We start from the raw sequence: 143722 nt of genomic DNA, 5'->3' as shown, positions 1-143722 counted from the left end.
AGAAAATCTTTTCTGGAATCTATTACCTTGCTTTTGTACATGTTTTTTTACAGCACACACTTTCGCTTGAAGTGAAACCACCAGCGCCGCTGTCGAGCGCTCATGATGGGCTTCACGGCGGCGTCCCAGCCAGCCTTCGGGGCTCATGACTTTTACGAGACAGTCGGAGGTCAGTAATGAATATACATGTGCGGTCTGAAGCGGGAGGGATGAGGCGACTCGAAGTAGAGTGCGGGGGGGGGGGGGGGGAGAAGAAGAAGAAGAAGAAGACGAAGAAGAAGATGAATATTGAGCTAACGTGCCGAGCGGCGGCGGGCTCCGTCCTCGCTTGCCCAGTCGCATTGTCCTCCGCTGTTAGTCTCAGCCGGGCTTGTGAACATAAATATTTACACTGTTGTCATGAGCGGGATTTATAGGAGCGGCTCTGCTCCCCCCCCCGTAAGAGAAATACTACTTTCTCCCTTTGCACGATGCATCTCACCTCTGCCTGTTTTCTTGCCGCTGCGTGCCCAGTGGAAATAATTGTCTCATTGTGTTGACACGTCTTGTCCCCCACGGGATCGAATGAGCTGTGTTGGGATTTTATTATTTGCAACTGGTCAGCTGGCGAAGTGGAGGTAGGCCAATAAAAACTCTGCCAAAAAGCTTATTGTTCAATACTGGATGTAATAAGAGATCCGCAGCTGTCCAAATCCACTTATTTCTCTTGACCACCTCTGGGATGTTTGCTGTCAAACCCACTGATAAAGCATTCCTCCTGATCCAAAGGTAAAGTTAGTTGTATGCCACAAGAAGAGCGGCTAAAGCAGCCACTTACGTCTACTTATTCCTACGTTGGGCAAAGGTCTCTGTATGGTTTATTAATTCAGTAGCTGGGAACACCGTGTTTTGTTCTTCTCGGCGTTCCCTTCCCTCCAAAAGAGGAAATGAATGGAATGGAGCACAGAAAGTCCTCTGACTGAGATGATTGTTTGCAGTTACTTGAAAGTAACCCAGCGTATTGTGGCAGATGCTGCTTCATAGGGCTGCTCTATTATGAAAAAAAAAAGATTCATCATGATTATTTTGGTAATAATAAAACATGATTATTCAAACGATCATTTATTTTTTTGGGGTACAAATCAAGAAAATGTGTAAATGTAAAAAAATATAAAGGGGAATAAATGTAAGTTCCTTTTAGGACCAAACAAAATTTATGAATCTAGTTATTATAATAAATGTTTGAAAAAGATGCAAATGTATTAAATTCAAATATGAGTTCCTTGTGTAATCAAACGTAATGCATTGGATATAATTGAATATTAGTTCTCTTTTTTTTTTTTTTTACGATTATGCCAATTTTGTCATTGTGGCGTGTAATAATCGTAATTGTAATTGAATTTCCATTTATTGCACAGCCCTACTACTTCACCAGGTCAAAATACAATTGGCCTTCACTCCCGATCCAATCGGCTGGGCACAAAGGTTGCAAGGTGCACTGGCCAGAAGACCTCGTGAAGCAGATATTAGCCTTCCTTCATTTGATGGCAAGTCATCAAACTTTGTTGACAAGCGCTGGTCTCACGCAATGTTGAAAAACGTACATTCCCGCTGTTTAGCATTACGCATAAGTTTAGTTCGCAGGGGTTAAATTTGGCAGAAATGTCATATTGCTAAGTGAAATTCATTTTGGGTGCTGAATTTTCAGAAAAAAATTCATTCAAAAGGTGCTACTGAACCAGATTACACACGGGTTACACCAACAACCGTTACCAGATGTCAATTTTCGACGTAGACGTAGCTTAATTTAGTCAAACGGTAGGAATGCCACTCATCTGATGACATATTTTGACATGTCCCAAATTCAACATTCTGGTAAATTTCCATATTCATTAGCACTTTATGGGGGAACCACGTTTGGTTACTGAAATCAAAAAGGATGCTTAACCCTTATACCTTCCTGCTTCTTTCCAACCATCACCATCACCCATCCTTTGCACCCGCCCATGACTCACCCCCACCCAGTAGCGTCGTATCCTGTAATCTACCAATGCCACATCTCCTTTCTTGGTGTCCCTCCTCTGATAGCTTGGCATGTAATTAACTCCTTGGCATGCGCTGTGCGCTGTCATTTGCATGCTAATAAATCTCACCGCTCCTTACCGTAGGTGGAGGAAGCGCGCGGAACTGTGTGTGTGTGTGTGTGTGTGTGCTTAGCTTCTGCAAACACGTCCGTCTCGCTTTGATCAACTTCCCCTGTTGGGTCCGAAGCAGAGGAATAATCTTTTCAATGCGGTTGGCCATATTGATCGAACGTCGTGTGTGTTTTTTGACTCGCCGTGGCCAACTGAGCATTTTGGACAGGGCGACTTCCTGTTGCTGTCGGAGCCTTATATTTGTTTGTTCGTACAAGCCTTGCGCCATCCATTATGATGTAATTTCCTTTTGCCCACTTTATCAATGGAGAGGCTCATCTTTCCTGGAGATGCCTGGCTCTTGGCCAGAGTGCATACAGTAGCCAGAGCTACATCAGCCAAAGCCGCAAAGCACAAGCCGGGCTCCATTGTGTGTGTGTGTACGCGTGAGGCCTACGTAGGTGTGTTTGTTGTAGCCCTGGGTTCACATGCTAGTAATAGGATGAAAGTTCAGGGCTGTGTGGGAGGTGATTATGTGTGTTTTCAAGATGGATGAACAGAGTGGAGATTGCGCCCCGTCCGTCGGTCGCGGCGCAGCGTTCCCTTTAGGTCTAATGAGCGCTACGCCGTGACCTCAGCCTCGCGGGTTCACGGGCCCGATTAAACATGGTCTCCGAGACGACTCGGGGGGGGGGGGGGGGTGCGGGGCGCACCGGCGGCGGCGGTTCCCCTTCGCTCTCCTCTCGATCGGGCTGGCCCTCCCCTCCGTTGTCCTAATGGCTCCTTGTGAACTAACCCCATTTGTCTCCATCACAAGCCAACACGTACACACTCAGCACTCTAACAGTGATGTTGTCTTTGTTTGACCGTCATTTGTCTTTATTATTGTTTTGTTTTTCCCTATAGCTTCCATGTCTGTTGGTTATATTTTTCCTGATAAAGCAACAGCAGAGAATGCTCCTGGGTTGATTCCATTTAAGACGCTATGGTGTGTACGGTACAGGTCACATGCAGTATTGACGGAAAAAAATGGTCTCTTGTAAACTATTTGTTCAATTCAAGAAGCCTTCATATTGTAGATATCCGATGTCAGATATACAGGAAATGATATGAACGACGTTAAGTCCAATAAGTATAACGTGGCCGGAGAATGCCGTCACTTGGGCTGTATGGGCAATCTGTCTCCCCTGCTTTGGCTCTTTGGTGTTGCAAACAGAATTTGGTTCAAATCCAGACTGAGAGTTCAATGACAGAATGGGTTCAGAGGGGCAATGGTTTGCCACAAGACTTTTGGTGGGAGTGCCAGTTTGAAGAACCATTTGGATAAGACCACCTTGAGAAATTCATTGAGTAAGGCCCCATTCCACCGTTTCTTTTAAACCACTATACTGTGCCTGCCGTTCAAATCCGGGTTGATTGTTCGGCGTTCCATGACAAATTAATGTCAGAAGTGGGATGGTTGGTCACGAGGCAAGCCACACTGGAAGGACCCTTGAGACAGGTGAACCCTAGGAATTGATGGGTGTGGCACATCTTCTGCAGGTTTTTAACCCACTCCCCCACTCCCCCATGTCCTGGGTTTGAATCTTTGTCAATTGTTCAGAGTTTGGTTGTGCCAGAAGTGGGATGCTGATCATTAAGGTTTTGTCAGGTGCGGTTGAACCCAGCGATAGGGGCACCTGTGTCCGGCTCGGAAATGTGGAGATTCACATCATCACTGTGTTTACTCTTTCTTAATGGTGAATCATTTCACTGAGGATTCATTAGTAAAAATTCTTTTGGAGGGCCCATCATTTGATATCCCAAATAAGCACGCCGCACAACTTTGAACAGTAAACTTACGAACAATACTAGCCACGTAGCTAGCAACTGTCATGAAAGCGAACCGATTACTTGATCCATGTGACCAACCAGAGTATCAAGATCATTTTGAAGCCGTTATTGTCAGATCAAATTCATCCATATCATTCCCTAATTGACTCTTTTTTTTTTTTGCCAGTTTTTGACATTATATATTTGACTGTAGTACGCCCAACTCTCAGGTTGCCCATCGCCTGCCATCCTTCCACATTTATTCAGTTCTAGTCAGCAATAATGGGGTTGAAATTGAGCAATGATGATGAAGTGCAACAGGATCCAGGATCTGGCATAACTCATGATAAGATAGCTTTCCGCCAAGACTTTGATTTATCTGGCTGTGAGGCGTGGAATATTGGCCACTCCCGGCGCCGGGGAGGCCACGCGGGGTCACGAGTGGAAGACGCAGCGTTAGTCGAAGCGCAGCCGCCCTGGCGTCTTTTAATCTTCCTCTCTTTACTTTGATCCGGCTAACTTGAGTCAAAGCTCTCTCCAATCACCGGCGAGACATTTTAAAGGGCTGCAATTAGAGGCCAAATAGCCGGCCGTTTATCAAACTCCTTTCATGTCCACAACTCTTTTCCGTGAAGGCGGTCGATTGTGCGGCACCCGAGGCTCAGTCCAACCTCTGCTCGCTGTTGCTCCACGGGTCAAAGTGCAGTTGGGCCAAGAGGAAAAATGGAAGGTCAGTTAGTTGACTCCAACACTGTGACCGATACATCACTTGTGTTTAGACCGCAGTTCCGATCTTCCACGGCACAGCAGCAGCTCCGTTCTAAACATCTCGGTTTGGGGTGCTCGATTTCACGCTGCAAAATAATAATATAATTGAAAAAGTAACTTAGTTACTCTACTGATTATTTGCTTTAAAAAGTAACTTTATTACTTTACTCATACTTGATTTTAAAAAAAGTATCTATGTTAGATTACAAGTTACTTTAGTAGCTACATTCAGCAGATACCGAGAACCCTGCTCAACAGAAAAATGACACCCGGTTTTGCCACTTCACTGGAAGTGCATTTTTAACACATTTAAGAAAGTTTTTTTTTTTTTTTTTTTTTTTACTTTATTCAAACTATTTTGTGACCACTTCCATGTCGTCTTGTCAACAGTGGCGTGCGCTCCATGCAGTGCCTACGAGGCGTGGGCCTTCAACCTGATCATTCCAAAAGCAATACAATTTTTTGCAAAGTTCTGGTGGGCGGGACCAGAGCCAGCAGTCGGTTTCTTGCCAAGGCTGAAAGCTCCTTGCCCTTGGCGACACATAGCGAAAATTCTGATTGGATGACAATACAACCTTTTCAATTATAGATTAATAAATATATATGAATTCTTTTCAAATATCGATACTTGAGCTTGAGGATCCATACTTAAAATTGAGCACTCTGGATCGGAATCTTGATAGTTTGGCATCGATCCGCCCATCCCCGGCCATCGGAAATATGCTTTGTACTGAACGACACATAAACTAACCTCAACCCTCCCTTATCAACTCCGCTGACCTTTCAACAACCAAAGCGGAAGCCTGCACACACATTCACAAATGATCAAATCCCCCCCCCCCCAAAAATGAAGTACAATTCCTGTGCTGCATGCATACACACGCCAGAATAGAAGCCCAGTTGAGCTCCAGCGGTGCATGGGAGAAGGAGGGGGAGGGGGGGGGGATGCAGCGGAGCCCTGGCTGCAGAATCCTCTCCCAGCGAGCCTTCATCCATGCCTCTAGCGTCCCTGCATAGCTACAGCCAGCCTTGGACGAGGGGTAGGCAAAAGACAAAGAGTGTATACAGGATGGAGAAGGTGAATTAGGCCAGTGAGAGGCCTGTTTTGATGGAGGAAGAAAATTGGGAGAAGTGCGAGGGCAAGCTCGGGGGGCCTCTGTGATCATTCGAGAGGCGAATGGGAGAGGGGGAAAAAGTGAACAGAGACATTAGGAATGACAGAGGAAGTCGAGAATTAGAGCTGACAGGAGGGCCTGCGCTGACAGGAAGGAGGAAGCAACAGGGGTGAGAACGGGTGCTGGAGGTTGAGTGGGATGGGGGGATGGGGGGCGGGGGGGAGTGGGGGGCAGCAGACAGAATTAGACGAGAGAGCGCATCTGTTTGCTACTCATGAGTGTGCAGCGGCGTTGCCCGGGAAACGGCAGCCGCTTGGATTATGAGCTCATTAGCCAGCCTCCTCCTTCTGCTCCTCATAGTGGCCACTCAACAATCTGACGCACAATAGCACACGTGTACAATAAAAAAAAATAAAAAAAAGTCTTGGATCGTGTCGCATTCACTAGCCAAGATCTTTCTGCACTTTCTACATTTCCCCCCTATGTGAAGGTGTGTATGGGAGAGAATGCGTGGGTGTTCGGGGGGGGGGTCAAGGTGTTAATCTTGGCCGTTATCTTTGCTTGCAGCTCTGCACCTTATCTTCCATTGCCGTCAATCACAGCAGATCAGGCCACCTGACCAGTGGGCAGGCGGGTTACACAATTATGTTTTCTATTGAATACGGATAAAAAACATAAACAATGAAAAAAGCCATTTTGGCCCCTGGTTTAGATGACAATGGAACTGGCAACATTTGAAATGGGGTCTTTTACAAGTTTCCAAATTGTTTTGTGTCCGGTGTACACTTGCTAATTCATGGTTTGTAAGTCACAAATCCGCTAATTGGCATTTTCTTCTTTCTCCTTAGTTTCTGTCTGAAAACCAAATTTATTTTTTTTCTCTCTCTCTCTCTCTCTCTTTCTATAACACCATAAAGCAATGTTTCTCAATCATTTGTTCGCACCCCCTCGGAGTACTTGAGCCTCATTGCAGGGAAATGTTTCATCATTGATTTCCTAGATCAATAACCTGTGGCAAAATCACAAAACTGCTATAGTGGGTCTGAATGTTATTTTTGAGCAGTTTAAAGCCTGTTTAAAGGGGAATTATTCAAAGTAGCTCATTTTTTTAGGTAAATATTATAAGAGTTATATATTAAAACGTTTTTTTGATTTACATTTATTTTCAAGGCAACATATTCATTTTATGTTTCATTTGATTAAAAAAAAAGACGAGGCCAAGTGAAATGTTCGAATCAAGTTAACGAAATGAAACGAATGTCACTTAATAATCAGTTGCATTATATTCCACTTTTGGAGAATCATCAACATGCATAAGTGGGGTGGGGTGGGTACTCATGGTAAGACAAAAAGGTTGGGGTACGCCATCCAAAAAAGGTTGGGAACCACCATCCTAGAATGCCAAAACATACCCCCCAACCCTAGCAAATAGGAAATTAGTAATTGGTTGTCTCTGGTACATCTCAACTGAGAGACTTTTAATTGGGAGGAGCTAAATTTAGCCTGGGTTGTTAGCGGAAGTTAAGGAGGCGGAGTCTTCATTGCATTGACACGCGCTATTTTTAGACGCAAGCGTCCCTGTGCTTCTGATGCTTTTTTTTTCAAAAATTAAATCATCTGTAAGGCAAATCTTTATAGATTGAAAGCCCCAAATGTGATACTTTTTGCAGCTAAATAAGCCTCAACAGTCAAACTAAACTTGTGTTCCGCTTATTTTTGAGAGTCATTTCTAGCATATCATTGAAAAAGAAATAATAATAGTTGAAACTCAATTAAAATTGAAACATAATTTGAAGTATGAATAATTACGTGTCACTTTGCAAGTGGAAACATTTTTATTTAGAATTTTTGGCACGTCTGTGCATGCACACTTGTACACTCGCCCGCTCCTCACCGTGTTAATCCTGACTGCTGGCATTTTTTCTGTTACCAAGCTTTGCCGCGGGGGCGCCTGCAGCCCAGGTACTACAAATAATGAAAAAAAACATGAAATCCCTTTTGGGCAGGTTTAATATATCTTCATTTTTTTTTTTTTTTTTTTTAAGCAAGGCCGCTTTTACGTGGGGGCAAGAGTACTCCGGCTCCCTAATGCTGGAGTAATTGTAGATAATGGAGTTTTAAGGACAGCTGCCGATGAAGGTTTAAGTAGGATTTGAGTGGAGATTTATGGCGGAGGGAGAACGAGTGGCAGGGTGCAAAAGTTGGAGAGGCGCGAGCGAACGAGGAGGAAGTCAAGGAGGGTTTGTGGAGAAGGAGGGTTTTGCCGCGGCTTATCCCGGCGAAGGTGAGAAGCGGGTGAGACGGTGGTGGGGGGGGGAACTAAACGGCTATGTCTCATTGCACGGTTAAAAAAAAAAAAAAACTCAAATAAAATTCGTTGGTATTTTAGTGTGAAATGAGAGGACGTCTGGCTGCGGGAAGGAGGTGGGGGGTGTGGAGGGCACGAGCTGGATGACTAATTGGGGGGGATGCGAAATGAGGCTTGACTCAATCTGCTCCCTTGAATCAACTCTGCCCTACAGCAGGCTTCAAATGGGCTCCCTGAGTGCTGTCCCCCAGCCCCCCCCCCCCCCCAAACCGCCCCCCACCACACACACACACACACACCTTGATTAAATACCCTTTCAGTGTTACGCCCTGACTCCTTGTTGGGGGAAATTTGACAGCGAAAATGGTGGACTTTAAAGGGGGCAGTTGAGATATCGGTCAATACTTAGCAGGGGCACAAAAGTCGGGGAATGGAGAGAGAGTAATATCATCTGAAGGTGTGTGTGTGGGGGGGGGGGGTGGATTGGCTCGCTGTAAAAGCAGCCGCGCGTGGCTCCTCGGCTGCCGCGGCACTCGCACTTTATGAGGTATGGAGGTGCCGTCTCCCCTTTTAATGACGGAGTTTAAATGGGAAAGCAGGAGCTTCCGTCGTCACCAAGGACTCAATGTGCCGAAGCCCCGCAACCGCCATCTCCTCCATCTCGCAAAGCTCCGACTCATTGGAGGCAAAGGTAAAGAGTTTTCACTCAACCAGTAAAACATTGAGCTTGATCACAATAACGTGACAATCAAAGCATTGAGTCGGTGAATTCCATGGCTCCGTGCCTTCCACTTTCTACTGCTTATCCTGTCCAATGTACGCGCGCACCCTGGATTGGTCGCCGGTCAATCATAGGGCACATTTGGAGACAGACAAGTAGCGCCCCTTCATGAAGTAGGACAGTGTTGGATTTATAATCCTGTTTGGTACTGTTGGAGCCACTTTCTCTGAAAGCAGTTGTTAATTTGGTGAAAATCACCAGTTTTTGTTGGTGGAATGAAAGTAAATTGTTTTGTTATCGTTGAGATAAATTCATGTAGAAGTTGTACCTTTGTTGTACTGCGGTTAAATTCTGTTGTTGAAGTCTTCATCTTTACGTGGTCATTTTTGTTTAGTATGCCCCTCAATGGCCAGGTATGGCTACTGCATTTAATGGTGTGCTCTCCTTCGGTCAAGGTTTAAAAGCAAGATGGCCGCCTTAAGTCAGACGTGTGTGTGTTGGGGCGTGCCGGAGATTTTCAGGACGGGTCAGTTTGACCCACAACATAACAGGAGGTCTAAAACATATAATAATAATATTAATATTAAACAATATTAATAACTAGTACAATAATAATAATGTATATTTATTTTTCCTACTAAAGTTTGAACTTTGAGCGAATCATATTTAAATGATAGAAATGTTAATGTTGAGGTTTACAGCCTTCAAACACATAGGATAACAATTGAAAACAAAAAGTTTGCTCCTTTTTTTTTTTTTTTAACTTAACCCCCGCGACAAACGAGGGACCTCCGCGTGAGTGTTTATATATAAATTGTTTTACCATTTTCTTCGCCTGATGCATTATGTATCCATTTTACATGCGCGGTAAACATTAATAAAATGTAATATTTGCCTGTAAAAGTTTCATGTGCCTGAGGAAACAAACCCATATAGACGCTTGCGCGTCCACGCACGCACGCACACACGCGCACAAACTGTAGTGCCGTGTAGTGTACAGTGTGACTCATATGAGCCCACCATCAGCAGTTCTTCCCAGTGCAATAAAACAGGCAGATTAACTAATGGAACCACCCACACACAAAGAATACTTTTTTTTTTTTTAAATCACACACACAACCTTCACAAACGCGCCATCCCACTCATTGCTCGTTAGCTGCGACGCTGTGTGCTTGTTTTTGTTTTTTTCTCACGCTGCACGTTGCGCCCGCTCGCTGTGCCGCCGCACAAACTGACTTCCTGAACAAACTTCCTCCCAATTACCGTTTGACTTTCCCGCCACTTCTCCTTGTCTGCCCTCCTGTCTTTAATCAGCACGTAAACAAGTGCAAGGTCATTGTCTTCCTTTCTCTAGAAATGGAGGGAGATCAGAGGAGCGTGCGTGTGCTTAATCCTTCGGACAAGCTGATGGAGGAGTTTGTCCCGATGATACTTTGCTCGTAATTATATTTCATATTTTCTTTCTCCGTCTCATTGTGACTCAGCAGTTTACCAACCGATCCCACTTGCCCCCTGTTTTCTATTAAAAACAAGATCTGAGTTTATTTTTGAGATACTTTTGACAGCATGGTGAGCTAGTGGTTAGCATGTCTGCCTCGGATTCAAGAGGTTCTCGGTTCACCTGAATCAGCAACTTTGTTTCCAGTTGGAAAAGAATCTCATGTGAAAAGTCCTTCTTTTTTTTCGGAGGCGTACTTGTTGTAAACTGGCTGATCTCGCTGCAGCACGGGCTTTGGCTTTTAATTGGTTGAGGAAGTGGACTCTCCCAGCTGGCAGCCCGGCTTCCAAGCAGCGGCCCAGCCCGAGTGAAAGTAAAGTTAAGAAGAAGAAAAAAAGAAAAAAAAAAAAACTTGGAAGCGTCCCTTCCTGGAAGGATGACAGCACCCACACCCTCATTTCCATTCCTTGCTATTTGTCAGCCTTCTCGCTACTCTTCCTCTCTCGCTCTCTCTGTGAAGCAGAGATGTTAACAATGCTGCCCCCCCCCCCCACACACATTTACCAGTTCTGCCTCATTACAGCTAAAGAAGCGGCTAAATTAGTGCAGGAGAGCGTGCACCTGTCAGCGAGGGGAAGAGAGGGTGGCGGCGAAGGGGAGGGAAGGTAAAGGAAGCGCTCACTTGAACACGCTTATTAACCAAACTCGGCCGGCTTCTCATCTTCCAGCGTCTGCTTCATTATTAGCGACGTTTCTACAGCAGAGGCAATATTTGCTGACCGATCAAAAGTGTCTGGCCCAGTTTTTTTTTTCATTTTTATTATTATCTTGAAAGATTTAGTCGATAATCCCTTCTTAATTTGTCCCCGCGGTCATTTCGGGGTGGAAAGAGAAGGTCGGTTTCATAAGCGCAGGGTAAGAACTTGTCATAAATTAACCTGCTGCGACCCTGCTTCTTTATGCAGGGACATTACATGCGGGCTTTTCTATCTCACAATCGGAATCCTTTTTAAATATTTTAATACCAGTACAGTACAGCACAAAATTGGGAGGATGAACAGTTGGGTCAAAAATAACCCAATTATGAGTCTAAAAGGGACCGACCAATACTTGGGTCAATTCGACCCAACCTTCTGTGTTGTGTTGCACAAAACAATGTTACCCAATTTGAGTTATTTTTTAACCCAACTGTAAGGAAATGAGCCACTGAGAGCTCAAGTGGGCTAACTACTTATTTTGTCATTAAAGCAAAGTGCAGATATGAATAGAGAAATTGTGTCTCTTTCAGATATCTGTGCATCTTGGGTCAATCTAACCCAACTTCCTCGGTTGTTTTGCACAAAGCAAGCCCAAAGAAATGTCTCATTTTGTACAAAAACAACCCCAGAAATTGGGTCGTACGCTACAAAACAACCCAAAGCGAACCAGAATTTTGGGGCAAATTGACCCAAGTAGCGATTCACTCCCTTTTTGACCCAAATCAGGTTTTGTTTTTTTAACCCAACTGTTTTTAGAGTGTTTGTGAATAAAAATAAAAATGTACTGAAAATGAGCGGCCTTATACATGCATAATATTTTTTTTTTAAGTTGTAAGTAGTAAGATAGTAAGTCCACCGGCATTCATACAATTGTCACAGTTTTGTAGAAAGATGCCTACATGTGAAGCAGCAGAGTGAGAGTCCACAGGCTACTCATAAGCAGTGTTGTTACAGTTACCTTGAAAAAGTCACTTGGTGACTTTACTGATTAAAAGCAACTTATTTAAGTTAAGAGTTACTTGATTTGTTCCAGTCAACAGATGCCAACAACCTCACTGAACATAAAATTGACAACCAGTTTCGCCAATGCTCCACTGGAAGTACATTTTGAAAACTGAGGTTGAAGAATAAATATAAAATAAAGGCCACCCTTTTTTGCCTTAACATAAGTCATTCTTTTTATTTGGAAAAAATCTCTTTATGGACTTCACTTGACATAAATGGCTCCTTGCTTTATATACTGTATATATCCGATGACATCCTATGTCTGTGGTGTAGATAAAGTGCTATGTGACTGTACTCCATTTACCATTCGGAAACTTTAAGGACGGAAGTTCGGAGTATAATGACCCTGTCCCATGCTACTAACCAGTCTGCGTCACCGAAAGCCTTGATTTTAAGGACAATCTGTTGGCTGTTTCGTACCTCTCCCAAGGCTTCAAACTTTAGCATATCCATCAAGTTTGATCACCTTTGTGTCCTGTACAAACAGAGACGCACTGTTCCTGCTGGTTTCCTCATTTGTTTAAGCAAACGCAATTTACTGTTTGGGCCCCGCGTCGCTTGCAGCCCCAGAATTCTTGAGCCTCGAGGCCTATAAAACCACCATCCGTCCCACTTGTCTGTCCAGTACTTTGGGCCTGCCACGGTTACTGTTTGCCTCTAAAAATCAACTCTTTTGTCATAAAAAAAAAAAGAAAACAGTCCCGCCCATGTCCGCCCACCCGACTCTTTGTCGCAATTACCATTGAACACTCTCCAAGGTTGAAAATCCCATCCGATGGAACAAAATTAATTTCTGCACAATAAAGATAGGCCGGCGGCCACATAACGGGGGACAATGCCGAGTTGGTACTGCAATTGTGTGTCCATTTGCTCCCCAAATAGGCGGGATGGCTCTGCGCAGCGCAGCGGCGGAGTAAATGCCTTCATCCCGCTGGGATAAGAAAGACAATAGAGCATTTTAATTTCTTTTCTAAAGCGGACAGTAGAAGGAAAATGATACCGACTTAATTGATGATTAGGAGAGCACAGGGATCATTTGGAGACTTCTCGCATCCAGTTTCTCTGCATTTTTTTTCCTTTTTTTAAACTGGACCTTTTGTAGCATAATTGCCACTGCTCAGGGGGCTCCGGGGGTGGAATAATCTCACACTAAGGACAAATTGATCAGCAGCAGACACAATTAGTCCCATAAAAGGATACATAAAGGAAATGTGGTGTCCAAGTAAAGAGGAAAAATGGATCTAGTGGAGCTCTGTGTAAAACACACACCTGGAAGCCTGTAGACAAGAAACCTGACACGGCGTGTGTTTCATTGCGCTAAATCACATACGCAATAGCAGGTTTTTCCACTTGCAGATCAACCCAATCGAATAAGAAAATCTCTGAACACTCTGCTTGCAATTTTAATAAAACTGCCATGCTCCCATCAGACAAGATGATTGACATCAATTGCTTTTTAAATTGTATTTTAGCCTTCCTGTGATTTTGTTGCCTTTTTGGGAGCGATACAAAGCACCGGTGAGAAATGTTTTGTGCTGTCAAGCGATTAAAATTTTTAACTCATTAATCGCAACTTTTTCCATAATTGATTGCGATTAATGATATTTTTCAATTACAATTTTTTACGAAGCTTGGAACCGATATTTACTTGAGTCAAATCTTGGAATTAATGTGGGAAAAAAAGTATATTTTGATTCACAGACTGTTTTGATAGCTTTCTTTGATCCTTGAATACGATTCTTGTCCTGTAAAATACAACTGTTGAACGATCCACCAAATGCGTACAACTAATATGGTGTTTGAATTTGGCTTTGCGCAAATTAGTTTGCATTTCTCCATTGAGCTGTCGAGCTTTTTAAAGTAAAACCACGTAAAAGTCCATCTTTGTGACAGTGACTCTCCTCTAAGTTTGGCCGCACAGTGAGCAGAGGTCAGCTGCTACAGGAAGTAAATCAAACTGAGTTAGTGCATTATAAAATTTAAATTTAATCTCCATAGTAAATGCTTTTTTTTTTTTGGTGACAGCCCTAGAAATTTGACATCAACAATCAGTACATTCAGTACTTAACCACCTCTTTGTGTTTTTTGTTTCTGTTTAAGTCCAGCCTGCTTGTATGATGTGAATGTGATGTCATTGGCTGTCTTTGAGGAAACTGGTCATAAGGGTGGTCGGGTCCTGCCATCGTTGCCCGTCTCTAACATTTCAATCATTATAACAGCACCGCTCGTTGATTATCACATCGTTCAGTGTTTGTACAATTTATATAAGCATCGCTCACTGACGCATCTTCTGGACATGTTTTTTGCAATGTTCAGAATTTTACAAGATAAATACAATAACATTTGCAAATAGCACACATGCCGGCGGCTCTTCGGCAAGTGCACGTGATGACAGGAGCTGCGGGACGACACACATCCAATCTCCTCCTGACCTCGTTTTTGTATGATGCATACATGAGTCAATCTTTGGAATTTTTCATGGTGGGGAGGTAAGCATCCCAAGATTTTGTGTCACATTTCCCCCCGCAGTGTGCTCATTTGGCCGTTTCATCATCAACACAGCAGATAGGCGCTGCTTTTACGAGACTCGTACACCCCCCGCGCAGCCTCCCACCCCAACAAAGACGCTGCAACTCTACATATATGAGAACGCAAGACATTACAGAGAGTGTGAAGTCAGGAGAAGGGGTGGAAATAAAAGCAGAAGCAATATTATGCACAATGGGAGAAGGAAGATAGACAAAGAGAAGTCAATGTGTGCTTTTTTTTTTTTTTTTCCCTCCAACATTATAATTGGCTTTTGGGCTTCACTCGTGCCCAATTAGCATGCTTGTTACACGCAAACACTGGCAGCTAATTGGCCCGAGAGGAGAGCGTGGCGTGGCCCCCGAGAGGACAGCGCAGCATTCATTTGAAGATTAGCTCCTCCAATGTCAGGAGGGTGTTTGGCAAACACTTGTAAGTAACATTTCAATGCAGCGGCAACTGCAAATATTAGTTACACTTCCGTGCCGCCTTTATGGCCAGATGGCGTTGCGAATGAGGATATGATTGTTGTCCAATGTTTGGGCAATCAAAGAGGCATTGGGACTTACTTTGGGGGGGTCATAGACTTCAAACATGCCAAATGAGTTTTCCTCAAAGCTTTTATCAGTCAAATACACCTGTAGATACGTATCTCTCTAAAACATGCATAACATTCACGTAGACCACCAAGACCAAGGAATAAGCAAATTTACAAAATCTGTGTTAACGTCCTTGTGTTTTTTTAAATAGATACAAAGATACACTTTTAGAGACGTATTCACCAAAATTGATGTAAAAATTTTCTTTTTTTTTTCCAACATTCAACATGAATTGTGAGAACTGATTTTGTGCATTTTTGTCACAGAAAAAAAAAAAAAATTCAAAATCTTAATATTACGGAGGTACTTTGTACTTGTTTGTCCTGAATGTCAAAATAATATTTTTAGGCCTACGCATGTTGTATTGTACGGCAGGAGAAGCCCTGGCGTAAGCACAACTAAGACATGTCTGCCATCTGGTTGTGAATGGTGATAGTACAACTTAAAACTACAATCAGTGCTTATTTTCAGGTCGGGACCTGAAAAATCCACAGATTTTTTGTCGGTTTTTTTTTTTCTCAATATTTTAAAATGTTTTTTTTCTAATGAATGTTTATCAGCGTTTTCCGGAAAATGATTTGGGTTTGAAAGAAAAAGTTTTTTAATCCGAACTCTGATCAGATCTTTTTTTTTTAAATCCACGTTAACATAGCCACTGAATAATTGTCAATAAACCAAATATAATTGTTGTGTGTGAATGTATTTGAGCACTGGGATTGATTTTGGAGCACTATAATCTTCAAAATTGTTTGTGTGCTTTCTTAAATTACCAGTCACGGGTGCTGCTTGATTGAAATACGAGACAACCCACTGACTGCATGAAGAGCCAGCAAATGCAGTCAGACGATGCAGACAAAATGGGAAAACACACTGTATAGTGCACTCCGTTGAATACATGTAATATTTATTCAACACTGCTCATGATGGTCTTTACGTACAATTCGTCAAATAACGCTAATGAAGTTTGCTGCAAGAGAACCAGCGTCATTCCCTCTGGTGCGATTCCCACAACAGTGCAAGATAAATCAACTATCGCGAATCAAGCAAAACGTGAAGCTTCTTAGCCAATACAGCGATGATAATAATCGTGACTTCCTGGGAATTTGAGCACACACGAGCATGCACACAGGCTCACGCGCATTTCTGCTTATTTTCTATCTCACCGTTTGTCCCAAAGTTGCGGCAAATTTTGTGAGAGGCATACAAAGTGCCAAAAAGAAAATAGCGACGTGTGAGGAAAAAAGTGTGACGAATATTAAATGAAGCAGACTTGTCGGAAGCCAATGTATAAATAGATAAGTATGATGAGGCAAACTTGTTTGAAATAAGATTATGAGGCCGCTTTCAGGTTCCAATCATTTCATTGTTTTGTACGAAGGGTATGAATGATACAATTTTGGACAAGACTCGGAAGGAAAGGTACTTGGTGTACATACTGAAGCTTTTCAAAAACATGGAGAAAAACATTTTGTCTTGGTTATTTTTATGTAACCTACCCTAAAAAGATCCCTTTCGCATTGGTTCCCCAGTGAATTAGTACCTGGAAGTAGAGCTGGCACTTTTTACAGTTTTTAGATCGCCTTGTGCGAAAGGTTTATACAAATGTTGCCGCTTTTCAGATTCAGAGAATTACAAACGTGGTGGCCCTGCCTAAGAGACGGTGACAGTAAAAAAAATTCGACACAAAGAGGCATAAGCAGTGAGTCTCGGGTGTTGAACTTCCTTTCTGCGTCAGATACTTAAAAGTGGGGAAAAAATCCAAACCTACATGGCCCTGTGCGAAAGAGTGATTGCTCCTTAAATCTGATAACTGCTTGGGCCACCCACAGCAGCAACAACCGAAATCAAGCGTTCTCTATAATGAGTCTTTCACAACTCTGTGGAGATATTTTGCCACACTCGTCCTTGCATAATTGCTTTAATTCGGCAGCACTGGAGAGCTGTTGAGCATGAACGGCCTTTTCGAGGTTGTGCCACAGTATTTCAATCAGATTCAAGGCTAGACTTTGACTAGGTCACTCCAAAAGCTTCATTTTAATTTCTTCAAAGAAGCTGATTTCCTGATGTGTTTTCGATCATTGTCGTGATGCAGAACCCAACTGCACTTCAGCTAGAGGTCACAAAATGATGGCCCAACATCCTCTCTCTCTCTGGATTTTCTGATTAAGAGCAGAATTCATGGTCCCATCGATCACAGCACTTCATCCAGGTTCTGGAGGAGCAGAGTAGCCCCAGACCATCACAACACCACTACCATGTTTGGCTGTTGGTATGATGTTCTTTTTCTGAAATGCTGTGCCAGATGTAACGAGACACATACCATCTAAAAAGTTTCACTTTCATTTTGTCAGTCCAAAGAATATTCTACTTGGTAATCAATCAGGTATGTTTAACAAAGGTAAGACAAGCCTTCATGTTCTTTTTGGTCAGCAGTGGTTTTCCCCTTGGAACTTTACCATCGGTGTCATTTTTGCCCAGTCTCTGTGTTATTTTTGACCCATGAACTCTGACCTTAACCGAGGCAAGGCAGGCCGGCAGTTCTTTAGATGTTGTCCTGGTTTCCTTTGTGACCTCCTAGACGAGGCGTTGCTGTGCTCTTGGGGTCTTTTTGGTAAACTGGCCACTCATGAGAAGGTTCACTACTGTTCCATGCTTTCCCTATGGAGAATGGCTCTCACCCTGATTCGCTGGAGTCCTAAAGTTTTCAGAATGACTTTTTAACCTTTTCCAGACTGATCAATATCCGTTATTTCTCATCTGTTCTTGAATTTTGTCTCGTGGCATTTTGTTCCAGCTTTTTGGGATCGTTTGGCTGACTTCATTTTGTCAGACAGTTTCAATTTCGGTGATTTTTTGCTTGAACAGGTCTGGAGGTAATCAGGCTTGGGTGTGGTCGGGGAAAATTAACTGGAAAAATGTTGGTAGACGCAGTAAATTTACCCACAGTGATTTCACAGAGGTTCAGCTAGCTTTCAATATTTTTTTTTCCTTCATAAATCAAATCAGCGTTTAAAAAATGCACTTTATGTTTAGGTTATAGGAGAGTTTTGACTTGATCGTTACGTTTGCTTGATGATCTGAAGCATGAAAGTGGGGAAACTGTGCAAAAAAGGAGAATTTTAGAAGAGCGGGAATACTTTTTCACGGCACTGTGTAATCTTAGAGGACAACCTTTTAGATAAGACAATAGATAGGCGGTTTACGTCCTTGGTCGGGAAGGGGTAAAATTAGAACAAAAACAGCCCAACTGTTTTGACATGTTGCGGACCTTCGATGGCCAGGGTGAAATGTGCTGAAGATTTATGTATCATTCCGTAAAGGAAAAGGTTAGATAGCTACAGTTAATAAAAATCTAATTCTGCACATTTGTTCACGCTCTGACCCAACATTAATCAGTCAAGTAGCAGCCTAGCATCAACACTTAGCCATGAAAACATTGTCTATAGCGTCGTTGCCAACCGGACTACTGGTTATTCTCATTTCATAAGACATTCAATGAAGGACTGAAGTGCGTGAGTATGTGTGTGTGTGTGTGTGTAAGGGGGGGGGGGTGCTTTAGTGTTGCCTGACAACCACGTACACACACACTCACACATGCAGACTCAATCAGGCTGTGTAAGGAGAAGCCGCTGAAGCACCGACCATCTCAAAGCATCAGGCCATGACAATAACAATCAGGCTTGTCGAGAAGGCCCTCTTGTCTTTTCTCTCCGTTTTTATGGCCTTACTTTTAACAGCGCATACACACACATAGGGAAGGACAGGACATCTTTATTAGCCCTCAGTGCGCAGCCTGGCCTCTGCATGAGATTGCAGGACTGACCCCTCACTGAGCCCTGTACAGGGCCAATGTTTACCCAAAGCCGGCAGAGCAGCCCATTAACCTCTTTTGAGATAGAAGACAAACAAGAGTGTCCCGTCCTGAGGCCAATAAAGACACAAACCATCACGACAATCATCTCATTATTAAGTCGCATGTGGTGGGGAGGTGGTGCAGCAGCGGGACACTGACGCCCCCCACCCCGCCCAACCCCGCCGCCGCCGCTATGAGGGCTCCTCGACTGCGGGTTGAAGTACCTGTGCTACGCCGATGAGTGCAAACGTGATTAACCCAAAAGCAGGAGCGAGACCAAGCCCCCCCCCGCCCACAAGGCCATCAAACACCTCTGGCCCCCTTCTTTGCACATAATTCTTTTTGGTCCCCAACCTCATCCAGCCCCCTGGTGGTTTAAGATCCAGAAGCTCTGATGAAAGCCCCAACCTGGTAGGGAGGGTGACGGCGGCGGGTTGGGGGGTGGGGGGTGAGGAGGGGCGTCTCCTCCTTTAGGACCCACAGGCCTAATTCAATCACACCTCGATAATTCCCCTGATGTGATGTACTTGCACAACCTGCTTGGAGGGCCTCCTCCTGGGCCGGCTTTAAGACAACCACCCCCTCCCCCCAGACCAGCCACTTGTTTTTTTGTTTTTTTTGTTTGTTTTTTTTGGGGGTTTTTTAACCTCTGCCTTTTTTGTCAGACAGCCATGACTTGAAATGGGAAATGTTAGGCAAGACGTAAGGAGGTGGACGAGGGGAGAAAAGATTGGAACAAAAACAACAGATGGCGAAAGAGATGGTTAAAATAATTGTTTATACTTACTGTTTGATTACATGTGATAATGAGAGAGGGATTCCTCAAGGCAATTAGCGTTTGCGGCTGCCATATTGTGAGAGGACGCGGAGAAGGACGGATGTTATGAAGCAGCGATGATCAAATATTTTCTCTCAGGTGGTTTATAATAAGACCCCACAAGGTGAGAGAGGCCGCTCCTACTTGTGTATGTGATGTCGGTGCAGGTCGCCATGCCGACCTGCTCAACCGGGGACCCGGGGAGGGATTCAGCCCGAGGTTCACGGACGATAAGGCGGGAGGATAAACTTACCCCTGGCAGAGTCTTCTGTTCATGGAGGGCGCTCTGGGCTTTCAGTGCTGACTCTCTGGCACAGTATGTAAGAAAGGCACATCCTGCAAAGAAAAGAAAGATGTCATTCCACCATTCGAAGTACACTGGGAAAAAATATGGTGTATTGAATTTGCTCTGGCTACACAAAATAAAGTCATCTAGATCCAGATATTTTTTAAGTGGATGGTTAGTCTACTTGAAAAAAATTACCTGGTTAAATCAAAATCCGATTTTCACATTCAAGTCTGTTTTTGTTAAGGAGGAAGTCAACCCAAAATGTTTCTTTACCCTAATATGAATTGAAACAATTAAGATTTTGATTAATATTGAATTTGTGGAATGAACTCGTCTTCCACAAACGTAATATTAGAACATAGAACATATTTTTGTAAAGAATATATTTGGGTTGACTTCCCCTTTCAGCCACTAATATCTCTGTTCATCACCTCAGTCCATTTTTTTAAAATAGCAACTAACACCTTCTTGTAATTAAATTCTTGAAAACGACGCCATACACTGTATGACACAAAAGGTTAATTTATACAAGAAATGTCTCTCTGCTGGTGAGTCACAAGGCTCATTTTTGACCCCCTCTTAACTTCATGTAATAACAAGAGCTTTATTTATAACTTCATACTGGGTCAAGTCTGAGCTGGCCCTTTTTTTCCCTTTTTAGTTTCAAACACATGAGTCATTATATATATATATATATATACTTGAGACTTGCATCATCTCTGGAGACTTCTCAGGAAAAAAAAACAAAAGTTGCAGGAGGTACTGTAAACATGCGCGGGTAAACAAGGCGCTAACAAATGTGCAACAGCTTCCGTCAGTGAGTGTGCGGTGTGTGTTGGGTGCGCAGCTGACAGTGGGTGACCCCATTCGGCTCCGGGTTTTGCACCGTGCGGCATAATTTCCTATTACTACATGTCACAGCGGCTGCCAAGCATTCCCACGAGAGAAGAAGGAGCACAACACGCACACACGGTGATGATAACCTGCTCACAGCATATCGTCGCCCCTGAAGCCGAGCAACTGGCACCCGGCCAAGAGTTCTCCCTTTCGCGACAACCTTCACCCGCTACCAGGCACTTAGTCAGGAGGAAAAAAAATCACCCCCGGAGACTCTGATGAAACGGCACGCCGTACGAGCAAAGCGGGAAAAGTTTGCGAGCCAACCGGGGTGGTGGTGGTGGGGGGGGGGGGGGGCACTCATCATCCTCCTACACGTTACAAAAGTGGAAGCCGAGGCCTCCGGATGAGGCGGGGTGGGCGTGTCTCTGCGAAGGGAGGCGATTCCCGGCTGTCTTAGTGTCACATGTGGTTTGCTTTGACAAACGCCAGCAATAATAAGATGATTGGAAACGCATCAGAGGACGCGCCTCACTTCAGGGGTGGGAATTCACCACGGGAATAACAAACATCCCCCGTAAATATCAGCGCGCCGTGCCTATGAGGTGATTCACATGTTGATCACTGACTAAAAACACAGCGCCGGGTAGCTAGAAAGGCTCAAAAAGACCAAGAGTGCCCCCTAAATGTTTAGATGTCTTACCATTATCAGAAAGGGGCAGTCTTGCTACATTTTAAGGCTAGTGGAATGGCAGGAATTCTGTTTTACCATTAGCTTCAATGTCGGTAGTCGATGGTAGTTCTGACTGGTCCGTAGTAGCACATCTTCTTATCCATGATTTGAATTTGTTTGAATTACTCACACGGACTCAACGTTGCCTTTTTACCTTCTTGTATTGAAGGTTTTGTAATCCAACAAAGTGAGCAATGTCATTCAGTACAGCAGGTGGATAACATAACATGTACTTAGCCTATGAGCACGGTCAAAAGCTATTTTCTTCCGTGACTACCAGCACACTGTAAAACACTGTCTGCTATGCTACTACTACTGCAAGCGCATTAAATCTTTATGATGACAGAAATGGAGATACTACTTTATGATGACAAAATCGATGACAGAATTGAGATAATACTTCAAAGCATTGGCTCTCACAGCTAGTATGATCCAAAGTCAGGTAGCTTAATGCGCTAGTGGTTAGCACGTCTGCTTCACAGCTCTGAGGTTCAGGCTTAGAATAAAAAAAAAAAGCATTACATTATTTTATGTGATCACAAAAATTCAGAAGCGATAGCATTCTTGTCCTTCCACAATGGTCACAGGAAGTTTTACGAGGCTTTAGAAATTGAGACGAGTCGTGCAAAAAAAGTGTGAAGACGCATGTACAGATTTTTGTTGCGATGGGAAATCGCTGGAAGTCCTTTAGGTTTTTCGAATTTCCGGCGGAACAGTAAGTCCAAGAAAGTTTGTATTTTATTGTTTGTGCACGGATACCCTTTAGCTTCACTTACTTCAGGCACTGGATGTAATTCAAAATCAATTTGAGCCCTTATCTGAATCTTGGTCATCATTAAAAATGCAAAGCATTCTTGATTTAATAAAGAACGGCAATTCTTTCCCTCTACTATACCACAAACCATGTCCATGTTCATTTTTGCACCTGTTGTGTCATTTGGAATTTTACATATTTCAGACCATCTGCAAGGCTTCCCGTGAGATTCGTGTCCATCATGTACTATAGTTCCGGTTCTGGCATCTTAAGCCCAAAGGACTGTGATTGAGTGCGAGCTTGTTTTGGGAAGTGATGGGAGGAGGAGAGACATTTAAGTGGAGTAGAGCAGCTGGTGGCAGGTTGTCGCTGTCAGCGTAAAACGTGTGAACTGACTAATGACGATGCCTCGGCAACAACATGACACGTAGGGAAGAATTCTACGAGGCAAATATGTATCGGATGATGACAATATATCATTTGAGGAAAGGTCATATCTGGCTGTCAGAGTGTTTTGCTATTGAAGCTTTTTATTTATTTATTTATTTATTTTTTCAAGCAAAATCATCTTGAGTTTAAATTCAACAACCTTATGGCATTATTGGCGGAATGTCATCCAAAAGCAATCGTTATATTATGTTGACAGATTGGTCGGACTTAAACCACTATGACGCTCAACTTTTAAAATTAATAATCTGGCGTGGTGCATATAATATAAACTTGATCATTCTTATCAAACTAATTTAATTGATCAAATAAATGGAATCATCATAACTACAAAGATTGGCCAAAAGTCCCAATCTGAGGAAAATTTCTCTCAAATTAAGTATCCAGCCCAAGTGATCACTGTCATATAAATCACCTAAATATCAAACCCCTCAAATGTTTTTGCAGCCGTAAATGTTTAAACCACTTTCCTGCAAAATGTAAAAAAAAATGGAATTATCCCTCCCTAGTTCCTAGTGGCCCAAAAAAGAATGTATTCATCAAATGAAAAATAATAAACAGCGATTCCGTCCGGGTGTTCAGGTCCTACTGTTAAAAGTAAATGCTTAAAATTGAGGAGCACGGCAGCACAATGTTTTTCTTTTATCTTTTTGTCTATATTTGATGTCAATCATGACCAGCGTTTGTTGTTCTTGATTCCAAGCTAAAGCTGTCACTTCTTTATAGAAGCATACGGTGCTGTCGGCTACCAGATGCAGAAAAAGCAATATTTCATGTCAATATTTCAAGTTTGTGAAGCAATTAGATGTGGAAGTTTGCCGAGTTAAATGGACAAAGGCTGGGAAATGAGGCTAGAAAGTGTGGCGGTTGTTCAACAGAGGAAGTGGCGGCATCCTGTGATGAGCAGGTTAAGTGGGGTGGGGACAATTTACTTTTCCCATCATTCCAACAAAAGTCCCACAAATTTCTATTTAAATGCAAAAGCAAAGTAGTTCCAACAAGATTCCTTTGATTACTTCCCAAACTTTCTTTCCTACTGGCTTATTTTCCAAAATGCTAACTAAATATGATCTCAAAATTACATCCATGCAAACATAGCAATTATATTGGACATATTTGTATAAAGACAACAGGTGGCCGTAGTTGAAAAGATTCTTGAACACAGTTGTCTACAATTTATAATTCATTAGGACCAAAGTAACGTATAATGACCAATTTGTTTGGCTTTTTACAATGTTCATTTGTGGGGAGAAGATGATGCAAATGAAAGCACTAGAAAGGGTCCATGAGTCTTGTATCAAATATTTTGGCCATATGTGTATTTTAAACAAGACATGTTTGTTTTTTTGTTTTGTTTTTTTAAACAGTTCCCTGGTGTTTAAATAAGATGTTTCATCGAAATTCCTCATGGATCAAGAATTATAGGACACTTTGCACACCCTATGTCTCTTTGTTCAAATTCTTTGTAGTTGGGTTAAAACATCTCAAAAATGAAATGTATCAAGAGCATGTATTTTCATGTACGTTCGTATTCTAGCCGTATGTAAAAGAGCATTTTTTTTTTTCATACATCTGCACAGGAAGTGCATGGTCCTATTTGCCAGCATTGAAGTTGCCCATCCCTGCTGTAGATGTTTCTTACTGATGGTTATTGTTGTGACTTTCAGCTTGTCCCACCTGGGGACGTGACAGTGAATCACTCGTATGAGTTGTTTGGCACAGTTTAGCGCCGGATGCCCTTCCTGACGCAACCCGTTTGTTTTTTTATTCGGGCTTGGTACTGGGACACTGGCTGGGAATCAAACCAGGCCGCAGCATATGCCAAGACACTGAGTGCAGTTTACGGTTGGTAGACCCACCTTTATACACCGTATTAACTATATCTTTCTTAAACGACCGCTGAGATCCAAACGTTGGCGAGCCGTTGACGCCTCGCCCGTGGAGTGTTTTTACATGCTTCAGTCGAGAACAAGCCGTTTCAGGCAAATTTCTAACGCTGGCTGTCTGGTTCATGCACAGTTCGCTTGACTGCAACATACATGACCCATCACTCACCACACTTCCATCTTTAGCGCCAGTGTCTGTCAATCTCCCAATCAAAAAGTAGCACCGACAAAACATTGCGGTTTTTTTTTTTTTAAATGTGATATTTTATTCATGTTCGGCACTGCGGGGGTGTTATGTTAGTTTTCTTCGAGCACGCATGGAGCCTCCGAAGAGCGCGCGACGGATGAGGACATTTAGGCTGTCTTTGTATCTGCTCCCCCTGTGCTGTGCGGTGCGTCTCCTCTCAGCATCTCAGACGGATTGATAAATAACGCTACTCAAGCAAAGGATTTGCCCCCCGCCATCATTCAGCATGTCTGAGCGGCACACACGGGCTCCATTGCTGACACTAAGTGTTATGATAATGTAGTGCCGGGGCAAAATGATGGATGTTAAACGCTGCAACCTGGGCTGACGAGCGCCATGCCCTCCCGCAGTGTGAAGTCAACCCCCCAAAACACACACAAACCCCCCACAACTATGAGGTATTTGAAACTACCTGACAACAAGCCACTTCAAATAATAACAATTTCATATAAAACTATCGTTTTTGATTGACTGTTTGGTATACATCGACGGTTTTATATCATTCATGCGTCCATCATCCAGTCTGATGTTATGGAAGACTTGTTTTTTAAAGTTATTTTTTATGGGTTTTTAAAGTATACTTACTTTAATACCCCTGCATGTGGGAAAAGAGAGCCACGGTTTAATTAGTTTTTTGTGTGTGTGTGTGTTCAAATACATTATATTATGTGTTTGAAAAGTGTGTGTTTTATAGTAACATTTGTGAGGGCCTAAACATGCATGAAAACTCACCAGACTTTGCACACACATCTGTCCTGGTGACAATTGGGATATTTTATGTTTGTCATATACGATTACAAAAAATGTGTATGTAGCACCTGTTTAATGGAGCCCTACCCCGGTATGTTCGAAATAGGGCGACAAAAATTGGGTGGCGCATGTAGCACCGCGAGACGTATAAAATGGTCTTTGCTAGTCGCACCATCACATTTTTTGCACATTCCCAGTGGTCATACTTTTGCACCCTTGTACTTTTATCCAATTGACTTCAAATTTGTACCATCTCAAAACCTGGGACATTAAAAGGTAAAACATTTATTTTTTTTTTAACTGGAATTTCAGAATCCCAACAAGTGTTTCGGGTTAAAAAGTGGCACTACGTTTTGAAAGACCTCAAAAATAAAGCACTGAACACCACTGGGAAGACTATACATATTACACAAGGTTTTTATTCCTAAAGTATTCTACAAGTGGCATTGCTTTTATCCAACGAGAGCTTGTGTCTGTCCGTTAGAGGGCGCCCCACCCTTGGGACGACACAGCTGCTTCTTCACTTCACCTACTTTGGTTTTCCTTAATGATACTAATCCCATTTTCCTGCATTCTGCTTGGGTCCGTACTACCACATGAACATGTGTTACTTGGGCAAAAAACTCATCCCTCTAATGCATTGGCGAAATCTCATTAAAAGTGCACACAAAGCGACTTTGAATCTCACACGGGACGGATCGGCAGGAATGAATGCCTGCCTTGGAGCAGCCTCAGCGTGGGGGGTTGGGGCGGGGGGGGGGGGGCGGGGGCTACCGCTCAGGTCCGTCTCCGGAACAGGATTATCTCTCCCTTTCCTATAGTCGGATCTCCCTCATCCTTGGTGTTGACATTCATGGACGGCCGAGGACGGCACGCAAACAACGGCTAGAGGAGATATTGTTTGAATCGATGACGGCAGGAAAGAGGCGGAGCGGAGGAGGAACAGGTGGCGCAGGAGGATAGGGGGGGGCTTTTCAAGGCTGCTTGAGCTGAACTCATCTCAGTGCGATCAATAAGATCATGAACTGTAGCCAGCGACTTACATATCATATATAATTTGACAGTTTGCGCCCGGGGATTGATTGTGGACGTTAACGCCAATACTAATGTGCAAATACCTGACGCGTCGCCATTTTAGGCCAGTGAACCACATTTGGTAACTGAAATGGACTTGAAGACCATGCGATTTCTCTCAGCCAATCAGCAAAGAAAAGTATTTGATAATAGGGAAAAACCAATCATGAAAAAGAAGTTTGTCTTACGTTATACTGCTATATGACCAGCTCCAGATTTAGGACGAATCAATGTGAACGTCTCCTTGGAGTTGGGTCCCGTTGTTGATAACTAAATGATAACCTGTTGGCTCCAAACCGCATCGACATGAAGCTCTGACTTGCATCCAATTACTTTGCGTAAGTTGAATTGATAAATCTAACAATTCCCATGAGTGGCGGATGAATAGTTTGGTCACATTTTTGAAAAGGCTTTCTCAGTCAAAAAGTGGTGGAATTTCCAGTCATGTGCTGAATGACCTGTTCCAAAGTACAAAGTAAGTGTCTTACCTTAAAGTGGAAGTCAACAAGAATTTACAAGAATATGTTCTATGCGGGCCCACTAGTCGACACACGGCATTCTGATTCATGTTGCGCTTGTGGAATATGAGTTAAGCAGTAAATTCCATCCGTTTGTGTTCATCTCACAGTTCGGCCATTTTGCCACTTGCTGTCGACTGAAAATGACATTACAGTCGCTCGGGTAATGCCCAATTACAGCTCACCTGTTTTTTGAAGCAGTGCCATGATAGGTCGATTGGCTCCATCCTGTTATTGCAAATAATTTTGGGGGATTGACTTCACCTTTAATTAAAAATATATATATATGGGCTAATTTTCTCTTCATTTATTCTACCTCTACTTTTACAAAGCATACTTTTGCTTGTTTCCATTGTGATTCCATCTCCTGTAATGTGATAAGGTTGTAAGTTTGACGATGGATATTTTCACGTAAAACTGTCTTTTATTGGAGCTGTACGAGACAGACCCAAAAATCATTATTTACTTTAAGAAAGGTGCATAATTACGAACGGGTAGACGTCCTCAAGTCAATATAAGAATATACAGCACATGACTTATTTATTTCAAAGAAGCCCTTACAGGGCATGGAACTATATCGAGCAACTGGAGTTAGAAGAAACGCCTCGCTGGAAGGCAGTTCGAACAAATGATTTTTCCATCGCCAACTAAGAAAGGTGAACTATCATGGGAAAACTAGCATTTAAATCCAAATCATACTGTATATCATTTACACAAATGTAATCCAACATTTTAGAAATAGGAACTCGAGTAGGAAACACTCATGGAATGTACTAAGGTCATTCCTCGGTGTCCAAAAAAATAAAATAAAAACAGATTCATTTCATTTATTCTGGCAGAAGACGTGCATTGAACATATAGGGAAAGTGCAGAAAGCAATTAAAGTTCCGCTTAATGGACTTTGGACTTAATGGCTCCCTGTGCCTTGAAAAAGTCTCGCGCCCTCGCTTTTTTGGGTTATCATTAAGAAGTGATCGATCTCTGCGTAATCAGCGGCTTGTCGTCGTAATTACGAGGTGATTACTGATCTCGCAGTCGGCGGGGACGCTGAGGAGAACGCCTCGCCACTGGTTTTGTGGCACGACATTGCTAAAACGCTCAAGGTGCTGCGGAAAACCGGTCCGCAAACTGTGTTGACAGAGCAAGTCAACGTCACACCCCCAAATAGACGACGGCTTTTTGCCGATGAGGGAAAATAACAATCATGAGTCAAATTGTCCCAGATGCTGAGTTTACACGCGGACAAAACTGCCAAGCCCATTTGAATACCGTTGCTAAGCGAAACAGCAGCACTTACCGATGTCTCCGATGAATTCCTGTGTTGCTTGATCTTATGTGAAGTGAAAACTACGGGGAGTTTCACAACATATCGGCTCCACAGAGGCTGTCACACTTCTTGGTGTTTTTCCACATAAATCCATGAAAGTAAAAGCATTTATTCTCGTAGATGCCCTGCCCCTCTAATAGATTCCTCTACCATCTGCCCCTTGAGTAAAAAAAAAAAACTAAGGCAAATGAGCAAAATATTGTCATCTTTTTAACCTTGTTTTCCTCAAATTAATTTGAATTTTTTTTTACATGTACTTGTAATGTAATATTTTTTATTATTGCCTCCTTGTCATTTTGTCACTTCATGCCCCGTGCACCAGTAAGCAGACAAAGTAAAGCTAATTGACCAAAATAATAATAATAATATTAATTGCATGGTTATGCTGCGTTACATTGACTTCATTGCAGTGATATAATTATGACATTTACATTATGATCACTTCATCTGGTCATGATACCCACCATGCAAAACATTTTCATCGTGCGTGCGTATGTTTGTGGGGGGGCGTGGGGGGGGGGGGGTGCGTCGCTGAGAGAAAAGGTTGCGAAACCCCTGCAATAAAAGTTCCCCCACCAACCATTTTTCACTCATTGTGCGTGTGTGTGCGCGTTATGTTTTTTTTTTTATCATTTTAAAAGGTCTATAGTGGGACCCCTGCCCTAAAAGTTTAACACTATCCATTTTTTATGCATCTTGTGTGCTGTGTTGCGAAATCGCACGAGTCTCTCAGCGGGTACCGCCCCCTCTCACGCTCATGATTGTCAATGTAAACACACACACACACACGCGCGGGCGCGCGCACACAAAGGCGTGTAGTAGCTGCCTTCACGTGCTCATGCAATTAACACGCGCCAAGCCACATGCACGTGTTCAATAGTTGGGTCCGCTCCGGCATTCTCACTTTCACCCCGCCACACCACCCGGAAAAAAAAAAAAAAAAAAAAAAAAAAAAAAAATCAAGGAAAAAAGAAAAAACCCCAAATGAGGTCACAGTTACACCAAAGATGGCAAAGAAGTAAAAGCGGCCAGAACCAACCTTTATGCATCCCGGTAAACCTGTCTTTCAGTACGGTGAGTTCGTAAATCTTGCCGAATTCCTCAAAGAGCGGTTTGAGGTCCTTCTCCTCCAGGTTGCGGGGGATCTGGCCGATGAAGAGCTTGATGGCGTCGTGGTCCTTCATGGGGATGGTGTTCTGACTACCGAGGCCGAGCCCGTTCATCCTGCCGCCGCTGTCCGTGGTGCTGAATCCATTCTCCCGCAGCACTCCGTTTGCACTGACTGTGGCCATCTTTCCTCAATGGGCCGCCGGCGGTGCTCGGCGCTCTCGCTCTCTCTCTCTCTCTCTCTCTCTCTCTCTCTCTCTCTCTCTCCTCTCTCTCTCTCTCTCTCTCTCTCTCTCTCTCTCTCTCTCTCTCTCTCTCTCTCTCTCTCTCTCTCTTCTCTCTCTCTCTCTCTCTCTCTCTCTCTCTCTCTCTCTCTCTCTCTCTCTTCTCTCTCTCTCTCTCCTCTCTCTCTCTCTCCTCTCTCTCTCTCTCTCTCTCTCCTCTCTCTCTCCTCCTCTCTCTCTCTCTCTCCTCTCCATCCCTCTCTCTCTCCTCTCTCTCTCCTCTCTCTCTCTCTCTCTCCTCTCTCTCCTCTCTCTCTCTCTCTCTCTCTCTCCCTCCCTCTCCCCCGCCCTTTTCTTTTCTTTTTTTTATTACGTTCTAACCCCACTCCTCCTCCCCTCACCCTCCCCTCGCCTACTCCTCTTCCTCGTCGTTTCTCGTGACGGTCACTTTTACAAACAGACGCGGCCACCCACCGCCTCATTTGCATATGACAAGCGCCCGCCCCCTGAGCCAATAGCAGAGCGGTGAAGGATTGACAAGGGGCGTGGTATCGCACAGAAGGCAACACGACGATACAGTAGTGTAAACTCCACTGCTTCTGCACTGCCCATTTGTTTTTAAATAGAGTATATAATACCTTCATATTCATTTGGATATGAAAAAAAGTTCATTTGATTTTATAGGTACTGTAAATACTAATAATAACCACATATAATATTACCTATATATATAGATATATATATATATAATATATATATATATATATATATATACATTTCTTTAAGAACCAAACAGATGATTAGATATGTAATTAGATATGCTTTACATGTATTAAAATACAAATATTGGTTTTAAGGATTTCCATTCACTTGCACCCCAAGTGAGGTTAAACTATAGATAAATGGGTATAGTAAGATGACTCCATTGGTATTTATTATTTAGATATTTATTATATGTATTCATTTTATCTGGCACCGTGTTGTGTGCTATTTCCAGAAATACCAGCCAGAGTGGCAGGCAGAAAGAAAGATAGACATGTAGGCAGACAGGTGGTACAGATCGATATTTTACAGTACATGGCAGCCAATTGAGGCCTGAATAAAGGATGATTTTTTCTGAAAAGACATGGCAAAGAATATTTGGGGTTTTTTTTTAGTTTTTTTTTTATTTTATTATGTTTTTTTTTTTTTACACATGACATTTGAAATAAACAATTGACTCGACCAACACAATTCAGAGAAAACCATAACACACAGTAAGTCTTCTGGGGGATTTTCCGTGACATTCTCAAGCAAAGACGGATCAATTGTTACCCCGAACGACTGACTAATTGAGTCACAACCGAGCAGACATGTAATCCCCCTAAAAAAACAAAACAAAAAAAAACCCCATGAAAATAAAGGCAAAGGTCATGTGATACACCAATTGTGATACACTTACACACACGGGGGGTTGCAGACACGTGTTTGGACCTCTTCGGGAGTCAAGGTCAGCTCATAAATAACACCCCCCTCGAGAGTTTGCAGATAAAGAGCATCACATTTTAGAGTAGCGCTCTACAATGTCGCCACGCCATAACTTGATGCTAAAATGAATCCCACTGTACAGGGGTCACCACTTTTGACTGTATATCCCCCACCCCCAAAAAAACTAAGTTGACTGAAGTTAGGCACTCTATTTGTGTACACTATACCCTCGATTGGAACCTGAGGCACCAAGCTAGTTAATTCCATTCACAATTCTCTAGACAAGCCTGTAATTAAGTCAGCCTACTAAGACTTGAGAATGTGGTGTTTTTCAAATAACTAACTTGGCTAACGTGGGGAACTTCATGCCATTTGATTCCCACCAGTGAGTGCTGTCGATTGTAATCGTCACATTCAAAAGTGGGTTTGTTGAATGAACTTCCCTGTTTGGATTCCTCCAGCAACCACCTTGCGCTAATTTAGGTTGGGCCTAAATTAGGAGTCCTCTCTACAGGTTGTGTCATGGCCGTTAGTTGCCATACTGCTGGCAACGGGCCAAAACCTCTCATGTCACAATTTGATCAATTACAATTTTTTTTTCAAACATTTATACTATTGATCAATCCACACAGGCGTGTTGTTTTTACATATTATTGACCAATGTAAAGTGTTGAAAACTGCCTGATCTCTTTAACAATGAAATGTTCACGATTGAACAAACATATTGAAAAGTGATGATTTTGGAGGTACCGGGATTCCGATCGATGCCAGCGATATGTCCGGCAAAATTTCAATTTGCAACTTTGTTTTTATTTTTTCCCAATCCTATGAATCTATAGTGACCCAATATTTCAATATCTATTACCCATTAAGGCCGGGAGCGCACATCCGCGTTTCTACCACAAAAGCCGGGAGCGCTGTTGCGTGTTTCTACCTTTAAAGCCGGGAGAGCGGACAAGTCCTTTTCTTCTTTTGATTCAATTCTCAGTCTCCTAGCCAATAAAATGCATCGGAATATACACGTGACGGTGTCACGGCTCCTCGGAGGACGTCGGTAATGCCCGCCAGGATTGTGAAAAAGACGATGCGCTTGTGAACTTTGAACCAGTGGAACGTGATACTGTATATGGTTAAGATATATGTTTGTAGACAATGACGATATTGATGTCTTTGTAACAGGATAGAGGATGTTAAAAAAAAAAAAAAAAAATCGTGCTTCTCTTGCTTCTCTTGTGATTTTTACATCTTCGATTGAAAGCGTGACAATTAATAACCTCGGGCCAGTTTTGAAAGCTACGACTATCAGATCAGTTTCTCACTTCTACTTTAAATGTATGTGATTCAATTTATTTCAAAACCTTGATTTCAATCTCGAGAGATGATTATTTTCAATGATGTCCGGAGAAAATTGTTAATGAGTGATATAAACCTGCAACGTGACCTGTCGGTGCGAGTGTGTGAGCCGCACATGGAGCGGCTTAATAATTAGCACAGTCGGGGATGTGGCGTCAATACAAGGGCAGTGAGGCCCCCTGCGCTGATACGGGTAATTAAGTTAGATGCCATGGCGTCCTATCATGTATCAATAATTGATTGCATGTCGCAAGTCAATTAAGAGTGCTGCTAATGAGGGATGCATGCTCACTTACTAAGCACCGACACGTGTGCTATGTTTGAATTTGCTGGAGTTTGTTTGCGTCATTCCACGTGACGTTTGTGCGCGTATGCAAATGATATATTTCTTTCAAGTTGACATAGTTGAAAATGACCCGTTGAAGCCAACAAATCACCATCAGACATCTTACCTTAAGGAAAAGACAACTGGAATACGTTTGCGTTACTTAAGTATACAGTGGTGCCTTGCAGGGTTATAATGGTTTGCGATTTTTCATCATAGTTCTTTTTTGTTTTTTTTTTTCATTTAGTTTAGACTTTTTTTGTTTCAGTTAGTTTTGATTAGCTTTTGGAGCAGGTTTGTTAGTTTTTATCAGTTTTTATTTTTTCAAAAATGATCAATTTTCGTTCCGTTCTTATCAGTATTAGTTTGAGTGTTTTTCTTACTATAGTGACTATTTGTCGAGTGCAAGATGAAAAAAGCTAAATGCTATGTGGTAAACTGCTGTAAAGAAATAAAAACACTCCAAAATAAACTTGAAAATCCATGTATGATATTGATAAAAGATGAAAACGTCGCAGGACATTTTCAATGAATAGACTGGCTCTCCTTTTTTTCACTCACTTGAGCGGCGGCGCGTCGGAAGCTTGCTCGGAACTCAAGTAAAAAATGGACCGAGCGACAGCTCGTTATGAGAAAAACGGGTAAATCGGGCCACGCACAAGTCCAGCTACAGCACAATAATGTAGCTACAATAAAACCCCAGAAGTTGAAAAGCAAATATGCCTGGAAAGTCAAACAAAACATGCAGCTTCGAGCTTCATAACGTCACTAGATGTCACTTTCAGAAATGTCGCCGCAAATCGGGCTAGTATAAGTACGGATTCATGTTCTATGCAATCATGTCTTTGTAGCCCATCTCCAAAAAAAACTTCTTTTTTCTTTTTCCTTTTGTACATGTTTTCTGTGTTTTTCCTCCGCTTCCTCCTGCAGTATTTTTTGCCCTCGCAGCTGTGAAGACTTTGAAGCCGCAATTTTGCTCGTCAATTGCGGCCGGCGTGTTTGTGTCATCTTTGTTGGAACACGAGCCAGCATGTCTTCTTCTTCTTCTTCTTCTTCTTCTTCTTCTTCTTCTTCTTGGCGACTTCTTCATGTGCCAATTCTTCCCTTTTCAGCCTCCAAAAGAGGACTCGGAAAGCGTGTATGAATTTGACATGGAAAGAAAGCGAAATCCCACGAGGCACCCGCTCACCGAGAGGTGCGTTTCCCTCAAATTAGCTTTGGATGGAAAACTTCCATTCGGCCATTAGCTCCGAGCCTCACAGGCAAAAATCATTTGGGAAAATGCAAAGCTCGGCTGTTCTTATTAATAGAATCACTCACGGTGCCGTCAAGGTGACTTATTGTTACATCCCAATATATGCGTTAAGCGTCAGGCACAATTCCTTTATACCGTGTTTTCATTACGCAGTTAACGCGGAAATGTGGAGCCGGGGTGCCAGGTGGTGCGTCGTCATGCATGAACATTTTTTTCACTGGCCCTGGGTTCGAAAGGGGGGGTAATAATTGATATTCACGCCGCGTGCACTATGAGGTGTGACAGTAGGGGTTTTTTTTTTTTTTTTTTTTTTTTTGTGCAAGTGTGTGTGTGTCGCAACATAAGGGCCTGAAATCTCAACGGCTAAGGGAGGGGGCTACGCCTCCGATTGCACATGCACGTCTAGATGTATAACTTGTCAGTCAGATGCCCTCATTTGCGGCTGAAACAATTTCATAACACGTTGTTTCTTCTGAGGGCTGAAAGGGGCGGGAGGCGTGCAGAAGTATGTTTTCATAAATTAACTTGAGTTTTATTGTTATTTTGATTTTTTTTTTTTTTTAGGGGGGTGGGGGGGGGGGGCGCTAATATGTATGCTCTCTGCGCCTTGTTGTACACGTTCCGGTGAATAATGATGGGCTCGTGATTGCAAGGTGGGTAATAAATGAAATGGAAAAAAACAAAAAGAAATGAGGGGTCAGCTGCTGGCAGTGAGACATCCTTTTCCTGGCTGCTAATGAATCTCCGAAATACAAATGCGCATCGCTGCTCCGACTACTCACTCACTGTTTGCACTTGAATGTCGGCACGCATACACATGCACTCCAAGTCATGTTTTATGCTGAATGTTAACATTGCTCAGCTACGAGCATGTTTTCCCTTTGTATGCACAGATCATTTGTAGGGTTTCCTCATGAAGACTTTTGAGTTGAGGTGCAGCTATTATGGATGGAATAAGGCAAACGTAACGAGTGGTTTGCATGTCTGCCTCATTGTCTGCCTCATCTCAACTCAGGCATTACCACGTTCACGCAATTTTCCGGCAACCGGCCCAAGGTGTACTCCGTTGCTGGCCCAAAGTCAGCTGAGATAAGAAAAGAAAAGAAAAGGAAGAAAAGATATTGCTCCAGCTCAGCCACGGCCCTAATGAGGACAAGCGCAATACAAAATGGATGAATGTGTTGACACAATTACTTGCTAAACCCCAAAATGGAGATCTGGTTTCCGTCATAGTCAGGGTGACTGGCTATGCTGCTAACCTGGTCGCTTTAACTCATCAGTATGGGTAGACCCGACCCCTTGTTGGGTCAAATCCTTAACCCAATGACATGGGTATAAGTAAATGAGCATTGGCTTGTTCCCTTTTGGAATCAGCGCGGGGTTAACTTCTTACCCAATTTGGGTCGCCATATTTTTCGCACTATAATTTGCTCCGGAGATTAAGTTGCACCAGTCGGAAAATGCATCATGGAGGAGAAGGAAAATGTCTCCCTTTTCTGTTTGTTTTTTTATTTTACAAAAACCAAGACCCAGAGCAGTAGAGCTCAGACTCACCCCCCAAATCCCAAATCCCCTTTGCCCTAATCGTGGGCGCATTTGGAAATACGCTTTGACTTCACCGTTGGGAAACTCAGAGCATTGTTCAAACGTGGCTTTCTGAACATGCACAATCCGAACTTCCACTTCTAACTATGGGAGAGTTTGGCTTTTTAGTTTAAAATGTCTTCCCTTAACTGGAATCATGCGTTGCATTGTGACCAAAGGCAGAATTCTGGTTGGTTATTGCGTCTTTTGCTGATGTCAATAATAAATCATTGTGGTGGCCACGTGCTAGCGCCAGCAGAAAAGCTTTGTCACAATTTAGTTGCCATGACGCCTGCTTCTTCTTGGTCTATCTCATCCTCTTCTTCTACTTCCTTTTGAAATATACTTTTGGTATATTACCGCCACCTTCTTTAGCATGCTAGGAAGAAGGTGGCCTCCGGTGGTATATGACCTTTTCTTCTTCTCCTTCTTCTGCAGTTTCTTTTCCTTCCGTTTGTTCTCCTACTGTCTTGTCGGTTGGCACATACTTTTGGTGCAATACGATCAGTGGAAAAAAAAAAATAAAGGCAGAGAAAGTCAACACAATCGGGGAGCGGGTATTTTGGATGCCATTTGGAGCTCTAGTTTTAACATATGCAAGTCGTGCCAGTGGCAGAACCAGCCAGACTATGAAAAAAGTGTGACTTGTAGTCCGAAAAATACGGCCATTTGAACACATTAGTTTTAAAAGTCTGTTCTTTGACTGAACTGAACTGAAATTCTGTGTTTATTGAATAACACTTTAAAAAGGTTTATTCAATGAACAAAACAAGGTAAAACTTTTTGAGCCGTAATTGTCAAGTCAATCGGACATGTTTGTAATGTTCAAACTTTGCAACTTTCGGCATATTTTTCAGAAATATTTGGTGTGGCTTTAACCTCAATTTGGCGAGATGAATCAACAATTCTGCCAACACAAAGATAACTAGACTAGAGTAACCGATAACTGAGGTATAGACCTCCACCAAGGCCTAAAACTCCCGCTGTCACTTGTTAGGAAACGTGTAACTACTTGTACTATACGCCAGAGCAGCACTTTTGCTTTAAACTTCAGCTTTACAGATGCCACCAGTCCTGTTTTTTTGTGTGACATTCTGCAGCGAGCTGCCGAGGCCATAAGGTGAGGAAATACGGCGTTTGTACGCATAGTCGCAGTCACTGAGGCCATTTTATTTCCTTACTCTCAAGCTAACATCTGAAATATGGAAGGTAGAAACATATAATGCTAAGTGACAAACAAAAGCAGGCAGGCCCGCCATTGTGTTTTGTGTGTGCTTTGTGTGTGTTTTGCTTTTTCCAACCTCGCAGTCCCCTTCCCTGAGGCTGTTGTGGCAAAACTGATGGCATTTTTCTGTCAACCTCAATTCCCCTGATATGGATTTGAAAAGTACCCACGGCTGCGTTACGAGCAGCATCTGTAGCTTTACTTCACACAACTTTTTCTTTAAACCTTTTTTGTTGTTGTTTTTTCATGCGCACGCTGTGTTTTATAATAGCATTAAAAACAAAACGCGCAAAGGGAACATCTCGGAGGAATGTTGTGTAATATATCAGGGATGCATTAAATTGTTGCCGCGTCTCCGTGTTTGTCACAGTCGCTCGTATCGAGCCTTGCTTCATGGCTTTGCTTTGATCTGATTTATTTTCTCCTCCGAATGTTTCGGGCAAGGGTTAAAGACAAAAAAGAAAACATTTGCGTAATTAAGTAGAACAAAAACTTCCACGGGAACTTTTCAGTTACTGTGTTGCGGAATGGATGGTGTTTGACTGTATTCGTTTGTGGATGTTGTTTTTTTGGATCGTGTTTCTGGTGGAATTTTGTTGTAATTGGCTGTCCGTACCTCTTGACGGGGACTTTAAAGTGGTTAAGGGTAATGCAAAGTGTGTCAGAGGGACAATCTGACCACCGACCCCCCGCCCACAGACACACACCACCACCACCACCACCATATGTAATAAACACGACATGTTCCTCCAGTCAGTCCATGCAAATATTAATCACGGTGACAAATCGTACTTGTAATCAAAGCCTTTATTTGAATATACAGACGCTTAGGACTTTAATTCTTTTGGTCGCCAGCCAAACTCTGGGAAACAACAGCTTGGAAAAAGAGCACTTGCCAAGAGCTGTCAGGCCAAGCGCTCCTCAAATAAACACCCCACTGAGCTCGCCATTACCAACAATAACATCAGCGCAATGTCACCGACATTCGGAGAGCATTCCAATAAAATGGCTGTTTCAATTTGCAGAGGCATCATTTAACAGATGTTTTTTTTTGTTTTTTTTGCCTTTTATATATGAAATTAGAGTCAAGCGATACGGAGATACGCCGCAGTGTCCTTGGATTTCAAATCGACTGCTATTTCTTTTAGCGGAGGAAGTGTCGTTTTTCTGTTCATAATAATCATTACGCAATCACGAAATACAGCGACTAAAAGGACCTCTCGAGGACCCTTGCCGATGCCTTTACAGTCACAAAGCATCACATTCGCTGGCTGCGAAATGTGTTAGAAATGTGGAGGGATTTGTCTTGGTGACATCGGTGCACAGACGTTGACTACTTACAAAGTTTCACACAGAGACGAGGGAGCGCGGGGTCAGCGGCACTGACGGCGACACGCGGTCGCCGCAACGGCATGAAAATGTACACATCCAATGGACAAAAAGACACTTTTTAATAACTTAGTGGAACAGAGACATCCCTCCATCCATATTTTATACTGCTTGTCTTCGTTGAGGTCATGGATCAATAGAGCCGATACCAGTCAATAGGCGAGGTACATCCTGGTATGGTCATGTCCAGAGGTGTGTATGCCGTCAGACTGATGAAATGGTCCATCAGTCGGTCACTGATGGATGCCCGTTTTCTTGACGAATGACAGGGTACTTTTTTATTCCAAAATTGGACATGTGTTTTTCACAGGCCTGTGACGTTAATAATGAATAACATTCATTTATTTGAGGACATTGATCAGGGTGCTGATCACATTTTAAAATGGTCACTTCCACAACATTCCTCGGAAATCACAATGTCCCACTACTACTAGCTACTTTTTGGAACATGCCCGCAGGCTACTCATGGGGCTAAATAAACAAAAAAAAAACAACAACAAAAAAACATTCACCCCAACAGCATGGATCATTTAGACCAAGAGTGGGCAAAGTTGTGTGCTGAAGTGCTGAAGGGGCCACATTTGACTTTTAAAACAGAAGGATGGGCCAGGTGATTTGTCGATAAGTTATAACAAAACTAAGAAAAAATATCCAAACTAGTTCCCTGTAGTAATAGAATAATGTGTTCATTTTATAACTGGGATAATAATAATTCAAGCAACCAATTATTTATTTAAAAAAATGTGAAAGTAAAATTGTTGATTTTACTGCTTTTTATGACGAGAAGAAAATCAATAAATGTTTACGCTAAATACTAAAGAGGTATATTGTAAAAAAAAAAAAAAAAAAAGGCAATGTTAGCTCTTAACTTTACCTTCTTTCTACGCTTGCATAACCGTCGCCCTGTACAGAAAAGCTTTGACCCAAGAAGAGGCTCGTCGTCCAAACGAGGAGTCGAGATGAGCAAGGCCAATCGCTGCAGCGCCGAATCAAACAACGCGCACAGCACAGTGCTAAAAGCTAATGAAAAATAGATTTAGCGTGAAGCTCGTTGCTTTATTTAAGGCTCCGCCGAGCGCCGCGTGAGGAAGGCAGAGCAGCTCGCGAGCTGCTCGCCAAGGCGATGAGAAACGTCAACGTTTGTGTGTCGACGCCGTGAGCGTCGGATGCCGCAGCGTTCGTACCGCCCAAGTAAAAATAGACTGTGGTGACAACTCTGCGGTGCCGCAAAGACCCCCATTAACGGCTGCACATCTCTTCACCTGACACTTGCAACAGTTTTAGACGAAAGAAGAGGGGAGAACATTAACGTTCCCTAAAATGTAACGCGAACAACCTTAAATGCGACAAAATGCCTCGCGAGGCTAAAAATGGGCTCAAGTGACTCAACGGGTCCGACCGCTGTGTGTTTTATCTCATGGAGAAAGAAAAGAAAGAAAAGAAAAGCCGCTGATGCACAGCACGGCGTCCGGGCTTTTGATGGAGTCATGATTGGAATAGGAGTTGAGGAACAACTGTTGAAAATGTTCGACTTCAATCGAGGCCTCTTTGCAAAGCACTGAAATTGTGTGAAGAATTTCAAGTCAGTTGGACATGTTTTTCCGGTACAACTTTTTAAAGTGAGATTTCTTTTCCCCAACTATGTATTTGAAGAATCCGTCGAGTCGAAACGGTCCGAGCGGTTTTCTTTTTGTCGAAATCTGAATTTGTGTGAGAAATTTCAAGTGAGTTGCATGCAAAATCTAAAGGGTAACAAAAATCACTTTTGGGGGCATTCAAAATGAGGGCATCAAACGTGCTTCGCACGCCACTGCCTGACTAATTCCTTGAAACGATGACATCCCTCTGATGCTACCGAAGGTCTCTGCGGACCATTCTGCCGGAGATGTGAGGACAAAACATAGCAGGAAAAGCCTAAAAGAACGTTTGAAGATTATTGGGGTTAATACGAGGCACTTTAAATGCTGGCTGCTGTACGCTGACTCCCATGCGTTTCAATGGGATTGGCTAATTGCGAACACAGACACACCCCCCGTTGTAAGAGTGTGCGAACTTGCACAACCGCATGTTCTCATCCGTTTGAACTTAACCACTTTTTTCCTTTTAATTGAGACGTACAGGTGTATCGATCACATTATTGGCGGAAACATTTTGGGAATGTATCCTGGTGACTTGGTCGCATTGTTTTTCTATCCCCAAAAGCCTGTCAACTTTTTGTATCCACTGTAATCTTTCCATTTTCTCATTCTTGTCAAACAAGGTTCCCTCCCCGCTATGTGTGCTCGCATTCCAGTATGCTCTTTATTCAGCTTGAAAGGCAGAAAGAATTTGTTTTTGCTGTCGAAGAGATGTACTTTACGCACACGCGGGCGTGTGGGTCGTCCTGTTAAACGGCACCGACTCACGCACACACTTTTGCTTTTCCATATTTCACTCTTTATGAAATCTTCATTTGACTTCTTTTCATATCCTCCACCCCCGATGAAAGGTGCCAAGCCCAAACATACAGTTTGATAATAGATCACGGAACTCCATTTGTCGCTGGAGTGTTGCTAAATTACGGTGATAATTCAGCAGCTCACACCTTGCCGCGGCAGCAAATTACACACCGATTGCTCCGCTGGGTGTTTCATGAAGTGATGAGCTAATGTGTAAGCCAAGGCGAAAGCAGAATTGGCAATAAGATTGACTTAAAATGATGTTTTGGAGATGCTACAATTAAGTGTGTTGTTGTGGTGCGGAGCGGGCTGCAGGGATGTTGTGCCTTTCTTCCCAGAGCGGCAGCCCCTTTGCTGCAAGATAACGTGCTTCCCGCCGCCTTCGTAATCCCTCTGGGACGCCGTCTCCTTTCTTCCTTCGTTCTCTCGCATATTCGCGCACGTTGGGTAGGCCGGTGCAATTAAAACTAAAGCAAAGGTTTGGAGCAGAACCAAGTGGATCCGTCTAATTGACAGGAAGTTAGGAGAGTTAAAATGGGAAGTAGAAGTGCACACTTTAGAGTGGAGGCCAACGTGTGTTGCTAAATGCTTCCAGCACTCTGCCAAATGTAAACAGTAAGAGCGTCAAGGGAGCGCATACGGGACCTCTGCCAGACTTTACAGCTACTCACCGTATACGGCTATAAATAAATACAGTACCGCACATGGATACTTGCGGACTGCGGTAGGCAAACATGGCTCCGTGGATTATTATGCTTGACTCTGAAACAAGCGTGACAACAATGTGTCATATTTAGCTTAAAGCGGAAGTCAACACAAACACTTTTCCTCCAAGAATAATGTTCTATGCAGGCCCACTAGCTGAAATATGAAATTGTGGAATACGAGTTAAGCAGCAAAATCCAACCCTTTTTAGCCATCTCCGGAGGCGGCCATTTTGTGACTTCTGTCGACTGAAAAGGACATCGCAACTGCTCAGGGCTCAGGTAACGACCAGTCGTGGCTCTGCTTCAGAAAACAGGTGAGCTGTCATTGGTTGGTAACTGGGCAGTTGTGTTATCACTTTCAGTCAACAGAAGTCAGAAAATGGCCGCCCCCGGAGATGGCTAAAAACGAGTGGATTAACACTTATTCCACAAACGCAATATTCATCAGAATGCCTTGTTTCAACTTGTAGGCCTGCATAGAAAATATTCTTGAAAAAAATGTTTGGGTTGACTTCCACTTCAAGGATTTTCATTCATTCATTCATTTTCTATTGTGCTATTGTGTCCTCATTGTGCTCATTAGTGTCATGGGTGAGCTGGAGTCTACCCCAGCTGACTTTGGGCAAAAGGAGGGTTACACCTTGGACTGGTGGGCAGCCAACTGCTGGCGGCACGTATAGAAAAACAACCAATGACACTCACAAACACATCAACGGACCATTTAGAGCGGTGTTTCTCAACCGGTGGGCCAGGACCCAAAAGTGGGTTGCGGAACCCTTGTGAGTGGATCGCGGATGGCGATTATAAAAAAAAAAAAAAAAAAGAAAATGTCCTACAGCACAAGAAGGCACAGTCGGTAAGCACCCTGCGTACTTTTTCCATGTGATTGCTTTCATTTTCGTAGCGGCACTTACTGTATACACAGGATCCCCGCTGTTGGAAATTCACGTCGACATTCACAGCTACGGACAATTTAAGGTCTTCAATTAGCCTATAATGCGATATCCGATCATTACTGATTCGTACGTTCGTCTGACTTTGCTGCAGACGGTGTGGGTTTAGTTCCTATCGTGTGAGTGTGGGAAAAGAGTGTGAATGTGACGTGAAACGGATGTTGACATTGTGCGTACGTGGATGTTGTTTGAATTCTCATCTTTACCTGGCTTTCCAGTCTGTGAGCTAGCTCATTATTTGTCTGCGGGGTTTTCATTAGATTCCCCAACTGGCAATTAGCGCTCCTCTCCGAAGCGGAGGTGAAACAGTGGCACTCGATGCCCCTTGCCTTTAGTGCGTGGTTAAGTAGCCTTCGCGTGGCTATTAATAGCAGCGCGGCTATAGCTTACAAAAACATGCAGTTTGGCTAACTAGGTTATTGCATTGTTGACTTTGCCTGAAAACATCACAATGAACAAATGTACCTCCTGTTCTCTCAGTCTTATTTTCCTCCCTCTCCAAAGCGCCTCTTTCCCCAGTTTGGGTACAAAGAGATGCAGAGAGAGGAAGTTAATTAGAAAGACGTCCACAGAGGGGAGAAGGGGGGTGGGGGCTGTGTGTGTGTGTTTGGTAATGGAAAACGGGCTCAGCGTGGAAACAGATGGGCCAGAATTTATTAACTTGCAGTAATGCTCCAAGGAAGCCGCTGCGACCAGACCAGACGTCGGGCCGGTCCGTGTCTGGGCCCGAACGCCGGTAGGAGGCTGCGTCCAGGTTGGGGCTGTCTGGGACCCAAAAATAGAACGGCCATTTATCTCTGGATTGTTGCAAATGACCCGTCAGTGCGCAACAATGAATGCAATCCGGCTCACTGGTTGACATCTTTTAGTACGAGGCTTGACAGCAAAGACGAATAACGGAGCCTTTATTCGCTTCAAAAGTTGGTTTGGGAATGTGAGGGGACTCTCCATTTTTTACACATTGGGATGTGATAAACAGTCAAAGACTAGAAATATTGTCATTCAATTAGTAGGCTGAAATTGAGTGTGTGGGCTGCAAACAACAAAAAAATCAATTAGGTATAAGTCAGTGAAAGCGCAGGAATGTCGGAACTTTTGGGACATGAGTTTGAGTGTAATGAAAATGGTATGTGTGAGTATCAGGGTATAATGATTTATAAATGAGCTCGGGTGCGTGCTTATGTACGTGCGTGTACATGTGCTGTCGGCATAAGGAATGCACGCTACCGACATGTGTAAGTGCGGTTGCATATATATGTACAGTTATTGTTTTCTTTCATTGGGATGTGAATAACCTATTATGTATTAATATGTTCTTTGGGTGGAACCTGACAAGGAAAAGCAAGAAAAAACAACATTATTAAAAAATATTGTCCAAAAACATCCAAACTAAAAATCAGACCTTATATGCCGAGAAACCATGGCAGCAAGGCGATGCAATTAATCGAAATTCAGTTACAATTACGATTATTATACTTCACAATTACAAAATGAGCATAATCGTAAAAAATATGATTATTAATATGCATTTATCTCCAACACACTGTTCACACACAAGGAAATCCTACTTGAATTAATACATTTGCATGTTTTTCATAATAACCATATTTTATAGCAAATTTTATACATTTTGGTTAGAACTTACATAATTATAGTTTTTCCGAAAAAAATAAACATTTTCTCGTTTTGTACCAAAAAATAAATGATAGTTTGAATAATCGTAAATTCAATTATTACCAAAATAATCGTGATTGATATTTTTTTCACCCCCTAGGTCGGCAGCACAGAACGTCCTTGGCGCCAATGAGAAAGTGTTTGCACGTCTTATTGTCAACCGATCACCGATTTTGCATGAAATGCCATACACACCTTAAACATCAGTCTTGGCGATGCAAACATCACGTATCTGTTGCCACGCAAACATGTGAATGGACGTAAACACGTCCGTCTGTTCACATACACATCACATACAGTTCATGCGATTATCCCTTTACATCCGTACACATTGTCTGTCAAATGACATAGACGCCGGTCAACATCGCAAAGAGCAACAACGTGCCCCTCATGGCCGGCTCCGACTGGCTGACGATGTCGTTGCTCCGCGTGAAAGCTGTTTGTCGAAACAGTCTTCAGACCAAATGCCCTTTTGCATGCCAGTCGACGACTCCTTTTCCCTCTCGATCCAAATGAAGACATTAAGCATCGACACCATTAGGGTGTCAGGGTGCCCCTGCCGTTTTTGCCATTAGCTGGGAATATATCGGTGGCGTCGTGCCATGACGGTTCTTCAGCATCGACGCCGAGCCGTGCAAAAAAAAAAAAAAAAAAAAAAAAAAAAAAAGTGGGGCATAAATAGCCAGAAGAGAACAACTCTCCTCACAAGGTTAGGAGTCCCCATTGTGGGGGGAATGTAAGTGATGTGTCTCCATTAAGCTGTAATGCGCTCGGTGGCGATGGTGCCACTTTTTAAAACAAATTTTTTATTGTGACGCCGTCGACTATTCATGGAAGCGGTGACGCTGGCTTTGGGAGATTAGATCCCCGCTGTTCCAGGGCACCCCTCGTAAGCCCCGCTTGTAATTTCCCGGCTTCTACCTGGGCGGCAAAGTTTATGTGGCTCTTTACAAGGGGCTGCCAGCTGTGCGACCCCGCCCCACCCCCGGGGTGGGGGGGGAAGGCCTCCAAATCTATTCATAAAGTGCAATAATGATGCATGGTGGTGGGTATGACAATAAGGCTGCTTTTCCAAGATACAAGGCTTCTAGCCAGTGGCGGCAATATTTCTGACACGAGTCGGGAGCATTTGCATGAATCCCATGCATATTACATCGCTCCGACCTGTTGGCTAGTTCGGGAATTGTCATCATGGGTTGCAGGCAATAATAGTAAGTTACCGCTGCTTGTCAAATGCCATGCTGCTTCTGCCATAATTTATGTGCATGGGACCATTATCTTGGGGCCCGGCGGGCATTTTGTGTTCTTGCGGTTTTCAGCTCTTGCGTGGCCAAGGAAGCCGAGCAAAGCCCGTGCCGAGAATCCCCTCCCCGAATGAGGGTTTCACTGGCCTCCCGCAAATTGATTCTGCGACGGCATGGAAGTGAAAGACGGATGAACGCGAGAGAGTTTACGCCGCTCATCTGCAAGGGCATGTCTCCCTCATTACCTCTGCCAAGCACAAAGTGTGATTGAAGGACGGATTAAGCCTCCATTCGGCAGTCCGTGGAAACGCGGTGGGCCGCTGGAATTTATACGCCGTACATTATGGAAAGTGATTAGATTTTTTTTTAATTGCATAGTTGGAGTGCCTGCCCACCCGTCATTCTCAAAATGACAAGGAACAAGAAATGCTGCCTACGCCCAATAACGCGCAGCATATATCTGGCGACTGCATGCGCCGCATACGTGGATCGCCAGCACACAGCTTTGTTCAACTCACCTCGGTCGTTGTAGCAACGGAAAGTCAAACTTGTGTTGCGCAACCCGCAGTCCAGGGCGACGGGGGAGGCAAGTGGCTCATTTATATGAATCGGGGATACTATTTCAGTGAAGCTAAAAAGACTGTGTGAAAAGCGTTGAAAATTCCTGGCCCTTGGGGTATCTGACAAATTCATGTTACATGACCTGTCCAATTTTTTATTTATTTATTTTTTTTCAAAACTCTGCAGAGAGTTAGAAGAATGAAACCACGCAATTCTGTTGTGGCTCTCGGTGGCACATCCAGAATGGTGCTTTTCCTTTCTTTTGACAGTTGTCAGCTGTCCTTTGAAATGTACACTATCACCATCTGCAGGACTGTCGGGGAATTTGTCTCACGCTATGTATGACTTCTCAAATTCATTCGTTTTGTTTCCATGGAACAACGTAGCCTGAAGCCTGACTGCGTTGATTTGTCTCGTCGCTCTTCAATTTTATTTGGCCATTGGACTCTGTATGACTTGTGGGCCATATTTTTCTTGAACCTTTAATTGAATTGCGGGTTTTCCGGCCGCCAAAGAATCGCTGAATGAAAAAAGAAATCATAGCAACGTGACCGGAGGGTACCCCACCTCTCGCCCCGGGTTTATTGTGATAGGCTATAACCCTGCAATGGATATAAGCGGAATAGAAAATGTACGGACAAATTCCCAAATGGCGTGCTCAGTTTGTCAGACGTCAAATATTCGCTGCTAGCTAGTCGGAATCTATCACTTCTTTGACTTTTTCCACCGTGGTTTTTATACAGCGAGTCAAACGTTGCATGATTCCGATGGCTCGGGTATTATGCTCGATCCCCTCCCTGACGCAAACCTCCCGTTTCTGGGATGCTTTAGCTGAAAGCCGAATTGCTTTCTTACGTCTTATCCTGTCTACTTTTTGGAATTAGCTGCGGTGAAACAAGAGAGCGGAGAGCTAAGCAGCGGGAGTCAAAACTGACAGCTGCGGTATGTGCGGAAAGGGAGGATGTGGGGAATCCGCGTCGCGGACGAGCCGGCGAAACGTCGCGGCCAGGTCGTTTGAGGGAAACCGAGGGTCAGCGACGGGGCGAGTGGAAAAAAAGGCCCGTGGGCCCGGTGAGCAACGTGAGGGACATCATGTAATCAAATGAGACACGCTCCACTGGTGCTGTCTAAACACAGTACCGAGCTCACTATTTGCATCCTAACGATGTGTAGCATTTAAAGTGCACGCAGCTAAGAGTTTGTTTACCGGAAAGCCGAAGGAAAAAAAACGTCTGTTTCCTTCTTCTATGGACCTCTATTTTTACAAGGAGAGGACAGAATATTCCCCCGGGGTTGGCGCTTGTTATTAAACAGGCATTCTCATCAAACATCTGTCCCGAATACAGTATACGGGTCCATTATCAGCCATTGCATTCAAAGCAGAAGGCCGTAATCACCAATTGAATTCTTTACAAGACACTCAGCGGAATCCCTGTAAATTTCAATCATTTAAACCCTACATGCTTATTGGACTACATTAGAAGACATTTCGACTTGTGAGACTTGTGTCAGTCCTTTGGATAATATCAGTACTTTTCTGTATCACGTAATGTTGTTTGGGTTACATATTCATTTAGAACTCTTTGCGTTAAATTCAAAAAATGAATGTAGTCCAAAATATACGGCGTACAAGTGCTAATGGTCGTATTTTAATTTTAATATGAAAAAAATGACAATTACAAAAAGCGCATAGAGCGCATTGGGTCCTCCTCCCCTATGACCTCATGACACCGTGGCCTTTTTATGCCCCAAATAAGCAATGAGGTCTCACGGGTCCCAACTTGTTTTGTTCTGCTCTGCTGTTGTTTATCCAAACTCGAGCCAGACCTATGGCGGCTCTGTCGGGTCAATCCACCCGTTTTAGCCATCTCAGGGGGCGGCCATTTTGTCACTTGCTGTTGACTGAAGATGACATCGCAACGGCTCAGGGCAATCGCGGCTTACCTGTTTTCTGAAGCTGAGCCGTGATTGGTTGTTACCTGAGCCCTGAGCAGCGCCCATCGCCTGCCCTAGCGCCCTGGTTTCCTTGGTAACAAAAACCGTACTTTGCATTTGCACAAAACCAAGTGACCTCAAGGAGGGTGTGACAAGTGGATGTTAGCGTGCTGCACAATGTTGGGGATGTTTTATTTGGACACCTGGTAACTATTTTACATTATAAACATGTCTCCGTTAAACTTAAGGACATGATGAATGATTGCCATCATGTCCTCGAATTAGCATTAGAATAGCGGTTTGTGTGTGTGGGAAGGTTATTTTCTCTCGCTCTCAGTCTGCGCTCATGCAAAAACTTTGTACTGTAGACGAATCTCTTATGAATAAAAACATGGCAGTAATTACGAACGCTAAGGATGGAGCACTATGACTTCTTCCTGTCACCATCCATTTGTCCACTCCACAGCCCGGTGTTAGGCACCTTGTCAAAAATTATAATTCTATTTCTACATTTTCATTGACGACGTAATAAAATCACGACGTGCCCGGGGAATGTATAAAGCAACAGCTGCTATCATAGCAGAGGCAAAAGCTGGACAAATACTGAAGAGACACATGACGGATGTTTTTTGGACGTGACTGATGGGCTTGTTATATGTGCTAGTTCTGCTTTCACTTTTGAAACGGTCCAGCGTACACGTTTACAAGGATGACGGATTTATAATTCAGTCAGAGCGCAATTTGTTGCCCAATAATGTGCACTTTAATACACACAAAAAAAAAAAAAAAAACATGATGCCATTCATCTGTAAGCTTTCCAACTGCCATTAGCATCCACGCGGGGTACACCAATGTAAAAACACACAATCACGCTCATTCATCCGTCGCCCTCCATGTTCAGCGTAGTGTAATAGGACGTTGCCTTTTTTTGGGTTCCATTATTTACCACTCTGCGCACAATAGTTATGCACGAGATGCCATTACTACGTATGCTTTCTCCAAATGTAATGAACTGGGAAGCCATCAAGCACAGTCAACGGTACGGCTGTGTCGAAGTATAACATTTTAATAACGCGACAGTGTGCCGTAATTGCCTGTTTTGTTTTGTTTCGTTTTGTTTTGTTAACGTCGCATGTGCCATGCACAAGTCAGGAGAGTTTTTAGTGAGTTATTAGGAATAAACAAAACTTTCTTAAAACTTTAAGTAGGAATATTCTGCATTGTTGTCATAGTTTAAAAGAGTGGCCCGTTGTGAGATGAGTTTGACACGCTTTTGTCCAATTATTTCCAATTTGAGTGTAGGTTCTGGCCCTCCTGTGCTTTTGTGTAGACTTGATACGGATCTGATTGCCGCTTCATTGCCGCTTCATTCAAGTTCCACAGACGCAATAATAATCTGAATTTAGACCAGTGGGGCTGCATAAAATATTAGTGTCAAGAACAAAGTTGGGTTGACTTCAAAACAACAAACAAACAAAAGAAAACAAAAACTAAATAAATAAATGAAATTAATAAAAATATTTTGTGTGTATTGAATGTTCTGGGGAGAATTTTTAGGGTTTAATTAGTATTTTTCCTCAATGCATTTCAATGGCCGTCAATACTGTAAAATGCAAATTTTGGCAAATCTGTGGGCCCAATCCCCCGTGAATACCGGGGGGTCGACTGTGCAGTAAATAAACAAGTTGTTTAAATGGATTGGATAGATTGGGCCATCTGCTGATCAGATTGGTGCTCGGTTATCTTTTTTTCTTCTTTTTTTTTTTTTTTTTATCAGTGATCGCCTCCAGAATCCTGATGGTGTAAAGCCTAATTGTGTAGATTTTCTCAGGGTACTCTGGCTTACTTCCACATTCCAAAAACGACTTGAAATTGTCCATAGGTATGAGTGTGAGTGTGAATATCTTATCTACAGTATGTTCCCCGTGATTATCTTATTTTATTTTTTATTTTTTATTTTTTTTTCATTATCTCTCGCCCGAAGTGAGCTGCTACTGTAAAAACTCCAGTTCACTCCTTGGGGGAGGTCACCCGAATTGCCTCCCGTGCAGATTAATTTCTGCAAGAAACAATTTTGAGTGTAATCCTGCCCCGCTTCCACACCAATTTACAAATGATCAAAGAACAGCTTTCGTCACTTTTACGCTTGGCGGAGGTAATAGCAGATTTGCATACGATGCAAACGCTTCCCCCCTCGGAGACTCGAGTCTTCTTTGAAAGATGGAAGCTGGAAAGCTGGTGAACATGTGGTGAGCGAGCGGTGATAAGGACGCTACGAGCGGCAGAAGCTCTCTGTCTTCCTTGTCTTTGGTGCCTGTATCCAAGAAAGACAGATGGATTTGCTTTTCCCTAGATATATATCCCACCACGCGCACTGCACACACAATGCGGCGCCTTCACGTGCATGTACACACAAATGTACTATACATTATATATATATATATATATATATATATGGCACGGTGCTCGACTGGTTAGCACGTCCGCCTCACAGTTCAGAGGTCGTGGGTTCGATCCCGGCTCCGGCCTCCCTGTGTGGAGTTTGCATGTTCTCCCCGTGCCTGCGTAGGTTTTCTCCGGGTACTCCGGTTTCCTCCCACATTCCAAAAACATGCACGGTAGGTCGATTGGACACTCTAAATTGCCCCTGTGTGATTGTGGATGTTTGTCTCTGTGTGCCCTGCGATCGGCTGGCAACCAATTCAGGGTGTCCCCCGCCTACTGCCCGAAATATATATATATATATATATATATATATATATATATATATATATATATATATATATATATATATATATATATATATATATATATATATATATATATATATATATATATATATATATATATATATATATATATATATATATATATATATACACACACACACACATAGAGAGAGAGAGTGTGAGATCGGGTGGGATTAATATAGAAGCAAAGGCCCAAATATCTTGGAGAACACAGGCACAGTGACTTTGACAAACAAATAGACTCCAGCGGGCACACGCTCAAACACTCAGTGCTTGGGAGGCAGCTGCGCAAATACTCCGACCCACATTCTTTACTTCCGAGGAGCGTTCCAAACACAACAACAAATATTTCCCCTGCTGTCATCTCCCCTATTTTCTCCCACTTATTTATCAGAAGTGTGCCTGCGAAGTGGCGGGAGGGCTTTCACGGCCATTTGCGGTGCGCGGCTCAGGGAACGTCCGCATCCATGCAGGACCTGTTTGGCAACTGGCGGGGCTGAAAGTTGTGTAGCCCCTCCCCTCCACTACCTTTCCCCTGAAGAAGATGAAATGTAAATTTAGCGACGCCGGCTCATTGGCGAGAGTCTGGAGCTGTGTGATAGGACCCGGCCGGAGGCACATTTGATTAAGCTTCATTCCATCCTCATGTGGACCACCGCTGCAACATTGGTTAAAGTAAGAGGCCCATACTTAATGAACAATTTGCACCGCATGAGAGATGGTGAGCAATTTTTGCATCATTAACTCATGGAGGAAAAAAATCAAGAATGTATGACTATAAAAAATTTGATGAATTACTGCTAACATATTGAAAATTGGTCAAAAGCTAATTTGGTGACAGTGGCTACACAAACACATAGCAAGATGGCAACCTGAGTACAAAAAGTGATAAGGCTGATTTTATTTTATTTTTTATTAAACCTGTCATCCGTTACTATATTTAATGAGAACTGATAAAACGCTAACATGATCGACATTGGTTTGCTAACATATATGCAACCTGAATAGGGAAACGACTGTGGTCGATTGATAACAATTTTATATTTTGCCCTGTCGTCAGGGGCAGGGTGGCGGAAATCGGGAATTTCGGGAAAATATCTGAAGTTCCCAAATGGTCAGTGTATTTCCGGGCAGGCCCTGGCCATCACGGTCGCCGGCAGCCGTCCTCCCACCCTCTGTCAATGATTACGTTTCAGAAAATGACGGCCGCGCCCCGTCGCCGACGACTTTTCAGAGCATGACCGCCGCATACCAACACCACCACACTCATCAACAGTTATTTTTCCGCGCGTGACGGCCACTGTTAACAAATATTATCTGGCCGAATTTTGGTCCCAGCACGTCCCTGTTTGTAGTACTCTTATTTTATGAGATGTAATCGAAATATCAGAGCTGGGCATTTTACTACAAATTGAGCGTCCGTTATTCGTCATCTGTCAACAGCGTGGGTACCCTTCCGTCGTCCGTCATTTTTCAACGTCCGTCGGTCGGCGAGTCCGATTAATCTTTCACCCCCAAATAGAATGACGGCAACACTGAATACAATACATATTTGGTAGATTGATGAGGATTTTACCATAATGAATGAGAATTGATCAAATGCTAATGTGCTAGCAACCGGTATGCTAGCTTATAGCAAGATGGCAACTTCAATAGGAAAACCGCTTAGGCAGATCAGTAAGAGTTTCATAGACGGCGCCCCCCAAAAATACCACATAAAGTAGCCTTTGGGCCACTGCTCACCAGTGTCTGGAAATTGGGATTTCCAAGGACATTTGTAATGTAAATGTAAATGTAAACACTCAACTTTTTCAGCTTCCTTCCTTGTTATTGTTGATAGTCATTGTGAAAACTCGTGAACATGACTAATGTCTTGACTTGACGAATATCATTATGATAACATTCTTGAAGGTAAACTGAGCAAGTGTGATGTTTCAAAGGACAGAGCTGTAGTGCAGAAAGCTAATGTCAGGATTATAATGTCATTCTTGGTGTATCTTCCTCCTGCTGCCTGTCTTCCCCTGGCCTTTGCATGCTCTCGTTTGCCACGTTCACAATGGAAACATCCAAGTGTACTGACATTATCAATTAATCACCCCGCCGCTAATTACGATCCAATTAACCTCTGTTTCCACGCAACGTCCTGCAGGACAGCCAGTGACCCAACCCCCCCCCATGAGCCGGCCCCACACCAACCTCCATTCCTTCCTCGATCACACATGAGCTGAAAGAAGAGTCAGAAGTAATGGAGGAGTTAGGAGCCTTTTGGGAGGCCTTAACACGCTCGCAATATCACCAATTTTTGCAAATGCACGTATCTCGGAAAGCTTGGAGAAAAAAAAAAACGCTCCAGACACCAGTACCACTGATTGACAAAAAAAATATTCCGCGCACACGTCCACATGACAGCACACATGAAAAACTCTTCGGGGCTCATGTCAGAATTTCAAAAGGAAGTCATGCATTTTGGTTTAGAGCAGCCGTTTTATGTTGAATTCCAAGGCTTGGCTTATACCCTGATGATCTCCTTTGAAGTCATTTTCCCAAATGAGCCTCAATGGGAAGTATGTGTCCCAGAAAGTTCGCCATTACCACATTGTTTGCCCTATGACACGTCTATTGTTGGTGGACTACGGTGACAACGTTTATTTTGAGAATTTGAAAAGGTGGTGCGAGGGCCCAATTCTGAAAAACAAATTGCTGCCGACAGCACAAAAAGGTCTCAAGGACCCATGCGCGAAATTGAGTAGGACGATGACTGTTATGTTTTGAATCAAACATTTTGGCTAAGTTCCAGGGCTCCTGTTACAGCCCACGATTGTTTGTGTCCGTCAACCTGTGTGGCTAATCTGTGTGTGTGCCGGTGTTGTGTTGACAATCTCCCACTACTCCTCCCCGATCGGCGGCCCTCATCCCCGACTCAACCCACCAATCGGTGCAAGGGAAAGAGACCTGATTAGCAATTGGTTTCCAGAAATGCCACCGGCTGCATTGACTACCACCACTGTTCAACTAGGGTTCTGTTGTCTTTAGAAGAGGTTGACTGGGAAGTAATGAGTGTCGTCAGTCCCGCACCCCAGTTTTTCGTAGGCAGTGCATCTTGTTTGTGTCTTTCTTCAAGAGCTATATTCAATTTGTTAGTATTGTCAACTCGTATGTGTGTAGTGTTAGCAGACAGTCGGGATTTGGGAGTGTTAACTGTATTTCGAAGTACGATGTCAAATGCGTTATTGTTGCGCCACCCGCAGACTGGTAAATACTGTGTAAGATTATACACAGATACTGTGTACGATTATATCGAGAAATGTACGGGCAAATTGCGACTTTTGTAAGGTTCAGCAAAGCGCGGGGTTGACAGGTATGAATCAACCACCTTTTTCGGAGATCCAAAAAGCCTCAAAATTCACCAATTTTTGCAAGTGTCTATGTCCTTGTGAAAATGTCTCATTTAAGAGTATGGAACGCAATCCCCGAAAGCCATTCAGTAGTGCGCCCCTGCAAAGTATTATAACAGGATGTGTGAGAAAGTCCCAATTACCCATGCATAATTTGACCGACAACGTTTTAGTTTGAAGCAGCCATTTTTGGCCAATTCACGTTTTTTATCGTTTGACAAACAAGCAAATTGGCTCTAATCTGAAGGAGGTATACCAAACAGATGGGTGATGCTAAATGGTTCCTTTTTTTTTTGCCTATGCCAGCCACTATGGGTGGAGCGTGGCATCAAATTTGACGATCAATTTGAAAATTTGCCTCAAATAAATGGTAAAGGGCTAATTCATTGCCGCTTGCAGCTTTAATTCATGTTTGCCTTATTTTGCTTTTATGGCTTGGGGCTATTAAACTCATGTTTCCCTGATCAAACATTTTTTAAACATGCATTGTACGGCGTTATCCCCCCTTTGGGAAGAAAATGTTCCTTGATGTAAAACAATAAACTCCAAAGATCAAGGCTATGAAAAGTGTGTATGTGTTAGGAATGGGCATGATGCACAATTAGCCATTTAATGATTGTTAATAATCCCGTCAATTGTGTGGAATTGGTTGTTGATTAATCATATCTTGAAGCAATTGAGGCAAAATGGAGCGCACTACTTGGCTGCAACTCTCAGCCGCGCTCTTGATTCAGTCGAGTGTGCGGTCGAAAGGAGTCTTGAGTCGCATCCACGCCGGTGATCCTCGAAATCGAAATATCGACCAAAAGCGCACTTTACAGTCATCGGGGACAACCCGTACGCACATTTCAGATGGCCACACACATTTTACACATATGTGCACATACAGTCGAACAAACACCTCCACGTGTGCTTGCGCGCATGTACACACAGATGGATGTACACCGGCGCTATTAGCGGCACTGGATTTACAGTCGCCCGTCAGCCTTCATCTTTTAATGCCGCGCGGGGCCTGTTTTACAGCTCGGCCCCAGGGCCCCCCGATCGGCTTTCAATTAGCAGGTGAGCTGCAGCCCGGTTCCCAATCAATAGCCCAGTCCAGGCAGGCAGAATCCCTGCACTCTGCGGGGCCCGCCAGCAGCTTGCAGGGAGGGGGGAGATCCCAGTTAGGTTTTTTTTTTGTGCAATGTTGGAAGGGTCTGACTCGGTACCACCCATCCGTCTATTTTGTAGAGTCAGTCGTAGCGCACGGATAAACCAACTAGCTATCAATGCACTCATATTTGAGAGTCCTCAGGAAGGTTGCGGGTGTGCTGGAGACTTCGGGTAACCGGTCAGCAGCATTTCAAAAAAAGCTTAGCGGGTGAAACAATTGCTATATCACAATATTTCATTTGGGGCAATTGGTCTTGAGTATGAATCCTAACTAGCCTTCCAAGTGGAAAGAAGCTAATCGCTGATGATCCCTGTTACTGAGCTGCAAGAGCATGAATCATTTATATATATGATCAAATACAATTTCTTATGAAGAAATGGATGAAAAGCTAATAAATCGGACAACATACAACATCTAAATATGGCGTGCTCAGTGAAAAAAACAGCTCAACACATTCAATCCGAAAATAAGGAGCGAGTTTCTTACTAATTAGCGCTCATGCTTAGTTTCCATGACCAAAACACACATGGTTTTTCGCAAGGCGTTTGATGGTTCAATGTCGGTGTGGCTCATTATCACAAATAGCTAAAAACGTGTCGGGGGGAAGTTACACTCATTAAAAGCTTTGTTTGTGTTTTTTTGAGAATGAGAAACATGCAAAAATCTGCTTTACCTACAATTGTACACAACATTTTTTTTATTGTCTGGTATATATATTTTTTACATCCTAAAGTTTACCTGGCAAAAAGTATACAATCCAAACATTAATTAAAGCTGCTGGTGTTGAATTTACAGATTTGAGATGTTTTTTTTCCCCCTCTCCGTGTTTTCTTTATTTCTAAAGAAAATGCCAATTGATCGAAGCGGAACTTGAAAGTGAGCCGCATTCGAAAGACTGCTCTAACATGCACCATGACAGATAGAAAGATAATTGGATGAAATGGAAACACCATTTTTGTCAGCTCCTCATCATTAAGACCCATCACGAGTCAACTTAAATTCATCGTATTTGTCGACATGAAAAAAAGCCTCTGTTTGAATGTGGAAGTGTGGAATTATTTAAGCGCTTTACTCCAGAATTCCAATCAACTGGCTCTTTGAATTGCCGTTTGTGTCGATGTGGAATCTGCCACCGAATGTCACCGCGACTCCTCGGAGGAAAACAAAACCAAGTGTTTCGATTTTCTTCCGCCCCGTCAAAGATAGTCCGGTCGTTTTTTAATTGTGCTTTGCTCGGATCCTTCAACACATGGGGGGGGGGGGAAAAACCTTCAATGGCAGCAGAGAGCAGGGACTCTGCCCAAGAAAGCAGCTTGCCTTCACTGTACAACAGAACACTTTTTTTTTCTTCCAAAACATCACTCTGCAATGATTGTCAGAGGAATAACACACATCAAGCCGTTCTTTTGGTCATTATTTTATCTTCTGTAGGCTGAATCGTGCACACAAGAGATGAGTGTCAAAAAAGAGGTCTGTGAGGGCGGATGGGGTGACATGGCGGTCTTTGAAGGCAACGCAGCGGGGGGCGTGGCCAGGTGGAGGGGGCTGGGTGAATAGATAACTAGGTCCCCTTCCGTGTTGCACGCAGGTTTTATCGTATCGAAGAGTAAAAGGTGTCTTTGAAGGCCTGCCGGCGGGGGAATCTTTGATTTCTGTGTAGTTTTTGTGTCGTTTGCTCACATACTGTATGTCCACGCACCGAAAACAGTCAGTAAACCAATTAGGCCGCAGGTGTCAAAGTCGAGGCCCGGGAGCCGGATCCGGCCCGCGACGTCATTTTACGTGGCCCGCGAAGGCAAATCATGTGCGTTGACTTGACATGTTTCTTTCAACTTGTCTTCACATTTAACATGACATGGGAGAGATTGCAAACATTTATAAAATAAATTGAATCTAAATTGAAAAGAGTTGAACAAACTATTTACTGGTTTCTGATTTCAAAATTAGCTATCCATCAAAATGTTGTGTATAGGTGATAATATAATGCGATACAATTTTATTTATATAGCGCATTTCATAACAGCTGCTCACAACGACCAATCACGGCTGACCTGTTTTATAAATCTGAGCCATGATTGGTCGTTGTGAAACAGAAGACAAAATGGCCGCCCCCAGAGATGGCTAAAAATGAGTGCGTTTTGCGCAAAATTAGTCAGAATGCCATGTTTCAAGTTGTGGGCCTGCTGGGAACATATTCTTGAAAAAAAATGTGTTTGTGCCACTTTAAAAAAAAAAAAACACTGCTTTGAACGCATCAGTCACACAAGGTAAGCTAACATTAGCATGTGTGTGCTTAGTTTTGTCAAACATCTTCTCGACCAAAAAGCAAGCAGAAACGATTTACATGACCCATTTGGTGTCAGGTCAGCACGCTCGGAACCCTGGCAGACCGTATGACAAAAAAACAGTACCCCGTAGTACCTGTTTTTTTTTTTCATTGGAATAGCAGTGCAGTGGAATGACCCTCGTATTAACCGATGGGAACTGGCACATAACCCCGATCTCAACCCCATCGAACACCTTTGGGATCAACTCGAACAGAATAAAACATTGCCACTATCACCTTTCAAAATGTTGTATAGGAAGGCTTCCTCGAAGAGTGGAAGTTGTTCTATCCTGTCAGAGTAATGAACATTTGTCCCCGTAGTAGTTTTGTTCTTCGAACGAGCGCTCGTAGAGTCGCCCGCTACAGTAGCCGGAGTTGGATGGAGACATGGCAGCTCTTCCCCTCCACACATCTCTTTTCAAAGGCGCCATCAAAGTCTGGCAGAAATGTCAGTGCTGCAGGCGGGGGACCGGCCCCTGAATGTCAGCCTTTCTCAGGTCAACACTGCCAGCCAGCCAGCCAGCCTGCCTGCCTGCCTTGCATAGACAGTCTGACACACAGAGCGAGAGAGAGAGAATGAGGAAGCGAGGGCAAGGCGGTGGGAGTAGCTGAAGATAAAAGCGAGAACATGACCACACTGATGAAGGAAGAACTTGATGGACTGATAAATAGCTTGTACAATACGGAATAATGATGGGGGGGGGGTAAAAGACGACAAAGACCATGAGTCAACAAAACGGGGACTATATTGACAAAAGTTTTGGGACATCTACAGGAAGTGGTCCTGCACTGGCACGTTCCTAACTTTGTGGATTATTTTCAGGTTTGCGCAAATTGGCGTTCGTCATGAATAATTGGCGAGAGGAGAGATTGCATATCGGGTGACACATCGTGCACTTAACCTGGTATTTTATTGGGGGCCGGGGGGAGCCTGCTGACCTCAGAGCCGTACTGATTTCCTATTCCATGAGCATTTCTTTCATGCAGTCAAGACCTGAGCCATTCCGTGAGTTATAGAGCAGTAGCAGAACTTTCATTTCTCGTCATTGTTTATTTAACGTTGTTGTGAATAGCTGGCGAGTGGAGCCATTACGCAATCATATTGTGCATATGTGGATTATTTCTCGGCGTCCTGTCTAATTTCTATTAGGCAAGGTGATAAGTAGCAAGAGGAGCGATGTTTGCCTTGGGCCATTCTTTTTTTTTTTTCTATTCCTTCTGTTTATTTCTATTGTGCAAGTTGGCGTTTATCATTAATTGGGCCGTTGTTTGCCTCTGTGGATTATTTTTAGTCCTTCTCTTACCATCACAAGTCTACTCTTTGTCAGCACTGGTACCCTTCGTCAGGACATTTTTGGAGTTTTTCCTTGCCCTCCTGCGGGCTTTCGATCAGGGTTGTCAAATATGACAGGGGCGGGGTTTAGATCAAGGGATGTCGTTAATATCTGATAACCGCGGGCACGCAAAGCCCTTTGAGACTCTTTTGTGATTAAAGGATATATAAGTACATTTGGCTTGGCTTGACAGTAACACGCACACACAAATACAAATATTTCGAGGCTCACACATGCTTCTAGTTCATCCCAAATATGTTTGCGTTTAGAAATTCAGGGCTCCCAGCTTTTTCCACACCAAACTCATCCGAGCCATTGACCTAAACCTTGATTGCTCAATTAATAAATGATGTGGGGTCGTTTTTTTTTAGTATAGAGTAAATGTACAGGATGCACGGGCAAGAGATATGAGGTCAAATGCACAGAGACAAGACACACACACACGCACACGCATACACGCACGCAGGCCATGAGGAGCCTGTCAGATTACAGCCGTGTAATTGAATGGTAAGGGAGCAGACAACACATCTCGCACAGCCGGACTCTCGAGGCGGCGGCCGCCGCCGCCATAACGGAGCTCAGGGGAAATTCGGGTGTCCCACTTAATAGTGAATTGGAGATGGGACACATGGTGTGTGTGTGTGTGTGTGTGTGCGCGCGTGTGTGTGTAGGTGGGCGCGGGCATGAGCATGTGTGTTTGCCAGATGCCAGGAAAAAAGGGAGAGCGCCCTTGGCAAGTGAAAATGCTCCCTAAAAATGTGGCAATTTTTGAAAGTGGCTGACAGAGGAAAAGCACAAAAAGAGACATGTCACAAAAAGAGTGATAGAAATAAAAGATTGGCAGGAATACTGAGGGAGGGAGGGATGGAGGGAGGGAGCGGGTACACGGGTGGAACGAGAGGCAGAGAAATGGAACACAGCAGATCGGGTGCACGACGGGTAAATGGGAATAAAAAGGAACAGAAAGAGGATGAAAAGGAGCCACGATTAACATTCATGGTTGTTTAGGCTGAGCAAGCAATCGAATTTGAAACCCCGACTTGAAACCTAATCCTCTGTTGAAAGCCAAACTTTAAACCTTGACCCTGGCTTCAAACACTTCATCTTGAAAGCCTCATTTGATACACCAGCCCTACTTTGAAACCCCAACTTGGAAACCCCATCATGGGTTGAAAACCCTAATATTGGCTTGACACCCTAATTTGGAAGGCTAGACATTTGTTTGAAACCCTAACCCAGGTTGCAAACCCTATTCATGGCTGAGCCCATTTTGAAACCCTAATATTGACTCAAAGTCCTCATTTTACCCCGTCTTCATGCTTCAAAACCTAAAACCCTAATTTCAAATCCTTACCCTGTCCTCAATTGAAACCCTAATTTTGTCTTGAAACCCAAATTCAAACCCTAAATCCTGTTTGAAATCAACCCCGGTTGGGAACCATAACTTGGAACCCTAACCATGGCTTCAAAACTCTTTTTTTTTTAACCCAAATATTGTCTTGAAACCCTAATTTTATCTATTAAACTTGTTAGGAACCTTAACGCTGTCATGAAACTCTAATTTGAAACCTTAATATTGGCTTCAAAGCCTCACTTAAAACCCTACTCCTTTGTTGAAACCCTAGCGTACTACCTTGGCTGTTGTATGAAGCGCTCATTTGAAACCCCGACACTGTTTTGAAACCATAACCCAAGCTTGAAACCATTCACCCATCCATCAATTTTCTGTATCGCTCATCTTTTGAATAATCATTTGGAACCTAATTTCAAACCCTAAACATTGTTTGAAACCTTAATCCAGGCTTGAAACAATATGTTTAAACCCTAACGAATGCTGTCTTGAAACCCTCATTTGGAACCTTATAATTGTGTTGACATTTCTTAAAGCCCAAACGCTGTTTGAAAGCCCTCATTTTAAAACACAAAGCCAGGCTTGAAACCCGACCGATAAATCGTCTGTTCTGGTTCTGATGCAATTATTTTGAGGCATCGCTGTGTCAAAGAGGCTATTGTGACCTAGCGACACGATAGCATAACAACAATGGCACGAACACTCTGACCTGGCAGCTGCAGTACAATAAGGCCAAAGTACACTTGTGCTTCATACCCGTAAAAAAGTATCGTGAGGGATTAAATTCCAAGGTCTGCCGGGTATAAAGTTCCCCCCAAATATGATATGTGGACACGTGGATGTCATCAAGCCTGTGAAGTGGAAATAATAAAGAATTAGGATTGTCTCCAAAGACGGGAGGAATTAATCCCAAAATGAATTATGAAGGGAGGTAGAGAGGAAAAGGCAGGGAGGGAGAACGGGGGGGAGACAAAAAAAAAAAAAAATCGACATCAGCTATTTCCTTTTCCTCCGCTTGAAGGCAGATAGTGGGGGCGGTTTGTGCGAATGATGTGAATGCTATAAAAGTTCAATTAATAACAAAAGTGGAAACGCACATAATAACACAAGTGGTACGGAGGTGGAGAGGGAAATGAAGGGGGGGGGGGGGTGCGGGGGCTGTTGCTGCCAGATTGCACCACACTTTACCCCCGCCCCTAGCCCCCCTTTAAACCTCTTTTCTTTTGGGGAAGGGCCGACCCAGGCCGTTGTCATGAATGCCACTTGCGAATTGCGCCGCGGACGAACTGAACAAGAAGAAGGGAGTGACGATTCAGACGGAGGGGGTGAATGACAGTCGCAAAGTCATCGGTTGAAGATGGAACACGTACGGCGTCTCCGTGCCACCAAACATTACCCACGCAGCTGTTGGCTTTGCGTCAATGGTGCGTTAGCCCCACCAGATTATGATGCCCCCACCACCTGATTCGCTCTGGTCGCCTAACACCACTATGAATGGCAGCTCCAAGTCGCCAGCAGCCGCGTCGTCATATGAAAAAAAAAAAAAAAAATAGATAAAAAGCAGAATGAAAGATTTGAGTGGAGTGTGAAGAAAAAATGTGAGGGTCACAACGGAAAGAAAAAAATGTTGCGATGCAAGAATAAATGTTAATGTAAGAATAAATAGGTAATGACATTTGTGACATGATCATAGTGTTACTATCAGAAAATGTAGTCAGTATGTGATTAAAAAAAAAAAAACATGTTAGACAAAAGTTGAACTCTTACGAGAACATCGGCCTATTTTATTTCTCTATTACGGAAAGAGACATAAACACATCCACACCCAAATCCCCGTCGCCCACAATAGTGTACCAATGTTGTATGAAGATAAAAGTGAATTGAATGAGGAAAACTGAAGAGAAAGGAAAGGCAAACACTTGTCCAGTGTATTTATTAGTAATTATTTTGAGTTGGCCTCAAATGGTCTTTGGAAAAGACAGCTCAGTTCTCTGAATCAGTCAATAAGTAGCAGAACCCACCTACAATCAAAGTTTCTATTTTGGGGTTAAGAAATGCCAGTGTTGAGTTTTTTTTAATCACTCAGACATTAAAAATATGAAGAAACAATGACGATGTGTTCGTTTGATGGGAATCGAATGTGCAACAGACTGTCATGCCCCAAAGTAGGTTTGAAATTTCGAATGTGTGTTTGCACTGTTGCATTCAAGCCACAAATGCACGCACGTGCACACTTTAAGGTAATAATAAGTGCCCCCCCCCCCCCCCCCCCTCCGCGCCATGCATGTCATGTGCCCCCCTAAAAACTGAGGTCTGGTGACGCCTCTGCTGATTTTGTTTTTGCTTGATTTTGCTCAAGCATCACCGCCTCTTGGATTGACCACAGTGAGCTTGCCAGGCATGGTACGATCCTCACTAATTCTTATGGGACATGGAAAATATATCAAACGCATATTGAAATGAAAAATGGCATCCATTGACTGCATACGACGACAAAAGACGAGGTGCGCATACACACAAACCGGGCGTGGAAATACAACAAAAAGCACTGACTCACACAGAGCCGGGCTGTGTTTTGAAGGGAGTTTGCGCTTAGCGCAGCTCAGGGCCGGACTGTAAAGCAGGGAAATGGAATGCTCTTGTTTTTTACCTGACACTTATTTTGTATTCTCAACCCAGCCTGCACGCTGCCGTGCTCAGTAATCACCCGTAACTGTTGTTTTTGGTTCTCTAGCTCATGTCAAGCATCTACTCGTTAAACCGTCAACATACTCGCTTCCCGTGCGCTCCGGGGAGGATCGGCCCAACGACACACACCGTGCGCAGTCACAATCTCTGCATTAATGGCCACGCACCACATTCACATTCCATTTATTGCACTGCAGGGGCGTATCTCCGGAGGTGCTCGGCCCCAACCCGCCGACCTCCTCTGGGGTCGCGTCCCCGAGCTTGATAAAAGGAGTGCTTGATTAACACAGCTCCCCGTGTAATTGCTCCTTTTGTGGGGGAATCGAACTGCCGCACTTCCTTCGACGGTCGTGCAGGTCGTGCCCGCCGGGTTTCCAGACACCACTTTGACCCTTCTGTTGCTACTCTTTTTATTCTACCAAACAATCACAACCAAGTGTGTTTATGTGTCTGGTAGTCACCAAGGACAGACAACTATAAAACCAGAGCTCCTCTCTGTGGCCTATTGTGAAATTACACGTCCAAAACGGCTTGGTAGAGCTGGCTCGGCATTAATAAAAATAATAAAATTAAATTTAAAAAAAAAAGGGGGGGAGAAAGCCAAACCAGGGTAGACAGAATTGACCTCCAGAGGTCATAGTGACACATAATCTGCTCGTTATAGAACATACAATTTACTTTTTACATTCATAACACACACACAAAAAAAAAATCTTAAGTCAATTTTACAATATCCTTTAAAACAAACTGGTTTACAGATTTGATTCCGAAAACATACACCGGAAGTATGCGTGTACGTGTGGCTCCGTTAGCATTCCACTAGCCACCCAGGCTAAATTTAGCTCCTCCCAACTCAAGCTAAAATATTAGTCTTGAATCAAAATGCTTCACTTGAGGCCAGGTAACACTTTTTTCTTAGCGTGTGCTTTCGCACCATCATGTTATTGCTGAAGGATATTCACATTTGCAAGATCATTCATACAGTTCGATACGACACGTTTGATTCTTTCTATGCTGGTGGAGTGCCCCCTTGTGCTCAAAGATGGTTGCTGCCGGTCATCCTTTTGTTGGCAACGTACTCAAAGAACAGGAGAGTTTATAGGAAACTGTGCAAAATCAGAATTTTATTTTCTTTTAATCCCACTTTACATCACTGACTTCGATCTTCTCAAACACTTTCCCACCAGTGACAAAGCGGCGAGAGAATAAACCATCAAATTCGCAGCGAAAAAGCCCCCCAAAAAACAGGCATCAGTTCTTTGCTCGGTATATTTCATCCATATTTACAGCCCTTCTCTGTACAGACATACATAGTTGAGAATATTACAGGCTCCCACTGTATGATACTTATTTTTCCTTTTCCTCCAGGACGCAAAGGACACGTCGTTTTAGGCAAGCGTCAAGTGCAATGTCTCCTACAATTTCAAGAAAACGGCTGCCCACGCATTGTCCACAATTGATACACCAGATTATCTACACCAGGTTGCAATTTGATCATATGCGTATTGAATACATCCACTTTCCTTTTGGCAGGACTCAGGGAAAATATTATTTCGCAGTACTTTTTGTACTTTTTGACAGGAAAAAGTAATGCCCAGAAACACAGCATTGCGCACAACGTGGAAAATAAATGCCGTAAAGTGCTGTTTCGGTACATAATCTTGTCATTCATTCATTTTGTTGGGAAATCAATCTATCTGTGAGGGGTAAAAACAATGTCAAAATTTGCTGACAATTTTAGTTTTGTGAAACTGTTTGGTAAATGGCCAGGAAATCTATTAACAGTGTAATAGATTTATCTGCCTTTAAAAACAACTGTGATGTGTAGGAACTGAGGAAAAATTTAACCAAGAAAAAAAAAATATTTTTTTTTGGACATATACCATGCGCAATGTTTGGCTGTAAGGATTCATCATGACAAAATAACACTGTTGATAAATCTCCTCATATCAAAGTGCCTTTAGTGGATAGTTCAAAGCCGCCCTTATTGAATTCTTGCAAATGAATTCCATTGGCCAAGGACAAAATGACAGAGCTGTGCTTGTCCTTTAGATCACGACTGTACAGACGTAATTGATGCCATTACTCAAACAATATTCGTCATGGAAAATAATCTGCGATCATTTCCTTTGGCTGGGGGTCCCTACTGTGAGCTATGCCAGAGTGCCCGATGCGGCCTGCCTTGCAATTCTAGAAACACGTATCGGTACTTAAAAAAGCCAAAGTAATACATAATATTCATTTATTTTGCATCATAGTTTCACGCTCCTTGGAGGATTACGGAAAACAGTTCCCTACCCCAGCAAAAAGGGGATAAACGCCAGTGTGCATTTCACATCCTCTACAGATGGCCCACAAATGGATGTAGCGATCATTGGAATAGTAGACATACAGTATACTTGTAGATATAAAATGGAAAAAATATACGTGGAGATACAGTACATATGCAGCAAGAGAGGAGATGAAGCAGGCTGGAACGGTGCAAAAGCCATGCCAATGATTTCTTTTTTCCATACAGTAAACATGTTTACGGTTAGAAGTGTCCGCAAGAGAGTAAGCTAGTCCGACAAAAAGAACACAATAATGTCCGCCCAAGACCTCGCAGGTCAGCTCGCTTCCTCAAAAACATTCACTCGCGTGTTGTTGTTGTTTTTTGTTGTTTGTTTGTTTTTTTGTTTTTTTGGTCCGCCTGCTTTGCCCACGGCGATGCGTGGATTTACTTTACATGAAGTGCGGCTTGCAAAAAGCCTCCACCGAGCAGTTCTAGGTCCCGATCACGCGCATGATCTCTTTCTGCACCTTGGGCTCCTGCGTGTTAATGTTGGCGTCTCCCACTTGGCCGTCCTCGTACCTGCAAACACACAGAAAAAAAAAAACCCACAATCCTCTAGAGCTACTGTAAATGAGCAATGGGACTTTTTTTTTAACCAATTAGATTTCGAGTTCGCCTCACATCTGGCCCACACTAACGTCGGCGTTTTTCAGATCATGTGCGTGGCACCATTTCATTGTGTTTTTGTGTCACATTGCTGGTTTCGATCATTGCAAAACGATGGTGGTGGAATTAAGCATTAGGTCACATTAGGACCCGGATACCAAATGCACGGCCGGCCACTGCACAGGTGTGAATGTGAACGTTTGTCTACTTTACGTGCCGTGTGATTGACGTGCAATCAGTTCAGGGTGTACCTCTCCAGCTCACCCCAGGTTTGAATGAGGACAAGCACCACAGAAGTGGATTTAGCCATTGAAATCCATTACTCACACAAAAAAGAAGCGGGTACAAACGTGGTCCGACACAGGACACACCCAAATGTTGCCGTGCTTCTGCAGATCCTTGGATGTGATCACTGTTTGTAAAGAGAGAGAGAGAGAGAGAGGGCGTAGAACGTGAGCTGTGGTGCATCAAACCAATCCGGTGTCATCCGTTATGTTTTTACCTTCACAAAGTGCAATGCAGTTCAGATTTCGACTTTGCAGAAATCTCGATTGGATTGGACGACTCTGCTTGAAATGGCAAAACGGGAACATGATGAAGGTTGCTGTGGTTATGTTGAACATTATTCCATCCCTTCTTTACCTGCGGTATGGTGTTCATGCGGTTGTATCGCTGCACCAGCTCGTCTTTTGTGGGCATGCGGTGTTGTCCCTTCCCCATTCCTGCAACGGAGGCCAACACAGAGAGCCCTCCTTTTATAACATAACCGTCGTGCGAGAAGACTTCCCTCGGGTGCTCTCCGAGTCTCCTTTAAAGGTGAAGTCCAAAATTGCCTTTACAATAATACACTCGATGCGGCCCTTCTAGTCCAAACACCATATTCTGATTGATGTTTTGTTCAAGCAGCAAAATCCAAGCGTTTTCCTCCATCTCAAGGGGCGGCCACTTGGCGTCGACTGAAAATGACATCACGGTGAACGCTAACGTCGCATGACCAAGCCCAGGCAACAGGTGAGCCATGACGGTTGCTACCTGAGGCCTTTGGCACTGCGATATCCTTGTCAGTCGATAGTGACAAAATGGCCACCACCTGAGCAATGGGTAAAAATGGGTGGATTTGTCTGCTAAATTCATACTCTGCAAATGTAACATTAATCACAACACCGTGTTTAGACTGGCGAGGGTGCATCGAACATATTATTGTAAAGACAATGTTGGGCTTGACTTCCCCTTCTAAGACAATTTTATCCACAAAGCTTGGATTTGTTAGCTGTAATTATAAATTCCAGGATGCCGTACGTGAGCAGTACTGAATTGCACTGTGCTCCTGTATCCCAATCGAATCACAAAAACAATTACAACAAAATCAGTGTAAATCAGTGCACATACTGTACATCCAGTAGAAGCCACAACACAAACGTTTGATAGTCCAAGGCCAAGCACTTGACATGAACACACAGCAGCATGACGGAACTGCATGAGTCACCCCAAAAATACAAATAAACACACGCGCGCAGTCCTCACTCTAAAGGGCATCACGTGGGCACGGAGGAGAAAAGTGGCCAAGGGGCTGAGAAGTGAGTCACTCCTACCTGAGTATCCAAAAGATATGCTGGAGATGGGGCTGAGATAGATGCCCTTTCCATATGCTGCGCCGTGCAGCTTGGTTTGGAAAGAGCCGAGAGAAGGCAGGGTTAGTGGTAGCACAGAACGAAACAAGGAAAGCCATCAATCAGTCAATCCAACTTCATTTATGAAGCGCTTTTCATATTGTAGAAAATGCATCTCAAAGTGCTTTACGTGGATTCGAATCAACCCCTCCCGCCGCACACTCTGACGCATGTTTGACATAAGGCGGAGTACGGCGCATTTGGGTGAGCATTTCTATGTGAATTGTGCCACTTCAAAGCAAACAAATCCGAATTTTGTCATTTGACAAGATGAGACATTTAGTGCAAACGGTTCGGAGGCAGAAAGAGTGAAGGCGGCGGCGATAACGTTCAAAGTGTTGACACCTTAAATGTTTGAGACAAAGGAGGCACAAATTCAAGCCTTCAGAACGACACGGGGGATCATCAAAGTTTATAAATAAACCTCCTGAAATTACTTTGAAGCAAGTTGAGTCTATTTTCAGCGCGCCTCCAAGCCTCCACTTTTGTTGTGTTGTGCAAATGAGACGGTTCTGCTGCGGAATTCATCTCGCCTTTAATTTGCTGACTTTTATCCTTGAAAAGAGCTGGGCCGCAAAAGGAAACGGAAAAATTCGAACTCAATTCAACACAACAGAGTGGGACAAGTGAGTGTCAAACTTCCCATTCCATTCCTGATATGGAGGAATGTTCTTGCTCTGGGATCGTCCCATGTCTGTTCCAAGCCTGATACTACCTCGCCACCCGTTAAGCCATCGAGGCCTAAAGCGCCTGGCTCAACATCTCCCCAAAACCTAAGGGGCGACTTTAGAATCACCCTCTTAAACCTTAGTTTCTCCCAGAAATTCAACACCTACAAAATAATTGGTATCTCAGAACCTGTAGCAAGATGTAAAAATAAAGTGTCAGTGCAAGAGAAGCACCATTTTCAATCATTTTTTTTAAATCGAGTGGTAATTGCCATCCTGTAGTCTGTTACGAAGACGTCGATATCGTCATTGTCTACAAACATATCTTTACCGTATGTCACGTTCGACTGGTTCCACTGATTCAAAGTCCACAAGCGCGCCGTCTCGATCACTGCCGTTACTTATTTCAGAGCTCCTGTGGGCCGCGATCGACGGCGTTCGCCATTCGGCCTATGGCTCGAAAAATTTCCGGGACATCCTCCGCGGTCTCAACACGACACCGTCACATGTATATTCTGATGCATTCAATTGGCTAAGAGACTGAGAATTGGATTGAAAAAGAAAAAGATATATCCGCTTTCCCGGCTTTAAGGGCAGAAAGACACAGCAGCGCTCCCGGCTCTAGTGGTAGAAACGCGGATGGAATGGAAAGAAATGGAAATAAGGCAAGTCCTTGTAGTATAAGGTGTTTACGTATAGCTATCGTCTTGTCCAAGTAAGGTGTGTCTTTCCTAAGCACATTGAGTTTTACTTACTGACCTCCTCCAATGGAAGCTGTCTGAGAAGTCTTTACTCACTATGGGTCCAGTTATCCTTTGCATTCCGCAACGTCAGACCTAGCCTACACTGTGCTGTAAGTGGTTCACCCCAAGAGGGTGCACAGGCAGCCTCCTAGCTGGCATCACAGCTAATGCCACAACAGGCGTGGCATCCACTGTTGCGCACAATAGCTGGGGGGCGGGGGGGGGGGGGAATCTGCCCGTACACCCTGCTGGCTGAAGTGCAAATGGCAAAGCAGCCCAAAAGGGAAGCTGGCATCTATTAACTGCAAAAATGAATCAGCCGGACAGCCAGCCTGCTCTGTCGCAAAGCAGGCTGACGGTCCGAGAAGGCAAACTGCCAGGGTTGACGTACCTGCAGTTTGGTATAAGAGGCATTGACTAGTCCATTTCTCAGAACAGAGTGCCAGTTCTCTATATGGGAACCACTAGAGCAAGTGTAGGGGGGAGACGAGAGAAAAGAAGCATGTGAATGGTTCAATAACTACAGTAGTTAATGTCAACCCTAATTTTGTATTTACAAGAAAGTGTTCGATGCAGCCCTACTAGTGTAAACACCGCATTCGGATTAATACTGAATTTCGTCGCTGTCCGGTGAAAAACCTTGCCAATTTTTTTTCATTTTCTTATTTTTACGGGAATGGTGTTCAAGCATTACAGACATCGCATTAACGTGATTTTTATTCATTCATTTTTATTCCAAAATTGGACATACGTGTCTTTCACACGACAGCGACGATTTGTGCAATATGAGTTATGCAGTAAAGTCCACCCGTTTTGGACATCACAGTGGGCGGCATGCCGAATAATATTGCGTTTGTAGAATATGAGTTAAGTAGTAAAATCCACCCATTTCTGTCCATCTTAGGGGGCGTCCATTTTGTCACTCGCTGTCAACTGAAAATGAGAGCAGGTGACAAAATGGAATGACTGTGCAGACATTCACAGTAGTCTTATTTCCATTGACAATGTAAACCAATACCTATTGATGAAATGCAATCGGACATTTTTTTTAAAATATCCATCCAAGAGAGTAATCTAACATTTTGTGTTTTATGCAAACACACTGCACCTGCTGAGTGATGGCGTTTGTTGTTGCTCCATCGAAATCTGCCAGACTGGCTTGCACTGATGTCGTTATATAACACAAAGAATGTACGCCGGCCCAAGTGATGGCCACACGAAATCATCGCATGGGTGCAAAGCGTTTGACTGATGGGAGGGAGTAAAGCAGACTCACTGGAAGGCGAAGGTGCTGCCGTAGAGCTTTTTGGCGGTGCGGAAACGAGCCTCCTTGGCTGGAGGGCTGCTGAGCAGCAGGAACTGGTGGGAGGTGTGCATGAATTTCAGTTGCTATCGTGATGACGTCGTCGTCGTGTGAAAGAGGAAACCAAATGAGACAGGAAACAAAAGTGAGCCCTTCAATGACACAATGCAAAATCTTTTGGGTAATCGAGGACTGGAGGTGCTTTTGATTCCCTACCCTACTAAGAGGCAACTTGACAATGTGAGATCTATTACTGGAAATAATCCTGCAAAAAGACAAAAAATGAAAACAAAAGAATCACTGTGAAAATCAATACAAATGATCCCTAATCATTCCTGTTATCAGGGAAGTAAAATGGCGTCATTTTCTAGTACAATAATTTTAATCTGAATATCACAGTCATCATCTTTTCACACTTGTTGAAGTGTTACTTATAACACTGCTCGTACGGTCAACTAGGCTAAAGTCAATAATGCGCGTTTGTTATTCAAGGCTAATGTCAGTATGCGCGTTTGATATTCCAAGCTAGTAGATGCAGAACGAGCAAAAGACATGGCATCCACAATACAATACAATTTTATTTATATAGCGCATTTCATAATAGCTAGAGTTGTAACGAAGCACTTTACAAACCACAAAATAGCCATGATACAAAGACTCAACTGGTACATTTGCAGCTCTATTAGGAAGTGTTAACTCGACTTAACAGTGCAAACGTGAAACATACGCGAAGTAAGGCTAACGGACGTAAAGTAGAAATAGACGGAGCGATGTTTTGTTGACACGGAAGTCGTTACGACGACTTTTTCTTGTACTATTTCTGGTATATCTGGTCAATCTGCGCATGTCCAAATAATTCGTTCCGATCGGAATCGGAAATGTGATGCATATCACGCAAGTCCTAATCGGATCAATATTTTTAGTGTCCATGAAAACAGTGCATCCGATCATGATTTTAATCGGAACTCTGATTGGATTGAAGAAATGTTGTCCATGTAAACGTAGCCACTTTGAAACATATACAGGGTTTCAGCTTTCTATTCCTTTCATGTTTCCATCTGCTATTCTTCCAGGCAAATTCAACGGCTGTTAACTTGCAAACGCGCAAGGGCTCTTTTTTTTTATCACAGATTCTCTCCACCCACCACTGTAGCAGGGGATGGGCCAAAGGGTCCAGTTTGTCCATCTGCTTCTTGATCTCCAAATACGATCCCTGGCAAAAGCACACAAGCATGTGCTCTGTTCAGCAAATCGAATATAAACACTTTACTGCCAAAGAGGACAAATGCAAAGTCCACATGAGGAGATAGTGAATGCACAGCACTGCAATCAAGTTTTCGTCCATTTTACATTGTGCTGCTTATTGTACCTGGGTCATTTCCCGTATGGACATGACGCTGTCCAGCGCTTTTTGAAGCCTCTCGTAATTCTTCTTCTGTGTTCATCGGTGGAGTCCAGCAGCATTTGCATGTGATCAAAGAGAGGAAAGAACATGCGCACATTTAAAATGAGCTGCAAGGGCAGCAGTGGGACTCAGTTAGCAATAAGTTGAATGTGAAATTGCTCTAACTAGTAGCGCAAGTTGGCTCATTACAACCTCATCGAACCACTGACAAAAATGTCAAAACGTCTTTTATATTGACAAAAATGTCATGCTGTGAATGGAAAAAATATAAATCTTTATAACCAGTGGCATTTAATTATTCAAGATTATAAAGATAAACTAAAAAAATATTTTTAAATGGACTAGTTATTTATACAACGGTACTTCAAGGGTTGCTGACCTTTGGGTTGAAGGCCAAAGTCTTGGGGTCATTGGGGTCCACGACAGAGGGGTAGGGCTCAAAGATGATGCTCTTGCGAGGAGACTCCAGCGCAGCTCGGCACATGGCCACAAGGAGATCTACCACCTGGTGGAAAAAAAAGGAAAATATGATTACTGTCATTCTCTCTGAGATTGCCATCCTTCCGCAGATAGTGGCCGCGGGGCTGCTTATTTACTCAATCGATTATGGAGGAGGCGTCTCTTCGGGTTAAGAGGCCATTTTGTGGCACAAATGTATTGTTTTGGAATATTGAACAATGTTACCGCCGGTATATTACAATTCAAAGAAACGACAAAAAGAAAGTGTTGCGTAGCTCCCTGCAATATGTATTCATGGACCCAAACAACATTGCATTTTATGCGTGTGTGAGCTTGTCACCTCTGCACCGGTGGCCACTTCCTCTGCAGCCCCTGACATCACGCCCAGCGTGTAGAACGAGAACACGCACAGCTCCCTTGTGCATACAGCCGGCTACACACACACACACAGACGTGAACTAAGACAGAGTATATTTGTTTACAGTTCATCCATTTATCTTATTTACACCATCTCCATGTACTCGGGGGCATGTTCATGAATAGTGGTTCCATTAAGCCATGTTGTTAGCGCTTTTTTTTGGTAGGCTTCTACTGCCTGTTTCTTGGCGTCTTCAGGTTTAATAGAACGCGCATTTGGACTGACCATATTTTGTGAGCAAAGGATGAGTTGGACTTTTCTGACTGGTGTCGTGTGTTCCATCTGTCTGTGTGGTTTCACAAGGAGCACTTATGCAAGTGTACATTTAGCTTCTCACGCTAGCAGCTCCATACTGTACTTATCGGCTGTGATCAAGAGGAGGAGTAAGAGTTTTGTGCGCGTGCGTTTTGTTTTAATGTTTGACATTGCCATTAGTGGCTGAACTGGACTGAGATGCATCTGTCTCTTTTGATACCTTCAGCATGGATCCGTTCTGAAAGACGTGCTGCTCATCACAGACCACGCAGTACTCATTAAGCGTGGGGATCCTCTGCTCCGAGTACTTCATTATCTGGTCAGAGAAAACACACACACGTGCACACACAGGCAAAAACAATTGTCTTCCTTCTTAAAACTCTCCAATCCAGTGTTGTTGAGCTACTAAATACAGCCGACAACAAGAGTGATGAATGGAGGAATAGTAGCAAAATCTGTTAAGTGTTTAAGATACAATAAGTTGTAAACAGTGAGGAGTTTGCGTTGCACCTGCACTAAGAAGCCGTACTCCAGTGTGGGAATGTTCTTGCAGTGTCCGCCCGCCTGGGATGAGAAAAACAATTCGATCAGCTGCCTCGTGGTGATCTGTGCAGGGGCCCTGGCCGCCGGGACCGCCACGGTCTGATGAGTCAAGTGGAGACAGAGTATTATGGGAAGCGGTATGACAGTCACATTGTGGAGACGGCGACAAGAGATGAGAACATCAAACAGTGGGTTTGAATTAAATGTACAACGATGGCGGCCACCTTTGTGGCAGTAATGCACCAAAGGTTATTTGCCAACCGCAAAAAAAAAAAAAAAAAATGGAAGAATCAGTTGCAGTCATGGCAACTAAATTGTGTGACGTATCGCTAGTTTAGCTTGCGACATCCGCCAGAACAATGACTTTCTATTTACAGCACCAAAAGGCGCAATAACCAACCAGGATTCCAACTTTGAAAAATGAAAAATTGTTACGTAGTAGGACGTGGAGGCAACCGGACGGAACTCGTTCGCTGCCGTCAACATGATTAGGGATGCGGGAACACCCGCCGAGCGTACTGCTTCACTCTGACCGCTTGGAAATTCAGATTGTTCAATGTAGCGTTCGATTATTCAGAGTGCCGGTTTAATATTGTAAAAATGTATACAAATAAAAGCCTTTCAACAATCTGTAGTTAAGTAAAAAAAAAAAATAATAATAATAATAATTTTCAATGCCCCAGACCACTATGAAAACAAAAGCATTTGGGCACCGAGGAAACAGAAGAAAATTGATTAATAAATGTCCAAAGACATTTGTTCATATAGGAAAAGAATGTCCTTTTTTCGTGTGAGGCACACTAACCTGGCTATTTGGCGGATAGCTAAAGAGCTCCCCTTTCGGGTTCTTCATGGTACACGAGATGGATCGATTCATGAGGCGGGTCACGCGGAGTTCAGGCACGCTCAGCTTCCCTTTCAGGACCGTGTCTTGGATCAAGGGGAAGCTCGGAGACCTTGATAGGAAGAGCAAACAAATGATTTGCAGCAGTTCCTGTTTACTTGTCCGGAGACAATGCTTTGTTTGCCATTGCAAGGTCAGTGGGTGTGCCTGCAAACAAGTTTAATTGTTCCAAACAAACAAATGCCTTATTCATAATAACTGTCCACATACAGTATAACAGTAAAAATGGATGCATCTTTGGGGGTTTTGAAAAGTGTTTGTGCTAAAATAGAATAGTTTTATGAAAAAGAGGGCACTCTGTGTTCCAGCAGATCTGAGGAAATAAAAAACTAACAGTAAATTTATTGTATCATTCAAAATAGGTGGGGTTTTTTTTTTGCATTGACATACTGGAATAATCCCTAAAATAAAACTACAGAGCAACCAAGTCCTGTAGACATTTGTGCCAAACCGTTGTGTCATTTCTTATTATCATAATGATACCTAGTGCTGGTATTTTCCATTTCATCATATTAGCCGTTAACTTTGTGTTTTAAAAATGTTTTTGCACAGCTGAACCCGCGGTGGGCCATGACCATTGTGCTCAACAGGCAAACAGATTATAGTAATGGTATTTCGTATGGCAACGTTTTTCAGGAAATTTGAGTTTCAGGAAAGATGTTCGACCTGGAAGCTTGCACAGTCATTTTTACATTCCTGTAAAACTGCATACAATACACAGGAAATGGGCTTTCATCGGGACTTGAATACATTGGAATGTTGATCAACAGCCTAAGATGCAGCATCATGCATCTTGCATTGCAGATAGGAGAAAAGTACTTGGGTATTGGAGAGAAGATGCTGAGCCCAGCGCGGAACTTTTTGATGGTTCCGCCAGCTTTGAACCAGCTGTGCCTCTTCTCCTGCTGGGCCTTGAGGAACTCATTACTGAGATGCTTCCACTGCTGGGACGTGAATGTGCTCAAGATCCTGCGAATTATATAACAAGAGGCCCGTGAGGATGTCGAGCAGGAAAAGGTTCGTATGACGTGATGTTAAATTGTAAATGTGCATGTAGAAACTCCATACTCATTTCTGAAAATTTCCCCACTGTGGTATCAATAAAGGCATTCTTATCTTCTTATCTTAATGCATACTACAGTGGAAGGATGAGGGAACACCAGCATTTAGCATTTAGCAAGGACAAACTGAAGAACAGTCGCTAGCAAGCTACAGATTGGAGTCCCCATAAGGAGTCTGTCAGTGGACAGTTCCACTGATGCCATAGTGACCCAAATGATGCATCCAAATTGTTAGCCAGATCCAAATTTGAATTGAATAGGTTCACCCCCTTAGCCCATACGCACAATGTATCATGATATGATGTCAATGGATTAAGACATTTACATAGCACTATCTATAGAGCATCGATCCAAAGCAAAGCATTTGAAAGTATAGACGTGTCCATGTACAAAAGTGCAACTCACTTTTTGAGTTGCAAGCCAAGGCTGAATCCTTCTTTATTGGAAGGCTGGAATACATCGACTGATGGCTCTGCAGGAAGATGACTGACATCATTACACATGGCAGTCACGCAAACGCTTCTCCTGAGCCGCCGCTGCCTCGTCGGTGCTGCACGCGTGCTACTCACCTCCCACGCTCAGCGCGTGGCACAAATTGCTAAAAAGCGCCATCAACATCAACAACGACATCTCTACTCACCAGGGCCATCGAGGTACTGAGAAAGAGAAAAGCGGAGTCTCAGAATAATGGGCTCTGTTCTGATAACTTTCCAAGCTGTCGCAACCTCCTCCTGAGTCAGACACACACATTCACATATGCACAACGTTAGCCTGCTAATTAGGGCAGTTTCTCTTCACATGAATAAAACTGGGGCTATGAGCTGCATTATGCATCGCGTTGGCAAGATGTGCACTAGAAGAATACGAGTGGTGATGCAAAATTGTTAGAATGCTGACTCACATCGAGGAAGCCAATGTTAATATGAAGATCGATGTCGACGTCGTCAATGATGCCATACTCCCTGATCAAAGACAAAGGTGATAGGCGTTCATTCAGAGACTGATATTTACCTCTACCAAGCTCCAAAACATCAAGTACGACTATGAGGTATTGTTTTGATTGACATATATTGGCTTGTTCATTAGCTAGCAGGATTACAGACCAAAAAAAAAAAACAGTACATCCAATTTTCATTGAGTTGACATTCAGAGTGCTTCTTCTGACTGACGAGCAGTCCAGGGTAGGGCTGCATAATTATGAAAAAAAATATTCATTACAATTATTTTGGTAGTAATTGAAATCACGATTATTCAAACGATCTTTTACTTTTTGGTACAAAACAAGAAAATGTTTAAATCTAAAAAATGTAAAGACAAATAAATGCAATTTCCTGTAAAAGTCCTTTTGGACCAAATAAAATTAATAAAATTAGTTATTATAAAATAAAATAAAAAAGGTGCAAATGTATAAATTCAAGTACAATTTCCTTGTGTAAACAAAACATGGATATAAATGCATATTAATCGTTTTTTTACGATTATGCCAATTTTGTAATTGTAATTGTGATTGAATTTCGATTAACTGCACAGCCCTAGTCCACGGTGTAGTTTCTTTGTTGTGGTTAACATTCATTTCCCACTCAAGGAATGCAAAATTGAATTGCATGTGCTGTTTTATAGTCACCCTAACGTTGGCAAGCAACCAAGCATAAAGTGTTTCTCAAAGCTGGCTTTCATGCAACGAGCGTAGGAAACAATTTGATTCACTGCATCGTTCATAGTTGACCTGGTGGTTGACTGGCAACTAGTCCAGGGCTTAGTCTATGCAGTGGTTGTATCATTTCAACACTCAATTTTCTCTACCGTCCAGAGTGTAGTCAGTTTGTAGTAGTTCAGGAGTGTGTGTGTGGGTGTGTGTGGGTGTGTGTGTGTGTGTGCGTGCGTGCGTGTGTACCTGACGGAGACAGCACTGTCGGTATAGATGTCTTTTACTGCCTCAATGTCTGCATCGAGTTGAGGATGGCGGTAGAGGTCAGCGGCGCAACTCCCCTGTCACAAACATTTTTTGCCGTCAACCATGTAGCACGTGGACATTGGGAGAAGCATGCGACGTTATATCAATGCCTCATTTTTTCTTTATGACAAAACATCGAAATGGCAACAGCAATAAAGTAAATAATCACAAGTAACTACTTGTGATTATGACTATACAAACGCTATTCAACAGATTTACACAACAGCACATTACGTTAGTTATGTTAGTGGCAACATTATTCCGGCATCTTTCAGCCAGCAGAAGTAAGGAATAAAAACTTGATAGCCGTTGAGATGCTGGCCATTATGGCCACCATTGTTTTACCGACTTGCTATTTTGCATTTCTGCCGAAGCCAAGTCCCCTCACGGCCGCCCGTTATTTCCTCAAGCTGATTGCTTTTTATGGCTACAATGATCCATCTTCTCGACTGCTTATCCTGCTCAGCTGACTGTGATTTTCAGGACACACCCTGGACTGCTCAGCAGTCAATCAGAGCACATAGAGTCAGACAACTATTTACACCGTCACTAAGTGGGAACTGAGCCTGCAATGTCTGCACCAAAGTCAGCCAAGTGAATATTGTTCCTGACGAGCGACATTATTTTCTTGAAGAGGGGACAAATCGATATGTGAAATGACATTAACGGATTCTCGGCAGGCCGCTTGCCAGCCATTTTGATGTGCTGAAAATATTTTGAAATGGTGTATTTTGGGACATTTATCATCAGCTGGCTGAAAAATGTCAGAGATAATAGGGGGGCCGCACTACTGTCCACATCTTTCGCCATCGAGACGGCAAGTTAGACTCTTGATCACCTCAGCTTGCGGACACATTTCGCAGACCTTCATCCTTATCTTTTTCCCTCCACTTTCATGTTCTACAGTGACAGAAATGAGCTGCGAGACCCCTGACTGGATTTACATTTCAATTACAGGTCTTGGACGATAATACAGTTTGGGATCATAAAGTTAAGAGTGAAATACGGAATCTCTGCAGGATGGGACAAAAGTTTTAAAAGGTGTCTCACGCTGATAGGTAGACAGTACCACCTATCACTTTTTCAAATGGTAGAAAAAAAAAACAAACACTTAAACAGTTGATCAAGATATCCCAGAAAAGAGACTAGAATTTTGGCAGGATAACTTCACCGTGACAACATGGATGTGCTGCATTGGTCAAATCCATTTGATTTGTACAACGATGGTGACCAGCGTTGCGGCGCTAACATTTTAAAAATTGGTAAAGATGTTAACAATGATTAGCTTGTACCCATCTCTGATTGTGACAAATAACAGAAGCAAATGTAATGGCAGCTACTAAAGTGAACAGATTGACTGTTGCTAACAAAGCTAGCGAGTAAGATAGCTCTTGAGAGAAAGTGTCATTCACCTCAATGAAATTGACATTTTCTTCTAAATGCCTTTAACAAAAGAGACTCTGGCGAGAAATGTTTACTTTATGATCCCACTAGCCCATATAATGCTCGTCTAATCACTTTCCACATTTATTATTTTTTACTGCTTACACCTTCACAAACTTCTTCCAATGACTCTATTCCGCATGGATTTGTGCAACGAACTCCTTCACAAAACAATCCATCTGGCGTGTCAAGGTTAATAGTGTCCCAACGCCAGCAGCAGGAAACGACTGAACCCGCGCCTCCGTACCTGGATGCCGTACAGGAACTGCTCCGGCTCGTTCTCCCCGTCGGATTCGTCGTCGGTCCAGCACTGGCCTTTGATGTCCTGTGGGCATGGTAAAGAAGAACCGGTGTTGATAAAAACCGCACTCATTTCCTACTGCGCCTTTCATCACACGTCACTATTTATCCGCTCAAGGGCTTTGAAACAGAATTGTAAGCATCTATATCCAAAGAAGCAGAGATTGCACTTTACAGAGTGATTTAAAAATAACCAGCCTTTTGTTATTAGAATCTTTGCAAATTCCCCAGAGGTCCAATGGTATAAATAGCCTTTATTTGATGTACTCTCGAGTTGACTCGTAGAATAAATACATTTGGCTGAGCGAGTACCGTAATGCTATCAAATAGGCCGCTAACTAGCTTACCATCAGTTCGGCTGTTCTCAGGTCTCAATCAGACGGCTTTAGGCCTCGTGCCAACCATCGCAGCTGGGAAGGAAGGAAGCCAGTACGTCTTGCACACCTAGGTACAATGGACAGACACAGGACAATAAAAGGTGGCTGTGCAGAAACAAATGAGCCCCCCTCTTATGATTACACACTTTGTCGGCAAAGTCTCCTTTAAACCGTCTGCACTTCACCTTCCCGCTGTCTCCTAGCAACAACCGTCTCTGCCTCCTTTTCAGAGTGGCATTAATCACTGTAGAGAGTGCGTGTGTGGGAGAACAGTGCTGGATGTTCAGCACTCGGGTTGTCTTTGTGTTACGTCGTATGCTTTCCTCGGGAGGGGAAAAAAAAAATCTATTCAGGTTGGCTCAGCTTTTAATGGACTAGTTGTAAAAATAGTATTTCTGCTTATGTCAGCCCATTGGTAAAAACTGACATTTCCTGATTTGCTGTCATGGTGAATTGTTTTTTTTTAAGGTCACATTTAAGGATGTGCATAATATTCGATTCATTGGTTGCTTAGTATTGCGTGGAATTGATTGATGATTAATCATGTCTTGAAACGGTTGAGTGAAAACAGCATGCACTTCTTGGCTGTAACCAGCAGAGGTCATTGTTACTATAAACAGGAGTTACAGGGGAAATCAACCCAAACATGTTCTTTACAGTAATATGGCCTATGTTTGTCTAAACTTGTCTAAACACAGCATTCTGATTAATAGTGCGTTTGTGGAATATGACTTAAGCAGCAAAATCTGAAAAACACTTGCCATACATACAAACAGTCCCATGAAAAAGGAGGTAACTGAAAAGGGCCTTCCCATGCTGTGCAAAGACATGTTCTCACGCCTCTGCACAAACTAGTTCATTGTGTATCTCGAAACGTTGCATGTCGACGTATACTGAGGCCACCAAAACATTTCCTGTGTGGTTAAAGTGGAAGTCAAAAATGGTCTTGACAACAATGTGTTCTATGCACCTAAATAATATATAAATATATTATTCTGATAAATATTGCGTTTGTGGAAGATGAATTAAGCAGAAAAATCCACCCCTTTTTAGCCATCTCAGGGGGCGGCGATTTTGCCTTGTACTGCCACTTGCTGTCGGCTGAAAATGACATCACAGTGACATCCACGAGCGGGTGGATTTTTTTTTTGCCTAATTCATGTTCCACAAAGGCAATATCTATCAAAATACTGTGTTTAGTTTAGTGGGAGCGCATACAACACAGTATTTTTGACTTGACCTCTTTAATAAGGGTTTGACCTCAACAAATGACGACTGTATTACTACTTGCTTTGTTTCTGAAATCTGAACAAATCATCTGTCGGACTGCATTGTGAGAGGTTCCGCTGTAACTACGCGGCTGTCGTGAATGACAAAGGAAAACAGTGATCCGTCATATTTTGGTTCAGTGAGTTCACCAATGAATGTCAAACGCTGATGTAACGGCTGTAACACAAAAGACCATATCCAGAATTCACAAAACAAAACCCGAAGCACTTGACGCCCCAAAGAGCAGCGCAGTAGGGTGGAGAATGCCGATCCAAAATCCAAACAGAGCCGTCAATAGAGACTCCTCATGCTGCCTTTGTGTGCCGCGGCGCTTAAAAGACCTTCTTCCTCATAACAGAATTCTACCTTGTCATGATGCCCCGAATATGAACATGTCCCTTTCGCTCTGCCAGATGCACACTGCATCCTGACGTGCAACCCCCCCCCCCGATCACCATCCCCATCCCCAAAGGCGTTGTGGTGCCACATACCGACACAGCACCATCGTCCTCATTTCTCCCCATGATGATTATTTAGCCCAAAATGCAGTCGAGCGCATTTCACCCTCCCCCTCTACATGCCCCGTACCCCCCCACCCCACCCCCTCCGTATTTACCTTCACAGAGGATGGAGACGTAGGATGCCGTCCTCGCCTCAGCCTCTTCCCGCCTGGCGCCTGCAAGCACAGACGATGTTAAGATGATCAAAATAACCCCGCGATTTGAGCCAGCGTGTTTGTCAACGTCAGCTCTCACCACGCCGATCGCCGTCTAGTGGATTTTGCCTGACAACACTAAAGGCTTCGGAGCATGCTCAGTGAGAGCAGACAGCCAAGTCATGTGACCCGCAGCTGACTGCACTGCTGCTGCTGGCGTGGGAGGATAAAAAATAAAGAAAGGGGGGGGTGGAGTGGGGAGGCTTGTGCGCATGTCATTAGTCATTGTCTGATGATAAGTAATCATGTTGATGCTGTTGAGTGCATTCATGTAATCTGTAAACAATATTAGTGTGTTAACACACACTCGATATTGCAAAACTGCACCGAGGAGCCCAAATAGATGGTGTTGTTTGCTTTTTCAAATACATATTTGATATTTAATACAGAGCAACCTGTAAAGTAAATGGGTAGATAGAGATGATCTTTCTATAACGTATTGCTGGTGTGAGGCCGACCAATTTCCAAATTTGGTGAATTTAATACTTTTTCACAAACCAGACCCATTTTTTTTTCTAAATCCCTTGCTCAGTGATGTTTTTGGTGATGTGAGGCTAAATGTTTGTTTGTTTGATATGTTTAATACAGAGCATTGAGCAAAATAGCTGATTACATAGATGGGGAAAAAAATGAGCTTCTGACTATACTTAGTCAGACTATTTTTTTACGTTTCTCGTCTATCGTTTATTGCCTACAAAATGGGCATTCGTCATAGGCGGATAGGCGGACCGGTCCGTCACATAGGCGTAATACCCAGATCTGATTAAATATAAAGGGAAGGCCAAATGCTTTTTTTTTAATTTTTTTTTTTTTTTTTTTTTTAAATAAAAGCCATCAGCAAAAAACAACAATGAACTTGACCTTATATGAAAGAGGAAGTCAACCCAACCATTTTTTTCAAGAATATGTTCTATGCAGGCCCATAGTTGAAACAAGGCATTCTGATAAATATTGCGTTTGTGGAATAAGAGTTAATCCACCCGTTTTTAGCCATCTCTGGGGGTGGCCATTTTATCACGTTTTGAAGGTAGGGAAATGGTTTTGGGCCAAAATCACGTAATTTTCCATAATCCACAGAAAGCGAGACAGGGAAACTCACAATTTGTCGTTTTCATCCATAATTCACAGATAGCACGAGGGGAAAACTCACGCTTTGTTGTCGTTGCAGCAAAACCCCAAACAGCCACGGGAACAGGAAAACGTGCTGAGGAAGACGCGTGGCCGGGGGCACAGGTCTAGCAGGTAGCACGGCGCCTCTCACCCAAAGTCATCTGGGATAGGCTCCAGCGTACCCTAATAAGGAAAGGCATCATACAATATGGATTATTTGAGACGGCTGCTTTCACCGGCTGACGAGCTATGATTGGCTGATCGGAAGAAGTGGGCGTGGCTTCCTGGATGTGACTATGTTTTGTTAATGTTCAATACAAATCAGCTATCCTGCACATGGTACTGATTTAACGTCTTATTTGTAGTTGAGTAAAATATGTCTGCTGGTACTAGGAAGTCATTGAAATAATAATCAAGGATGCACTGCCGCTGTGGATATGATGGAGACATGGTGATAATGTTTTGGGATAATCTGTCTTTACCCTGGATATCTCATAGTGTGTATTGGAGACTGACCCAAAGACTGAAGGGATTGCGCTTGTCAGTTGTCTGCTCAGTTTGAAGGAGAAAGTGAAACCTCATGTAGTGTACTTTAGTGACTTTTCACTTACAAGGCCTGATTGCTCAATATAATATATACAGTATAGGGAAGAAAAATGTAAATATGCCATAACTAAAAAATAATTTTGAAAAAATATTTTTAAACTGGACTTCCTTTTCTTTTAACACATCTCTTTTTGACATTTCAGTCATACTTTTAAGAATGCTACGGTTGTAAAGTCGTACATATTCTAATAAACGTATTTTCCTCAAGTACTGCAGAGGTATTCTTTATAATCCCCGCCTGCCGCCACGATTCAAATGGAGGCCTCCTTCTCTCTCCTCAAAAGATAAAAAATGGGAGGTACATACCAAACACATAATACGAGCTTCTCTTGGCATCAATAACTTTGTAACTCTTAACTATGATAACATTGTACGCATTAGACAGCAGTGGAAATAAGTGTATACAGTGCGATAGTGCCTACGTTGTGACCGATGGGCGCCATAGTGCTTCTTCGAACGCCAGATGGCGACATATACCTCAATTTAGGAACCAAACCACACAGCATCTTTATATAATCTTCTTCAGACAGGTTACATTTGAATCAACATGTCGTTGAAATCGTGTTAAATAGTGTTTTTTTTTTCATGGATGTTAAAACATCTGGACTACTGTTGGAAGTATACTGCAATACCACCTATAACAACTACTTCTAAAACTAGCGTGTATTGGCAAACTACGATGCGTTGTCCTGAAAATATAACAGCACTAGTAAAACAATCGTTATGGACACACTATCACAGTAATCAACTAAAAGGAAGTCACGCTGCAGATTTTGAGGAAACTTGCTACGACTCGCCATTATGCGTCACATGTTGAGGCCGACGCGCTGCTGAGGAATTCTCGCGTTCTGATTGGATGAATACACCACGCGTCCTCATCTCATCTTAAAATCCAGTGTACCCTTCCGCAAACGCGTGCTCAACCCACTGCTATTTTCCTGCCGTTTAGCTAAAAAAAAACGAAGCATATAAGAGTGGACTCAATTGCACGAGTGTAATAAATAGCACCAATGTGCTGGAATTAAGTGGTATTCAGTGATTATCTTGAAATGCGAACGCGGTTTCTGCCTCGGAGGGATACATGGCAGCATCACTACAAAGTAGTTCCGAGGAGTTAGGAGCAGAGAGATCACCTTGAGCTGCTGTGACATCAATCCGGACGTACAACTACGAGAGAAGGTGGGTGCAACTAACCTCGCGGTCGTTTCTTACGTCATTTTGTCTTAATGCAAGTCGGTTTTGTCGCCACTCTTACTTTTTCAACACATTCTGCACTTCCTATAATAAATCTCGTCGCATTTTTGCTCCTCGTGACGTTTGATGGCGTGTATGAATGTGTGTCAAATATATAGCTTGGCTGTCTAAATATGTCCTCTAATGCCATCTTTACTCAACACACCTATTGCAATTTGTGTTTAAGTGGACGTACGTGATGAACTTTTCAGCCATCTTGAGAATGTGACATTGCTGCGTGCCGTGCTATGTCGTCTCCCGACAACGTTGTCATTCGCATTGTGCTGGTAGATGGATATGCAGGAAGGTCTGCGTCCCTTGGATAATCGTTTCGTACTTTTACTCGTAAATAAGGTATTTCAATTGTTAAACTGTTCTTGAGGAAAGACAGTCCTCTGCCGTTATGTACGCAGGAGTCCCCCTGTTGTAAACTCGCTTCCTGTTGTGGGCGCGTCCTCGGCCTCCGATTGGTGGGTTTGCTCCCAATTTCGCTGAAGCGAGACAATATGACGCAGTGATGCAAACGTGACTTTTGACGCATTGACTACGCCGTAGTAACGTTCTCTCGCCCACTATTATCTAGATAACCCCTGGCTAAAGTTGCCCTCGTAGCATTGAGTTATACTGCTCGTCGTTTGCTTAAAAATGTCTTCCGAGGTCGGTCAGTGTATTGAGGACTGTGCGTGTGTTGAAGACTGTCCGTGTGTTGAAGAGCACACATCTCCCATGTAAGATCTCTTCAATTAGCTTACATGTTGCAATTAATAGCGGTATGTTCAAGGGATACTTCACAGATGTACACCATTTTCAGCAGTAAAAAATCTATAATTTGGTCTATAATTAATTTGATAACTTAAGTTTTTGTCATGTACATTGAATAACTTGAAAAAAAAACGATTTCAAAAACAGTAGCTGGAGATCACAGTGCGGCTTTGGTCCGGTGTCTCAGCGGCTTCATTTGTGAGGTACAAGTAAACATTTTTTAGATGTTTTTTTTCTTTTTACACTGATTATGACTATGCCCGTGTTTTTTTTCTCTAGCACATCAGCCATTCATAATAATAAAGTAATATAATGTACTGCAAGTCAATTTTTTCAAGGATGTGTTTTCAACACAGTTTTGAAATTTATGCAAACAATATTTTGGGTATGGTATGTAGTCAAAACCTAATGGGTTAAATTGGTGACACAACTCTGTCAGATAGGTGGTTACAATTTTTATTTAGTTTAGTCTATTAAGCAGTATGAAGCACTTGGCCATACATGGTTGCCAAACGAAAACTATTAATTCAGACGTGTATAAAATGTCAGGAAAAACACAGTGCCTTTCAAGTGAGGTTGGCCGTTGTCATAGACATAGGCTGACTTGACATTGAATTGGCACGTTGTGGCACTAATTTGTCAAAGGAATATCCATATATGTTTTTAATTATCTAATGTCTCACTGAAAGTCAGGAAGAAGAATACAACCTTTGGCATAAGGTTGTAAATTCTGCTGAATGACTCGTTACTTTGTAGGAAGGTTTTTTTTTTTCCGGCAAACGTGTTTACAAATAATTACAGTTTTAAATTAGCTTGAGCATCCACGCAGTAATTACACAAGAATGACACTCACAGAGCTCCTCCACCAAGGCTGACAATCCTACTTTGAAACGGCACTAAATTGTATTCGTGGGTATTATAATCTCTTGTCTGATTTTGTTTGATTCGGAAATGACGCTCAGTATATATAAACTGTGAAACAAAGGAAGTCCTGCAATGTTAGCCAAAATTATGTAAGTTATGGATTTGTGCCTTTTATCTGAATTGGCACGTCTATAGCACCAAAGTTTATCCCTGGCCCTTTTCCTCTCCACGTAGATTCATGCTAATGTTTTAATAGAGAATATGTAATAATTCTGACAATCCTCAAATAATCCTTCCTACTTTCCCCTAAGGTAATGCTACAGAACTGCATTTTCTGGTTCTTGGTTTTCCCTGACCTATGTTGTATGGTGTGCACCTCACATCTGTTCGTCTATAGTTCTTTCCCACGACAGCTTTCCAAATCTATTCCTTTACCAGTATAGACTAACTGGATTTGCACAAACAGAACCACGTGAGACCTCATTTGGTGTCCCGCTGTGTCCTTAACCTGGCGCGCATATGCAGCGCTCTGTGAACGCGAATGAACACGTAAACACTAAACATGATAGTGTTTTTTGGGACAACAGCATTTCAGAGCTGGAAAACACAAAACCTTTGCACATGGAAAATGGAATTATGGAAGCACAATGGATGTCATGGATAACCATTTCCAAGGAAATGCTATGCCTTTTTGTGGAGTCATTACAGTCTTCTGGAGACTCTGAAATACCCCCCTGAGAAAATATTCACCTGTTAGCTTCCACACTACAAATGAATGACACTTGCGCAGCGCCACCATTGGCTAATTTAACAGAGTTGTGCACGTGCGCTTGATTAGCTTAATTAACCATCACTCAATTCCACTAGGGCTGGACAATTATGGGAAAAACAATGATCACGGTTATTTTTGAGTGAGGGTGAAATCACAATTATTAAAATTATTATTCATGGATTTCAAAGCATAATTTATTCAACTAATGAAACTCAACGACTCAAAACTATCACCATTTCCTCAGGCCCTTTCAATCCTGCACGTGTATTTTACACTTTTATTTTTGAATACTAGGTAACGGCCTGGTACGTACAGTATCATGTGAAAGCATTATATAAGCATTACCCTTATCTGTTTATCAATTTATTTTATCTTATATTATTTTCAGAAGTCTCGGGACGTACTGGGCTAACGTGGGATCTGAGGGTTTGTATTTTGTGCCAGGTCACGTGGAAATGTGTGTTAGTATGACAAGAAAAAAAGATCTTGGATCTTTGTGTCCTTGAATTTGAGGAAAGGAAAATTCCTTAAAACTGAATTTTAAATATAGCTTGAAAGGACAATGACCAAATGAATTAGCAAGAAGGTAAAATAGGAATATACTAAAATAGTCATTATAAAGACAGACAGGTCCTGCGCATTTTGGCCTTTTTGTGGCAGTGTGGTGCCGTGCAATTGTGCACGGATGGAGTACACACTTAGAATGAGAACAGAAGAAGCTGCAATGGAACTCTATCGACTCATTTTTTTACAGATTAGGAAGTATTTTTGCCTTTGAGTAGTGTTGTTTTACTTGTGTGCATGTGTATCCACAGCGTTTGTGTGAATATTCGTTATTTGAAGGAATATTTCTCCTGAAGTTGATGCTAATTTTGCATCATCATTCGGAATGGGATCCTCCATTGATTTTAGCATTAGCGCTCGTGATGTTTTGCATTTAAATATACAATGTGTGTTGTTCATTTTGTTGAGTGCTCAGTGTTACCGTAAACTCCAACGAGGGTGTCATGAAAAAGTTACAGAGGGCAGAATCACGTAAGTTACATGCTTGCGCCGCAAGCAACATGGTGCATTCAGGGTCCTTTCACAACGTTGGGCACTTGTATTCGCATCATGCCGTTCTACACATGAATTGTTTTCTTCGATTAGAACGTTTTAATGATCGAGAGAAGCCGAATTCGAAATTTCCATTAATCATAACAGACCCCAATGAGTGAGTGGGTCATGCGTCCCGAGTATTGGATGAATGAACACTCGCAGCATGCTGTATGTTATTATTAGACCAAGCCTGTTTTTAGGCCTGGGGTGTTGTATGTCCAAGGCCGGCGGTGACATTGTGGTGACTCCACTCTCGTGGTGGATGTCTCATGTACGGCCGTCGTGTCACGTCATGGCGATTGCCCGGTCAACGCCGGCGCTGTCTTTGTCCTTCGTCCTCATCTTCACCAGACGGATTTACTCTTGAGCTCCTGAAAGTGTTGCCAGCGTGCACGAGTGCCTGGGCTGGCAGTTGCGCAGGGTCGGTTGCTACTGCAGGCTGTAGTCGGCTATTGCAGTGTGCTGCACGCTCCTCCAACACACTGGGGTTCCTCTGGAGGTCAGCGCTCATGTCGTGCCTCGTTCTCCCCAAGAGGACCAGGAAGATCTACTGGGGGTATGTAGTGCATGGAACAGGTTGGTGGAGTGGAGCATAGCAGCCATCTTGAATGTGTCGAGTCACCGTCCAAAATGGGGCAGTTATCAGAAAAAGCATGTTTCTAGAAAGATAGGAGGTCATGTGACCAAGAACTTTTAAAACGGTGAGCATGCCACTGGCTGGAGCCAGTTAGGAAGGGATTGGAGAGGATTATGCAGCCAGATCTTAAATTAGCCTTGCACCTGCGCCAGGGCGACTGCTAACTGCCTGTGAAGGTTAGATCCATGTCTCCCACGGAGAGCTAACACTGTCATTTATGTCACCTTTTGTTTTTCCATTGAGAGGCCCCAAGCGCAATTGACCGGATAAAAAGTGCCACTACACAAACACCCCAAAACACAGCTTTACAGGTTCCATTTTGCTGTGAAGGCAACTGATCCGACAATGCACCCAATGGTCAATTTGAGCATGGTGTGTAAGTGAGCATAGGTCACTATGAGAGGAAATGCATGACGGCGTAGAGTATCATTCAGGGATATGTTCAGTGAATGTTGCCTTTCTGTTGAGAGTGCATTCATTCAACGATTAGGAATTCAGGCTGCCGCTTGTTCTCAAATCCGCAACAAGTTCCCCGCCTTGCAACAACGAGTTTTTCTGCATGTGATAATGTTGTGATAATGAGTGTTTGAATATTGTGATTGATAATTATTAGTCTCTTAGTTATGCCACTCAACAACAATGCATAGCTGGTGTAGGGCTGCAGCTATCGAATATTTTGGTTTTGGGATAGAAATGTACAGTGTATGTATTTTTTTTCCTGGTATTTTTTTTCCTGGTTCAAGGTACAGAAGACAAAAAAAACAAACATTTCCCATTAATAATAAACGTAAAACCGTTTTATGTTTTTAGATATTCAACATGTTACTTAAATTTAACCTTTTTTTTGTATAAACAAGCGAGCATTTAAATAAATCTCTCCCCATAAATGTTGGTCTGCGAGAGAAAATGACATCAGAAGCACAGTCACGATTTTGACAGCTAAAACAACACTTGAATAAGGCTGGTTTATTAAAAAGTAATCAGTAGGAACGGCAACTGTGTCAGGCTGTCAGCATCAAGGTACGCATAGTCATTGAGCGCTGCCAACCTTGCTAGCATGGCTAGCGCTGCTGGTGCGACTAGCGCCGTACACTAAGCTACACTGACAACGTAATTACGTTTTGTTTTTTTAGCGCCCTTAATTAACAATTGAACATTATTTCAGGACAGCATTGTATTGTTGTAATCGGAAGCAACAATATGACTGCAATAAAGGACCCCCCCCCAAAAGTCCGCCATTAATACCGCGACACTGCAGGGAACAGCTTCAAAGTAAAAGTGTACCTAGGTTTGATTTCCGTGTATTATTTGGTCACCAAGGTTTATTTTGAAGCCTTCTTACTACCGCGTTAGCGGCGGCATGTTACTGTCATGTATAGCATGAACAATTTTTGCCGTGGTTAGCCTGACTTTTTGACAGTGCCCGTAAATAGATAAAATACCTGTAGAATTTTTTTTCCACCGACCCATTTCAGCCCTCACCTGGTGGTAGAGAGGTTGTCAGTGTTTCTAAAAAGACAAAGTTACAAAGAAAAAAAAACAAGAGTGCTTGTTGTGGTAGCTCCCTGTGACTCAGCCCACTGTGCTGCCTTCCTCTTCCATGGCTACGTATTGCTGCAGTACAGCAGGATGTGACTGCCAGCACGTACAGCTCTCCTCAGCCTCTAACTCCTCTGCCCCACTCACTCCAACGTTACATCATCAGTCAGCAGGCACCGCAGGCAGACGGTCGAGGCCTGGAACCCCCATCGTTAGCATTTCAATGAGATGTCGACAAGGAAGTAGTTAAGTCCCATTATGGCGTGAGGTTACGCAACCAGAGTCGTCGTTAAAGAGACGCAAGGATGCGCCCTGCTCGTATTTCTGCCCCGTTTCTTGTTTTTAATACGCCCAGTGGCTCGTGTGTGTGGTGCAGTTACTGGGCACCTGCCTGAATTAAAAACTTGAATAATCTGCCTGGGAAAAGCATGGTGATCTGAGACCCCGTCAATGGGTCCATAATGAATTGTTGCCATTGGCAACCCAGTGGGGGTGGCTGGAGGGGAACAGAATGTACTGTACACGTCCAATCTGGTCTGCAATGCACTCCTCGAAAAGTACTTGTATCCGATTAAAAAGGGGAAAAAAAGACAGTTTATTGTAAAACTGGCACATTAGACTATGGGGAAAAATTGATCACAAATATATTGAAATCACAATTACAAACATGCAGTGCATGCATTGAGATGGACACATGCATAAAGATTAAAAAGAGTAGGAAAATGTTGCGATTTTGAATTTTCTTAATATCACCCGTTTGTCACAGATTAGGAAGAATATATGCCTGTGAGTTACCTGGTCTGTATGTCTTCCTAGAGCAGTTTTGTGTGAATATTTATTTGAAGGTAAATCTCTGTCGTAACCTCTAAGGCGAATTTTTTACTAGCCCATCGTCATTGACGTTTTCCATTGACTGCTAGCAATAGGCTGACAATGTTTCAAAAACGAAGTATGTGTTGTATACAGTGTGCAATACCTTTTGCTGTGTTATTAGTTTTACAGTAAACTTTTACTGTGGTGTCAATGGGGGGGGGGGGATTTAATCGATCTACAACTAATCGATTAACAACTTTTTAAAATAGTGAGTAATAGTTTCCAGCCATTTTGTCACTTAAATTTGTCAGAATCTTCTATTTTTACCCGCGTAATTGGGCAAAAATGGTTTTGTAGTACGTACACTTGAATGCACTTTTAGCCGATTAATTGATGGAAACCAGTTGGACGAATGGCTTCTCAAAATATTTGATAGTGACGTGACAGCCCGAGTGTCAATAAACATCGAAGGGCGTCGAGAGCAGAATATCACAATGGCACAAACCAACGCTCATACACACACCACGCCATTCGGCATATTAATCGTTGTTCTTAGAATATAATGTTTTTATGATCGTGAGAAGCCAAAATCAAAATCACGGTTACATTTTGATTTTTTTTTTTTTTTTTCCCAGCACCACCGCCTAATATTCTTTTGAATGATTACAAATACAAAGACTTTTAAGGTTCTGTGTTTCCGTCCATGATGCCACTGCTTTTGCTGATGATTAAGGTTGTTGCCATTTCTTTACAGGTGTATAGTCTAGAAGTCCGAATTTTGGTGTTGTAACAACACTAAATTTAACCAAGCCTGCTTGATTACTGTGACAGTGAAACAAAGCTCCGGGTTAACGACACTGGTCGCATAAGCGAGTACACACCACACTCTTCATTTGGTGATGCAACATTTATTAAAATGACACAATGCAACCTTTTGGGAACAGAAGTCTCGACACTCTTACTTGCAAAAGCTTGGATCTGATTTCCCCACCTTCCATCTGTTGTATGTCACGTTATTTCAACATTGTTTAATTTCTCAACAGCACACATTTCTGAACTCTAGAGATTGTAGAACTATTGTAGAAACCTCCTTTGTGGGTGAGTGTCAAAGACCGGCCTTACTGATACAGATATTTTATCCCAGATTTGATGCTCTTGGCACACTGTCCTATTGCCATGTATTATGAACGCCCATTGGTAAGACTGAGTTAAGTGTCCAGCCAGGTATACTAAAGGCTCGATGCAAAACAAATCAAATCAAACCCTTTTCTTAATATTTGTCCCTCAGGACCTGTCCAGACTCCAAGATAATCGCCATGCCTCAGCCAAAGATCGTGGACATGGGCTCTGCCTTCATCCAGACGCAGCAGCTCAACGCCGCCATGGCCGACACCTTCCTGGAACACATGTGTCTGCTGGACATCGACTCAAAGCCCACCACGGCTCGCAACACTGGCATCATCTGCACTATCGGTGTGTCCTCGTGTGTATTGTGCAGCTACACGGTTGGTCTGTCTATCGTGACGGTGAAGTCGTAGGCATCTTGCACACGATGTGGTTTACAGTACACGCGTTGTGCGTTTAATTGTCGAAAATCAACCAAATTACGGGGGTGATTGATGTAAACAAACCCGTTTTTTTACATCAATAATCATGGCCACGTTTATAAAAGGAACCTACTGGTAGCAGGATTAAAGACGACTAGATTAAATTGTAAAGCAAGGCCTTGTGGATGACTTTCGGATTAGAATTCTTAAATTCTTTGGTCTTTTTTTTTTTTTTTTTTTTTTTTTTTTAACTCTTGAATTGTGTGCCACCATCTAGTGGCCAAGAATAGAATTACACCCAGAATAGATGAGATTTGCAACAAGGTAAGACTTTTGTGTAAAAAAAAAAAATCAAAAAGTTACAAGTCGATATAATATCGGATTGGTATTGCTAATGATTTGTTGTCTCCTTAGATTTAATGAAGTTGAATATTTTGGACTTTGGGGAGGCTTTTACATGTTGTTATATGTTAATAAATGTGACAAAGGCTAGAATTCCACTTCTTCTGGTGAATTTCTTTGAAAGTAAATGCCACATTTTTACAGTACCAACAAGTTAATTCATATTGTTAAATGACAACAGCAAATTCATTGCATTATACGCTCTCGAACTGACCCGTACCTTATTGAACCAAATCAAATTGTGTGTCGTTTAAATGTACCCTCGTTGAATCGTATCGAATTGTCTTATTGCACAGATACAGCCCCCACCAGGTATTTTTCACAGGTGTTCTCACCTTAAATTTGGCAAACATGTAAACCTTTTTATTTTTCAAACGGCTTATGCAACAAACCGCTTCATCACTGGTTGAAGAAAATACTGACTGGTTCTGAACCAGTTTTGCAAAAGAGGGCATCAACGTTATTTTAACTGTCCAGTTGGACACACTGCTCATTTACCCCCGTTGAGTTGTTGGTGGTTTTTTCCTTTTTCTTCAGGGCCAGCCTCTCGCTCTGTGGACATGCTGAAGGAGATGATCAAGTCCGGAATGAACATTGCGCGCTTGAACTTCTCCCATGGCACGCACGAGGTGAGTTGTTTCATAACTTCTTCTTTGGCATGTTTGGAACCAGCGGAGGCGGGCCCAACTGCCATGAAAAGGCAATCACATTCAACCTGTGCAGATCATTTAAGTCCTTATCGCACGTGTGTTCCTTTCCTGTTTTGCAGTGTTTGCTTTTTGCAGCTTGGCAAACATTGCACACGCGTGGTACAATGGCTGCTTATAAACCTGCATGTGTTTACGATGGACTACAATATGGCAACTTTAAACGCAATCGGGCAAGCCAGATTATCAACTGTCGTAACTGTCGACTTGAAAATGATAATCATGTTCAGGTGGATATGATGCAGCCGGGCACAGATTGTTAAAGGTGAAAGCAAGGGCAGACATACAGACTGGTATTTGTTTCAATGAAACAAATCACTCTCTCACGATCAGTCATGTGTAGTGCTGCTGCTACCAGATATTTTGGTGTTCGGATATCCAACTGAAAATTCAAATCAAATAATCGGGTAGTCACATTTTTTGCTTGGTTAAAGATACAGAAGGCAAAAAACACATTTCCACTTTTCACTTTTATATAATCATAATGTGATACTTGAATTTAAACTGTGCGTAGCAGTACACTGGTTTCGTCTCTTAGTCTGTTTTTTATAAAAAAGGTTACTAATAGGAATGGCAACTGTGTCAGGCTCTCAGCATCAAAGTTTGCAGAGTCATTTAGGTCTATTAACTTGAGAAATGCTAGCCCCGCTAGCGCATGCTTCTAGCGCCGTACAATACAGTGTCAGCGTAATTAAGTCATTTTAGATTTAGCGCCCTTAATTAGCAATTGGCCATTATTTCAGGATAAACAACCCCACCCCCAAACAGTCTGGGCAAACGAGTCATCAGCAGTTACGCCGCGACCCACTGCCGGGAAAAATGTAAAAGTTAAAGCGTACCTTGGCATTGATGTCCATATATTATTCGTTTATTGTGAAATTGGCCTTCTTACCACGTTGTGTTGTCTTGTATAGCATGAACAATTGTTGACTTCTTCCTGACAGTGTCCACATAAGTGGGTAGTCGAGGCAGAAAGAAAATCCCTCGAGCATTTTGAGGTTACTCAAATTACTCAAGAACCCGTTTCAGCCCTAGTCAAGTCTCTTTCAAATACAAGCTCTGATGTAGTCTTCAGTATCAAATTATGAGGGATTGTCATGGTGCAGAGGCCAGCTGCTTTATATGCAAAGTCGCACCTAAATTAACTAACATGGTTCCTAGTCTAATACAATTTGCTCCTTTTTAGAATGATTTCCTTGAGGCGAAGTATTTTCCAAATATTACAAGGTGTTGCTGGAGAATGAACAGTAGTCATCACAGAGCTCAACTTGACAGTTGTTTTATGAAATGGGATTAAGCCCTTCTATTTTTCTGACCTGATTTACCACTTCATCTTCACTTGAACGTTCATATTTGGGTGTGGTTGAAAAAGGCCAATAACCACATTGTGACGCAGTTATTACTCATGCACCATTTATTTTGATTGCTGCGGTTTGTGCACTAAAAAAAGAAAAAACAACATAAAAAGGCCTCCTGTGAAGATTTCATCAAAGAACTTTTTCCCATAGTACCATGCTGAGACCATCAAGAACGTGCGCGAGGCATGTGAGAGCTTTGAGCCAGGCAGCATCCAGTACCGGCCAATCGGAATCGCCCTGGACACCAAGGGCCCAGAGATCCGAACCGGCCTCATCCAGGGAGTGAGTACAGTGTTGCCGTACTCCCATGTTGGTTGGCGACTCAACTTGAAAGCAACGGTGGCATGAGAGCGTCTGTGTGGTTTGACAGAGTGGCACGGCGGAGGTGGAGCTGAAGAAGGGCAATATGATCAAGATCACGCTAGATGACAGCTACCAGGAGAAATGCAGCGAAGAGACCCTGTGGCTCGACTACAAGAACATCACCAAAGTAGTAGAACCTGACAGCAATATCTACATTGACGATGGACTCATATCTCTGCAGGTCAAGGAGATTGGTAAGATTTGTTGGTATTTCAAAAAAATTCCAAGCAAACAAATGTATAAGTACTGGTGCGTTGTATAAAGGCGGTGCCGTGCGAAATAAAATTGAAAAAGGAGCCATTTGAGCGACCGCTAGTTCGCACTGGCGTGGCCGCCATAGGGGGCAGCGTTATCGACTGTGAATGTGCACATATAAAAAAAATAATAATAATAAATGTCCACTGTAGGACCAGGAGTTCGCGCTGGTGCAAAAAAAAAAAAAAAAAAGTATTGTTACCGCAAAAGGAGGAGCAATGAACAGGGAAGCCATTCTAATGGCTAGGCTTTCTTATAGTGACTCTGCAAAACAGAATATATACTTGGGTTGTAAGATCATTTTTGACAGAAGTGTACTTATAACTTACGCATAGTGGAAAGTGACCAACTATGGATAATACATTGGCAGCCACTGTAATTTAAGAAATGTCAGAGAAAATAATATTGTAGAGTTGACCAAACAGGAGTGAGATGTAATTGTTCCACATGTTCATGAAGTTGCTTTCTAAAGCCAGAGCTGAGAAAGACGCATCATCATCTGGTTTTTGTGTGCGACCCAAATTCATGCCCCCAACTCTTGTCCATCATCCAGACTAATGTTCTGCAAGCTTTTATTGTCAAAAGATTGTACATGCATGAAATTTGAATTCAAAAATTCAAAGACTCCCAGGTTTACGGATGGCGTGTGGTCAGGACTGCTTTCGTCCTTGATTTCTGTATGGAAAATAGAAAGATTTACATTTTTTTAAAAAACAATTGTATCTCAACTCTTTGGATAACGTCCTCCTTGTCCCTGAACACTGTCTTGCTCCAGGCGCTGATTTCCTCATGTGTGAGATCGAGAACGGCGGCACCCTGGGCAGCAAGAAGGGCGTCAACCTGCCCGGCGCCGCCGTGGACCTGCCCGCCGTTTCCGACAAGGACATCCAGGACCTGACGTTTGGCGTGGAGCAGGGCGTCGACATGGTGTTTGCCTCCTTCATCCGCAAGGCCGCCGACGTCCACGCGGTCAGGGCCGTGCTGGGCGAGAAGGGCAAAAATATCAAGATCATCAGCAAGCTGGAGAACCACGAGGGCGTGCGCAGGTGCGTGCCATCAAGTTGAGGCATGGTTGTGTTGTTCATGTATCTCACGAGCCAGTTGTCAGCCTGAACGTCGGTGATGTGAACATGTTGCGCCCTGGTGGCCTCATGGGGTTACTGCACTGCACCCAAAAAGGCAAACTACGCCACCTCCTGGCTTGTTTGTGTAACTGCTGTTTTGTGTCGTCTTCAGGTTCGATGAGATCATGGAGGCCAGCGATGGCATCATGGTCGCCCGTGGTGACCTTGGTATTGAGATCCCCACCGAAAAAGTCTTCCTAGCCCAAAAGATGATGATTGGCCGATGCAACCGAGCCGGCAAGCCAATCACCTGCGCCACTCAGGTCTGACGTTTGAAAGTCTCGTCAGTCTTTGCTCATGCGCCCATGTGTGTCGCTCCATTACCTTCCATTTTAGGAAGAGTTTCATTTCAATTCTCAGAGCTGTCGAATGTTCCGTCTTCAGATGCTGGAGAGCATGATCAAGAAGCCGCGACCCACCCGCGCCGAGGGCAGCGACGTCGCCAACGCCGTGCTGGACGGGGCCGACTGCATCATGCTGAGCGGCGAGACGGCGAAGGGAGACTACCCCCTGGAGGCCGTGCGCACTCAACACATGGTCAGTTTACACCAAAGGAAGACTCGTACCAATGCAGTATAACTCCTCTTTAACAATTAACCCCTTCTACTAATTGAAATCTTGTCTGGCATGGTTGTCTTGAAATGACAAAATGAAGGTCAGCGATAGGGACAGCTCAAACATGCTCGCGAATACACGTTGGTCAGTCACCGGGCATTCGTGATTTGGCCTTTTTATACCCAACCACAGTGGATTTGAAACAATATGTTAATTAAGTGGAGACTTTCTGCTTTTATTTCACAAAATTTAGCCTTTGCCATGTGAAATTAGATTAATTTCAATTTTTTTTTTACGGATTGAGGGATATATCCCGACAAGAGTGAGAGTCAGACTAGAGTTTTGCTTGCTTGTTCTTAATAGTCATTCGGGGCAGCACAGTTGACTTACTGGTTAGCCCGTCTGCCTCACAGTTCTGTGGTTCTGGGTCCAATTCTCGGCTGCGGTCTCCCTGCGTTGGGTTTGCGCGTTGTTCTTCATATGCTTGCGTGGGTTTCCTCTGCGTATTCCGGCGTTGTGTTGCGTTCTTTGAACAAATCGGTGTTAATGAGATTGTGAATGCTTGTTTGCAAGCCCTATAGAAAATGGAGGGATGAAAGATGCATGTTGGACTGCTTTGAAGCAAACTGTGTGGGCCTTACTTACTCGCACACTGGTGTGAAATGTGACCTGTGAAATCCATTGCCTCAGATGGGCGCAAATGTACATTTTTGCTGTCCCCCGTGCCAGTCAGCAGCCACTAGGTCACCGTGCGTCACATCGATTCAAATTCAGGGTGATGCAGCATTTTCTGTTCCACTTGATTGACAGAGAAAAAGAAAAAAAAAAGCCAGTCCTTTTATTCATCCCCAGGACCGATCTACTTCCTACTCCTACTGTGCATGCGTCACTCTGATGTTAAGAATTCTAAAGCAACTCAATGCCCTTAAACCTGCCCCGCCTTTTAAGGTGCTGCCTTTTTCTGCCTTTTTGATCATCTGAGTCACACTCCTTCCCGCTTGTGTGCGTGCGTGCTGTAGCTTAAAAGCCATACACGTTCCTTGATCCCGTTATAATGACTCAAGTAAAGGAGTGTGGTGATCTGATTATTTTTTTTTTTGTGTGTGTGTGTGTGTTAATAATTGTCTACCGTCTCTCTCCCCATAAACTGCACACTCATTCCCCTTTTTGTATTCCTCCACCTTCATCATCCTCCCTGTGTGCGGTGGTGGTGGTGGTTTGCCTTTGGCTTGTCGCATCCCGCCCCCGCTCGCTTGCCAGATTGCTCGCGAAGCCGAGGCGGCCATGTTTCACCGTCAGGTGTTCGAGGACCTGCGTCGATCCACGCCGCACTGCAAAGACCCCGCCGAGGCCATCGCCATTGGCGCCGTCGAGGCCTCCTTTAAGAGTTTGGCCTCAGCCATCATTGTGCTCACGGGCTCCGGAAGGTACGGCGACTGTCCTCGTTCCTCGTGGCGCTCGTGTCGGCCAGGAGAGGAAGAGTAGGGCCAGGCAGGGACTGATGGCAAAACCTGGGAGGGGCTGACCATCACATTCGCAAATCTGCTGGTTGTTTTTCCTTTCCATGTTTGTTGACCTTTTCAGCATGTTGTCACACGTACTTCCTGCTAGTAAAAGCTCCGACGGCAATACTAACAAAGAACACGTAAACTGTATCAGCGGACCAGGGCAGAGTGAGTCTTTTAGTTTGAATGGGTGAAGGGTGTTATATGAGGTAACCTAAATTGTTGGAAGGCCATAATTTACATTTCACTGGATGGGCAAGTCGATTTAGACTTAGTTAACATGAACATTGAGGTAATGGCTAATTGACTCTTCTCTTGCTCGGCTTAATGGTACAGATGTAATTTTTTGACTTATAAATAGATCATGCGCTATAAACTATTCCGTTTAAGCTTAATCAAACAAAACGGCGATGATTAAACGAATCTCTTATTTTTTTTACAATGGCAATGTTTGTAAACCTTAATTGTGCTTGCTTGTTTTTGAGCTGGGCAGATGCTAACTTGCATTAGCACTGCCTAAATTAGCTCTGTTAGCTAGCGGGCTAGCTGTTATGTTTTGCTAAATTTCTCAAAGGCAGCCCAAAAAACATTTTATGCATACTGTCCTTCCGCAAACACAATGATGAGGTTTGGTTCCCTGTCTGTTCGTTTAGGAGTGGAATTCGATATTATGCCACCAAGCAGTTTTGCTTTAAAACTATTTATGACATCCACTATCATTGATCTTGTCATTTAAACATTGCCTTGCAGTGCAACCTCACACATGTTTTTTTTTTTTTTTACATTGTCTTCAGTTCAGGTCAGCAGTCGGAAGTACCTCGCCGCCTATTTTTTTCTTTTTAATGAACATGCTGAAAAGGTCTGTTTTAACACACTAAAGATGTATGTATCAACACGAAAGATTTGCGGCGTTGATTTGAAGCCCTTCCCAGATGTGTGAATGATGCGGTGTGTGCGATAGCAAGTAACCCCAACTCCTTCCCCAACTGGGGCTGGCTTAGATCGCCCGTGAGGCCGAGGCAGCCACTTTCCACAGGAAGCTGTTCGAGGAGCTGAGGCGACACTCCCACCTGACCAGAGATCCGTCCGAGGTGGCGGCTGTCGGAGCGGTGGAGTCGTCTTTCAAGTGCTGCGCTAGTGCAATTATTGTTCTCACCAAGACCGGCAGGTAAGACGGGGGGACGCTCCTAGTCAACTAGGGTAAGTACGCTATATGGACTACTTGTCCTTATAGTGTGTGGGTATGTGAATGAATGTTTTTGGATTGCACTGTGATGTAGGCGAGAGAGGACAGCAATTGCCAACTTTGGATATTTGTGACCTAACGCACTCCTTGTGTTCTAAAATGCCGCTTTTCCAATGTACAATTCTTTCACCGATCAAATAAAGTATCTGGTCTGCATGCTTGGTGCCGTAAGGCTGTTGTGAAACATTGCTGGTCGCTCATTGCACAAGCACATTTGTAATAAATCGTAACATATAAGGATAACTAGGGTGGAAATCATCAAATTAAAATTTGCCGCGTTGCTGTGCCTTTTAGCTCAGTGTGATGGAGCATTTTATTAAAAAAAAAAAAAGTGTGATACTTGACAGTTTCCACTTTGCTCTCCTCTTAGAAAAAAGCATCTCTCCTTACAGAGAAGTAAATGCAGGAAACATTTGTCTGAAATGCTCAGTGAGACTTGGTTTTCCCGGTTTCATGTAATACTTCTGTATTCATTTCAAGTAGAAAACTGAGGCATGTAGAACTAAGCCAGTGCTGTACGATGGAAAAGTGGCATTTTTTTAATACTTACCACCTGACTAATTTATGAATTATGCTCACCTCCACTTTTTTTTTTTTTTTTTTTGCAGGTCCGCTCACCTCATCTCCAGGTACAGGCCCCGCGCCCCCATCCTGGCCGTGACCCGTAACGCCCAGACTGCCCGCCAAGCCCACCTGTACCGCGGCATCTTTCCAGTCCTCTACACCACTCCTGCCCACGATGTCTGGGCCGAGGATGTCGACATGCGTGTCAACTTCGCCATGGATATGGGTAAAGCTCTGCATTAGTGCCTGTTCTCCTTAATATGCATTTAAAAAAAAAATAAATAAAAAAATGATGACAGCTAGCGATGCAAAAGTGGATGTACACTTGTAAATTGTTGCCTAGAAGTGTTTTTCATTACAAATATTTCCCGTACTAATCAAATACACGGACATTCAAGTATCCAGTCTATTTAAAAATAATGATTGAATATGTATAATTGCCAATATTTTTCAGTTTTTTTGTAAAGTGATTGTCTGGCCCGGACGTTTTTGACGCCTCAGCAGAGCTCAGTGTGCTCATTCTGTCGTGTTTGTTTGTGTGCGACCGACAGGCAAGGTTAGAGGCTTCTTCAAGGAGGGTGACGTCGTCATCGTCCTGACCGGTTGGCGTCCAGGCTCCGGTTTCACCAACACCATGCGTGTGGTTCTGGTTGCCTGAGCAGCCAAAACAAGGGTCCACTCCATCTCTGGCTGTTTTCTCTGTTGTAACACTCCACCGTTCTTTCCAACATCTGCTACGTGAACCACTAAGCATTCTAGGCAATCAAACGCAACAATAATCGGAGACCAAAACGCCATGACAACCATTCCGTGTGGGGTTAGAGGTGGGTTTTGCCATTTCCACTTCCTGTGTCCATTCCTTTCACGTTAAATTTTCTTCAAACAATCAAGTCTTCAGGCGGCCAATCGGATTGACATGCCTCAACCAGAAGCTGCTGTATTTATTCACTCTATTAAACGGGATCCTCCCAATCGATTGGCAGATGCCGATGCATGCGCGTCGCCGCACTTGTTTGGGTGGCGCCGCCGCATGAACTCGAGCGCCCCGTTCTGAACGGAACACTCCTGGCCGAATAAGCGAACAAACAAAATGGCGTCCTCGCGTTCTGCCACGCCACCCAATGCACATTGTCGTGTCAGTGCTGTTTGTGTGTGGATGAAGTGTCTTCTATGCTTTCACTGTGTGTAGCACTCCTAATCTTACTCTCCAATGTGTTACAGTCTATTATACTTGATTATTATGAATGGTGTTTTTTGGGGGGGACATTTCAGTTGTGTTTCGCCTAACTCGAGTATGGATGTCCCATGTCGCAGGTGGTTACTGTATTTAAGTTAGATGTGTCATGTAGGCCGTTCACGTGTAGTTGATCATCTAAGTTGGCACTTAGAAGTTTCACTTTAAAAAAAAAGAAATAAAATGGCACTTTGAGGGTGGGGTTGTGACGTAGGCCTCAGTGGATGATGAGTAACAAAAGTGAGAAAGTCCTTTTACTTTTTTTTTTTTTGTCCTTCTTGCTGTTGTCTGACGCGCTTTTGATTGTTACACTAGAGCTATGCGAGCGTGACGAGGTCATGCGTTGCTGGTTGTTGTCACCAGGCTGGATTTCATCAATAAAAAGGCAAGTACCTTCAACTCCACTTTTGTAAGTGCTTTATTTCCGTTCAGACTCGTTTCTTTTTTTTTTTTTTTTTCAAATCGGCCAAGAGAAAAAAAAAAAAAAAAACTTGAAAGGGGTCAATTTCATCTTGAAAGCAAGACATTTACACCCCTAAAATTCCTCCCCCCCCAAAAAAAGAGAGAAATTCAATCATACACCACTCCAACTTGTTTCAGAATTGCCTCTTTGACTTCTGCTAGCAGCAGAGACTCCGCATGAGACATGATGGGGCACTCCTTCATTCCTGCAGTGGAGAAGAAGGGACACGTTTGTTTGGGTAGGCACTCATCGCGCGACAAACTGTAGCGTTGCCGATGCTTCATGCAGACATGGTTACATAAGGTGGAATGAGTTCTGGTAAAACGTGGACTTTTTTTTTTTTTTTTTACTTGATTTGTCGTGTGGAAGGTTTTTAAGTTAAATACACCTCAACATTTTACATGTTGAAGCTAATGTTGCAACCAAAGTTTTGTCGATGACTTTTTCCAGTTATTTAAGGAGGGGAAAAGCATGTGAAATGGCACTAGAATGAAACGGCACCGTTTTCCTAAACTAATTTCACACTTCAATAGTATGTGTAAAGTAAAGTTTGATTCGGTGGACTATTGAACATCCAGGCTTTGACAGACTTGAGTAACACTGACAGATGCGTGCAAGTTAATTTTTTAATTTGAGATATTCTGGGAAGTCTTCTGTGCAAGGTGTGGTTCATATTTGGGCAGTGCTTCTTTAGAATACAAAACTCTAACTGGTGTGCTTGTGGTTTTTTTTTTCCCCTTTTAAATAGGGAAGGACAGCTTTAACCATCACTTCCAGTCCTGTCACATGGAGTAGATTTGTAGTTGGCTGCGGCCTGATCTGATTTAACTTTTAGGGAAATCGGAAGGTAAAACTCGAAGCTATCTATGGCTTTACAAGGTGTGAAAAAAAAAAACACCAAAAAAACAGACTGCTTTCTCATACTTGGAAAGCAAGTTGTAGTTGCAGAAAAACAGATTATGCCCTTGCTGCAAGATGTTTTTCCAAATCTGTTTTTTTTTATTTTTTTTTTATTTTTTTTTTTTTTTATTATAAAGACATTCCTTAACATATAGGGAAAAACATGCATCTCCAATTTGTTTGTTTCTTTGTATCCAAAACATTAAGAACATTAAATGTATTAGTGTAATTTAAATAAATGACATTTCGGACTAATTTACAGAATTTGCTCGCCGCATCTTTGTCATCTGCTGCAGTACCTTTGAGTAAACACTGGCGGACCTCCTCCGCCTCGTAGCGCAAGCCCGTGCTATGGACGAAGTTGAGGGGCAAGTGAGGCTCCGGGAGAGGGTACTTGGTCTCCTTCCCTTTTACCACCATAACTTCGGGACACCACATGTGCGATGGGAACTGAGCAAACACAGCAGGCATGAGGAAAACCGATTATGGGATTAAAAAAAAAAAAGAAAAAAAACATCCCCTGTGTGTGAAGACAAGTGTGGCTTTGCTTAACATAAGAGGTATTTCTAGGGAACAGGAGGGCGGGCTGTTGCATGCAAGTTGGCACAAGTGCAGCCGTTGCAACGTACCCGGATTAACCCCTTGGTGCCCACCACAATGGCATCGTTGTGCAGCTGCAGGCCTGAGGAGCTGGTGAACACGGCCATCCTGTTGTTGGAAAACTTGAGCGTTACCACCAAGGTCTCATCCACTCCTGGAAAAGACATGCACGTATTTTTTTTAAAAAAAAGTCATAATTCTAATGGGTCCCTTTTTTTTTTTTTTTTTTCCCCCCCATCACCAGTATCCAGGATGACTCCCTCGGTTTTGATGCTCTCTGGCCTCTCTCCGCCGTACACCATGATGGAGAACTGCAGTGGGTAGAGGCCGATGTCCAGGAGGGCTCCTCCGCCAAGCTCCTTTAGCTCCAGTCTGGGCAGAGGCAGCACGGACAGGCCGAACTCGGACCGGACCATCCTCACGTCACCGATCTCCCCCTGGGCGATCAGCCTCCGGAGCTCTCGGTAGGCCGGGAAGAATCTGGCCCAAATGGCCTGGAAAAGATTCATTCAAGTACGGTAAGGAAGACTTTTTTTTTTTTTTTTTTTTTTTTTAGGAGAATTTTCAAGGAAATTATGCCTCAAGTTAAGTTGGAGTCTTATATGGACTGTGCAGGCTTCCAAAAAGTTCAAGACACTGCAACTTGCACAGTTTGAACATATAATGCAGTGATTGTTTCGCTTACCACTAGAGGGAGCCCAAGTAGCACCAGTGGTACCTGTACCAGACTTTAAGCAGCACAATTAAATGTATTGCTTCACATAAAATAAACATAAACTGAATTGTAAATTGGGAACTAAAAAGTTATGTGACTGTCAGTGTGACTAGCGGTGATGAGTATATATGTATACATATGTGTATGTATGTTTTATTTTTGTTGTCGTTATTAATCACGTTTTCTTTTTTTGTAACTTAATCCTGGGGCAGATAAAATAAGACTTTGTCTACTTTCTGCTCCATTTCATTCAAGAATGGAGAACATTTATGTTCATATTATATTGTTATTTCTTCTTTTATAAGTGAATGAAGGGCGAGTACTGATACCAGGCATTGGTATCGGGCCAATACTGGCCTTATTTTAATGTATCGGGTTCTCGTGGAGGATGCTGATACCAGCCACTGATGCTTAAGGCGAAAAAGAAAATCTGATCTCGAGTACCGTATTTTATATAAGTCACGTTTTTTTTCATAGTTTGGCCAGGGGCGCAACCTATACTCCGGAGCGACTTATGTGTGAAATTATTAACACATTATTACCTGTATATCATTTCACATGTTATTTTAACCCACATGAATATAAATCCTAAAAGCTATTAAAATGCATGAATAATTTAAATGGTTAAAATCTCATATTGTTTTAAATAAGTAATTAGAATAGTATGATAAAAAGACAATTTAACTGTCTATCAATGCATCTATACAAAATAGTGTACGGTTCCTTTAAAAGGCGCCGTGCCTGGCAGTGCATGGTCTTGCATCATCAGCCAGTCGCACACATGCACGCACGAGAGCGGAGGAGAGAACAGATAATTACGACCGATTACATAAGTACTTTTGGAGACTTGGAAACATTCAACGTGGTCGGCGATAAATAAAAGACTTATTTAATCGATCTACGATCGTTTTGGTGAGTTTAAAGTTATGTTACCGTAACTTTCTTGTAATGCTACATGTGTGGATGTTAGCTAAATGTTATCATCGTAGCTCGGTGGAAATGATGTGTACTAAGTGCACAATTTTATTCATTTGATTTATATGGACACATTTATTCGCGTTACGCGACAGAAATAACTTGGATTCCGAGAGGGGGTGGAGGAGGGGGGCGACTTATACTCCAGTGCGACTTATATATGTTTTTTTCTTCAGTATTATGCATTTTATGGCTGGTGCGACTTGTACTCCGGAACAGCGTATAGTCCGGAAAATACGGAAAGTCCTCCTCGCAGTAATTGCCGCTATACAGCGAGTGTTTGACACATCTGCGTCATTAAGAAAGATCTTTCGTCACAATTTCTTGTCATTACATTTTATATATCAAAAGCACTGGAGGTATCAGCCTTCTAGACATTTCTAGAAATGAAAAAAAAAAGAAAAAACACCAATTTGAAAAATCTAAAGGAAATTGTGGGGGCATATCCATCGTTACGGGGCGAGCGCAAAAGTCTCAAGGACCTTATCACAAAATTGAACACAGTCAGCCATTTTGATTTAAAATGACTTTTCGGAATTCATACTTCGGTTAACCTCTTGGGCAGGGGCCATTTGCGGGATGATATTTTGTGGCTTGACTGACATCTTTTTTGCTGTGTCATTGCTCTGGGCGTTTTTTTTTTTTTTTTTTAATTACCAGTAATCACAAAGCAGCTCAGGCTCGTGACAGCAAGGAAGGAAGAGATGAAGCCTGTCACCCGGTCCCAGTCATGTGTTAGTGAAAAACCTGCCGTTAAGAGAAAGATTGGCGAAGAGAACAGCCAATTTCAAGAAAAACAGCCTACGGATTTTTTTTTTTGATTTTTTTTTTTTTTTTTTTTTTTTTTTTGTATAATGGTTTGCATTAGTTGAAACAATTTAACTTTGATGGTCTCGCCGTGTCAACCTGCTCTTCAGTTACCTCCATGAGGAAGACGTTGTTCTTCTTGGCACAGGCCAGGATCTCCTTCACCTCCTTGGGTGTCATGGCCAGCGACTTTTCACACAGGACGGGCTTTTTGGCGTTAAGGAAGAGCAAACAGGAGCTCAGGTGGGTGGTCTGGATGGTGCCGATGTACACCACATCTGCAAACACGGACAACTCATCGGCACGCACGCACGCAGGCAAACCGCAAAATCGACCTCACGGGCCTGACGTGAGCACTGACCGATGTTGGGATCTTTGGCCAGCTCCTCGTAGCTGCCGTACGCTCGAGGGATGTTGTGCGTTTTGCCAAACTTCTTCGCATCCTCTAAGTTGCGGGCAGCCACGGCCACAGCCTGTCGATGAAAGTCAAATGGTTCTTCAAATGCATCCGTCTGTTTCCTGTTGGGTTTTCTCATCACGGCCGCGATTTTACTGGAGCCAAGGGATGCGAGTAGGGGGAGATTTTTTTTTTTTTTCTTTCCCACAGTTAAAACGCTATTTATTCACAAAAGAAAATATGCAGAAAAGATCTTTTTGGACAATGTGGCAGGCATGCAGCCCCTCTTCAACTCGATTAGGCTGATGAATAATTTAAATATTATTTGGCACCATTTTCACCTTCCATATGTTAAGTTAGAATGCAAAACAATCCAAAATCCAAAACATCATCCTGAGCAGTCCTGCACTTTGTAATTTCATTGGGAATAGTTTTCTGTTTCAAATTTCATGCTCTGGTATTAAGCTCTCGTTTTAGGTTATGTCGACAACACCCTGCCTGTTTCATCAACAACAATCATGAAAAGTTTTGCCTTTTAGGTTGTGCAACCCTTTCTCATTGAAATACTTCCTAGTTCAATAATGGGTTTGTTTTCTTTTTTTATGTTTATGTGATTTATTTTAATTTCAGTCAAATGTAATGTACATGTATAGTGCTTAACAAATGTATTTGAGCAGCGCCCAATGTAAGTTGCGTGCCAATGGTGATATCCATTACAGAGACGTAGAACAATATCATCATTTTGGTCACGACACCAACATGCAGAAGCTCATATTTTTCATGGAGGATTGTCATAAGTGGAGAGTCTTTCAATTTGAAAACTAATGCACACGTGAGGCTGGATGCTCTCCACTCTTTTTTTACGACGTGTAGTTAACACGTTTGTTGAGCACCAAATGTTAAATCAGCATGTTCTTAAAATAGCCATCAAAATAAAACATGAAAATCAATGCCAAGTCATTATTAAAGGATTGTGCAGGGTTCTTTTGTGTATACAGCATTTTTGGTAAAGGGTTATATTAACCCCTCCAAACCTATAGAACACATTTTCAGTTGCTTCAGATGAAGTAAATGCTGCAGTTCAAACTTCCATTAAGAATCGCACAAGACTGGAAAACTATAAATGAGTCCCGATGTGTGGGTGTGTCTGAGCATCTCTCGGTGGTACTGATACCTGGTGGTCTTCGGGTGGAAGCGTTTTTAGGGCCACCATGAAGTCGTGACTGATCTTGCCGGCGCTGCAGATTCCCCACCTGGTTGCCATGTTCGCGAGCTGTGTGAGTGGATCCGAGGGCAGTGGATTACAACTCAAAAGTCAGGCTTATGAGTGTGTTGTGGCGCAACAGGAAATTCCTGCTGTTATTCTTTCATACGATGCAATTGGCTCGCTCAGTGCAGACGTCAGGAAGTGTCATGTTTCAAGATCGTTTCATCATCGGGGTTGTTTGGGTTTTTTCCACTTGCCCTGCTAATGCAGTTTGTATACTTTGTAGGATGATTGACGGCACTCATAACGGAAAGTCAAGAACGCACTACATCTGAACGGTATGTAGCAATGTGCCAAAAAGGGAGGTCTTGCTTGCAGTCAAATTTCACGCACACACAGACGGTTACTTATGTAACATCCAAGAAGCCGTAAAAAAAAAAAAAAAAAAAGTAGCTGTGGAAAAATACCCACCAGCCACATTCTCATTCTCATGTGATCCAGTGCAAGCGCTGGAATCAACAATTATGCTTTCAAAGTGATAACAATGCTCAGGCTTGTATTCATTGTATTCATCTCACAACGTGGCAACAAGAGCTTTTTTTTTTTTTTTTTTTTTTTAGTGCAACATTTATTAGATTGTCTTCCTGATAGCAATTGAAGATGCAGACAAGAGTGAACTGTATGAACTATGCTAGAAATGTAAGTTATTGCTTTGGCTTCGTTGGAGAGGCTGCCTAAATTCTTCTCCAAGTAATGATAATAATAACAGCGCACTTTAAATTCATAACACACGTTACATTTGGGCAACGCATCACAATGCACAGTACAGGCAACAATAAAAAGTAATACAGGGTGCGGTTAAACCACAGATAAAAGAAAGGGGGCGTAATCAATAAAGTTAACAGGGAAAAATTGCAAAAATCAGCAATGAAAAGCTTTTCATGCAGCCCTTTGGACATATCGCAGCCTTTGCAGGCTCTTGCCAGGGATCCCGACGAGAAGGGCGTTACGGTTGTCAACCTAGAGGAGACTGATAACAGTATTTACATTCAAGTGATACCGGTTTGGCCGGTACCACAAGGTCTTTGCGAAACACTATATTTGACTATTTAAAAAAAAAAAAAAAAAAAAAGAAAAGTGCTGCATTTAATATTATATTTATTGAAAAATAACAATACAAATGATTCGTATATCCCAATGAGTTGGCGCATTTGCTCTGGTTGGACCCTTAGCCAGAGTCTTGAGTGTAGGCCACGCCCACCTGCCTACGCACTTCATCCTCCACTTCAGCCAGCAGAAGAGAGTCGGCGTGGGACATCACGGGACTCTCCTTCAGTCCTGCGGAGGAAAGAAAACACAACACATGAGCGCTAGGCACATTTACACCTGTCGCTGCACCAAAACCGAGGTCCGTAAAAAGTATTTCAGAAGAATTCAAGTTTGGCATCCGTACGCGGCTTTATATTCATGTGGCGACAGCATTTTTACGATAAGCGTTGCAGAAGACTGACGTGTGCTCCACAATGTTGGGTGTGTCCTTAACACGTGACTAATTTGTTCATGCCGGTATATTGATCCGGTCTCTGGATTATTCTAAACCGTGTTTGAAAATGACGACAAACTACTGATATTGCTCTTTGATAAAAAGTAGACTCACTATTGACGAGCCATTTTCTTAAAAAGAAAACAATCGATTGATGTTGCACATTCCTAAAAAGACAAGAATTGAGCCATTATTGTAAATGTTTATCTTAATTTTATTGCATACATAATTTTTTTTGTATTTCTATGAGAATTTACTGCTAGAAGTTTAGAGGCTTCACTTTCATGTCATGCTTTTCTGTGACCAGAGTAAACCTTAAAACAAGTACATTTTTACATTTTTCTGGAGAAGCATGATAGTATGAGCACAAATACAACCTCAGCATCAAAATCCACCAAAGGTTCACTTGAGGTGTGTGTTTTTAGGTAAAAGGACACTTCATATCAGTTAAAAAAAAAAACAAAACAAGGTATTGCATCAACGGCTGCCAGAGTTTGTCACAATACCTTTGAGCAAACACTGTCGCACCGCCTCCGCCTCGTAGCGCATTCCCGTGCTGTTGAGGAAGTTGAGGGGTAAGTCGGATACCGGGACGGGATAGTGGCTCTCCTTCCCGTTCACCACCACAGAGGTGGGACACCACATGTGAGTCGGGATCTATACGACAAACACGGGAGATGTGATGTTCATTCATTCTTCAATTACATTTCTTCCGTTAAATATGATTTTGTTAAATATTCCACATTCCTTACAAGCAGAGACGCGTATTCCCTGACGGAACGTCCGTCAAACCGTCACTGACGGACGCCCGTTTTGCTGACGAATGACGGGAAACTTTGAAAAACTGACGGACGAAGCACTGACGGAAGCATGTTTTTGTCCGTTGCCAGAATGGTCACGACGCGGGTGAATAACGACAAACTTTTATCACGTGCGGCGTGCCTGGCCGCGTTTGTCCGCCAGGGTGAATACACGGCTTCGGGCAGGGCGGAGGAGGGGCTCCACATCCTCCCACAGGAAAAAGGGGGAACATGGCTAATCAAACTGGCAACTTACCTGCGTTGGTGAGTTCCCGTCCTCCGAGCCTGCTCATTTTTTAGGTGATCCAGGTGCTACGGATCAACTGGGCTTCCGACTCCAGCTGTGGCCGTTAGGGCAATGTCAATCCAGTACGTAATTGTGTGTTTCCTCTCTGCAGATTTGTCACACACACTTTCACTGGCGCAGAAGTTGGACACATTCCCCAGCGAGTTGGCGCAAAATCTGGCGATCGGTTTTTACGCCCTTGTCAGCCGGCGCGTGACGTGGGTAAGTACTACGTTCTCGGCGATGCTTCGATTCGTGCTAAAAAAAAAAAAATTATAATTTAAAAATAAGAGGAAAACAAAACATCTGCCATTCTAAAATAGTGGCAATCAACTGTAATTTGGCGGTGACGGAAGCGCGGTTAAAACAACGATGACACACTGGCAGACTGTCCTAAAATGGCGGTGACGGACTGCAATTTCGCAACGAGCGGCAAGATTTATCGGCCCGCCCGCCGCTGCTTATAAGTGCACTGGTTTCATTAAGTGTAGTCCTCACACTGGCAGACGTACCCTGATGTTGCCATCGGTGCCCACGATGACCGCGTCGTTGTCAAGCTCCAGTCCCGAAGAGCACGTCATCACGGCCATGCGGCCTTTGGAGAACTTGAGAGTGACCACCACGGTCTCATCCACTCCTGGAAACGCGGACCAAACGTTGTACAATTCGGACACTCGAATAGAGACTCGGCACATCGACGGCTTGCATCTCGAAAAACTCTAAAGTTGGGTCAATGGTATCCCAAGGCACAATATTACTGTATATTTAATCATCATTTCAGAATTGCATCCCCGTACGTACCGGTCTCCGTACAGACCCCCGTTGCCTTGATGCTCTCGGGTTTTTCTCCGTCGTACACCATAATGCAGAACTGCAGCGGGTAGATGCCGAGGTCCAGCATTGTTCCGGCGCCCAATTCCTTGTCCCTCGATCTGGGCAAATGCATGAGAGACTGGCCGAACTCGGCCCTCACCATCTTCAGCTCGCCCAGCTTCCCTTGAGCGAGCAGCCGCCGGATCTCCAGCGAGGCCGGGAAGAATCGACTCCACACGGCCTGGAACGCACACACACACAAGTGTTTGCTTCCGTTGGATTTTCACTCGGGGCAAGGTTGCAAACTACAGAATCCACACCTGCAGACAAAGGCATCGCTTCATCCACAATCAACATTGATCTGGGTAATTGTGCAGCCATGACGAGCGCATTTTGTACCATGGATGAGATAAATGTGCGACTGTTGATTTGCAAGGGATTTGAATGACTGCGGATGGTGCATAGCCAGTGGTTAGAAAAGGGTGTTTGCATCGTTGTGGGCGTGAACACAGCGGACGAGCGTACTGGCGCACAGTTTCTCACATTAGGGAATCAGAAATGGCTCATGCCGAAGATTGAGTCCACGGGCGGATGATGTAAAAGCTGGCCTGGGCGATCACATATTACCACTGAAGTGGGCACTTGAAGTCCGCTTTCCGACACCATCATTCGTGTCCGTGCCTTCCTGTTTTTTGAAAACATATCAGAGTGTACATGTGACGACCACGCGCCTAGCGAAAGTTTTTCCTTTTAAATAACTTACTTAAAACCATCCTGGTTCTGTTTTACCAGCTAGCTAGGGCTAAGCTAAGCTAACTGTCGCTCCGGTCCGGCGTCCAAATTTGCTAGCACGGTGCGAGAGACCAACAGCGAAGTAACGACAAAGGCGCTGATAGACTGCCTAGAAGGGCTTTATTGACTGATTGCCTAACAGTTGAATATAATTAGCTAACTAGCTAGCTACGCATATTCGCAAACACACAGGTTGTGGGGTCCCTAAGAGTGCGCGTCACATGGCGCGCTGCCATACAAACAAAGCGCAATCACCTCCATGAGGAAAACATTGTTCCTCTTGGCCGAGTCCAGGATCTCCTTCACCTCCCTAGCGTTCATGGCCAGAGGCTTCTCGCATAAAACATTTTTTTGGGCGTCCATGAAGAGCAAGCAGCTCTTCAGGTGGTACGGGTGGATCACGCCGACGTACACCACATCTACAAACACAGACAGAGAGCTGTCAATGATTTATTTTTTGCCGACGATAAGCCGACTGTCCACAGTTGACCCACAGGGTCCTTGATGCAAACCGACCGACATTCGGATCTCGGGCCAGTTCCCCGTAGCTGCCGTACGCCGCACGGATGTTGTGCTTTTTGCCAAACTCCTGGGCACGCTCCAAGTTGCGGGCAGCCACAGCCACAACCTGTCAGAACAGTTTTGATACGTGAATTTATTTGCTTAAACTCACAGAAACATATCCCCCAAAGAATTGTACAGTATTAAAGCGCGGAAGTCAACCCAAACATCTTTTTTCCAAGAATATGTTCGCAGCAGGCCCACTAGTTAAAACATGGCATTCTGGTTAATTTTGCGTTTGTGGAATATAAGTTAAGCAGCAAAATGCACTTGTTTTTTAGCCATCTCCAGGGTGGCCATTTTGTCTTGTGTCGACTGAAAATGACATCACAACTGTTCACAACGACCAATCACGGCTCAGATTCAGAAAACAGGGCAGCCGTGATTGGTCGTTGTGAACAGTTGTGATGTCATTTTCAGTCAACACAAGACAAAATGGCAGTTGTGAGCAGTTGTGATGTCATTTTCAGTTGACAGAAGACAAAATGGCCGCCCTCGGAGATGGCTAAAAACTAGTGCATTAACACTTATTCCACAAATGCAATATTTATCAGAACGCCCTGTTATAACTAGTGGGCTTGCATAGAACATATTCTTGAAAAAAAAATGTTTGAGTTGACCTCCCACTTTAAGTACACTATGATGAGCTCGTGATTGTAAGCATGTGAAAGGTTTGGATCTTGGCTCCGGGCTCTCCGTGTGCTTTCCCTGTGCTTTAATGTGGGCTTTCTTGGGTTAGTTGGACAGTCTAACTGTAGATTGGTGTGGATGTTTGTTTGTCAACAACCTTTGTGCTCTGCCATTGGCTGGTGACCAGTCCGGGGTTCAGCCTACGCGCCTGCGACCCTTATGAGGACACGATCGAGCTTGACAAAACGGATGGACTGTTAACTGTCACACAAATGAAATAATAAAATGCTTAAGAGGTATCAAAATAGATGGTGGAAAATGTTTCCATGACTTAAAATACTCCATATCCTGCATGGCTGGAAGTGCATGCGTACGTTACATAACCCCACGCCCCAATAAGAACGTTCGAGCACATTATTAAAGCAGAACCCGCATTTGTTGATGTGCACTTTGGAGTGTAAATATGCAATTGGAAGGAAGAGAAAACGGTAAATAAACGTGATTGTGCATTGAACTTTCTACTGGTCGGACGTCCTGTTCAAATGCCAAACGGATAATCCTTGGATAAGGCGATCGAAATGTCGAGTAAACATGTTTTGCCGCTGGTGGGGGATTCACTAGCTGTATATGTGCTGATACCTGGTGATGTTCAGGTGGAAGCGTTTTCAGGGCCGCCGTGAAGTCGTGACTGATTTTGCCCGCACCGCAGATCCCCCATCTGGTTGCCATGTTTGGAAGTGGTCAGGGTGGATCCGGTGGCAACGGCAGCATGATGCCGATAGATGGAGACAAAGTTTCACTTATTACGCTACACGACTTGAGCGTGTATTTAATCAAAAATGGAATTTATTTATTTGTCTGATCATTGGTTATTATGTAAACCACCACTGCACTATGCATGATGTTTTTTCTTGGTTTATTTTTATTGTTATTTTGATAGTTTATTATTACATACTAGTATTTAACAATAAATACAAAATAAGTATTATAGATATATTTCTATGCTGCAGCGTTCACTGCACACTTTGTTTCACACGTTGGATTTTTTTTAGATAATTAAATGGCACGATTTTACACATACAGTATTTGGAAGCGCACTTGTATTACTTCCACACTCGTCACGGGTCATGACGACCCAACCAAAATAAAATGGAGTATTCATACCACATGTGGAAGAACTACACAGTGCAAGAATTTTCCTAATTGTATCTTTAATAGAGTGAGCACTTAACTCAGTTTTGTGCGTGCGTGCGTGCGCGTGCGCGTGCGCGTGTGTGCATACAGTGGAAGTGATGTCATTTGCAGCAAAGATGCTTTCTCCTCCAAGTCACAGTCTTAGTGTGTTCAAGTCAGGTGAAGTCATTGGCTGTCCTGGCTAAAAACGACGCCCACCTGCTTCCTGATTTCATCCATGATTTCTGTTCGTAAGATGGAGTCAGCTAGAGGCCTCTGCGGGCTCTCCTTCAAATCTGATGCAGAGGAGTCGTATTATCCTCTATGACTGACCTAAGGGCACGTGTGTTTTTTCAAGTAGCACCTGCGCAAACCAGATCCGATATAATTTGAAAATGCAAAACAATCTACTTTCTATTTTTGTCTCCCTTTAAGCAGACACTGTCGCGCTTCCTCAGCCTCGTAACGAAGTCCAGTGCTGTTGGTGAAGTTGGGCGGGAGGCTCTGGCAAAGGGTACTACTCGCTCACTTTGCCGTTCACCACGAGCCTTGTGGGGCCGTGCATGAGCCCGCACACCTTCAGGACATGACACACTGCATTTTTCGACTTCAACTATTACCTACAAAGCTTCTAACAGATATTTACCCGGGTAAAATCTTGGAATTAATGTGAAATCATCAAACAGAAAGTATATTTAGAATCACAGACTGTTCTAATATCTTTCTTTGAGTCTCCTGTAAAATACAACTGTTGAACAAAACAAACTCCGCTTGTAAGGCATCTTTCTTATATTCTTCCCATTGATTTAATTCTCAAAACGTCTCGCTTCTCGCTTTAGACGAAGCCACGAGCGCCGCACTCCAGCAGCGTTGATTGTCGAGGCCCCGTGGAGGTAACTTGAGCAGGGTATTATGCTCTGAGATGATACGCCAACGATGTATGCTAATATGGAATTTTGAATGTGGCATTATAAAGTGCACAAATTATTTTAGATTCCTCCAACAAGCGTCAAGCAAGTAAAACTGAAAGTACAACTTCTTATAGTCTGTGTTTGTCCATCTTTGCGGCAGTGACTCCTCTAACGTGAGCAGAGGTCATAGGCCTCTGCTCATAGATAGATAGATAGCAGCTAATCAATTACAATAACAATAAATTCCCTGGCAAACCTTCGGGGGTTGATTGCCAGACTGCCCGGTAACCATGAGGGGACCAGCAAATGGAAAAAGTCATTTGAGGAAGAAACAGCAAGTCCGTGGGAGCGTGTGTGTTGGGAATAATAACAATGGAGAACGTGCTATATCCAAGCAGATATCAATGAATGAAAAGCGTTCCAGCACATGGAGTTGAATTGAATCCTTATCGCGGTGACTTGTGGGCGACGCTGCAACCTGCTGAATACGAATATGAGAGCAAGACCGAGAAGAAGGTTGAAAGCAGTCCTCTGAGGACCATACAATATTAAGTTCAACACTTGTTGAAACCATGCCAACTCCAGTACAGCAGACTGGAGGGCGCATGTTGTGCGACTGATGTCCAAGTGAGTTGAGAAATGCACAAGTCAAGCTCCTCCAATGAGAAGGCGGTCGGAAGAGGAGGATCCGGCCACAAGCCCTTCAGGATGCTGGCGGGGATGCCAACAGCCCGAACACTCTTGACGCAAATGTCCGTTGCAGGCATATGACGACAAGTTCTGCTGCAGTCTTCTACGTAATTGAATGGACGGATATTATCAGAAGATATTCAACTGTTTGAAATAAGAGAGCATTTGGAGATGATCATTTCTAATTCCATTTTTTTTCATGCAGGGAAAAAAATGTTTCCAAGTCGAAAAGTTTTACTGAGAATGGGTTCGCTGTTACAGGAAACATTTTATTGAAAATTTCATTCCATAAAATATCGACTTTTAATCCCAAAATCTATTATTTCAGGGTATAATAGACGATCAAATTGCTGAAATGAATGTTTTTCATGGTATCTGGGAATTGGAATACAATAGAATCAAACCAAATTTATTAGTGTGGTAATTGTGAAATTTCCCACAAAGAATGAAGTACCCATACTGGGATTATTTCTGACCTGTGTCATCTGTGTGAAAACCCGGAATATGGTCTGCTCCGGTTGATGATTTGATCTAAGATCCTATGTTGTAGTCTTCCGAGTACTTTGGGATGTCCGGCTTGGTGACATCATCCAACTTCTGTGTAAATTGTGATCCCTTTACTTGGATTGATCCCTCGGTGCCACTGACGACAGCATCGTTTGGAAGGCGAACAGCGATGGAGAAGGTGCACACGGGCATCCTCTTCCTGGAGAATTTCATCACCACAACCACAAACTCATCCACTCCTTGTGAGGAACAAAACGTTTATCATGGATAAGGCTGCTTAGCATTTGCTTCATGGGACACTGAGCTAACATGTTTCAATTAGGCGGAAAGCTCGAAAGTAGGAGAAAAGATGACAGGGGGAATCTGATTTCACACCTTCATCATTAGATGATTAAATGGTGCGACACGACATTTGGTGAAAGATAAGGAAATCACCGTTATAATGTGACAGTCTTCCATGGAAGGTTATCTGGCTGCGAGACGAGCAGGTCCACATTGCCTGTCAGTCCGCCGTATTAGTGTGCTTCCCGGGGGAGGGATTTGGATTAGTCTGACATTTTAAAAGATAACTGTGGGCTTTTCCACGTGAAGAATTCCTCCCCTGGTTTATTTAATTTTTGACGGGACAAATACTTTGTTACTGTCCTTATCTGCACTCAAGTATTTATTTTTATGAAGAGTTTTTATTTTTGCTCCCTACATTTAAATGACCACTGTGCGCTCTTCTCCGTTGTCAAAATAGGCTTGACATGCTTTTCAATCTCTGCGGTTAATGACGGGTAACCAAGTTACAAATTACAGATTACTGTAGATTCATAGTTTAAGAAATAGGAATTGTGTTTAATGTTACAATATGTTTACCAGCAATAGGGTTATGAGGTTTCTCAATATTGGAAGGTTGTATATTGGATAATGTTATTAAATAGCAAATACGTTGTTGTTGTTGTTTAATATTTTCTGTTGAAATGTACTTCGTATAATAATAGCACATGAAAAAAACAAAAAGATATACAATTTGTATTGTAAATTATTTTATTTCTTTTCTTATGTAAATGAGCGAATGATATCCAAGGGGATCTGGCCGGAGGAGGTGTTCTGTCAGACCGGAAGTGGTGGTGGTAAAGATTTGCAAATAAAAGTATTTACATTTTCGACAGGAAGTGATGAAAATAAAAGCTATTACATTTTCACACCAACTTGTAAAACGTGCATTAACGCCGCTTACTATTGGCAAACAGTCAGTTTTATAATTTGCTTCATATAAATTAGACACAGAGAACGAAGCGTCCCTCAAGTGAGTGTCGCTCTTCTGCTTGCAGGCAGGTGACGTCACTACGGAGCAATAAAGTTAAAATAAAAAGAAAAGAAAACCCAACCCTTTCTGGTCTGACAGTACCTTTCCGGTCTGACAGAACCCCTCCTCCGGCCAGATACCTCTCATCATATCCGGGGTCAGAGGACTGGAAGTGAATTTGGGACGGAGATCGCGAAGGAGGGGGAGATCGAGAAAAGAGAGAGAGTAGAGGGAGAGACGACTAAAATAAATAAATAAAAAAACTCTATTCAAACAAAGATGGTATGACAAGGGAATAATATTTGTGGCTGACCTTATGGATAATTCTGGATCAATTATGCCACTTGACTCTTTTAAGGATAAGTATGGAATACAATGTTTTTTATAAAGAATACAGAAATATATGTCATGCTATTACAGCTCCCTTAGCGCAACAAATTAAAAACACACTTTCATATTCAGACGTGAAGATAACTTTACCAGAAATTCGAATTGGTCAATATAAAATTGGAGATAATAAAATGTAATAATAAAGTCATTCAAACTAGATTCAAAGAAATCTTCTTTATTGATCTAGAAAAAGCTACAAACATAAGAACTATAGTGAAATAGATTTCAGAATTTCAAATAAACATGATAAATTTATGAAGTGGCCAATTCATCCAAAAGCTAAAGAGCTCCAATTCAAGATTATCCATAATTATTATCCACCTGCTGAGACTTTACGCAAGGGATTTGGGTTTGATTTGGAGCCATGTGTTTTTTTGTCACACAAACAATGAGACTATTGAACATCTTTTTTACTCTCGTCCAGTCAAACTATTTTGGAAACATTTGTTTGACTGCATGGCTAAAAAACAATATTGTAAATTTCACTCCCTTTAATAAAGAACAAATTATTTTATTCAAACATGAATCCCCTCCGTTGTCAAATTTGATTGATTGTTACCTTCAAATTTAGTTTTTTATGTTTATAAACACTTCAAGCAATTTTTGTAAAAGACATTTTTGAAAAAGCCTTGCAAATGTTGTTTTTCTGTTTCAAATGTATCGAGACAATGTTTTCTGAAGAATGCCAGATGTTTTCCTGTTCGAAAATGTATATTTAAAAAATATATATATATATATATTTTTTTTTTTTTAAAAAAGCGGTAGAGACGCGAAGACGATGGCCGGTGAGTGCACTAACGCGTAGAAGTGTACAGAAAGTAGACTTATATCACTGTTGGCGAAAGTGTTCTACCAGGAATCTTTTGAAAACGTTGGCAGTGATAGAGTTGGTCAGAGTGAGTGGACTACTCTGCAGAAGACTTCCGTTCGTGGAATTATTCGCTAACACATAGGCTAATGCGCGTGGATTTTGCTACGTCGCTAGTGACAAGCAAACGCAACAATTGAGGCCTGCGTGGATTAATACGTTGCCCGTTGCCGAGGACGACAAGGACCTGGCTGGAGCCGCACAGCGTTGTGGACTGGGAGGACTTGACTGACATCGCGGCGTGTTGGACGTGCAATCTAATCTCTTGCTTTCCTCATTCCTGCCGCTTGGACCATAGGAGTGAACCTGCTTCATTGAAAGGTATGTTTATGTTTGCCTTGGGGTGAAGGAGCCATATTGTTTTAGGCTACTACGAACACAAGCATCGAGCAACGTTACGTGACACTGGGGTATGTGACTTGAGTGGTTGCCGTATGTCGGGAACATTGATTGGGCCGTTACATTAATATCGTGTATGTGGACATTTTGTGATAAAATATTGGATCCGTTGAAAGAGATGTATTCGTGAACAAAGCAACTTGAGAGAACAATTGATTTTTCTACATATTTCCATTTTTATAATTGTTCTATGTCTTCATATAAGTGTGTTTATTTTTCCTACTTGGAAATTTGTCTTATATACTATTGATAATTTTGAAGTCCAATTATTTTATCAAATATTTTACTCTTCCTCGGAGAGTAAGAGTCGTCTTAGAGGCATTATTAGTGTTGTCTATCGATCATCAGTCGTTGAATAATTAAATTGCAATTCAGTAAGTTTTGACAAACCTTAAATAGATGCACGTACTATAATTATAGGGACTTTGTAAAGTCAGGTTTCTTTCTTCTCCATACACGAGTATGATTCTCAAACATGACCATTTATAATTGCATGCAATTATTAATAGTCACAGAGAACACTGTCCAGCTTCAATAAAATAGCAGCACTAGCAAAACTAAGCACTGTACAGAAGCCTACATTTGCTAGCTACGGCTGCTAAACGTTGGTACCGTGACTTATTCCTAATTGAGTGTTGCTATAACAATAAATCTACCGGTTTGAAGTTGTATTCTTTGGAAGGTACAATCCATTCATGACCTTATTTGAGAGAATTTTTTAATGATGTCATCTACCACAGGAATGACTCGTGGCAACTGCGTTGTGTCTAGTGCCAGCCAAAAACCAGTAGCAGCTTGTCTGAACGTCAGTAGCTAGTGACTATAGCTTCTGCCTTTTAGCAGCTTGTCTGAACGTCAGCAGCTAGTGACGATAGCTTCTGCCGTTTACAAAATTCTCCATTTAACCTGAAAAACACATACACATACTGTATGTATTCAGTTATCATTAGTTAATTTAGCATTTTTTTGTTACACAGTTCACAATGCCAGTAAAGACAAGTGAAGGAGTGCAGTCATACTTCTACTTTTACCAGTCTTTACACAAGTATTGTACTGTACTTTTGTACAGTGTGTGAGTACTTTTTCCTCACCTCCAATTCATGAGGAGGTTTGCTTAGTATTAGACGCCGAGGATAAGCAGCTTGTGATCACTGATCTACAGTAGGTGGTTAGTGATACTAATCCCAAGTTGCTGACTCATACCTGAGTCGAGCAACACCCCCGTGGCCTGGATGGACTCCGGCCTCTCAACGTCGAACGCCATCAGGATAAAAACCGCAGGCATGTCACGCCAATGTCCCCCGAGCTCCCTCTCCACCGAGCGTGGGATGTCGAGCTGGGGGAAGCCAAAGTAGGCCTCGACCAGTTTGGCTTCCCCCACGGCCCCCTCACGCAGCCGCCGGCCCACCCCGCCGGCATACGCAGGGAATCTCCAGGACCAGATGGCCTGAGAGGGACAGGGTAGCTTTATGATTACCACTGCTCGTCACTTCCTCTGAGACACTTTTGGCACGATACCATGTTTTGTTCACATGTGGCATGGCGACTTTTCACATATGGCTGTGTGGAACTGTGTTGACTGGATTTTGGAGCTGATCACCGACCAGTGAGTTATAAAAAATATATCACCGATCCAACCCGACATCCTCCAAAAATCCTCAAAATAATTTAAAAAGTACCCACACTCTTTTCCTACAACTCTTCTAAAGCTGAGTCCTGTGTTTAATTGACCAAATGCTTGCCATGGCATATGTAGCATACCTGTTTAGAACACTTACTATTGTGTTTAAAAGTCAGTGGGTAAGAGTTACAGATATATGGGGGTGATTAGTGGCTAAGTGGTTTAGGATTATAGCCAGGGTTTAGTGTGTGGTAAAGATAGTTTTGGATCTTACAATGCAACGCTTAGTTATAGAGGTACAGTACATACTGACGTGCGGTGGTATATGAACTAATTTAGGTTTTTTTACACTTAAACAAGCCTGCAATTGGCTGGCAACTAGAGGCTCCAGCGACCCTCGTGAGGATAAGCGGTTCGGAGAAAGGACGAGTGACAATCCGAAACATGTCATGGCAACGAAGTGGCCCAATGTGTGTAAACAACAACCAAGTTCAATCCATAATGTTGTTCCCATATTAACAGTAAGACAACTTACCTCCATCCAGAAGACCTTGTTTGTCCTGGCGTCATTCACGAGGTCTTTGACCTGACCAGAGTTCATGGCGAAGGGTTTCTCACACAGAACGTTCTTGCCAGCGTTGAGGAAGAGGAGGCCCACTCGCCAGTGTTCTGTGTGAATGAATGATATGGGAATTTAGTTGCACATCACTTCATTCCTATTGATTTTGCATAGTATTTGTATCACAAAGTGAAAAGAGTGACATTTGTCTCAATCACACGCACAAAACATTCAGTTGTCTTTATGCAAGTCTTCTGGACTGGTCACCTGCGACTAAAAGACATTATGTTCATTTAGAGTTCACTTTCCATTCTTAACTCTTAACTCCTGCGAAACGGTTTGCCTCTCGCAACACTCACCAATATTTGGGACGCGATGGCTCTTATCTAGACAAATGGTAGGCCGCGTAAGATGAGAGCGGATGCAGCCAGCTTTTTGTTTTGCAGTCCTGGTGATCCTGAGGTGCAAGTGTCCTCAGAGCCACGCTGAAGTCGTGACTGATCTTCCCGGCACCACAGAGTCCCCATCGGGTGGCCATGCTGCAGGCCAATGTAGCCCCGCTACTGTCGAGACGTGACCTTGGCGAGAAGAGCCGCCGCGCCTCGGAGCTTTGTGCATTTATACGCCGGAGGGGTCGTGCTTGTGTCACCTTCCTCACCAAAACACTTGCTGATGAGTTATCTTTTTATCGCTGACATAGGTATTTTTCCATTAGATGGCTTTGTACTTAACAATCCGTAACAACTGACACACACGTGGGGGCGGCGCAACTGCGCAGTTTAATGTTGCACAAAGCAAGCGCAGGTCAATCCAAGGTTCTGTTTGATAAAAGAAGTAAATGATTACACGGTTGTATCACTCACGGCTGAGCGGCTTTAGTAACGCTGAGGTAGGATGACTGTGTGGGGAGGGGGAAAAAAGCATCAGCTGAGCTCAGTTGCCCTTGAGCTAAATATTACATCCTTTTGTGGTAAACATGCTACCACCTGCCGTCAGAGGAGGGCACTGTTGTCAGCTATCTTCACTGTCTTCATTAGAGTTGATGGGAGGGAGGTGAAGAGCATGGTGAGAAAATAAATCAATTAACTTACTGTTATATAATATATATACACGATGACGACGTGGATTTTGCCACGGCTTTGTTGTTTGTCTGTCAATCCTCAATCGGGGAAAAAAAAAGGTCCATCCATCCGTTATGTGAACCGATTTGATTAAAATGGTAAATGGACTGCACTAGTGTCTACATCACTTGCTGCTCAAACAGCTTTGCACTCGCATACATTTGACATTTCACATAAGATACACTTATTTGCCAATCGATTGACCTGTTAAGTAGGAGCCTGCTGCTGCTTAAACGCTTAAAAGTTTTACTTTAAAGTTTAGCTAGGATCCAGGATCCCGCGTCATATTGTTGCCAAAGGTCCAGTTCTGGTGGATTTAAAATGCTTCCTAGTCCTTGCGCAAACCAAAATAAAGTTGCCATGACAATAAATGAATGTTTTTTTTTCTTCAACTTCTTCTTCTGCCTATTAGCAGCTGGCAAAGAACTTTAGATGCATTACTGCCACCTTCTGAAATGGAGTGTGGGTCTGCAAAATACTGTTTCACAACCTCCTAAGTTCCTAACTCTACTCTTTCCAAAATAAAAATAGAAATGTGAAACTTAACTCACAAGAACGTCTCTGTATTCACCGCTACTTTATTACCTCTTACCTCATTAATTAGTTGTTGCCCTACAGCCTGACTAACCCATGATTCTCTCTTTGACCCACTCCCCCACCTACTGTACATATGCAGTCAATGCAGTCTACTCGAGTAAGCCAGCTGCCTCGTAATAAACACACGAGAGACAGGCGGGTTGCGTTTCCTTCTCACGTCAACAAAACGGGCGTCCATCAATGATGGCCTGTGAGGTCCGGCAGGACTTGACCAGGTTAGTGATGATTACACTAATGGACGAAAATCCACTTCCGTCTTTGCGTAGTTTAAGTTTCCCATCTAGCGTCAGCAAAACTGATGTCCGTCACTGACGGACAGACAGACCGGTCCGTCAGTCAGACGGAATGCCCACCTCGCCGGACTGCATGAACACTGACTGAAAAGAAGCCAAAGTTAAAGTACAACTTCAAGGACATGACTGGTCGGTGGTTGGGTAAAAGGAGACTGCAGGGCCACGCGGTGACATCAGCACGAGTGTTGCAAAAGGAGGTGCCGAGTGTGAGCGAGAAATTGTAACCTGACACGGCAACCGGGTTTTAAATTGGTGTGAAGCAACCAATCAGTTCTGTGCTAACAGGCTCAGGTGGCGGGAGGCCCCCACGGAGACCCCCAACTTGAAACTATGCCAGACAGCCTTTCCCCCTTTTCTCAAGTCGACGTTCATTTGATGATCAGGCGTATAAACCAATTAGGCCCTGACTTTCAACGGATCCATCTGCAGAATGAAGTCTCATTAATTCAGGGGCCAGGACAACAGCGCGCCACTGATGTCACATCTCCGTTTTTTAAAATAAACATTTTTTTATTACGAATTTATGGATCATCCCCGCAGGGATGCATCTGAATGACATCAAACGGACTCAGCAGATTTTCTTAAAGAAACAGTAGGGAAGATTGTGACGTCGAATTAAACAGCCTCAAATTCAACTTGAGGAAATCACTCCTAATCAACTATGTAGTGTGAGTGCACCTCGAATGTGTAGTAAATAGAGCTGGGCGATATTCATACTATGGTATAAGTTGAAACACTCACATCAGCAGTATGTTTGGTGATATAAACGTACGTGTAAAATTTATAATGGAAGTATTTCTGAATGGGTAGTATAAATAGCACAGCTAAACTGATTAAAAAAATAAGCTCATGAATAACAAGAACTGTATAGTGTAATTTTCATTTTAAATACAGTATTCAGTGGTGTAAACGTAACTGAAAATGTAAATATTTACAGATATACGTTTGACCTTATAGTTACTGATTCATTTCCTGTTTTTTGGAGATGTTTTCTTGCATGGATTTTATGTTATTTTCTCTGTGCACACTTAAAAATGTACCTGCTAATTTTCTGTCCAAAGTTGGTTACTCCCCAGTCAACCTCATTTTAACAATACTTCTAAGAAGTGTTGCCTTTTATCCGCCATGGAGGCGAGGATTAGGGAGCACGCCAAGCACGCCAAGCACAAACTCCCAGTCCCTCAGATGACTCTTTTTGCTGCTTCAGCCATCACCCAGAAAGAAAACCCACACAAGCACGTCAAGGAATTACGAATTCCACACAGGAAGCCCAGATAGGAACTCACAACCTCTGAACTGTGATGCAGGTGCTAACCACTCAATCACCATGCCTACCGTGCACCCCAGTCTATAAGTCAGGGGTGTCAAACTCCAGTCCTCGGGGGCAGCCCTCCTGCATGTCTTAGAGGTTTCCTCGTCCAACACACCTGATTCAAACGATCGGGATCAAGATCAGGCTCCTGCAGAACTTGCTGATGAGCATTTGAAACAGGTGTGTTGCAGCAGGAAGGGATGGAAAACAGGCAGGACAGCGGCCCTCGAGGACCGCAGTTCGACACCCCTGCTATAAGTGGTACCACGAGTCGTATGTGAAGAATTGCTTAATTATGGTAGTGGTAGTGGCTAGTGGGAGTTGGTCGAAGTTGCTAGACGGAAACGCTAACGAAGCCCGTTTAAAATGCTAGGCGGACAGGCCGAAAGGCGATTACTATTTGGTGTGGCCGGACAAAAAGGCTGATAGACGGACGTCGGAAGGCTACCCCGGCTGCAGGCGGAAGGCGATAAGGGAACCGCAAAATTTTCGTAAAATTCCCAGCTCTGCAGTTCAGCTGTACTTAACTATTAGGCAGTCTACACTACTGTCGCATTTATCCATTTATAAACATTGTATGCTGTCCTGTATTTAATGTTGGTCATGATGGTGTTACTTGGAGAGTTAGGTATTTTTTCAAGTGGTTATTGGTGTCAACATTTTGAGAACCACTGGCCTATATTTTCTCAATGAATCCCACAATGCGTCTTGAAAGTGGTGAACATCAATGCTGACTAGAAAATATATTATTTCATAAAGTATTGCACTGATACGGGAAAAAGATTTTGATGAATTGTTTGGTTTTTGGCACAAGACAAGTTCATGAGTTGTGGTGTGTGACTATAAGTACAGCAACACCTCACAACAAAAATTGACATATTTTTATTTATTTATTTAATACACTCAGCAAACAAACAGCTTTATTGGTATTTTGGGACAAGAGTTAAATGCATGCAAGGCTTGAAATAATTCACATTTTTTGTGGAGTAGTTTTCCTAATCGTTGACTTCGGTTGAGGAGCAATATTCTGATTTTGAGGGGCAATGTTTTGAAGGTTAACCATGGGCCTGGGTTTTATTACACAATAATGTTTTTCTTAGTCAACGGGTCTTATCTCTTAAAGTCACATTGTGCATAGCACCAAACTGTGTTTTCTGTCTTGAAATATTTTCAGCGGAACAATTTCAAACACAAACATACATTTCAGATTATCCTTAGTATTTCTGAATGGGTTGTATGGTCCGTAATTCATTTCTGTCCTGTTAGCTGTTGCGTAGTGAATAAGACATTTTTACATTGCCTGATATTTTGCTGTTCAAAGTTGTATAATCTCCGCGTGGTTCCAGCCAGACATCTGTGAAAAGTGTACTCCATCGCCCAAGCACTTAGCTCTGGTGTTTCATAATTATACATGTGAATTTTAGGTTAGCTTAGCAGTTAGCATGACTCCATCGTCTGTTCATTACTACTCGTCATCCCTTCGTGAGAACAATTCCGGTCAGAAGTGTATCCTATTATTAGCTACTGACTTAAGAGCGAGCCCGCAACGTGTTTGGCCACAGCAGTAGCCAGCAAAATGTCGTTGCTAGCTAACTGGTGCAGCACAAGTAGCACTCTGATTGCCTATGTCACGTTAACATGCGTGCATCCAGCTCAGTGAGATTAGAATTCCGGCAAGAATCACACTAAATATGGGCAAATAAAACATGTTTACCCAGAGACTGTAAACTATTATACACAAACTATTACCCTCAAGACGTTGTCCTTCCTGTCCTTGGCCATGTTATATGAAAATCCAATATGTACGCATGGGCCTGCAAGGTCACCATCCGCGAGGAGGTTTATTGATGTTTTTGACACACTTTCTTCGAACGGGATTGGAGACCCAGATAGTCGCAGATGCACTGTGGCTAAACGAGTTACCATTTAACAGCTCTGTATTTCATCATCATACTTGATGTTAATGGGAAATAAAAAGGACCGGAGAGAGGCGGTCTAATCCCGCTTTGATTAATGCCGACATGTGGAAGGTTCTTCCCCGCTCCTTCCAAGCTGTCACGAGAGGCACGCTGTGTATTTTTTTTTCCTTCAGCGGCAGTAGGAGCAACTCCTTCATTTCAAGGTCACTGCAGGAGAAGGATGACAAGCGTCGACAGGTATGAGTCCGGGGATTCAGTCGTTTATTTCCAACGCTACAGCGTTATTTTTTTTTTTTTTTATCCATGAGTAAAAGTGTGATTGAGGGTAGAGTGAGCCTTTTTAGCCGCCCACCATTTGTGGCAGAGCGCGGCCCCTTTGAGAGTCACTATCTCTGTCTGCAGCACACACACACTGGGAGGCTGATCTGTGGAGCAAGAGCGGGCTGGACTGGAGCTTACTTAGCTGAAGCCCTCCATCTAAGCCCGCCTGTGCTGATGACGGGCAGGGTTGAAGAAAGGAGGGAGGGCACACGCAGCCCTGACATCGAGTTATCACTCTTCATTCTCTCCTCCCGAGTTCCTCCAAATCCACATTGGCCACAGAACGATGAGTCTGAATGGTCACGTCCCCGCGGGCCCTCAGCGCTGGACGCTGCAATGAAACTCGTACAGTGGACTGAAGCGGAACTGAAACACAATGCATTCCGAGCAGCCATTCGACCTTTAGTCTGTTCCGATTTTGAATAATTGAGAGTGGCCGCGGATCTGGGAGTGTTAGAGAGTGTCGTCAGCAGGTTGCAACAGAGTGACAGTGAGACTGGAAGAGTCACAGAAAGGCATTGAAGTGGATGGCCTTGGAAATGGGTCAAACACCTGTTGCCAATATTGCCACTCAGAAAAGAGTGTTGTGCAAAAAAAATACTGAAACATTGAACAAATGAATTCAAAAGTTAGATCAGGCCAAATTGATTTCACTTGCAAAAGCTTTATTGCATTCTCGCTTCAGTATGAAATTTCACCCCAAATTCCAGTGAGTAGTGTTCAGTATGTCACCTTTCAGGAGCCTCTGTAATTCAAGATTGCAATCACTGCCAACTGACGATGTCTCTGTACAAATCTTGAAGTTGCAAACAGTTCGCCTTCTTCTCCCTAAGCAGCTGTCAGACGACCTCATGTTTACATCCACTTTGAAAAAGCTCTTTTTTGCTCTGATGCAACGCTTGCACGTTGCAAGCGCGCTGGGGCGACCCGCAATTTGTATTCATAAAAGCTAAAGATTTGTTGCTCTCGCCAACGGCCGAAATACAAGGAGATGCCTTTCATTAATGAGGCTTTTTATGATTATAAATTCACTGAAACGTATATCCACGACGCCTCCCTCTGACGGAGCATGAACAGGGCTTTTAATGAACAACAAATAAAGCTTTGTACTGCGGTTTATTGCCTTTTGAGTGTTAAGAAGTTATCTCATCCATCAGTGCAGTTGCAGTGAGACCACATTAGCTGCAGCATGAATCTGAACGCTCACTTTGGGATGGCGTCATTATTTGATACCCAGTCCATCTGGGAGCCTACTTTTACGGTAAGAATTAGGGTTCGGGGTTAATGATTTACGGATTATTTTTCGGGTTAGGGTAGAGAGTAAGCCCATGTCAGATTGAGTTTACATGTTCAAACTTGGCTTGTGACAAGACAAACAGTTGGCGAACGTCTTTGCGAACTTGAACCCTGCCGAAAAATCAACATTCACTACATTCGCAAACCTTCGCCGTTCAATGGGATACGGCTTTAGGAGTTAGTTATTATATCAGAGAATCAAGGAGTCAACTGTGCTCTGAGGTTGGGGGTTCGATTTTGGGCTTCGGCAGTGACAAGGTTCCATGGACCGCTAATGTATCCTTTGCGGAATTCTTTGAGCTCCTCAACAGTGTCGCATGAAAACGGGCTTGCGTCAGCGGGATCGTTAGTAGACTGATGTAAAACCGAATGGTGAATCTTCTGATTTAGTCACTTATTGACTATTGTAGTTTAAATGAACATATTTTACAGAGTGACTGTTTTTGTTTTGGGCAGGATTTAAAACGGTGGATGGTTTGGATTAGGAAACAGCTGACTGGGGTGGTAGGCTGAATGGTATCGTAGTGGTTTAATGGTTTGTGGTAGGGTCGTCTTCGGAGTTTGGGGTTATGGTTCATGGATTAGTGATGGTTAGGGCTAGGGTTGGATTATGGGCAGCATTAGAAGTTCATTTTGGGGTTTTGGTTAAGGTTGCGGTAGAATGAAGTTACGATTTAGAGGAGTGATGTTATCCGTACTGTTAGCTTCAAAACATTAGTTAAAAATGTATTTCCTTACTAGCTTGTCCAGTCACGCAAACCGCCGCCATTAAATAGACAGCACAGTTGGCTGCGTCTCCCCCTGTTTCATTGCCTGATAGGGTTTGTGATCTTTTTATCAGCCATCCGTGTGGCAGCGAGTGGCTGAGAGTGGGGATGCGGCTGTTAGTGGACTTTGTGTGTGTGTTTTTACGTGTCACGCCTCAGTTCGCCTTTGACGGCAGAGCTGCCTGTTTGCTGCAGTAAAGCCGCCACTTCTGTGCACCTGCATATCCAAATGCGTGACCCGGCCTCTCAGCCGTGATCTCGCACAGAGAATCCACAGCCAACTGTAGCCTTCATCATCATCGTCATCGTCTTTCTGCAATCGGCAACAAATCATAACGTCAGTACATTGTTGGAGTTCACTGAGAAAATAGTCGACGATAGATCATTATGGCAGCTGATTGGTGGGGAACCCGGAAGTGAAATGTGTGTGTTGTGTTTTCAGGACAGGGCGATGTCACCACACTCAGCCACAAACTAATGGAAACGGTAGTGAAAAATAAACGCTTTGTGTTGTGGTTTCTTTTGACTTCACTTGTAATATAGCACCAAGCAATCAGCAGTGTGTGTGTTAGTGTTAAAACAACACACTCCACTTTCTGGCTCTCTACCAATGACCAGCCACTGTCTCACTCAAGTCATGCATCAAGTTCATTCACGGACACACAACAGCACTTCAAGTCTCTCAAACATTCAACAAGCCATAACTGCTATGAACACGGTCTAATGCAATTTCATATTTTGAACATAACATTTAAGACGAGAACAGCAAGTAACAATTTTGATGTCGGTTGGACATTTGGATGCATCATGGCGGTTCCTGCCATGTGCAATATGTGCGGCATTATGGTGGTAATGCACCACCCCCAAAAATTGTTTCATTTTCAACTCAATGGGGAAACATGGTCTGAGAGAAAGTAACTCCCAGGGCTGACACTGGGTCAGAAACGACCCAATTATGCAAACACATACAGTTGTACTGTAACACTTGTCACTTTTTAAGTTTTACTGGTGGAAACTGTTGTTTTCATCCCCTAAAAACAGTGAGAATGAAGAGCGTAGTCTCTGAATAGATAACTAACCTCACTCGGACAAAATGAGTGTCAGGATTATCTCACCGTAATAATGGCAAACCGTAACCCTCATGCAAAGGGTGCCAGTCAAGCTAGGACTGCCACCGTTTGGGCTGCAGTCCATAGTTGGAATGAACAAGCAAAGGATGGCGAAAATGTGGGTGTTGGAGCCAGAGGGACCACAAAGGATCCTTAATGGAACTGCTGACCAAGTTCAACCACCCAGGATCACTTCTCTCATGTTTCCCGTTTCCTTTTTTGGCCCATGGGATTAGGAAACGCAGTTCACCTCGCCAGGATCTCTCTCCAAATGGAATCATGTTTTATGCTGCCAGAGGGGGCGGCGGGGGATTATCAAATTCGTTCGGCAACTCCTTCCACACAGACTAAGAAGACGTCGCATTGCAGGCACTCCGCCCGCTGATTGGGCACGGCCGGTTAGTCACACCATCTCATAAAGCAAACAGAAGCGCTCCCAAAATAGGTTGGTGTAAGGCACTGAACTTTAGAATAAGTCAATTATGAAATCTACTTGGACGTTTTATGGTGCTCGTAGTTGCAGCTTGCTCAAAACATTTTATGATCGGACAACCTGCTGCGTAGTGGTTGGCGCATCTGCCTCTTAGTCGGGAGATCTGGGTTTGAATCTCCATTGGAACATCTCTGTGTGCAGTCTGCATGATCTCCCTGTGGGTTTTCTGCGGGTACGCCAGCTTTCTCCCAAAGACTTAAAGACCGAGGGTCTTATTCTCCCATTCGCGCTTAAGTCACTTTCTTACGTGTCTTTCTTGCGCACTTTCAAGGAGCTGCCATTCTCCCATCTAGGCTTCTGACACACCCACCTTGCATAGTCTGGAAATGTGTGCGGAACCACAGAAGAGGTGTGACCCATTGAATTCTGAGGATTCCTACAAGTCCCAGATTGGGGAATTTTCCTCAGACATGAACTTACATCGTAGATCCAGAAGTTATACTGAACATGTGACGTGCGCGGCTCAATTCCAGGCTACTTTGAAAGCAATTTAAACTGAATACCGTGCTCATAACTGAATGCTTAGAAGATGGTGAGAATTGACCAGGTTGCCAAGCAACGCAATGCTCGTGGTGCATCAAAAACAAACAAAAAAATCTATAACCCGTGGCCCATTATTACTGCATGATGACTATAGTTCTTTGTGATCAGCGCTTTAACTCCAAGCCCCATCAGCATATCGTGGCTGTCCTGTGAAAAACATTCATTTCCATTTTTTTTCTTTTTCTTTTCTTTTTTTTTTTTTTTTACATGAATGGATTTTCTGCGTTACGGACATGCCATTAACGTGATTTTTTTGGGGGGCAGGCAACGAGCGTATATGGCCCAGGTAGGAAACATACTCATAGCGTGGTACCAAAAATAGATGGATGGGTTTATGTTCAATCGATGTGATATGGAAGCATAAAACAATAGTCCAAGTATATTCTTTTGAATGGACATAGATAGCTCGAATTGCTTACACTTTACCAGAGGGCTTAGTTACAGCAACACACTGTATAATTCATAATGCGCATTTCCATCTTGGTGACTGTTGGTTCACTTAACTCTGGGCAAACAGGAAGTATCGGGTAGAGCAAATAAGAAATATAACAAAGGTTGCCGACTCTTCTAATCACCGGGAGGAAAAGGTAAGATAATCTAAACCTCCAATTTGTGACAAGTGCCCTCATGAAATATTCATACAACAACGGCCCTCTTTTAATCCCAGCGGTTGCGCCAAGATTAGAAAGGGAAGTTGAATGAGACATTTGCAAACACGCCGCCTTGTTTCTTTATTTTTTTACTCCCTGCAACACTCTTCAGGAAAACCCAAAGTCCAACGTCATGAAAGTTGTCCAAATTCTCCTTTAAAATTCAAACAAAGCTCATTTGAAAGCATGATCGTTATTTGGCAAAATTCAACTCGCAGTGAGCATGTACAGGATTAACATTTGGGAATTTGTGTGCATGGTACCACAACTGAAGGGTCCCATGGAATAGGAAATAGACACGTTCACAACATAGAAAAGGAATGCACAATATGAGCAATACATTTAATTAAATAGAAAGTGCACCTGCAATAGTTCATTCTATAAAATATCCTTATTTTATATTCGACAAGCCAATGGCCTGTCTAAATGAAGATCCTCCCCTCACTTCAACATAGTTCATTGGTGCCAAGATGCTACAAGATGGAAACAAAAATATAATTTTATGTTGAACAGGGCTTTGGCCTGATCATATAAAAATGAATGGGTGAACATTTGGGTGAAATATAGTTTTTTTGTTTTTAATTCAAGTTTATTTAGCTGTTAAAAAACAATTATTTATCCAGGAAATATCACACATAGCAGATTGATGGTTTACATTTTTTTTTTTGTCAAGTTTGAGGGGGAATAATGTTTTAGCAAACAAAGGTGGTGTTTTAATGATTGACATGTGAGGCCATCAAATGATTTTCAGGCGCACCATGCAGGAAGGAGAGAAGATGTGTGTTAGAGAATCTCTGGCAGATATGTTTGTTTATTATACAATTCATCAAATGTAAAAAAATAAATAAAAAAAATGTAGATTGACACGCACACACAAAGGAATCGTTGGCACATATGTTTATTTACCCGATGCTTGACATCATTTTTCACCAAACGTGAAAAATATGCAGATTGACGCACACGCTCACACACCAATATTTGCACACAAGCACTATTGTTGCCTCAGGGGAGTGAGGCTGCCGTGCTGTAGCTGTCAATTGAATCCACCGCTGTGAGTTTACACACACGTTCACGCACAGACAATTACACGCAATATCAACCTTGTTTGAAAAAAAAAATATCCCCATGGAAGCAGATCAAAAGGCTTCGTTTCCCATACTAAAAGTGAATCAGCCCAACTAGGAAATTTGCATCTGTCTTCCTTGTATTGCGTAAAGACTGAATTTGACTCCCTGAATGGACTATTGACACGTCAGGAATGTCGTTGTATATTATATACTGTACTATGTTTGTTTGTGCCTGAATAATTTCGAACAGCACCCAATGGAAAGTTTACACCAAAACTGCCCTAAAAGAACAGCATTGGTATTTACTCCCCAAAAGTTGTTTGATTTGATTGGTCAACCCCTCAGAGCGATATTTGATCAAATAGTGTTATATTTGTATGGTTAGAGGCTCAGTCTATATATTCGGAACTTCTGCTTTCAGCAACATGGAGGAGAAAAATGCAAAAAAATTAATCCAGAAAAAATGTACTTGCGTCTCTGAATTTTTGTAAAAATCTATTGACCAGTGTTAATCGGTTCCAAGTGTATTTCGTCACTTTCAGTCATTATTTGGTCGAGGAATTTTAAAAAGATGTTTGACAACCAGTTAGATGAAAAAAAATAATGATGAACAAAAAAAATATCAAATCAAGCACAACATACAATGTTGCATACAATGCTGTATCAATTACAAAAAAATAGAAAAACAATCAATGTAAATAATCCCTGAATTTAGTGCCCTTCCTATTGCCTTTTATTAAATCAGATCATTTGGAAAAAATGTTATAGCTTGTATTTATTTCATGTGGTATACTTTTTAAAAATGTGTTTCATTTGGAGCTAAACTCCAGATATTTAGAAAAACAGCATTGTGAAAAATCTTTCCAACTTTGATTTCCCAACACAAAAAGATCTATTGGGTCATCCACTTGTTCATCTGATACCTGTTTCGGAAAGCTGTTGCTCTGGAATATTTCATAGGTGATCGTGTGGAAGGATTTTAGTAGTAATGCTTTTAATTGGTATATGACCTTCAAATATTAACATAATGAGGGATTAAGGTACGGATTACTGCATGAAAGGGCTGGATTAAAATAAATAAATAAATAAATAAAACCAATCTCCATTGCCACCCCACCTGTTGCCATGACGTTCATTTGCAGGTGAGACCAAGCGTGGAGGTCAGCTGAACCAGCATGACATTGGCTGCCTGACAAAATTGCTCCTCCACTCCAAGTTCCTCCGCCCGAGAGTCATTCTGCACACTCAGGCGCCCATATGAGTCCGTCGTGACACTTTCTTGTTATCTTAATTAAGCAGAAGGAGACTTGCTTCTACATAAAGTGGCGTCACTCCAAGCATTCCCAGGCATGCGTGCCAAATCAACCGGATGTCACATGGAGTGGACACTTGAGGTTAAATTGTGGATCATTTGGGCGAATTCCCAAGCAGCGGGTTGCTAAAATATAAAAACGGCCCTCTCAATGCAAAATGGCCGACTTCTTATCCAATTTCCGCCATTTTTTGTGTGTATGTCATGATAAACATGACCACCCAATAGTGCGTGGCCGGGTGAAACTGGTATGACTTTTTTTTTTTTCTTTTCTGATTCAAATTACACGGGGAGCCTCATTGTCCTTCATAGCCATTCATGACACTCCACAACACAGTCTGCAAGTCATTTATCACCATTTACTGTCACGGGTTAAACCCACATCATTAACGAGACGTGGTCACATTGGACAGCCTGTTTTTAGTCTCTGCAGCTCAAAGGAAGCACAAGCCTGCAAAATGCTCAAGGGCGCAGACTAATATGATAAATAGGGAGGGGAGACTAAGGGGGGGGGGGGGGACGGTTTGGCTTCTGCTCTACATAGTTTACCATGTGAGTGATGCATAAGTGACGGAAGCGACCAGCAGAAGGAAGCAAGATCTTCTTGTTCCCCATCTGCGTTGGGGGCGGAGTCACCCATCAAGGAGTATTACATTAGGGAATAATTTGACAATTTTAAACAAATATATCTGTTGTTGGATTTTATGATTTAAAACTAAAATTGGCATGCTGATTCCAAAACTGCTGTCAAGTTTTTTTTTCTGATTAGCTGTAAATGTAATGGTAAATGTAATAATTAATTAGACAATCATGATATCATCTTTTGTGCTAAAGCTACACTGGCCACAAGAATGACATCTTGGACTGCTTTAAAAGTCACTTTAAAAGCCCTTTGCCCACTACTCACCCGTGAATCGTTTGGTTACGTTGTCAGCACTTCACCTGTAAGTAGGGCACATATGGTACCATCTCTGAATACGGGAGGATGGCGGTGAGGACCGGGGCTATTTGGAGGGCTTGGGGGTTGGGAGGGATTTGGCAGAACAGGAGCAAGAAAGGCTGGCAACCTGTGGTCATCTTTCTGATGTTATCCACGCGCTCATCAACTGAATCCCAGGAGGCACACACACACACACACACACACACACACATTCTGGTTTATGTGTGTCGAGGGGACGGCAGGGTCTCTTTACAAGGTAAGTAAGTAAGGTAAGGTGAGTGCTGTCCTTTTTTGGTTCAATTTTGAAAAATATACAAACACACACACACATATGTATATATATGTATGTATATATGTGTATATATGTATGTATATGTATATTATATACATATATATTGTATATTAGTTGAGTAATGGATGGAATAATCAACAATCAATTCTATTATTTGGATAATCAATTGTACAAAGATTTGTTTGCAAAAGCCCTACTTCCAAGCTGTGCCTGCTGGACCAACTCCATTTATAAATAAGGCTCCGACAGTTCCCACCTCAGACTCAGAACTGACAACAATCCCTCCAGCTGGACTGATTTCATTGGAGAGTGTCACCCCGACAGTGACGGTTTGCAACTTTGACTCAGTATCCTCCTTGGTCTTGTATTCTTCATCGGTATCAATAAACCGTTCTGTGGAAGTAATATATATCATACATATTTTATATTGTAAAGAATTAAAAGAAAATAACCCAGCACACAGATTTATTTTGAATTCGATCGTAGTGCTGGCCTTGAAACTCAGCTGATAGTCCTCGCTTGAGTGCCATTAAAACTTGACCTTGGCAAGCTGCACTTCCTTCTGGGCGAGCTGAAAGAAGGAAATTAGCCACCTGGTCCATCTCATGTTTAACATGGTTAAACATGAAGGACGCAACGTAGCTAGCAAGTCTCAACCCCAGACACGGCTCGATGTTCTTGGGCTTGCAAAGACGATGCTTGTGGATATTCTCCTTCATGCAGGTCTTTTCTTTCTCAAGGCACTGAATCGATCGCAACTGGTCTGCTCTGTTTGTCATCGAAGATGTTTCAGTTCTCATCTGGGAAGGCTTCATCAGTTCATGTAACAAGGCTTGGTTAGGAGGGACCAGCCTGAGTTGGTGAGGAAAACCCAACTATTTATGCTCCGAGGGAAGTTTAGCTGCCTGTTCCCAAATCACCCAACACCCAAGATGATGTGTGCAACACAACTCCTTGTTGAGAAGAGACTGCATTGTGGTGTTCTTGAAGGCATTAGTGATACCGTTTCTGGTGGCGGGATGAGCCCCTAACCATCTTTGCATGATACTTGGACAAAAATAAGGAGTAAGGTCTTTAGCTGAACATTCCCTTTGTGCTTTTTGATGAGGGACAGACAACTACACGGTCATTAGAATCGGTCGTTGAAGTGTAAACATCCTACATATACACACATCATTCAAACGCTTTGCAAAGGAACATACAAAATATTTAAACTTATGTCTGTTTGGTTACGTTTAAACTGCACGTGTGCTACTGGGCCGACAGATGTTTACATTATGTGGACGCGATGGATGAGTCCCCACTCGGCTCGATGCCGTCATGATTACATGAATACCTAACACACACGGACACGTACACAAATTTGAAAACTTTCCCCCAGGCGCATCAGAGGCTGCGGTATTGCCGTGTTGGCATTTGGACAATATTTGCGAACAAACTGGCAGATGTCAAAAGGCTTTGACGACAGGATTTTATGGGGTAAAAAAAAAAAAAAACCAGCACTAATACGGATATGCTGTAGTTACTGTGTGTCGGTCGCTGAGTGCTCTCCGACGAGTGCTGCCAAAAAAACAAAAAACATGACGCTCACTTGCCAAGGGCTAGAAGACAAACAGAAAAAGCAAAGAAAACAAATAAAACAGGTCAGGGAGTAAAGGCAAGTTGTAAAAATGGACCCATCCAAAATCATATTATTGTTTCTACAGTTAGTTGCAGGCTCACAACATCTTTCTAGTGCTATAAGATACTCAAATCTCCCATTTAAAATGCTAAAATACATGACAATATTGTTTAAGCGGCTGCATGCTGAGTGTCCACTCAGTGACTAGAGTTGAAATGGGCTACCGGAAGCAGGAACCAAAAAAAAAAAAAAAATGGGGCACAAGCGTTTACAGTGCTTTAACCCTGAAGCCTGTAGAGTAATGTGAGGATTAATTACTGTTGAGTTTGACCCAAGGAGAACTAGAGCAGATTATCCCCGCATGATGCAGAAGAGGGCATTAGAGCCTGATGGACACCTCCGTGGTGAGGATGTCATGCAGGAAGTGCCAGGTAGGGCTGCTCGATTATGATAAAAATATTCATCGCAATTATTTTGGTTACAATTAAAATCACAATTACTCAAACGTTCATTTATTTTTTGCCACAAAACAAGAAAATAAGAATAAGAAAAAATATGAAGACATAAATTTCTTTCAAACACTAATTATGTAATTTGGACCAAACAACATTTATAAAATTAGTACAAATCTATGAATGTATGCTTTCCTTGTGTAAACAAACAATGCGTTTGATATAAATGCATATTAATAATATTTTTTTTACGATTATGCCAATTGTGTAATTGTAATAATCGTACTAGTAATTGAATTTTGATTAATTGCCCAGCCCTTGGGCGAGGCCCGATCCAGGTTGAGCTCCTCGGGGACAGCCCGGTTTTTGTTTTTTACCATCAGAGCTGATCGCCCTGTGTATCATCTTTTCTCGGTGAAATGAATGGAAATACCGCCAATTTATTCCAGCCGACACTTTGCAATGTGTTTTTTGATAAATAAATGAGCACTCTATAAAACTGACTTTATAAAACATAGCAATAACATGAATTAGACTTTAGTATTAGGAATAACCTAATGTAACAGAAAGTAAAGAGGTTACTCATGAATTATTTCATAGCCACCCCTCCTGCTGTTTGCGACTTGGCCACCAGGGGTTGTGTCTTATGAAGACACAAATTAAGAAGACAAAAAATGACGGACGGACGAATGACGGACTTGTACACTGGCTGCTTACGGATGACGAATGACGGACCAGCAAAATTTCGTGGAATGCCTACCTCTGCCGAAGGCTGCACTGCCCCAGAATTACGGTAGATATTAACAATAGCGAATATAATCTAATAATACCCTTATTAAAGCTAATTTGAACATATTTGTTATTGCAGAAGTGTGTATCAAATTGCTAACCCTTCGCATAAATCAGTACCTATGAAGTACGTAGCTGTTGCTTTGAAAAAGGTTGGCCTACGGGCTAATCAATTCTGTGGTCTTTTAATATCTTTGGATATTTAAGCACAATCAACGCATGCAGACAGACAATATCATAATACTATTTTCTATAGTACATATTTTTCTGTCAGTTAAGCCGGTCAATCAGTCTGTCAGAAGTCCGTCGGTCTGTCATCTTAAAATCTCTTTCTTGAATTGGTCACTGAAATGATCTGAAATGAGTTGAATTGTTCACTGCTCATATCTTTCATTTTTGCTCACAAGTCAAAGCACAAAAATTATAACGACTGGTATCAAAAAAATTCAGTCGGGTCACTCATACAGTCTTTCAAGGCACCACTATATTATTATTATTATTACGTACATATGTTACAAGCAGACAGATTTTCATGTTTCTTTGTGCTGTATATCAATGGACATAAAATGTTAAATGAGCACTCAGGGTTCATTTTAAATGTTTTTGTTTCTGTATTGCTTGTACATTCATACAGCAGGAGGAAGGTCAAGTCGTCGTTTTTATCTTGCACTCGACAAATCCTCCGCATATTTAAAATAAAACTAACAACAAAACTTATGAAAACTAAACAAATCCGCTCTAAGAACAAAATAAAACTAACTGAAATCAAACAACAAAAGTCAAAATGAAATTGAAAAAACTATAGTGAAAAATGCCAAACTATTTTAACCCTGATGTGAATAGACAGCCAACATTTCACAAAATGTGAAAAGACACACCGGTACACATTTTTCAATTGTGAATGTGTAAGGACAGACATAAGACAACGGGGAAAAATAGTAACAGCCTCAATGAAAGCCTCAGGAGAGCCAAAGACAATTTGGCCTGAACTGCGTCCTGGATGGAGGAAGCCCGCATGGACGCGACCATGTTCTTCCACCGTGTCCATCACATCGAGTCTCAAGAGCCGCCGCTTGTCTCTCGGCAGCCGTGCAGGCAAGCATCGGAGGAAGAGAATAATGTGTAATTACAATAGACAGTCTAAAACAAAGCCCTTCGCTTCACTGAATGAGTTGCTCTTGGAGATAGGAAGGTTAACCTCAAAGGGGAATTCTAATGAAGCAGATGGTTGAGTGCTCACAGGGGCACGCACGCACTGTCCTGCTTTTCTTTTCTTTTTCTTTTTTGACAGTCTGATAATATTAGTGGCAGTATGAGAAGTCTCACCTGCCTCTTGACCGCTTGTTGGGTGCAGCTGCTCCAATATGTGTGTATGTGCAGTAGATACATGAAGTGGACACACCCCTGTTCAAATTCATATGACATAAAATTACACCAATTGAAATCGTTAAAAAAAGAAAACAAATTTCAATTAATTAAAAAAAAATCTGTTAAAAGGGGGATTTAGAAATAAACAACTATGATGAGGCTGCTTGAATGGGATTCAGCACACAACTGCCGCCATGAAGAGTGCTTCCATTTCACAAAATGTAAAGTGAAGCTGTCCTAGTAGGCGCTTTACAGCCATCCAGCGTGTCTGCATGCAGGCACATGCACACATGGCCCATAGGGGGTGCTCTAGCACCTGCCCTTTTGCTCTGGATGGACAAAAAGTGCATTTTGCTGCAGGCCATTTTTTTCTTTACTCATCAATATTTAAAAGAAGACATAGAAATGACCATTACTGCCATAAATTCCACCCATTTAAAAAAAAAAAAAAAAAAGTCTGACAAGCATTTATGCGAGTGATTGGGAGATGCTTAACAATGTAAAAATAGTATGCATATTAAACACAATACCTAACATTATAGCATCCTTTAACACTGGATGTCTACTTGCCCAATGTTTTCCTAAACATGAACTGTTTGTGTGCGTGTTACTTGCTGGAAAAACCTGCTAGCATAATGCTTTTAGCCCACAAGGTTTGGCAATGGGTGCAACAAATATTGCAGGACTCCGAAAATGCCTGGCGAACCGGATTTTAAAAAAAAAGGTAGTGGGCAATCCGGAATAAATCATCGCAAATAGAATTATTCTCAATGGAATATTTTGTGGTGAAAGTGAACCAAACAAGTTTGCTTATAGTGCCAAAAACAGAGTGAGCCCGAAATGTCGTAAATAAGGAAACCCAATGACAAGAAATACTCCAAGCAATTGTTCCTTTTTCATTTTATTCCGTACCTTATGATGTCATCCAGCATGTGTGCTTATCGACAATGCATTTGTGGATCGCGCTTCTCTCCAACATACACTCACACACTCACGCATACAGTCCTTTACCGGCCTCACGTGTCTGTTATTGCTTTGTCCCGTGTTAAAAGCAGAATATAAATCATGTTAATAATCCTTTTGATCGTGAGCAAGAGCATTGAAAACATCGCTCCCCCTCGTGTGTCCTTGAACGCGTCGTGTACGCACAGGCTGAGCCTTTCCTCTAGAAAGTCTTATATGCTTGTTATGACCAAAAAAAAATGGACATGTCAAGAACTGTACACGTGATGACATCGATTATTAGAGTCTAAAACCAATATAGAAATATACAGTAAGTAGGTCCTATGGATATAAGTAGTAGTACATTTGAAAGAATGCCGCTCACCACAGGTTATAGTACACGAAGGAGGCTTCAAGAGGTTGTCACCTCACAAAATTGAGGTTCTGTTTTGTTTTTCTTTCCAGCTGACCATTTTCAATGTGCATTTGCCTATTTCTTCACGTATGTGTGTATTTGTTTTCGGACAAACAGGCGGTCGCGAGAAATAACGCAGTGTCACATCGACAAGTGAACCACGATCGTGACGGCGGAATATCTCGACTACCTTGAAGGATCCGGCCGTGCTCCGCCAATCAATTTCGACGTGTTCTTCTTAAACTGGGTCATATGCAGGTTAAACTGCCCGACATCGCGCGCGCGCACACACACACGTGAACGTTGCACACTTTGCGGTCAGCGCGACATTACTGTCGTGTCATTCCATCTCACTAGAGCAGCAAAAGAGGATGGTCGTATTAGACGCCACGCTAAACAAAAGGCCGTGTCATGCCATGGAGCGAGCAGCCTGAATCCCAGGTACAATATCAATTTTGTCAAATGTTGCTATTCTGTGTATCAGTCGTTTTTTCACATTTCAAGTTTAGACTCCCATCAAAAATGGAAAAAATGGGCAACGGGGCTGAATTTGATTTTCATATTTTAACAGGTTGGCATTTGCATAAATTACTCCTTTCTTTGTGTATTTTGCAGTGCTTGGCATTCCGTCTTTGTGACGGACCAGTCCGTCTATCAGTCACTGACGGACGCCCATTTTGCTGACGGAATGACAGGAAAAACTTAGCGTGAAAGTTTAGCGGCATTTGCCGACGGCAGGCCGTTTAAATTTAGATGCAAACTGGCCTAAAGACAAGTCCTATTTTTTTTCCCCCCGGAAAAAAAGGCGAATGACTGACGACGGAAGGGTGGATGACGAATAACAGACGCTCAATTTTTAATAAAATGCCCAGCTCTGGTATTTTGATAGCAAATTGCCATTTCGTCCTTTCTGGATTAAATGTCATTTTTTTAGGATGGATGGGAACAGACGGGAAGTTTTATTCATGTGGACTAAATTGAGAGGAACAAGTTGGTGTGACTCCACTTGATCGATCAATTCAAAGGTGTACGGCAAGACTTCTGCCATGTTGCGAAATGCCTCATTCCCCCCCCCCCCCCCGGATCAAAATGCAGGTTCGATTTCGCTTCTCCTTAATCCTCAATCACAGCAAACGATTCCATTATTGTGCATCGCTGATTCATCAAGCAATAGTCACGCGCCAGCTGGGCAGCACAAAAGGCAAGTGGGAGGTCAAGATTAGGTGGTGAAATTGGAGGTGCAGCAAACAGAATGTCCGCCATGTGAAAAAGAAGGATAAGCTCACCTGCTTACTTCAGAATTTTAGAAGTGGCGTTCACACTTTCAGTCTTAATAAATACAACCGAGAGGAACTGGTTGGAAAAGACATTCTAATTAAAGGAAAAAAAAAACATTTTAGCATTGAAAGACTCCAGTTTGAGTAGTTCAAGGCTGGTGGTGAAAAGAAAGCCTATTTAAGTTAGCCGGAGTGCTTTGATTTTCTGACATTTTTATGCAGCAAAGGTTGTAAAACGTCGAGCAAGTTATGAGACGTGAGTGGAGGGCGCGTTGGCGTGGTGTCTTCCCACTCACTGACTATTCAAGCGTTCTTCTTCTGTAGTGCCTGTGCTTCTCGGGGTCAAGTGCAGCCCGTCGCAACTGACGACACCCTGAACTGGACAAACATTCACACTCACATTTGGACAATTTAGAGCTGAAGTTCTCAACATTTCCGCGGGAGGAAATCTTTCCAAGGCCACTCTCATAAGACTAACACCAACGAGCGATAAGTGCTATGTGTACCCCAAAATTCCATAGGAATTATAAATTGCATAACATGTTTTTAAAGAGGAAAAACCATAACTCCTTTTAAGAACAAAGTTGAGGACCACGAAAACTGATTTCCAGTCTTCAATGAACCGAACATGCATGTTTGATCCGTAATGTGGGTCCTTCTCCACGCATTTCGGGACATTTTATCCATTTATATCAGGAAATAATTGCTGTATTTACCAAATGCAATGTAAATATTAAAATAAAAAAGCAAATAGTATTCAGGGCCGTCGGCAAGTCCACCTATATCGAGTCCATCAAGTTTGAGTCACAAAGGTCCAAGTCCACAAGGTCCGAGGAGACGTCCAGATGAGATCAAGAGTAAACCTTTATAGAGGAAGTCAACCTAAACATTTTATGTCAATCATATTTTCTATCAATATGAGTTAAGCAGCAAAATCCACCCATTTTTAGCCATCTCAGCGGGCGGCCATTTTGTCACTTATGTCGACTGTGACCTGTTTTCTGAAGCTGAGCCACGATTGGTCGTTACCTGAGCCATGAGCAGCTGTGATGTCATTTTCAGTCGACAG

The 143722-nt window shown here is 42.9% G+C and overlaps 5 protein-coding genes, 1 long non-coding RNA gene and 1 pseudogene across 32 annotated transcripts in view; 2 read left to right on the top strand and 5 right to left on the bottom strand.

Moving 5' to 3' along the window:
* Positions 1-30022, bottom strand: part of celf6 (CUGBP Elav-like family member 6) — a 167628-nt gene extending 137606 nt beyond the window's left edge. For all 11 annotated transcript variants that reach the window (XR_015086065.1, XM_086025105.1, XM_086025108.1 and 8 more), the window contains exons 1-2: positions 29736-30022; positions 20088-20170 (exon numbers count right to left, since the gene is read on the bottom strand). Coding sequence is in view for 10 of the 11 variants with exons in the window: in XM_086025105.1 (XP_085881231.1) it covers positions 20088-20170; positions 29736-29988 (336 nt within the window). In the remaining variant the exon portion in view is untranslated. The remainder of the gene's footprint in view (positions 1-20087; positions 20171-29735) is intronic.
* A 34219-nt stretch (positions 30023-64241) lies between these two features.
* On the bottom strand, positions 64242-84942 carry LOC147149570 (protein mono-ADP-ribosyltransferase PARP6). 10 transcript variants are annotated; one of them, XM_086026992.1, is made up of 27 exons: positions 84708-84941; positions 82713-82855; positions 81603-81715; positions 81464-81523; positions 79725-79901; positions 79549-79645; positions 79149-79226; positions 77399-77493; positions 76406-76466; positions 76145-76235; positions 75910-75976; positions 75263-75412; positions 74345-74495; positions 73507-73638; positions 73217-73312; positions 72664-72756; positions 72244-72369; positions 71829-71894; positions 71605-71672; positions 70676-70724; positions 70433-70545; positions 69548-69620; positions 67668-67737; positions 66718-66797; positions 66578-66644; positions 66403-66487; positions 64242-65988 (listed from the first exon to the last, which is right to left on the bottom strand). In XM_086026992.1, the coding sequence occupies exons 6-27, from the start codon at positions 79549-79551 to the stop codon at positions 65901-65903; spliced, it is 1902 nt and encodes a 633-aa protein (XP_085883118.1). In that variant the 5' UTR covers positions 79552-79645; positions 79725-79901; positions 81464-81523; positions 81603-81715; positions 82713-82855; positions 84708-84941; the 3' UTR covers positions 64242-65900. The 10 variants fall into 10 exon arrangements, with proteins under 10 accessions (XP_085883118.1, XP_085883120.1, XP_085883117.1 ...); XM_086026994.1 differs by having other exon boundaries at positions 79725-79896; XM_086026991.1 differs by having other exon boundaries at positions 81464-81715.
* On the top strand, positions 84300-103996 carry pkma (pyruvate kinase M1/2a). 3 transcript variants are annotated; one of them, XM_086027001.1, is made up of 11 exons: positions 84300-84457; positions 92285-92469; positions 93483-93574; positions 95161-95292; positions 95381-95567; positions 96404-96674; positions 96865-97015; positions 97137-97289; positions 98568-98734; positions 100667-100848; positions 101174-103996. In XM_086027001.1, exons 2-11 carry the CDS (start codon positions 92313-92315, stop codon positions 101278-101280), a joined length of 1599 nt encoding a protein of 532 aa, XP_085883127.1. In that variant the 5' UTR covers positions 84300-84457; positions 92285-92312; the 3' UTR covers positions 101281-103996. The 3 variants fall into 3 exon arrangements, with proteins under 3 accessions (XP_085883127.1, XP_085883126.1, XP_085883125.1); XM_086027000.1 differs by lacking the exons at positions 84300-84457; positions 98568-98734 and adding exons at positions 85074-85239; positions 99814-99980; XM_086026999.1 differs by lacking the exon at positions 84300-84457 and adding an exon at positions 85075-85239.
* Positions 102257-108055, bottom strand: LOC147149568 (trans-1,2-dihydrobenzene-1,2-diol dehydrogenase-like). The gene is made up of 7 exons (XM_086027007.1): positions 107888-108055; positions 106678-106789; positions 106431-106594; positions 104061-104313; positions 103849-103973; positions 103519-103669; positions 102257-102524 (listed from the first exon to the last, which is right to left on the bottom strand). The coding sequence occupies exons 1-7, from the start codon at positions 107975-107977 to the stop codon at positions 102427-102429; spliced, it is 993 nt and encodes a 330-aa protein (XP_085883133.1). The 5' UTR covers positions 107978-108055; the 3' UTR covers positions 102257-102426.
* Positions 107897-118167, top strand: LOC147149566 (uncharacterized). 3 transcript variants are annotated; one of them, XR_015086333.1, is made up of 3 exons: positions 107897-108258; positions 110354-110527; positions 110662-118167. It is a non-coding gene; the product is annotated as an uncharacterized LOC147149566 (long non-coding RNA). The 3 variants fall into 3 exon arrangements; XR_015086331.1 differs by lacking the exon at positions 107897-108258 and adding an exon at positions 109177-109328; XR_015086332.1 differs by lacking the exon at positions 107897-108258 and adding an exon at positions 109962-110108.
* LOC147149567 (trans-1,2-dihydrobenzene-1,2-diol dehydrogenase-like) lies at positions 109062-114125 on the bottom strand. Of its 3 annotated transcripts, none has more exons than XM_086027004.1 (7): positions 113985-114125; positions 112671-112782; positions 112410-112573; positions 111351-111603; positions 111062-111186; positions 109970-110120; positions 109062-109258 (listed from the first exon to the last, which is right to left on the bottom strand). In XM_086027004.1, the coding sequence occupies exons 1-7, from the start codon at positions 114072-114074 to the stop codon at positions 109149-109151; spliced, it is 1005 nt and encodes a 334-aa protein (XP_085883130.1). In that variant the 5' UTR covers positions 114075-114125; the 3' UTR covers positions 109062-109148. The 3 variants fall into 3 exon arrangements, with proteins under 3 accessions (XP_085883130.1, XP_085883131.1, XP_085883132.1); XM_086027005.1 differs by having other exon boundaries at positions 112649-112782; positions 113985-114024; XM_086027006.1 differs by lacking the exon at positions 113985-114125 and having other exon boundaries at positions 112649-113037.
* On the bottom strand, positions 114705-122633 carry LOC147149565 (trans-1,2-dihydrobenzene-1,2-diol dehydrogenase-like; annotated as a pseudogene). The gene is made up of 6 exons (XR_015086330.1): positions 122130-122633; positions 121734-121906; positions 120781-121024; positions 116741-116865; positions 114923-115095; positions 114705-114814 (listed from the first exon to the last, which is right to left on the bottom strand). The product of XR_015086330.1 is annotated as a trans-1,2-dihydrobenzene-1,2-diol dehydrogenase-like (transcript).
* Positions 122634-143722: the final 21089 nt, after the last annotated feature.

This window comes from Filicampus tigris, chromosome 3, assembly GCF_054856515.1.
Source record: "Filicampus tigris isolate MCC_2025a chromosome 3, RoL_Ftig_1.0, whole genome shotgun sequence".
NCBI classification, from domain to species: Eukaryota; Metazoa; Chordata; class Actinopteri; order Syngnathiformes; family Syngnathidae; genus Filicampus; species Filicampus tigris.
This window is presented reverse-complemented; position numbering and strand designations above follow the sequence as displayed.

Coding starts and splice junctions, on each gene's coding strand:
- pkma (XM_086027000.1), top strand. CDS start 85,157: ATGTCTTCCGAGGTCGGTCAGTGTATTGAGGACTGTGCGTGTGTTGAA. Junction 93,575..95,160: donor TCTCCCATGGCACGCACGAG/GTGAGTTGTTTC, acceptor TTTTTCCCATAG/TACCATGCTGAGACCATCAA. Junction 96,675..96,864: donor AACCACGAGGGCGTGCGCAG/GTGCGTGCCATC, acceptor TGTCGTCTTCAG/GTTCGATGAGATCATGGAGG.
- LOC147149568 (XM_086027007.1), bottom strand. CDS start 107,977: ATGGCAACCAGGTGGGGAATCTGCAGCGCCGGCAAGATCAGTCACGAC. Junction 104,314..106,430: donor ACAACGTCTTCCTCATGGAG/GTAACTGAAGAG, acceptor AATCTTTTCCAG/GCCATTTGGGCCAGATTCTT. Junction 103,670..103,848: donor GCACCAAGGGGTTAATCCGG/GTACGTTGCAAC, acceptor GTGTTTGCTCAG/TTCCCATCGCACATGTGGTG.
- LOC147149567 (XM_086027004.1), bottom strand. CDS start 114,074: ATGGCAACCAGATGGGGGATCTGCGGTGCGGGCAAAATCAGTCACGAC. Junction 111,604..112,409: donor ACAATGTTTTCCTCATGGAG/GTGATTGCGCTT, acceptor TGTGCGTTCCAG/GCCGTGTGGAGTCGATTCTT. Junction 110,121..111,061: donor GCACCGATGGCAACATCAGG/GTACGTCTGCCA, acceptor TTTGTCGTATAG/ATCCCGACTCACATGTGGTG.
- LOC147149570 (XM_086026991.1), bottom strand. Junction 76,236..76,405: donor TTAACATTGGCTTCCTCGAT/GTGAGTCAGCAT, acceptor TGTCTGACTCAG/GAGGAGGTTGCGACAGCTTG. Junction 71,895..72,243: donor CTTTGGCCTTCAACCCAAAG/GTCAGCAACCCT, acceptor CGATGAACACAG/AAGAAGAATTACGAGAGGCT.